Raw genomic sequence first — 144,179 nt, forward strand, 5'->3', positions numbered from 1 at the left:
GCTTTGACTACTAAACCGTGGAATTTATTTGTGATGCTTTTTTAAAAATATAATAAATCTTTATGTTCTTTTTTTTTATTACAAAAGAATTGATTGAGCTTATGAAACAAGAGTAAGTCATTTCTGGAAGGGAAATCCCTTTTTAGCATTCAGTGAAGAGGCCTACTGAAGTTTACTAAGGTTAGACAGAATAGGGCTGCTTTTGTTAAAAGAGAAGTGACAGGAGGAAGCATTTTGGATTGTCAGTCAGGAGTCCTAAGTTCAAGTCTCAGGCTATCCTTTTGATGCGTTAGGCATTTGGCAAGATACTTTACTTATACCTCTGAATCTTGGTTTCCTTACTTATAAAATATGCAAGATCTTTTAGTCTCTGATATTTTGTGATTTTTAAGAGGCTTTAATGCAATGCAGTGGTTAAAAGCAGAGTCTTTTAAAATCAGATAAAGCTGGATTTAGGCCTGTGTCAGATACTTGTTAGCTGTGTGATCTTGCAAAACTCAGGGTTTCTGTTCTCCATTTTTGTCATCGTAAAACTAGTACAACAGTAATAGCTGCAGCCCAAACTTCTTATAAGATTAGCATAATGACTGGCACATTTATACTCTCAATAAATGGGATCTATTATAAGTATGTCTTCTTGTTACCCTTAATCCCATATTCTACCTAACCAAATAGAGATACTGGCAGAAAAACAAAGCTTTTGACAAAATTTTATAGAAAAAAATGAAGCAAAATACTGGTCCTCAGGTAACGTTATTTTCAAAATCACTTTGCTCTGATGTCATGCTAACATACATAAGGAAATGACGCATTAACAGCTCAGTGCCAAGTCTATGGCTTATTTCTAATTTCGTTCAGCATTCACTGAATGTCTTCTGGGTTCATGACATTCTACTGGCTTCAAAGATAACAAGGCAAATATGACATCTTTCTTGGTATTACAGGGCTTACAGTAGAGAGGGCAGAAGTGGACTTAAACGGTATTGTCACATGACCTTGTTCACCAGGTCTTTCTTTTCTTGGGCTTTGTAGAAATCTACTCAAATTTGGAACTCAGAGGTTGGCGCCAGTTTTTAAGGTTGCCCCAAAGTCAGATTTCTCTGATCATCTTTGGTTCAGATGTGTCACTGCTTATATTCTAGTCCACACAACTTCAGATCTCCCGGGTTGAAGTTTAAAATTGGTAGAATTCTTCTCTTTCAAAACAGAGTTAATTTGAAATATTATTTGGAGTAAACTGGGGGAATGTCCAGATGTTTGTACAGTTTTTTTTTTAAACAAGCATGCAAACAAACAAAAGGAAAGGGAGACGTTGGGTTTCACTTTAAAAAGTAAAATGTGGTTAAGTAATACTGAGCGCTCACTATGTGTAAAAATTCATTAATCCTTGCAACAGCCATAGTAAGTGGATTCTAGGATCATTTTGCTGGTGAGAAAAACCAAGGGACAGATAGGTTGAGTAATTTGCCAGTCAGACAACCAGTACATGGCTAAATTGGTATTTAATTTCTTGCAATCTGACCAGAATCAGGCTCAGATCCAGTAGTTTCTGAATGGCATGAGATACTGGTAGGCTCTTGCCAGGTAGCTCGGTTAATTAGAACATCATCCTGATACACCAAAGTTTCAGGTTCAATCCCCGGTCAGGGCACGTACAAGAAGCAACCAATGAATGCATAAATAAGTGGAATAACAAATTATTGCTTCTCTGTCCTCTCTTTTTCATTCTCCCTCCCTCTCTCTCTAAAATCAATTAAAAAGATACTTGTAATAATTTTCTATTGTTTTATTAAATATTGAACTCAAGAAAATTAAATCACAGCAGACTGCAAATATAATTCAAACTTTTATTAAATGTCAGAATATTGGATCTTTGGATGCATTTCGCTTCTGGGCAATTATCCAGGTTTGAAGCCTATATTTTCGTATTTGCAGCTATGATTATTGCATTGAGTTATAGTGACAAATCAGATTACACAGTGAGAAGAATCTCATTACTGACACATACTCTGAGGAGGACACCTTTTGATCTTGGCATGTGAGTTCAGATGTTGCCTTATAACCAGCAGGCCTTCTCTAAGCCTGAGCATTTCCTTTGAAGTACGTGCTCTGTTGAGAGAGCTGTCATTTCACTCGGAACTGGTGAGTTCTGTAAGGGAAATTTATCCTTTTTCCCTTCACCAGGGTGCATGCCCACTGTAAATAAGTGCTCTTGGTTTGAGAGTCAACCTGTAGATCCTATCTGAACAATTTTTCATTTAGTTTGGAAAACCTAAAATTGCTAACTGTTCCACCATTTTTTCTTCTGGTCCCGGACTTAGTCTCGGTCAGAGGTCAGAGCTATTGGGGTTGACCAATTGGGGCGCCCACCAGGTGGGAACATCGTGGTAAGAGGACTTGACAAAGGTTGCCCAGGGTTGCTGCGAGCCAGGAAATAAAAGCACTTTTTCTGTTGATCTTGCTATACTACAAAGAGTATCTTTAAGTCTTTGTCTCCTCTATGACATCCACATCACTTACTTCTTGTACCTATCTTTCTTCTTCTGATGTTGTCCTCCGTGATTCCTTAAAGTTGGATTTTAAATGGTTCCAATTCCAACCTCACTTTCACTTCAGTTCCAAAATCAATTCTGGCAGGAGGCGTATCAGCCTCATTTTGAAATAATTAGTTCACACCTCCAGTCTGAGTGTGCAGGGACAGCCACAAAGGGTAGGCTCTGGTGTCAGCTCTGAGTTCTTCCTCATTTCCCAGGACCAAGCAGCAACCTTCCCACATGACATCACCGCTGAGCCTGCCCTAGGAATCTCCTGCTACCGTGTTCCTCCCTTTGGGCTGGACTTCCACGTGGCCACAAACCCTGTGCCCGACTTCATTATGGCCTTGGGTGATCATGCTTCAAGACTGACTCTCACTGCCCAGAGACAAGGGCCAAGTGTACCAGTGCGCTGGGAAGGTTGGGCTGAATGCTCTGTTGCTTATGGGAGAAGTTACAGGAGTGAGTTCTGAAGACAGGCTCCAGGGACCACGATGCACACTATTCTAGAAAAGTAGTTTAAGCATCACCAAATGAGGGAGAAGAAATGCCATCAGCCTAAAGGTGAAAGGGTGGGTTGCTGTACAAAAGAACAGGTGCCCAGAGGTGCCCAGATTGAAACAGGGGCTGAAATGAATGGCTGGTGAACATAGAGCAGTTCTGGCAGGAGGAGGAGTTGGGTAGGGTGCAGTGGGGTAGGGTAGAGATGATTGGGAAGAATGAATCTTGCAGGCCTTTTGACCCTTTACATGTGGGCAAGTGTGCACCTGTCAAACTAGACTCAGCATCATCACGTTTGCAGCTGGCCCTGCTTGTGCTCTGGCTCACGATGCCCTCTCCTGCCTGCCCTTTGCTGCCAAGGTCTCAGCGAGCCTCTTGCCTGCCAGAGTCTGGGCTCTGTCCCATTTTCAGTTTAATAGAATTGATGTTACCCAGTGCTCCCAGGACACATGGCATTGCTGTGTTTGGCTCCGGCCCTGATTTCAACAGAAGGGAAAATGAAAAGAGGACTGCCAACATGGCCATTTCCTTCAACCGTAAGTCCCACTGAGCCTCCTGCTTCTTATGAGTGACAAGCCTGAAAAGATTCTGAGTAGCGTTTTTGAATTAAAATGTTTTATTTTATGTTGTCTACCAGAGAACATAGGAAGCAGAGGGATGAGATGATCTTTAATGGAATTCAGCAAGCGTTTATTAAATGTCTAGTATTTATCAGTATTACTTACATCTATAACCCTATTAGGGAAGTCACAGAGGCAAAAATAATATAAAATGTGGTTCCAAACTTCAAAGGTATACCCAAAAGTCATTATAACTTGCAATCATCTAATGCATATGAAATGTAACTCATATTTCAATATGGTTCAAAGATGTTGGTATACCATGACTCCAATTATGCCCGCTGAAGAGAAACCACACAGAGAACCTTTTATATAGTTTTTGTAGGAATTTTTTTCTCTTTATTCATTGATTTACTTATTGCATGTGTGTCTTTATTCCCCCCATTGCCTCCCCCCAACTCATGCCCTCACTCCCTGGTGTCTGCGAGAACCTTTGTTTTAGTCTTACTTCCCAGCATCAGTCTTTACAAGAACTCTAACATTAAGCTCTAAAGTTCAATGAGTCCTTACACACACACACACACACACACTCTTCTAACAAGCCGTATTGGCCATAAAGCTGGCCAATGGATAGCTACTGACTAGCTGGACGACCAGGCCATACATTGCTTGGCAAATTGGATCAAGCCACAGAAAAGTAGTCTCAGATAAAGCGAATGATTTAACATAATTTACTTTCTCCTAGCGAGAGGCTCTGTTTAATTTTCACACCCCTGTGTCTGATGTCTTTTCATGAAATATTATAGTCTACTTTTCAAAACTTCCCTGCTGGTGAAAGACATGCCTTTATTTATTTATTTTTTTAATACATTCTTAATTTCCGATCTATTGGAATAAACCAGGCCCGTGGGAAAGAAATGCATCGCATGAATACACTCTGTGAAGGTAAACACACAGAGACATTCTGCTTCCTGTTAATTAATGACAGCTATGCCAGGCTTTTATAGGAAACCAATTTTACTCTGAACACCAGGGAGATCTCTGAACATAAGGAACATTTCAATTTAGAAAAACCATAGCAGGGCCAAAAGTCCAAACGTAACAGGTGAAAACTGTTGGTCTAGAAAACTGGATGCATCGGACATGGTCCATGAAGGTTCAGTCAATACAAATGGGCTCCTGAAAATATTTTCTTGATGCTGAAGACTCCTCCAGAAGTTGGGAATGATTCCAGCATTTTTCCCAGGCGTTAGAGTTCAGATAAATAAGCTTGGACGGTGGGAACTGAGAGGCTGGAGTTGGAACACCTCTCGGGGTAGACATGTGCCGTGGGCTGATGCGTGGTCGATACTCTCTGTCTCCAAATAGACTGAGGCTGACATTTTTGCAGAATGGGAGTTTTGTTTTCCTTTTATTTTTACTTATTAGGGAGTTACTTATGAATGCACACGAACTGTGACATGACCTCCATGGTATATTTACGGCAACCCAGGCCAGTGCTGTCAAACGTTTCCTTGTACACACAGATGCCACAAGTCAGCAGGAATGCGGAGTTGGACAGGGTGAGAGGCACACGATGTGAGGGCTGAGTCATTCTGCAGAGCCTGCTAGATAACCCCTCTTATGCAACGGGTTCTATTCTGGTGCCATTACCCACTCGGCACCATCTAGACTGCATCTGTCGTGGGCTAGTACATCATTGTCTGCCTGGAGGCGCAGTGGGTGGGGAAAGACTGATAAAAGTCAGGCAGGACAGTTTCTTAAAATGAAAACAAATGTCTAGGTTCTCGGAGCCCTGCCAAAGGTATCTACCCTCCGACTTCCAGGAATCAATTCTACAGAAATGCTCAAACATGTGTCCACTAATACATGACAATGAATTCAATTATCGCACCACGTATAAGAATGATAAATTGGAAACAGCCTAAATGGGTGGGGGCCATGATGATGATTCATTCATGCAATGGAATATTATATAAATGGAAAAACAGCCAAGACAGTTCTCTTTAGATAAAGTTGTCCATCATAGATTGCTGAGACAGAAACATTAAATTATGTATATAAAATATGATCCCATTCCTCTGTGTTAAAAACTGTGTATGTAGCCCATCTGGTGTTGCTTAGTGGTTGAGCATTGACCTATACACGAGGCAGTGATGGTTCAGTTCCTGGTCAGGACACATGCCTGGGTTGTGAACTCGATCCCCAGTGTGGGGTGTGCAGGAGGCAGCCAATCGATGATTCTCTCTCACCATTGATGTTTCTATTTCTCCATTCCACTCCCTTCCTCTCTGAAATCAACAAAATGTATTTTTTGTTTTTAAACCGTGTATGTAACAGTGCTACCTTTGGGGTTTGGAGTTGGGGAAGTTGAGGGAAGGATCTGGCTTTCCATGTCTGTGTTACTGGAAAGTTTGCAATGAACATGTATCACTTCTGTAACTAAATATATATTTGCAAAAGGGAGATTAAATAATTTAAACTTTTTCCAGTCAAGATTCCCACAGTAATTCTGGGATTACACAGTAGCCCAAAGGAATAAATCCATAATTACAAACAGAGGTTCTCTAGCAGCTCAAGGCTATTGGATGAAACTTTTCTCCCAAGTGTATTTCTAGGATATGTGTTCTGTCTTCTGAAAGAAAGTAGGACTATAAGTCAGAATTGTTTATTGGGGGCTCCTTTATTCTAGTGGCTTAATGATACTATTAATAATATTCATTATTCATTTTCCATTTTGTCTTTTACAAAGCACTTTTTGCTTGAATCTTGAATAATACAACAAAGCTGCGAAGGGGTACTATTATCCTCATTTCAGGAAAAGTAATTGAGGTTTAGGGAAATTAGTCGACGTGCTCTAAATCACACGACTAGTTGGGGCAGAACTGCAGTAGAAGGCAGATAGGATTTCCATCCCCAGTTAGCCATTAATTCTCGACAAATTACTGTTTTTCTAGGTCTCAGGATCCTCAACTATGAAACTGGGATGAGGAAGTTTTCTAAGGATAAAAGTATGCAACTATTTAAATGAAACCTTTTAGGCACTTCCTATCTCCCCTCCAACAATCTCTCCCCCCACCCTAAACTTTGGACCAATTTCATGGATGTAATTAAAATACTTACATTGTCACAAAAAAAAAACAAAAACAAAAACAAAAAACAACTTACGTTGTAAAGACATGGCAGACATTCTTTTGTTTAGCACATTTAGGTGTAAGGTAAAAGTCTGTATATTTCTGGAGTGGTTTAAAGGACAGATTGTTGCAGATTGGTTGAAAGGAACCCAAGGTGATATGGTCACATCATTCCTGCTGTGTCACAGGCAGGAAAACAGGAAACTCCCGGACAGTGTCCATCTGCACTAACTCAGGGGCCATGGCCCACCAGAGGGGAATTGCGGTTCTTCTTTCCCGGCCTTGGTAGTTTCAGCTTGCTTATGTTGTAGTGTGACCCCCATCTTACAAAGGACGCCTCAAAAAAGTCAAATTATGGAGTCATTTATTAATGGCCGGTGGCATACGAGGGAGCAAAAGCTCTCCAGACCTTGCAGCCCCGAACAGCTTGCCACTCTGGCTTACATTGGCAGAATATCACAAAAGTATCAATTACGTCTTTGGGTCTGGAATGAGGAACCTGTTTCGAGAAAAGGCATTTTTACAGAAGCAGAATTTGAGCAACTTAGCTATCTATGAATCACTAAATCAACAGAAACACATTATCTGGGATTGACCACCTGGACAATTTAGAATAAGTGTGCTGTCCAAATTCTGGATCACTGAGTCAACAGGAATGAGCTATCTGTAGCTGCTGAGACAATTTAGGATAATTTGTGCTCTTTTGATTCCAGAACCACTGAGTCAACCGAAACTCAGCTATCTATCTTGGGTCCCAGAAAAATGTGCTTTGATGACCAGTGAGATCATAATCAATGGGATATTCAAACCATTATCAAGGGAGTATTCAATCATACATAAGTTCAGAAAATCAAAATAACTTTTAAATGAGTACAGAACCCAAAACAGCAAGGTTAAAATTAATTAAACAGCAATTTTTACCCAAGTATGGTTGCTATCATACTTCACTTATGGAAAGATTCCATTTTAATTAGAGAGATGGCTTTCCCAGATCTAGTTGGTACATGGTAGCTCTTAATAGCTGAATTTTTGCCAAATAGCTGAATTTACAGTGTGAATATTTGGCAATGGGTAAATTGAGTTTAAAAAAAAAAAAAAAGGCTTTTCTTATGACATCATATAGGCTTTCTTAGTACCATCTCCCAAACGGCAAAATCCTAATCTTTCATCAACACAATTTTCTTGAACCTACACCCACAGAGCTGTGTTTCAAGATGTTTAAGAGGTTTTTTGTGTTGTTTTTTTTTGGATTCCCAGGTAGTTATTTATTTATTTATTTATTTATTAATATATTTTTTAATTAAATTATTATTTTTGTACATATACCATTGCCCCCAGAGGTTTTGTTTTTATTCAGGTATGTTAAGGCCCCGAGATCAAGACATGACTGTCTTGGAAAAGATAGTTTGTTACTCACAGTTCCCAAGGGGAGGGCCTCTGCCATGCCTGGGGGTGGATGTGGAGCATAGGGCAGCACCAGGACCAGCCAGAAGCTAAAGAGAGCAAAGGAAAAACTTGGGCAAGAGTCCTTGTTGTGGTTTCCTGGAAAGAAACAGGTGAGGCAGGGACACAAGTTCGGGATTGGCTAGTTTGAATAATACCAGTGGGTTCTGGGGAATAAGGACTGTCTATTGGGCGATACACAGCTCTTAAAGCAGGGCGCTGGTGGCTCAGGATGTGAAAGCTCAGTAAAGCGGGGGTTGGACTGGGATCCCCATTGGTTGGTTTGCATATGAAAGGTGTGCTCCCCTGGCAGTTCAGTTCGGTACCTTCTCTAGGAATTGATTAGCTATGGGAGGGCCGTCAGCCCCTCCAGGGTCAAAGGTCCTAGATGTCAAAGCATCAGAATCAAAAGACATGCTTAATACTGGCGGATATAAGTGCAGTTAGACTTAAAAGAGAGCAAAGAATTGGCAAGCAGGAGAGTTAATAAAAATTGGATTGCCCTGACTGGTTTGGCTCGGTGGATAGAGCATCGGCCTGCGGATTCAAGGGTCCCAGGTTCGACTCTGGTCAAGGGCATGTACCTTGCTTGCACAGGAGGCAGCTGATGGATGTTTTCTCTCTCATCAATGTTTCTAACTCTCTATCCCTCTCCCTTCCTCTCTGTAAAAAAATTAATAAAAAATATATTTATTTTTAAAATTGGATATATATAACGTATTAGTCTGTATAATATTATGTGAACTAACATATTACACTTTCACTGTAGATCACTGGTTTGGCATTAATAAGTATGGGGACATTTATATGTCTTTTTTCCCTCCAAAATCACTAGATTATTTTATCATTTGAAACAGTTTATTTTTTTGTTTGTTTGTTTTCCTGAAACAAAGCTATACATTTACCAGGTGGCAGTGCGTTTTAAATGGTGGGATTTTCTCGCCCCTCCCATCATACTTTCATATATATAACTTATAATATATATAACATATATAAATGTATATAACTCACTTGTCCAGTTGAGAAGCAGTATATATTTACAAATGTGTATAACTGGGCGCAAGTTTATGTAAACACACAAGTTTCACTGCCTACCGTTCTTTAAGGGAAAGAAAGGTGCCATGGAATTTCAACAAAAACACATCTTACAGTTGAAAAAGATATATCACATTATTGCCCCTCCAACCCTACCCCATGCCTGCCCCTTCCCTTGTTTAGTTAGAGAGAAAAGGTCCCTGAAAAATGTATAGAGAAATGTACAGATCTTTCATTTTTTTCAGGAATGATTTATGTTAAGATATCATTGAGATCAATAGATTTGTTTGCTATACCTTATGGTACCCTTAAGCAAGTTCCATCAAAAATTAGACAATGGAACATTGGTTTTGTTTTTACAATGAATGATGATAGATTGCTATTGACTCTGTTCTCTTCTCTGTACAAGTGCCCGGGTGGGGACATCCTCCTGAACACCAGTGAGCAGGGCAAGCTACAGGTGGCCACCAATGCTTTGTTCTTGGGCTGGACTCTACAAAGCACTAGGGCATTGAACTGCTTCTTGGCCTGTGTGCCAAGGATTTCCTTCCATGCAGGATGGGCAAGACAAGGCTTATATACAAAAACATTTTAAATACCTATACCCATTTGCTTGTTTGACTTGAGAAGCAATAGGTCTCCCCGCTGCAAGGTTCCGAATTAACCCTTTATTTATTTCTAATATATTTTTTATTAATTTCAGAGAGGAAGAGAGTGGGAGTGAGAGATAGAAACATCAATGATGAGAGAGAATCATTGATTAGCTGCCTCCTACATGCCATCCCCCGCCATGACTTCCTGGTTTATAGGTCAATGCTCAACCATCTGAGCCACACATGTTGGCCCAAGTTAACTTTTAGATATAACTGATTTCTTTCTCTCATGACCTCATGCAATTTCTCCAAAACCCTACTCAGATTTCTCTCAGAATGGTGTTAATTAGATACATGTAGCTCACTTCTAAAAACGAATGTACTTTTTTCTTATCAGAACATCATTAACAAGGGGAATAGGACCCAATGCTGGGGCAACAGAGACTGGGGCAGGGGTAACTCAGCTTCAGTTGAACTCTCTATGTTCTATTCTTCAACCTTAATGGTGTTCTTGACACCTTTCACTTTTATGATCCTAAGAATATAAACATTCTTCAGTTTCTCCCTTTTGTGTGTGTTTGTTTTGGCTGTTTCTACATAAAGTATTCATGACCACTCCACATTCCCCTAAATTTATTAACTTAGTTCCTTTTATTTCTACTAGTTAACCTTGATGTCTTTTCTTCCTCCTGTACAATAAATTCCTCCTCTGATCAATACGCTCACTCAGTATGTACCTGCCTTATAAGTAACTCTCAGAGAACTTGGTGTTTTTTTTGTTTTGTTTTTTTGTCAGAGCCCAAAGGCAGTCTCTAGGACCTTGATAACTTGGGTTCAGATAAGTAGGGCGATAGCTACATATGCTTCATTCTGTTAACTGCCAGGTGGAAATTCATTCTGATTGAATTCAAAGTGAAGATGAGAGAAAATAAAAGCACAATCTCCTCAGCTCAGTTACAGGAAACAGCTCCTGGTTCTGCACACATCTGATGAACGCACCACAGGCACCTTTCCTGTGACTGTCACAGACACAACCATTTGCACTCAGGCTTCTCTGTGGCTTCTCGGAGCACCCACCGCAGTCATTTCTATTCCTGGATGGCAGATAGAGTAGCTCCTTGGGTGAGGGAAGAGTGTCCGGCTGAACTAACTGCCTGAAGAAAGAGGAAGCCTGGAGTTCAGGAGGACTGGCTCAGACATCCACTCTCCAGCTGTTAGGAATTTTAATTGTCATATCTGTTGGGACTCAGTAGACCCTTGGAGCATGATTAAAGAGGAAGGAGGGGGAAGTAGTGCGAAGCTGTCTGGGAAAGGAAGCAGTTTAACCACTGTATTCGTTTCCTTTTGCTGCTATAACAAATTACCGCCACCTCAGGGACTTACAAGAAAGACAATTTATTATCTTATAGTTCTGTAGGTCAGAAGTTCAAAATTATTCTCACTGGGCGAAAGCCAAGACATTGGCAGGGCTGAATTCCTTTCTAAAAGCTCTAGGAGAGAATCTGTTTCCTTGCCTTTTCCAGTTTCTAGAGGCTCCTGTATTCCTCAGCTTACTTCCTTTATTTTCAAAGCCAGCAACAGTGCATCTCTACCTGTTTTCCCTTTGTACACCTCTCTCTGACTATAGCCACGGAGGTTCTCTATTTGATTTCTTTATATGTGGAATCTAATGAACAAAATAAACTGATGAACAAAATGGAACCAGAGGTGTGGAACAGATTGACAGAGATGGAGAGGTGGGGAGGTGGGGATGGAAGGGACTAAATAAAAGAAGGTGAAGAAATTAGCCAAAAGAACATATATGCATAGCCTATGGACACAGACAACATTGTGGTGCTGGCTAGAGGGAGGGGAGGATGGGGTCTGGATGGAGGTAGGTAAAGGACAATCTCTCTTCTATTACATCATTCTTCTTTTCTTCATTGCCTAAGACCCAATATTGTTTAAACTCTCTGCAGTCTGAATCAAATCAATATTTCCAAATTTATCCTAAACTTTTCAATTTCTCCAAACTCTCTGTGCTCACTGTCTTGTGAACATGCCTTGTTCATTACTATTTCTGGGTTCATACGGTTTTCCGTTCCTGAAATACTTTCTCTCTCTCTACCAATTTGCTCTCATAAATCTTTCAAAGCTCAAGTTCCAATTTCCCCAATCAATGTTTTTCGGCCATCACTAGCAGAGAGTTTCTAGAAGGTCCAGTCGTCCACCCATCCAACTTCCTACAACTGTCACAATTCCTACATTCTTTCCACTGTTACTACAGAGGAACTCTGCACAACTTCTTTACCAGATCCCTCTGCTCTTGCCCATTCACCAAAGGCTTCCACCTTGCTAAATTCAATGCTTAATTCTCATTTCTTACTTTTCTTGACCAATCAGAAACTTTGGGATCTTGATGATTTTCTCCTACTTGAAACCCTTTCTTCACTTGGCTTCCACGACTCCCATCTCTCTGGCCACTTTTCCTCATCTTCTTTTGCTGGTTTCTACTCATCTCCTACATCTCAACTATTAGCAGTTCCATGTCTCAGTCCTTGGCCCTCTTCTCTTTTCTATAAACAGTTTCTCCCTGGGTGACAACATCCAGTCTCATGGTTTAGAGCCATTTATATGTAGATCCTGTTGGTTCTCAAATTTATATCTTTAGCCTGAACTTCTACCCTGACCACTCAGCATCTCCACTTAGATATATAATAGACACTTTAAATCTGGAGTACCCCAACTGAGCTATTGTACTTTATAGAGCCTTCCCCCCATGAAAGATACTCTATCCAACCCCCCTTTTCCCTCTCTCACCACACATCGTACACATCAGAAAATCTTGTTGGCTCTACTTTAAATATCTATCCATAATCCAAACCACTGTTGTCACTCCACTATTATCATCTGATCTTTGCCATCTCTGTATAAATGATGCAAATAACAGTAAGAGTGTAGGCCCTGGAGTCACATCTTATAGACTTCAATCCCCCATCTGATACTTCCTAAGAGTATAACCTTGGGCAAGTTATTTATCCTCTCTATGCTTCAGTTTCCTCATTTGTAAAATAATAATAATAATAATAATAATACCACTGTGATTGTTATAAGGATTAAGTGAGAAAAACATAAAGTGCTTAGTAGAGTGCCTGGCAAAAGTATGTGATCATCAGTAGAGTGCTTGGCAAAAGTACTCAGTAAATGTGATCAACAAATGTTAGCCACATGCTATTATTCTATAAAGCTATAAAAACTCCATGCAAATAGGTGGAAAGTAGTAGACAAGAAGATCAAGGAAATGTGAAATGGCCATTCTCCTAAGCATAAGCCATCCACATTTTTCAATGCACAGAACCAGGTATGGAATTATCTTTCCAACCCATTCTGATTTGTGCCTACTGCTTATTATATTGCTTATTTTGCACAGCTTTTACTTATATAGATTTAGAAAATAATACAGCTGACCCTCAAAGAACCCAAGAGGTGGGGCCACCAACCCCTGAGCAGTCAAAAATTCACATATAACTTTTGACACCCCTAAAGTTAACTACAGTTATCCCTTGATATCAACCAGGGATTGGTTCTAGGACTCCTGTAGACACCAAAATCCGCAGGTGCTCAAGTCCCTTATATAAAATGGCACAAGACAATGCATACAGATGGCCTTCCTCATCCACAGACTCTTAACTGTGGATGGAAAGTACTATTTTCAATCTGTGATTGGTTGAACCTGCAAGTGCAAGAACCAGGTATAAAGAAGGCCATCTGTGCTGAAACCGGTTTGGCTCAATGGATAGAGCGTCGGCTTGGGGACTGAAAGGTCCCGGGTTCGATTCCCGTCAAGGGCATGTACCTTGGTTGCGGGCATATCCCCAGTAGGGGGTGTGCAAGAGGCAGCTGATCGATGACTCTCTCTCATCTATGTTTCTAACTCTCTATCTCTCTCCCTTCCTCTCCGTACAAAATCAATAAAATATATTAAAAAAAAAGAAAAAAAAAGTGCATTTCCTTTCTCTCCCTCTCTTTTAATTAGCCTCATATATTTTTTTTGGAAAAAAAATCACATTGTTTTCAAACTTGTGTTGTTCAAGGGTCAACTATAGTGTCATCTCTTTTTCCTTTGTCTTTAGGAGTAATTTCTATAGCTTCTCTTCTACAAACATCCAGGAACCTCAGACAGTCTTCTTCCTGATTCTGGCTATCTTCTGGGCTGACCTCCTGCTTTCAGGATTCTGTATTGAGTTTGCTGTCATTGTTACAAATATAATATTTAAACGAGTGCTCTATAAGCCCAGTTAACAATACTGGTGTGAGAACTGTTTTAAGTTCTTACTTTATTGACACAAAGAAGCTGGGTTTCTTGGCAAAAGTGGTTAAATCTGGAATAGAAAAGGGTAAACTACTGAGTGAGAATGAAAAAGCAAGTAATTTAAACTGTATCCTGCCATGGCTGGTTTGGCTCAGTGGATAGACTGTTAGCCCGTGGACTAGAGGGTCTTGGGTTCAATTCCTGGTCAAGTGCACATACCTAGGTTGCAGGTTCAATCCCCGGCCCTGCTCAGGGCACAAATGGGAGGCAACCAATCTCTCTCTCTCTCTCTCTCTCTCTCTCTCTCTCTCTCTCTCTCTCTCTCTCTCTTTCTCTCTCTTTCTCTCATTCTCTCTCATTCTCTCTTTCTGTCTCTATCTCTCGCTCTCTTTCTCCCCACTCACCCCCCTACACATTCTCTGTAAGTCAATGAAAAAAATATCCTTACTCCTCAGGTGAGGAATTTAAAAAACACACAAACACAACACAAAACCATGCCCACAAAATGTAGGACAAAAAGAGTCAGACAGCTTCCAGAAAAGGAAATTGAGAAACTAAAGAATTTTCCTAAATATCCAGAAAGTAACCTCTTAAAATTAGGATGAGACTTCAATGTTTCAAACTCTGAGGATTTTTTTGGGGGGCTACCTATAAGGATCCTTAGGCGAAAAATCCCTGTTTGTTGTACTTCTGTTTCAACAGGATTCATAAGGGCATATGGTGATCTGGTTGGAAAACACTAAGAGACATCTCCCCCGCTGCCAGCCCCCTTCTACGACCAGCCACTCACATAATCGAAGGCTCTTGATCACATACAGATTGTAGACACCAGATAAATTAGGCAGATGGAACTCATACATCAAAGCCACCTACTTGGGTTCCTTTTTGGCCATTGGTGCATTTCCTTTCTCTCCCTCTCTTTTAATTAGCCTCATAAATCTGGCCCTGACAAGGTCCTACCTCTCCATACCAATGGCGGAGGTGAGATGGTAATTTGTCCTCCAGCTTTCATTTACTTCTCCACTTGAGTGACTGTCAATGCCATGTGGCACCCATTCATTACAGGGGCTCAGGTGCAGCTGTGGGGAGGTGTGTGCCAAGTCCTGGCAAACTGGATACTCCTTCCAAAAGAGCAGGATGGTTCTCCAAGCACCGTGCACATCAGATGATCACACTCCAGGGGGCCTGCTGACATCCTGGCATGCTGAGAGCTGTAAACAACATAGCACATTGTTATGTATTCTTCAGAGTATTGGACTTGTATTGGCTATTCACATGCTGATGAATGATTACCTGGACTCAAGTAATTTTTCAAGAGGTTTATCCAAATCAAGAATTGAAGATCAAAACATAGTTGTCCGGGTTGGGCGCCTTGCTGTGATGGGGGACCTGTGTTGAAGTCATCATTTTTAGGGGCATCTGACTCAATCTTGGTCTCCTGGTCTTGACAACTGGAATCTGGAATGTTGACCTAGCTCATGTGGGTAAAGTTTGGGTTTCTCATGATTCCTGGAGAGCTGCCTTCTATGTTCTAGTAGCTGCATCTTGGTTGAGTCTTGGGTCATTCCTGAGTCATTCCCTTTTCTCCCTGCCCTTCTAAGAAGGAAGCTGTCTCCTTTTCTTCTCTCATGTAGATGCTATCCACAGTTGGCTTAGTGTCCCCTTATCCTCTCAGGGATTCCCCAACCCCTTGTATGGGGAGGGGAAGGTCAGGCACTCCCTACATTCCCCTAACATGATCTGCATCTCCCCAAAATGCAGTAACTATGAGCAGGCATTTTCTGCACAGGCTTTTCTATCTAGTCTATTCAAAGTCCTTGAGAAATGGAGATACGTCATCGCACTCTTGACAGCTTATTTCGGCTATTCACAAAGCAGTATTAAACCTCTTTTTATGGGCTCCTAACAGCCTATTGAGAGAGCATAATGGTTTCTCATACTTTAGAATGCCCACCATTCCACCAATACTATAGACAATTTATGTTTTTAGGGGCCTGATGGTAGGCCTCCATGCTTTCATTAGGGCATAATTCTTGGGAGAATAATGTTCTATACTGCACCCGAGATCATGGCTGGCACATATGAGCAGTCACCAGATGTTGTTGGTGATGATGAATGACAGCAATGACAACAGCTGCCATTTATATATGGAGCACTTATCTGTCAGCCTTTATGGTCACTCTGTGCTAAGCGCTCTATATTGATTCTCACCGAGACTTTAAGAAGGATGTTGTTACTCTTATCCCCATTTCACAGACAAGAAAGCAGAGGCTTGGAGAGACTAAGTAAATCCCTCTCCCCACACTAAAATTTGAACCAAACTCTCTATGACTCCACATCCCAGACTTTATATTGTCTTGTCGCTGTCATTATTGCATATCCTTAGACTCCCCTGTCTTGGCTTTGGATATAGGCAATTTTCTTGGTTTTCCTCCGACCTTCCTTCCCAATCTCCTCTTAAGTACTTGAGTGCCTCAGAGCCTGCCTTGACCTAAACCTCTTCGTTTTCTAGCTACACTTTTCCCCTAAGCAATCTCATCTAGTCCCGTGAATTTAAATATCAAGATACATATTACACCTTTACACTGACATCTCTAAAATCTAATCTTCATTCCACACTGCTTCCCTCACTCTCAGTTTTGTTAAGTCCAATTGAGATTTCTAAATGGCATCTCAAAATTAAGTTCAAAACAGTTTCTTTTTTATTTCTCCTCCAAGCACGTTCCACTTCTCAGTGCATGATACCACCATGCAAGCTACTCAAACCAGAAGAGTAGGCCTGGTTGTTCATTGCCCCTTTCCCTTAGGAGGTGAAGTCACAGTAGTTCTGATTTCGATATCTACTCTTCTCTGTTTCTGCTACAGACTCTTTAGTCTAAATCTGTGCTCGGCTCATGAGCCACATGCGGCTCTTTGGCCCCTTGAGTGTGGCTCTTCCACAAAAAACCATGGCCTGGGTGAGTCTATTTTGAAGAAATGGCATTAAAGAAAGTTTAAGTTTAAAAAATTTGGCTCTCCAAAGAAATTTCAATCATTGTACTGTTGATATTTGGCTCTGTTGACTAATGAGTTTGCCGACCACGGGTCTAAACGATTAATACCCCTTTCTAGACTATTACAGTAGCCTCCTGACTGGTGTTCCTGCTTTCCACCCCTAGTCTCAATTCATTTTACACATAGTCTTCTGAGTGACATTTCAAACATGACTCAACTCATTCCCTTCCCCTGCTTAAAAGTCTTCAAAGGTGGTCTTTTGACTGAAGTCCAAACTCCATCAGATGGCCTTGAAGACCGTGTGTGATCTGGCCATTGGCTGACTCTGCAGTGCAATCTCATACCACTCGCTGCCTCGCTCACTGTTCTCTGCCTGCGGTGGTCTCTCTGCAGTTCCCAGCGGCACAAAGCTCTTCCATGCTCAGGACCTTTGTTCCTGGGGTTTTCGCTGCCTGGCGTAGAACTCCCTGGCCCGTGAGTGCTCAAATGCTAGCTGAACAACTGAGAATAGTAGATTGCCTCTCCTTATATGAATAATATAAATAATAAGCACATTGAAAATGTTATTATCAACTTATGTAGCCGTTTGTATTGATGACACTTAGATTACATGGGCTTCACATAATTAAGCAATGAGTTTTCTAATGCATGTTTATATGTTTACATGAATGGAGTAGGAAGAGAGGGGAGCAGGCGTGGGAATGGGAGGAAACATAATTAGCATGCGATAATCATGAATCATTAATCCTGTGAGACAGATGTTAATGTCCCTGTTCCTCAGCACCCAGGTGATTAGAAGAGGTTCGGTAAGTAACTGGCTGAGGGTGAGCAGGTCAGAGGCGGTGGGTCTGGAATGTGCAGGTGGTCTGACTCCAGCAAACAGGTGTGGTCCCCAGGTCCTGCTGCCTCGGAGCAGACACAGCTGAGAGATGAGGTTTGAGGGTGAGAAAAAGGACACGTACCTGGAAACACTGGCTTTTTTGTTAACTCGGGAAGCGTCACCGGCTGCTGTGAGCTGGAGAGACTGGACATCTTAGTTATATCCAGTTCTGCTGTGGTTGTCAAGCATGGCCTGCATGAGCTGAATCAGGCCCCAACTTCAAAACCCGGTACCCATACACACAGATAAGGTGGGAATACAGTTAGGTATGACAATTAATAAGTGCCATCTGCTACACATCACACTCTGAGTGGGACTTAACATGGTTATGGGTTTCTTTGAACATTTTTTTCTCTCCCACCATATGTGCTTGAAGTCTCTAAAAAGGAAACAGCTTAATCCAGGAATGTGAAAAAGAATGGTGACATTCTGTAGTGTGTCAGTGAAATGAGAAACTTATCAGGCACTGTCTATTTCGGGGGTTTTGTGGTATTTTGTGGTTCCAGGCTTCCAGTTAGTGACAAAATGGCACTGCCAAGATGACTGAGCACGTGTGGGGCGGAGAAGAGCGCCATGGTAGGTGCTACTTCTGAAAGTTACTTTTGGCTTGGCCCTGGACGAATTTGGACACACATTCAGAAAATACCCCTTTTCCTCCAAAGCCTAACCGAAATGACATCTATTGTGCTTGACTGACACATGTTCTTCTCGATGGATAGAATGTCTCTGTTGCATTGTGTTTGCACCACTGTGCTAGCCCTCATCCCAGGCCATTCCTCTTTTAGCCTCTTGCGTTTCTATCTTCCCCCTCCACTAACCCACAGCTTTGGAGGGCACAAACCATGCTCTTGGTCATCTTTGCATAATTCAGTGGGACTTCGCGCAATCCCTTACACTGGAGGTGCTCCATATACTTGGTTGAATTAAAAAAATAAAATTATCTTAGGAAAACAATTTAGAATCATGACTGTAACACAACATTCCTCAATTATTTATAGATATGACACACTGTAGGTCAAGAACATAATGGACTATATCCTTACATTAAATGCTAAAAAAAAAAATGACCAAGAAAAAAAAAATCTCTACTCATTATGAAAGCCAGTGTGTGGTTTAAGTTAAATGGCATTGAGTAAATTTTGTGGAATCCAAATGTTTGCAATAAAGAGTGATGTTGCTTTTGGCCTTGGTACTGGGGCAAAGGGCGAAAGCCTTTTAGAATATTCATGGTCAACTTAGCATAGGAATGTCAATAAATCATGGCCATAGCTCTCTGATGATCAGGACTCTCTCTCTCTCTCTCTCTCTCTCTCTCTCTCTCTCTCTCTCTCTCCTCTCTCTCTCTCTCTCTCTCTCTCTCTCTCTCTCTCTCTCTCTCTCGACATTTTTAATAGAGAAATATTATTTAAAAACTTCCTGACTGTAAGAGAAATACAATGAATGTAATCAAGCACCTATATATTATGGTAAGTGTGTTGAGAGTTTAGAGCAGGCAGAGTGTTTTGTTTTCTAAATATTTAAACATAGCCAACACATTAGTTGGGATGTTAAAATGCTATGTGAATACTGACGGCAACAGAGAAGGACTTTGGAGCAAGATAGTAGATAATTCTCTCTAACCTAGAAAGGAGAGCAGAAGATGAGGGATTACACAACCAAAGTAACACTTGAAGAAGATGTATTTGGCATCAGTACACAGGATCACTGCAGGCAGGGTTGCTCCTGGAAGGGTGGGGACCAAGGACGAAGCTGTAATAAGAATGCAGGTGTGAGGTGAGAGGGGCGTAGTGACCGCAAATAGTAGATACGTAGAAAAAAATTTGGCTATAAAAGACACGTGAAAGAAAAAATCCCCACGACTGTGAATGTGATAGATATTTCTAAAATAGTGAGTCTGAGTGACTTGAATGATTTGTTAATACATAGGGAAAGGTAGCTGAACCACAGGGAAATAAGAGTTTACTTTTGGACATGTTGAGTCCAATCATACAGTGAGATTCTAGATGGAAATTCTCTGGCTCCATCCTGTCATTTGAGGACATTGTTGTTCACAGAGGGATGCATGGGGGATATCAGATCTGGAGACGGCGAAGAGATATTTAAGACAACTGAAGGACAAGCTAAGTTTGAAAACATTGAGGTCACAGCACAGCCGCAGCTGAGACATGCTACAGTGTTCTGGCTGGCTATTTGATCTCACAGCATGCTGCCCCCCTGCCAGGCTAAAAGCCTTAGACATTGGCTGTATTCTGGCCTGGACTTCTGTGTCTACTCATCTATAAGTACTTAGCTTGTAGCCAGGCATTAGAACATGACAACTTTAGAATATTTTAAATATAGGTGGAAAATAAGGATTTTTTAAAAATTTGTATTTTAATGATATATATTTTACTGATTTTTTACAGAGAGGAAGGGAGAGGGATGGAGAGTTAGAAACATCGACCAGCTGCCTCCTGCACATCTCTCACTGAGGATGTGCCCGCAACCAAGGTACATTTCACAGTAGCCCGAAATATTGAAGCCTCCAAATTTGTGAGGTAGACATGTAAATCAAAGAGTTAATATTCTGGCCCTGACTGATTTGCTCAGTGGATAGATCGTAGGCTTGCAGACTGAAAAGGGCATATACCTTGGTTGTGGGCACATCCCCAGTTGGAGGTGTGCAAGAGGCAGCTGATCGATGTTTCTAATTCTCTTTCCCTTTCCCTTCCTCTCTGTAAAAGAGTTACCTGTATTTTCCGGCGTATAAGACGACTTTTGAAACGAAAGTCAACCGAAAATCGGGGGCAAAAGACCAAAATTGCACAAAAATTACCTGCAGATCTTGATGGCAAAGTAAGTCTTTTCTTTGAAGTGAGGGGTAGTCTTATACAGCGAATATAGGCCTAAACCTATGTTTTAACTGTAAAATTAGGGGGTCGTCTTATACACCGGAAAATATGGTAATATTCTGACATAATGACAATATGCCTAACCTAATCCTCCTGATAAAGTTTAATTCATCCTTTGAGAACTAACTCAAAGGTTACTCTCTCTAAGCAGCTACTTGATGCCCCCCCCCCCCCACACACACACACACTGTGTGTAGTTAGTTTTTTTCATTGTCCATAGTCCCACAACCCTTGGTTCTTTTTTCTACTAGAGCATATCGAACAGTCTGTGTGTCTACGGGTTGCTACTAGACTGGGAGCATCCTGAAGATGGGAACTGTTTATCTGTGTATCCCCCACTTCCCTAACACAGTGGGGGTTCGTGGGTGGCATTTCCTTGTTGGAAATACCCAAAAGAGAAATTTTAAGGACACGGATGGAGCAGTGTGCAGTTGCCGTAGCAAAGCCTGTGTACGCATCATATGTCACATCCCCGCTGATGGCGTTAATGCTGCACCAGCAGAGGCAGCGCGCTCATTACATGCTGCTGGCCCATATTTGTAATGTGTGACATTTTTTAATGAAATACTGTCAAGGGTAATTCATCATAGAGTAACTTTTGGATTATATGCTGAGACTGGCCTTACACATAGACAGGCGCATTGAACTTCGAGGATAATGCTGTTTTCTAAGGAGAGTATGATCCAAAGGCTCTGGCTAGGAAAATGCAGCCGGACATTATGCTCTTTTAAGTTCATCAGAGGTGCCTGAAAAAGAGGTTTCCTTTAGTCTGTCTACTCCAGTTCAGGACAGGGTCGTTGTGTGTAAAGAGAATCCGGTGACTCTGAAATGTGGCAGACTATTTCTCTCCTGTAGAACATCAGCGTTTGAAAAGGGAGGGAAGGCTTGCTAAAGGTTTGTAATCACTTTATCTCAAAAGGCATTAAAAAAAAATAAAAAGATGCATGACAACTTGAGTGAATTTCAGATGTCAACTGTTAAAGGTATTCTCTCCGTGTATCTGCAAAGATCTAGGATTTTACACATATCAAAAGAGAATAAGTAAAAGGAAGTTTTAAGTCTCATCATTTTTGCGTAAGTCCAGATAAGACGCCTTTGATGAGCTTAGCATTTCCTTTTAAGGGAGAGCTTATAGGTGAGAGGAACACTAAAATTATAATTCTTTGTCTTCCTTAATTAGATGGGAGCTTACCATAGCTCTGGCTGGAGAGGTGAGAAAATCCAAGCAATAACTCACAGTGTCAGATCAGCAGAAATGGGCACGGGGGTCCAATATGACGGAAAGATTGGCTTAAGTGATCTATCTGTTAACTGCACAGCTCAGAAGGCGTACAGGTCTTCACCGGAAATATACCCTCTGAGGGTGCTGAGTACAAACAGCAATGGAAAAAAAAATCTGAGCAAGACTCTTATACCACCTCTGCAGATGTCATCCTAGAGGGACTATATAAATCACAGTAATACCAATTGAGGTGGGGGCACTAATTAATAAGCTCCATTAAATGGTGGAGTAGTGGTATTTAGCATCTAATGACTGCCTCATAATCTTTTGATCGTTAATATTTCATAGCATAAGAACACAAGAATTGGCGGAAACCGGTCTGGCTCAGTGGATAGAGCATCTGCCTGCGGACTGAAAGGTCCCAGGTTCGATTCCGGTGAAGGGCTTGTACCTTGGTTGCAGGCACATCCCCAGTAGGGGGTGTGCAAAAGGCAGCTGATCGATAATTCTCTCTATCTCTCTTCCTCTCTGTAAAAAATCAATAAAATATATATTAAAAAAAAGAAAAGAACACAAGAATTGACATCCCTGGGTTCATGGGCATGGCTGTCCAGTCTCTGCCGTGGCCTCCAGGAGACTCAGGGGCACAAGGACGAAGGCTATTGCCCTCTGTCCTGAGAATGCACAACATAAGCCAATAACTCTTTTAGTGCCCTGGGCCCTAACGCGTCCTCATTTTAGAAACTGTGCGTCTACCTGCCTGCCAGTCTCAGCATTAGCATCTGTGACTACTGCGTGCGTGAAGACCAGAAGGGAGCTTGCATGGGGGACCTTGGTGTGTGTGGTTGACCCTTCCAGCTCACGCAAGACATCTGCATGGGAGGGGAAAAAAGCATTGCTTTGATTTATTCCCAGGGCTTTCTTGATTCAGAGACAGTAATCACCTCAAGAGCAGGTGCCTGAGCAAGGGCTTATTGATCCATCCGCTGCCCTCCTAGACATTCCAGGAGGTGCCACTCTGGCAGGAGATGGAGGTGGTGAACGAAAAAGAAGTCCTTCTCTGAGCAGGCTGCAGTGAAGTGGGAGAAACTCCCCTGGCCGTGGGTCTGCCGCTACAGCGACACTCGTGTGTCTTTCCTTCCGGAAGAGGGGCTGGAGCAGAGAGAACTGGGAGCTTGCAATGGGCCAAGTGAGAGGGAAGGAGGAAGGCGACAGAGCTGCCAAGCGCGGGAGAAAGGGTCTCCGGCTTCAGATCAAGACCCCAAAGAGTTCAATACCAACCCAGCAGCCCGAGCTGGGTGGGCTTTGCTTCTGGGGATAAAAACAGGGCACGGATCAGAATCCAGCGGGACAAGGGACCCGGCTGAGTCTGAGGGTGGTGAATGTCTTCCACGCTGGTGGAGGGCAGTGCGCTCAGGGACAAAAAGGGGCGCGGAGGAGCCGGCAGCAAGAGGGACACACGGGAGGAGGAGAAGGGAGGGAAAGAGTTGGAGAAAAGTAGGGGAAAGTAGGCACAGGGGTGAGAGGCGAGAGTAGGGTAGGAGAGAGCCAAGGGAGGGCGGCGGGGAGGGATTCGGAAGGGAAGGGGGGACGCTGGAGAGGAGGGCGGACAGTGCGATCGGGAGGAGGGGAGAGGGGCGCGGGGAGTGAGAAGCGGGGCTGCAGGAGGAGGAGGAGGAGGAGGAGGAAGAAGAAGAGGAGGAGGAGGAGGGCGAGAAAGTGCGATCGCACGGCGCGGGAAGGAGGAGGAGGGGGCGAGGATCCTGCGCCGGGCAGGGGCCCGGAGGGAGGCGGGGAAGACCGATAAGAAGGGGAAGCGGGAGGCGCGGGGCCGGGTGGGCGGGGAGGCCGCGGCGGGGAGCGCGGCGGGAGCGGAGCCGAGGCCAAGTGCATTGTGTCTGGCGGCGGCGGCGGCGGGGCCGCGGGGCTGCGGGCGGCGGGGCGGGGAGCCATGGAGCCGCGGGCGCTCGTCACGGCGCTCAGCCTCGGCCTCAGCCTCTGCTCCCTGGGGCTGCTCGTCACGGCCATCTTCACCGACCACTGGTACGAGACGGACCCCCGGCGCCACAAGGAGAGCTGCGAGCGCGGCCGCGCGGGCGCCGAGCCCCCGGACCAGAGGAGCCGCCTGATGCCGCTGTCGCACCTGCCGCTCCGGGACGCGCCCCCGCCGGGCCGCCGGCCGCCCCGCCGCCCGGGCCGCGCGGACCCCGAGCCCTGGCGCGCGCTGCTGGGGCTGGGCGGGCTGGACGCCGCGTGCGGCCGGCCGCTCTTCGCCACCTACGCCGGCCTCTGGAGGAAGTGCTACTTCCTGGGCATCGACCGGGACCTGGACAGCCTGGTCCTCAAAGGTGAGCGCCCGGCGCGCCGGGCTCCCCGGGGGCGCGCGGGGCCCGGGGTCCCCTCCCCTCTGCGCCCCGGCCCCCGGTTCCGCTCCCTGGGCTCCGCTCCCCGGCACATCCTTCCCTCTTTCCTTGCCGCCTCCTCTCTTTATCTTTCCCCTTCCCCGTTTCTCCTTTCTTCTCCCGCTCCCCCACTTCATTCTTTTACCGTAACTCTCTTCTTTCCTCCCCATCCCGTTCTTTTCCCTTTCCCCCAAGTCCGTGCTTTAGCCCCTCCATCCTCCCCGCCTCTCCCGCTGCTCTCCTTCCCCTGCCTCCGGGGTCCCCTCTCCTCTCCCTCTCCGCACCCCCTGGCTTGCACACCTGCCTCACTGGGACCGCCTGTCCGTTTCCCAGAAGCGGCTCCCCACTGGGTCCCAGTAGCTCCTTCCCCCAAGTTGTGCTTCCCTTTTGGAAACAGCGTCGGGAGAAAAGTGGTGCACGCCTGGGGAGAGGGGAGAGGGGGAGATCTGGTGTGGAGCTGGTGTTGGTGGCAGGAGGAACTGATGAGGTCGCTGGCAGGCTAAGGGGGAGCTGAGGAGGCCCGAGGAACCTTCCCCAAACCTGGGGATTAGACCTCAAATACATCCTGGAGGCACCGGTGGAACTTCGCTGAGCGCAGATCGGACATCTACTCCCCCCCCCCCCCCCCGTGGTGACACTGCACACCCTCCTCGGTGTCTAGACACTCCGGGTGAGGAGAGGAGAGAACCTGTCCAGACCCCTGAAAGTAGAGCTTCCAGGATCTGCGCGGGGAATCTCTGCAGAATCACTCTCTTTCACTTACGGGGCGGCTTGTAAGGCTGTGTCAGTCGCTGTTTGGTCATTTGGCACCGAGTTGGAGAGCATCCCTGTGCTCCTCTGAAATCGAGGCAACACCTGGGTCCTATGCATGGAATCACACAGTTTAAAAAATAATCTCATTTGTTCAATGTGACAATCCTGTTGGGGAAGCTCATTTCTAATGTTCAGATCTCCAGCCTTAGTACAATATTTTTAGAGATGCAAATAAATAAATAAATAAATAAATAAATAAATAAATAAACCTTTCTCTTGGACTAGCAAAAAGAAAAGAAAAAAGAGGAAAAAAAAAGAAAAGAAAAAGAAAAAAGAAAAAGAAAAAGTCTAAAATCATACATGTTTGTAGTTAGTAGCCATTCAGGAAAACAAATGAACGGACGTGTTGAATCCCACTTTGGAATGGAATTGCTTAGAAAGGAGGAGGTTAATAATATTTTGGCCTTCAGAATCTTGATAGTTGGCATATTCTTCATTTCTCAAATGTGTTCACTCCCTGCTTCCTATGGCTAGCTCAGCGGGGGCTGCCATCTGAAACCTGTCTCAGATGGAAGGACTCCAGCGCTTTGGGGGATCACACACAGTAACCTTCCTTTGGAAAGTGCTCCTCTTTCTGTCCTCTCCTAACTTGCATCCAAATCTGATTTCTCCTCATGAAGATGCTGCATAATTAATTCAGATAGGAGCATTGCACATGAACACACTGTAAGCGCTGGATTTGGAGGCTCAGTTACAGAAAGCTCATTTAGGCAAGGCAATTTAGAAAGATAAGCAGTGTAGTCTGTCTTTGGAAATGACAGAGCTGCATTTCCTTACACTCTTTCTGTGCCTATAGTATTTGGTTGCAAGTAGATTGCATATAGAGCAATGCCTGTACCCTCAGGGCAAAGTCCAACCCAACTGCAGGAGAGGGACCCCTACAGGACACGGCTCAGTGGCACCTTCTCTGCCTTTGCAGATGCCCTGACTTTCTGAGGTGCTTAGCTCCTGGGTAGTCCAGAATCAAATAATCCTAGAGACAGAGGGACTGTAGAGGTCATTGAATTCAACCTTTCATCCATTGTTCAAACTCCCTTCCTCTACCATCTTTCTGACAGAATTTATATACTTTAAAGATTTTTATTGTTCTAGGTATGATTGTTTTAGGTTAAAACAATCTCGGGTTTATAGTGTGTAGCTAATTCTTCGTGCAGGACACTAGAAAGTTCTAGTTTGTGATCAGAAGACACGTGCTCAATTGCTGGCTTTTTTGTTAAATTGCAATATAGCCTCCAACAGGTGGCCTCCTTGGTCTTCAGTTTCTTGTCTGTAGTATTAGGAAGGCTGTCTATTCTTCAGGGCACTTTGTAGTTCTGAAAGCTATCATTGTTGTAATAATAACAATGTAAATTTAGCTTTCTGGGAAATTAATGAGCTGACATTATTAAGACATGAGGAGTTTGGAGAAAATGGCAAGACATCAGTACATTATGGAATCATAATTTGCTGTTTGGGAGATAGCCAACAACGCCTCAAGGACTTTCAGCATTGCTGCTAACCTACCTTAGGCCACCTAAGTCTAAGACTTAGGTAACCTAAGTCTTCTGGATCTCAGGTTCATCTGTGAAGTGAGTGGCTAAAATGAGCAGCTTTAAAATTATATGAACAATTTGAGAAAGGCAAATGTTGCTGACATTTTCCTTTCTCAAACAGATGGTTTTGGCACCTGTATTAGGTAAACAGTGTCACCTTTGTTTTGACATCTGACGTTAGTGGCTATGTGGTGTGAACTTCTTTAAATGAGTCATATATAATTAGAAATTGATGTCACATCCAATGAAAAAGTTGGTAAGTAGGGTCTCAAGTTTCATTCTTATTTTCTTCTCTGAATTACCTTGTTTATGAGTCCTAATATTTAGAAATTTTAATAATAGGAATTCAAAAAAATAGACTCAGATGGCAGAGTTGGGGTGGGGAGGGGTGGGAAAGGGCTTCAAGAACCACCTGGCATATCTAGTGAGCTCTTGAGATAAAAGGAGATCAGCCTTTCCTTATTGGACTCAGAGGGCAATGCCAGGAGGTGAGTGAACATTGCAGAGGAAAATGCAGAGTTGATACCATGGAAAACATTCTCACAATTGGAATTGGTTGCATTTCCTGATACCGGAGGCAAGTATTTTTGAGAGATGTATGGTAGAGGAGATACAAATAGTCAACATGGACAGCGAGAGGTTAGTTTAGAAAGAAAATGTGGAGACTCTATAGTCTTAATCCATTTAAGAGTTTATCACAAGAGCCAGAAAAGCATTGATCTTAGTGGGTAAATACAGTAGTTGGGAAAAATAATCAAATCCTGATTGTTAGCCTTTTGTTATAATTCCTATTCACTTCTAGCCCAGAGTGACTCTCGAAAGTCTAGATTGGGCCTTCACCCAGGAGCTTCAATGAGAATAGAGGTGAAGTTATTGATAAATCCATAAAGAACCAAGACTAGAACCCTATGCTACTCTACCAGGCTGACTTTTGGTGCTAAGGAAGCTTTGCTGGTCTGACAAATATGCAAATGAAGTTATCCTCTACTCAGCGGATAAAAGGGTAGAAAAGTGGAGGGTGCCTAGTAGTAGGAACTTGAGAGAATGGACTTTGGAGCCGCAGGCCCCATAGTGCTTCTGGGACTGTCAGGGTTTTGAAAGAAGCCTTTATAAATAAACTAGAGGCCCTTTGCAGGAAGATTCCTCAATGGGGCTTCCTGCTGTGGTCTCCACTGCCCCACCTGCTTCCCTTCCTTCCCCGCCATCCCGCTTGCTCGCTTCTCTGCAGCTTCGCTTCATTCTGCAGGCTTGGCTTCTTTCTACCTTGTCTTCAGTCTACCTCTAGCCTGGATATGCAAATTAACCGCCATCTTGGTTGGGTTAATTTGCATACTCACCCTGATTGGCTGGTGGGCGTGGCTTGTGGGTATAGCTAAGGTATGGTCAATTTTATTAGAGGGGAAGCTACAGAAAGGAAGGCAAGTAGGAAGGTGGTATGGATTGTATAAGGAGTCTAGGGATATAAGAAGAGGTGTCCTGAAGTTAGGTTCTTTATTCCACATCCTATCCTGGAGGTTGGCTTAACATTAAATTATGGCCTGCCCTTTATGAAATTCCCTGAGTCTTTGTTAATCTGTAAAACAGGACCGATAATACTTTTTCATTCATTCACTCAATTTAGTTACTCAACAAATATATATTGAGTGTCAGGAATTGTTCTAGGCATTAAAGATACAGGAGTGAACAAAATGGATAAAAATCCTGCCTTCATAGAATTTATGTCAGGTAGTGGAGTTATTATACAGTAACTACTCTTAGTAGGTTATTGGATGAGCACTTTGGGAAGGCTGCTAGCATTGGTAGGCAAATGACAGAAAATACAGTGCAAAACAATGGCGCACTTTGGGGGATGCTCAGCTATTCTGTTCCAAGTGCAATCTTATGTTTAAACTACTGGATAAACAGTAAAATAAGAGGACAGATGGAAAGAGACTCAGATGGAAACATTATATAATGCTTCTTTTGGTTACTGAAAACACTGACTTTAATAAATAAACATTGATGAGACTAGTGAGTAGAGGAGAAATTAATTTTGAATAGGAATTTGTCATTGAAATTATATAAAAAGTTCCAACTGTACTTGCTAGCCTTATTATTAGACTTAAAAAATTTTTTTAATTAAAATTTTTCATTAAAATAATTAACATTACTTTTCAAATATATATACCTTGTTTATGTAATTCAAGCTTGAATAGTACATATTGCTTGCAATAAACAAAAGGAAAATTAATGCTGTAGTAATTTGTTTTTATGAAATTTAAAATGAAAGCATTCCAGAAATGTGAAAATTGTAATCCTGAATGCCTAAAATTAACTTGTATAAGTCATTTGGGATTGAATTCTTGAGACTTGAAATAAAACATGTCCTTGTAGGCTCAGAAGCATTTTTCCTCTAATGAGATAAACAGAGATGTCAAAGACAGTGGGACATAAATACTTCGTCATTTTGCTCTCTGCAAGAAAAAGAAAGGGAAATTGGTAGGAATTCACTGGGTCTGCTCTTCACTCTGCCAGTGATTTATCTGTTTCCCCTGTTGCTTATTTTCTATGAAATTAATAGTCTGTATAGGACTCACCAAGTTCTACCTGACACAGAAATAGATTGATGATTTTCTTCAACTCATTTGTAAACCAAAGTATCATTTGTGTTGGAATAATTATCTTCTAAGAGCAGATCTATCTGAGAGGCTAGGCACTATTTCTCCTTTCTGACCCCCTTGTTCATGCACTGTTCTCTAATCTTCTCTTGGACCAGAAGATGCTGCTGACAAAGGTGCTGGGAATATCACTAAGGCTTCCTTTTTATTTCTTTACTTCTTATAGCAAGTGGTCTCTGAAATTACAATATTATTATTTTTAATACATATATTTAATTGATTTTAAAGAAGAAGGGGAGAGAGAGATAGAAACATCAATGATGAGAGAGCATCACTGATCAGCTGCCTCCCACACGCCCCCTATTGGGAATCGAGCCCACAACCCAGGCATATGCCCTGACTGGGAATCGAACCGTGACCTCCTGGTGGATAGGTAGATATTCAACCACTGAGGCACACCAGAAGGGCTCTCTGAGATAATTTTGAATATCATTTATTATGTCTAACTTATATTTACTCATTTTTAAATCATGTGCTAACAGAGACATCATTAAACAGAAACAAAAGCAAAATTTTGAAGGGATGTGGTCATAAATAGATATAAATGGCAGTGCAGCTGTTTTACCCCTCATGCCAAAGGCTTGCTTGTGTACTCTCGGGCAGATACACACGTTGAAGATGGCTTCTCTCACTGCTTATTAGAAGAGCCAAGTTTCTCCTCTGAGCAGAGGAAGGAGTGATTGTTCCTATATGGCTGGAATATAGTGGGTCCCCCAGTGCACTGTGACATCACACACATTTATCCTGCACAGAGGAGAGAAGAAGATGCATTTTATTTCTGTATCCTTCCTGACATTAGACACAGGATTAAATGAGCCCTTTTCATTTAAACAACTGCCGGCTCATAGTACAAATGATTAGATTTGTAGTTTCTTCCCGCAGTGTGTTGAGGCTCACTATACCCACGTGTGATGCTCTGTGTTTCAACACATTTTCTTTTTGCCACTCCTGAAGGTTGAGTTGAACAGAAATGAAATTCTTACTTGCCGATTCTGTGCTCAGAAGACAGTGCTTGCTCCCATTCTTTCCATCTGAACACAAGAATTGTCTTTTCAAAGTAATTCATAAACACCAAAGTGAATGGTGCTGTAAGTGGTTTGTGATCTCAATTGCCAGAATAAATGACATTTGTATCCTGCATGTTTCATGGATAACACTTAACCGTGGCCTTGAGGGGAAGAGAAGAAGAGTTTTTGCTATGTCATAGAAAGTTCACATCCAATTATACCCAAGTTGCTATGTGTTTTTTTCCCCTTAGCTACTGATTTTTCTCCTTCAAAGCTCAAAAAAGAGCCCTCAAACTCCATCAGGCAGACTGCTCATAATTGCAAGTGTTCTTGATTGCCATAGACGTGACGATAAGCTGTTGTTGGGGCAGCATCTGGCTGTTACATTCCATTGAAGGAATGACCCAGACTCCCAAGGTTGCAAAGTGGGAGACCAGGAGGAGTGGGAACGTTGAAGGAATTTAGGCTGGTCATAGGGTTTTCCCACTAGTGACCAAGAATGAACTTTTTTTCTGTCTTTGAGGACACCTGCAGTATACCCTAGGGCAGTGGTCAGCAAACTCATTAGTCAACAGAGCCAAGTATCAACAGTACAATGCTTGAAATTTCTCTTGAGAGCCAAATTTTTTAAACTTAAACTTATTCTAACGCCACTTCTTCAAAATAGACTTGCCCAGGCTGTGGTATTTTGTGGAAGAGCCACACTCAAGGGGCCAAAGAGCCACAGTTTGCTGACTACAGCCTTAGGGTACTGATCTGTGACCTCTGCCAAGCAAGCCCTGACCTCGAGATGGATTATCTCCTTATTTCCTGACCTTGTCTTTCTGTGCCCACCTATGTTCAGGGACAATCCACCCTCCTTTTTTAATACTCAATTGTGTGAACATCTGGGGCTCTTTTTCTTGTATTTTTTTGCTGGTTAAAAAGAATAAAAATAATCAGATTCCGTCATCCTTCTCAATTCCCACTCTCTTGCAAAAACAACTGGTGAAATGAAAGGCAATAGTTGAAGACAACCAAACTGGAGGATTGGCGAATACCAATAGCAAATATACGTTTGTTGGAGTAAAACATTAGCTCAATGTTTTGGAGGCAACTCAGATGAGATCATTTTGACCATGCAGACGTGCTTTAAGTGAAAAAAGATTGTTTTCCTACAGTTATTATTTTTTAAACCCATCACACCATTGCTATACAGCTTTGCACAACTGGTTGTACAGATTGTTATCAAAATAAAGGGATTTGTAAATAGAAAATGGTCTTTATCTTCAAAGCCTGGTAAAATTCATGACAGTTCATTTTTCCCCCCTGCTCTTTTATAGCGTTTCCCTGTGGCTTAAAGTGATTGCAGTGATTAATCTGTTTTACAGCAAGTTTTAACTAAAAGGAAGTAACTGAACTTGGAGCATGAGTGAGCCGGCGTGAAGCTGACAGCCTTTGTTTGCTGCCGAGTGCCGGGAACTGCATGCTGCACTCCATCTTTCTTGTGACTCAGCCAGATAAGCTGATTGCAGACCAAACAATAATGTCATGGGGACACCCATCAGGGAATTCATTAGCAAGTGAAAAAAAGGGGAACATTGCAAACCAGATTTGAGTTCCCATTATTTGAATTACTGACAACACATTGAAATTATTTTCTGTAACTTGCAGGCTGTCCCCCAGTGCTTTTTAATATTTTGTTCATGGGTATAAAAATTAATCAATTCATTCCTCCTCGAAGGATCTAAAGGATGTAATACACTCCTTTTGGGTTCTCCAAGTTATTTGACACCATGCAGGTAGGCAGGGAAGAGATTCCAGAAATACAAGTGTATGGGTAATTCTAGAAGGCTTAGCTGTCCCTGTAAAACCGGTGGCTCAACCACAAATTAACATTGATGCTTCCTTCTGCCTTGCAGACAAGCATTGATTAGCAGATTTAGGGTCTATGTCATCTGAACTGGTAGGGTAAGAGGAATTGGGAGGGAGAGGCTATACTTGATTTGGATCTCTTTGGGCTGCATTTTAAGGAATTTTTGTTTGGCATAGTGGATGTGAGTATTTGCTTCACTCAACCATCGGCCAACCCATGTCATACCACTGGGTGTTGGAAAAGAGATGTTCTTGAAAATAAGAGGCTGCTTAGTGAAAAACATGGGTGCTCTGTCCTTCTGGAACCATGGGGTTATACTTCCCCTGACCACACCCAGAGCACTGAGGAAGGTGTCTGAGTAGGTGGCAGAGGGCTGTTGGTCAGTTTGAGATTGCATGCCATTTCTTCTCACAATTTTGAAAGCTGCTTATAGTAATGGGTACAGTTGTCATGGGATTTTAAGTATGTGCATCCTGTTGAATGGTACTCCAATGAAATTACCCTGAAAAACAACAGATCATTTTCCATGTGATTGAAAAATTATGTAGCAGATCATCAGAGTGACAATTTGACATAGAAGATAAACTGTCAGGGGCTGTGTGTGTGGGGGGGGGACGCAGGGGGGAGGAAAAAACAAAAAATATAATGGCCAGTGGGAATAATTGAGTCTAGGCCAGTTGGTGCTCACTATTTGTTTTATGGCACTGGTATTTATTTATTTATTTATTTATTTATTTATTTATTTAAATATATTTTATTGATTTTTTTTTTGCCCCCCTCTCTCCCTCCCACACATCCCCTCCCTCCCCAGAGTTTTATGTTCATTGGTTGATGGCACTGGTATTTAAAAATCACTTATCTCAGGTGATTTAATCCTTATATCTAGCATGGTGGAGGAAAAACTTTTGTTTGGTGTTCAGAGAGCCAGGGTAGGCCTGACCAGGTAGCTGAGGTAGTTTTGAGCATCGCCCAAATATGCCAAGGATGTGGGTTTGATCCCTGGTCAGGGCACATATAAGAAACAACCAATGAATTCATAAGTAATTGGAACAACAAATCAATGTGCCCTGTCTCTCCCCTCTAAAATAAAATAAAAAATGAAGACAGCAGGGGTATTGAGTGAAGGAACCTAAAACTAACAAGTACTAGCAAGTAAAAACTAAGCTGAACGAAAGAGTGACAGGAAAAACAACAACAACTACTCACCAGGACATTTCTGAAAAACGCTATCTTTTTGTTCAGGTGTTTGAAATAAACCAAAAGACACAAGGAAACTGTTTACTATTCAACAATAAAAGATAAAATACAGCCAGAAGATGTCCACCAGAGAAGCATCGAAGTCATGTTATATTTCTTTATTTTCTCTAGGGTTACTTTTTCTTCCTGAAACTTAAATTGGTAGGAGGAAAATGGGTAAGCATATAAAGAAATCAAAGATTTATGCAGTGATCCTTACCTGATTTTAATTTATAAGACAGAGTCTATCATTTGGACAGGGGCGGCCCTTGAATCTTGCACAGAAGAGGCTTAGAGACAGCAGTCTGATTGGCAGTGTGGATGCGACTTTATCTAGCCAGGGGTCCTCAAACTTTTTAAAGTGGGGACCAGATCACGGTCCCTCAGAGAGCTGGAGGGCCGGACTATATGAACTACTAATTCCTACTGTAACACCTCGGCTGCGCTCACTGCCCAAAAAACCTGGCGGGCCGGATCAGACTCCTCTGCGGGCCGCATGTGGCCCGCGGGCCGTAGTTTGAAGACGCCTGATAGATTGTGTATTTTTTTAGGGGTGGGGGTTGTAAGGGGAGCTGATGGCTATTGTGAGTATGGGTGCTTCACAGCCCGAAGTGATTTGGAAAACTGGAAGCTATAAAAATAACTTACTACCTATTAGACTTTTGATCCCAACACACCTGATTTTTTTTTTTTTTGGGGGGGGGACTTTAATGGTAGGGGAAATCATAAAAGATTATAATTCTGTATGCCCTCCAAACGTGACAGAGTTATTGAACTAACTATGTACGAGAGGCATGAAACAGAGTAGTTCAGTAAGATTTTGATTATGCCACGAGGGAAATTGCTTCTTACTCATAGGCTCCAGATTTTCATTTTGGAAATTTGTGGCATGGGTGTTCTTGAAGAGCATGTTTCTATTTCTAAATGATCACGGAGTCCCTGCTTTAGCACTCTTCTGGTTCTGTGTGCAGGTGGAAACGGTAGACTTACTTTCCTCCTGCTCCCCTCCCCAGCCCACCCCCCAGGCATTCTGTAAATGTAGTTTTCTGGGGTTGCTATTATTTCTGGAAAAGCCAGGTACGGCAGCATGACTGATTAGGAAACATTATCATTTGGGTTGTGGGTCTAACTTTTAAACTGCAACTAATAAAGTGCTTGATAAACACTTAACCACTCATGTGGGTGAGTTTATCAGTGAAAGATCTTTTAATGCCAAAGAACAGAAAACCCAAATAAAAATGGACTCACTAGGGAAATGTATTATCTCCCATAACAAGAAGTCTGGAGGAAGCCTGCTCTCAGGCTGATTCAAGATGGTACTCTCTCAGGGCTGATAAGGGTCTAGAGTTAGTTGCAGTGCTGTTGGGCTTCAGTGGTCCTGACACAGGTGGTTTGCCTTCTGGTTTGTCTCTTCCTGTTCACAGCAGCGCCATGAGCCACTTCCTCACACAGCAACAGTGCAAAGGCTAGGAAGCCAGTGAGGCCATTCCTCCCCGCAGCGCCACACACACACACTTTTTGTGAACCTTTTTTACAATGAGTCTAATTTCCCAGAAGTCTCCCAGCACACATCCCATTGGTCATGATGATGTCACGTGACCACTCCTAAACCAATCCCGGACAAGTGGAATGGAATCATCATTCCCTCATACCAATCAAGCTTTCCTCCTAGTGCTGGGGAAGGGCCCTGTCTCCCCGGGAAGTGCTTGGCTGGCTGCCTGACCCCTGGACAAAGTCTGCTTTCTGGGGGCCGAGGAAGGGAAGCACGGCTATTGCATACAGAACCCTGATGCTGCCAGCGCAGGGGAGTCCTCATGGCAGTCCTGTCCTGCCTGTGCTATTCCGGAGGGAAAACAGGACTGAGAAGAGAACCCAGATTTCCTGCAACTTGTTCCACATGTACTATGTTCTCTCCCCACTTCCTGCCCCGATCCAGGGGAGGAAAAACATAATTTTTCCCCTCTATATTCCCAGGGTCCCTGGCTGGAATCCTGTACTTTAGACTGACAAAAGACAGGTTGACAAGAGGAAAATAAGACACATGGACAAGGGAGCACTCAGAGATGAGTCCCTCAAAGAGGTGATGAAAGACTGGGCTTGTAGCATCTGAACAAAAGACCAATACATTTTTTAGAGAAGTGACAAGACAAAGGAAAATGACTTTGAGTGTCCAGGGCTGGCCAGTCTGGGAAAGGTAAATCTCTGGGGGACACTCATGGTATAGGTAAGGGTGAATTTTAGCCATGTTTTTGTTTGTTTGTTTGTTTGTTTGTTTGTTCAAATATGTCCCGGCAGTCTTTTTTTTTTTTTTTTTAATGTATTTTATTGATTTTTCCCAGAGAGGAAGGGAGAGGGATAGAGAGCTAGAAACATCGAGGAGAGAGAAACATCGACCGGCTGCCTCTTGCACATTCCCTATATTCCCTACTGGGGATGTGCCCGGAACCAATGTACATGCCCTTGACCGGAATCGAACCTGGGACTTTTCAGTCTGCAAATCGACACTCTATCCACTGAACCAAACCGGTTTCGGCTTAGCCATGTTTTTATGTGGATTCCTCTGGTACCCCCTCAGGGCTGATAAGGGTCTAGAGTTGTCTCCAGCGATTAACTTCTATCTTTACTCTTAGAGAGGGGAGGTGGGGCACCTTTCCAAACGTATGTCCTGCTTTTAGCCAAGTAGGAGTGGGGCGGAGAGCTTTTTGTACCTACTTCTTTTCCATCACTTTCAGCTCGCAATAACACTTATGTCAGAGTGGCCTATTTTGGGGTGGCATGTTCTGCTACCCTTCAAGGCTCCATGGACATTTCCTGAAAGTCCTGTGCTTTGCTTTTGTGACCCTGTAATCTCCCGTGACCCAGAGGCTGCATGACTATTTCGAAGGAGGCATATTTGTAATTGCACTTTTACATTTAAGGGAATGTAAATTGTTCTAAACTGTGCATTTTAAGGGGTATCGATGAACACTAAGACTTGGTAGTGCAGTTACTATAAATTTAATACGCCCTGGTTTTGGTGAGCTCAGGGCTTTAGCACTTCCCAGCTGCACATCCTATGTCCCCAGACGTTCAGGGGCAGGGCAGTGCACTCCAGGGACAGCTTCATGGAAATCATTGTTCTGAACATGTCATGTCCTCCCCCGCTCAAGCCAGTTTATAAAATCTGTTTACCCCACAATAAGACTTGTGTTGGTTTCTTTGTAGGAAAACAAGAGTGACCATACCATATTTCAGTCCCATTCCTTTGACTGGTATCCCAATGACCATCCTTATGACTTCCCAGTGCACCTGTCACTGTAACAACTTTGAGATAGAACATCAGCAAATCGCTCTTTGCTATTGCTCGATGCGTGGACAGAGGCACATATTCCAAATCTGAGAAACGACCCAGTTCTCGCTGGAAGAAAAGCCACTCCACTTGTGTCTGTATTGGGCTTGAACAATACTTGAAATTTCTGTAAAGAACTGTGTTTGCTTTTGAAATTACAACCCTGGTAGGCCACCTGAGAAAGTGGTTGTTGAGCGGTGTCTGATTCTGTGTTTGGAGCAGTGGGATGGAGGGGGAGGGCATTGAGATGAAGCCTGGACATCTCAGCGGGGATGTTCATGTTAGACCATTCCAGGGTGCCTCACGTTTCCTGATGGGACTTCCATTTGAAACGGATAGGCCTGTTTATTAAAGCTTGATGCCTCTTTAGAGCAGGGATATCAAAGCAAGAAAACAATCCGAACTGCTGCAGATGGGCTGAGCAAGCGGGATCTTAGCACAGAAGCCTCAGAAGATGGTGTAGAGCCACAAGGGATGTGGGTGGACATATATTTGGGCCACCAGATTGCATGCCAATTTGAAGGTTCAGATAGAAAAGAAGAAAAAAAAATCACCAAGAAGAAAACAAGAGAGCAGGCAGGAAAGAGAGGAAAGCAGGAAGGAGCAAGTGAGCAACTATTTGGTGGGTATTTGGAGCACCATTTCTATGGGATCTTATTTCTTTAACATCTCTTCAGTACATTTATATTTCTAAAATACAATCAAATCTTTCCTTTTATTATAAATCTACCTGGTGGTTCCCTTAGTAAGTTAAAAAAAAAAAAAGATTATCAAATGATCGAACAATTCCATCCCTAGGATTATACCTAAAAGAACTGAAAACAGAAACTCAATGTCTACATAAATGTTCATAGCATCACTGTTCCCATTAGCCAAATGGTGGATACAACCCAGACGTCCAGCAGCAGGTGGATGGATCAATCAAGGATGGTATATCCATAGAATGGAACATTACTCACCCATAAAAAAAGGAATGATGTGCTGACACATGCTACAACATGGATGGGCCTTGAAAACATTATACTAAGTGGAAGAAGCCAGACACAAAAGGCAATGTGTTATAAGATTCCATTTATAGGAATATCCAGAATAGACCAATCCATAGAGACAGGAAACAAGGAGGGAGGAATGGGAAGTAACTGCTTCATGGGTACAAGGTTTTCTTTGGGGTTGATAAAAATGTTCTGAAAATAGATAGTGGGAATGGCTGCACCATGCACTACATAAAATTGAATTGTACACTTTAGAATGACTAAAAGGGTAAGAAATAAATCTGTAATGATCTCCCGCTGCCTACAGCTACAAGTCTAAATCTCTCAGCAGGTCATAAAATAGCCTTCGCTGTGTGGCTATAGCTACCTTTCTGGTTATATCCACTAGTCACGTTTCCCTGACATCCAGGATCAGGCTACGCCAGCCCATCTGCTATTCCCTCAGAGCATATGCTCTCCATTCACTCTCTATGTCATTGTGTGTCTTATTTCCTATGCCTGGAATATCCCCCCTCCCCCCACTTGTCCATCTGGGCACTCTTCCTTGAAAGCTTAGTTCTATTGTTATTTTCTCTCTAAATTTCCTTGACTCTCTCCTTAGGCCCTCATCCCTGCAGAATTAATTGCTTTATTAGCTGGGATTCCAGTGTGCCTTCTATGTGCTTCTATTACAGTATTTTCTACATTGTACTATGGTTTGTTTTCTTATCCATTTTCCTCCCTTAAGGCCAGGGACAGATGCCCATATCAGACACATGGCTATCTTTCTATAGATTGGCTGCTGAAAAAAAATTACATTGGATTGATTCAAATCACAGTCATATCTGGGTCCATTTTCTTCTCACTCACTTCAGGTTTTGGTTCAATTCCAGGGCAAGGAGTAGACAGAATTATTCTGTTTTCAAAGCGTAGGTCATTAATAATTAATGCAAAAAAAGACAAAGTGCTTGGCATTTGGGGAAAAAAAAGTAGCAATAATAGTAGAAATAAAAACAACAATTCTTGGGTATACTTTTAGTTCTGAAGTATTAAAAATATCAGTGCAAAATTAACAGAGTGCTTCTTAATGAGGGATTTTCCTCAGACAATGTTCTGAATCCGTAACTAAAGGATTAGTCTTACCGAGGTTTTCTTGTCTTCCTGCTTATCTTCGTAGGAAGTCCCTGCCTTGAAGGAACTGTTTCCTTTGTCTCTATTCTCTCTCAAGCCCTTGTAGGGTGTTTTTTTTCTCTCCAAATACTAGTAACTCAATACATAGGTGATGTTTTGTCAGGTTCATTCTAAGTATGTTCATGTGCAGTCTTGGCATATTAAATAGTCTCTATTTTCAATAAAATGGTTGCAATTCCAATGGCCTCCTTTGGCCAGCATCACTGGGATGGCTGCTGGAAGCCTCCAGTAGCTGCCCTTCCTCCGGCTCTTCCCTGAGCTGTTCTGCAGTGTCAGCCTTGTTGTGGGGGAGGGGTTGGGGGGAATCTCTCCTAAGCTGAGAAAGCCTGGAGAGTCACATGGGGAGCCAGAGTGCTCTTCAGACTCTTCCAACAGAGCCAGCTCTCCAAGAGACCCTTGACTCTGCTGGCGTTCTGAAGTGATCTCCCTCCCAGCACGTTTATTTTGCCGTTTATTGAGGTGACAGACATCAGCAGACTTTGGGGCATCGTCTTCCCTCCGCCATTAACCAGCTCTGTGACCTTGGGCATGTCCCCCCCCCCATCTCCAGATCTTCATTTTCTCATTTGTACATATAGAGGTTGGATCCGTGTAACCTGTTGGGTCTCTGGCAGCATTAACCAGCTGTAATTATAGGATGCCCAGAAAACAGCAGCTTAATTAACTCTGCAAAGGAGAGGCAAAGGTCAGTTCTCTGCAGGAGCAGGTGAGCGTTAGCACAGACCAAGTTGGAGAGTCCTTTTCCTGTTTTCAAATTGTTCACCCACATGCCTTTCCTTTGCCCTTTCAAATGTGACCGGATTTCTTATCGCTAATTTTCTTTTTCATTTCCTGAGGGTTTCCAAGGAGAGAGCAGGACTCTCTACACTATCCCAGCAATTCTCTTCTGTGGGAGCAAGGTTTGCCATTTAGTTGGAAGGACTCAACTGTATAATTTTTTTTTTTTCTTACTTAGATGATTTCCCAGGGAATCGGTAATAGTAAGTTATGTCTGATTTTAGGAACTGGAGTTTGAGTTTATAATAGAGAGCAAAAAGGAGCACCCTTTAGAAAATTGCATAGCATAATTTACATTTTGCCGTACTTGCTCATTTTAAATTTCTCGGAAGAAGTTTTGAAAAGATCTCGATGAAAGAAAGAAATGTACTTTTTTTTTGTTACCACAGGAAAAATGTCTAGGTTTAGTTTTTCTTTCCTTCATGAAAGTATTTAATACGCATAATCTACATGAGGTAAATGTGAAGTCTTCAATTAATGCCATGCTTCATTTTTGTTCAAACGTCTTGGAGATGTGCCTTCTGAAGGTAATAATCCATTAGAAGTTATATTTGATCACTTTAATTTAATTTGTATTGTGAATCTCGATTATTCATTTCAGTTTCTCCTTTGTTTCCTTCAATGGTATTTTAGGTGGCTTGCCCCATAGTGTAATTGGTATAGTAGTTAATTTCATGGAAAGCCCTTTAAAAAAAAATTTGAACATGCTATGACTTTCTTGACCCCAAATTTCCTCCTTCATGCAGAGGGAAGGACTTAACCCCGGTAGCCTTTTCCGTCATTGATGGTGATGATTATCATGTTAGATCTGTTGCTCAACTTCTGATTCTTGAGAGGACCAGCTGTTTTTACTTCAACCTCTCTACACGAAGCAGAGATTCAGTAAACAAGTCAGTCATCTGCATCATCCCATCAAGGTTGGGCTGGTTCTTCCTGAGAGAGCAAGAGTGTGACTCTCAGGAGACAGACTGGATAGGGTCAAGGATTTGAGCCTTTGCTTGTCATAAGCATTTTGGTTATTTGGAAAACCTATTTAGAAGATTATCTAAGAGAAGGAAAGAAACATATTTAAAGAAGGTAAACTAACTTATACTGAACAGTGATGGGAAAGATGGGGGAGGCAACTCCATGGAGAATGAGAGGAGCACATCACATGATGGCCTTGACTTTGGTCTCTTGACATGGACTGTATTTCTTACAAAGTTTCTTCGTTCTCTAGGGATTTTGTTTGTTTGCTTACTGTTACAAACTGTAATAATGGGGAAGAGCCTTACAAAGTCCATGGGAGATTATGAACTAGGGAAGTGAAATTACTCGGGAATGGCATTTTGACCATTTATTCCATAAATGGCAATGCTTATGGAATATAAGAAAAAGCACCTTAAATACACACAACACATTGCTTCCACATAACTCAAACCAGTTTTTACAAAGAGGCAAAAGAGCCCTACTCCCTGACTAAGCATGTGTGATGGAGGAGAATAGCGTGGAGACTGCTGGTAATTACCATTTTTGTACAGAGGGTCATGTGTCCATGTGGTAGGGTGGCGGGGGACATGAGGCACCCTGGGCATCAGGAGCTACAGGCCTGGTCCTAGATAGGAGCTTGGCAAGTCATTTAAACCACTCCAGATCTCAGTTTCTCATCGTAAAAGTGGAAGGTCAGACTTCACGATTTCTAAGAATTTTCCAAACTATTACATTTATGATTTATTTAAAGCAGCGGGAAGTAAAGGGTGAGTTTTCCAGATAGCTGAAACCTACCTTTCTCTGTGTCACAGCTTGTCATTGCCCGAGGCCTTTGGGGTGTTCTTCTGTGTTGCAATAAGCGCAGTATCAAAGAACATGGCACTTCCGATTTACCAAATGATGTCAAGTGTGTGACCGTCTTTACTAGAGGAGAAAAGGAGAGAGCAGGGTAAGAGTGACTTTGCCTAAGGGACTACAAGAAGGCTCAGAAATAGAGAGGGGTCACCAGGAGGGTAGATGGGCGTGCCTATGAGAGTGCCCGGGTGATTGACAGGCACTGGCAGGTCTCATTTGCAGGGCATCCCACTCAGTGATCTTGTTCTTGGCTTTGGCAGACTTTTCCATAACAGCTTATTACTCCTTCCTTTAGAAAAAGCAAGTACGGGGGATTGGCTGTAGCAAGGTTCAGTTAGAACCCATGGACTCTGCTGAACCTCTAGTTAATTGCTATCCTATTGATCCTCAGGGGCACTTGCAGTAGATTAAGAACATGCACATTGGTTATTCATTTTCTGTGTATTTACATGTAAATGCCGCCTTATTGACTTGCAAAATGCAGTATTGTCCATTTCAGCATAAATTTGGACACTGACTAACTTGCACTTGTGTAATCTGCAAGCTTGGCAATTTGGGGAAGCCTCCCACCACTTCCTCTCGTCCTCCCCATCGTCTCACCTCACCCATGCAACAAAGCCAAGAATGGTATTGTAGGCTATAAAAATACCACCCGATTCCTCTCTCTAAGCTTTTCTGAAGTTTTAAAAGAAGTAAATAAAATAAGTATCACAGTATCTCCCAACGGGGGCCATCTTTGCTGTGCTTTCTGGGTTCACATGGAAGAAAAGCCTTGTGCTCTCCTATGACCACAGCTCTCTTGTCCAGGAGGGGGACAGCTGCTCATCCTTCTTGGACTCCCTCCTGTTCTGTGGTCTCCTTTCCATCAGAGCTGTAAAGTTACATCTAATATTGCTATTATTTCAATAATGCCACTGTCCTTCACTAGACTCTACACTCTCTGAGGGCAAAGGGTTCGTTTTCATTTGTTTTGTAGGTGGGACTGGATGGGGGGAAAATCACAAGATCCAGGAGCTCATCCAGACAGGAGGGAGCCAGGAGGGTCTAATCTCGGTAGCTGCGGCCTCATCCAGGATCTTGTGTATTCAGCTCTTGAGGGTGGTGGCAAGATGGGGGGAAATGACCAGTAAGTAAAGAAGCAGGGCTGCATGTACTGCGGCTTTTGGCGTGGGAGTGCAGTGTGCCACGACTGTCCTCTCTTTGCACACCATCACCACAGGTAAGGATGGGCAGGCACAGGTGGAAGCGACTTCTGCTTCCTTCCCTTCTCATGCTGGCTCCTCTTTGCTCCTAGAAAAATGCTGTGATAATTGAGCTCGGGATTCTGGAATTACAGCCCCCATAGCAGTGCAGCCTGCGGCCTTATTTATCCAAGGCTGTGGATTGACTTCTTTTTTTATTGATCTAGGCCCATAATCAGGCAGTCTGTTGGGCTGTCTCTAATTATTTTGGCTCTCTTAATTACGGAATTGTACATGATGCGTTCTGTTCAAATAATTTCTCAGCAAAAAGAATTGACCCAGCTGAGGAGTGCATGCATCCACCCAGTTCCTATCTGCTCTGCCTTAGCCCTTTGTGTCGTGTTAAATGAATCATTTTGCTTCCCTGTTTTTTCATTCTCCTCTCTGTGAACACAGAGCGAATGATATTTATCTTGTGGCTTAAGATTTAGGGTCACTAAATATCAGGCACTGGCAAAATGTGAAATTGTTGCTATCAGTTCAGTAGGGCCATTCACACCGACTTCATGTAGTTCAAATCTTTATTTTTTCTAATTATCAACTTTCATACATACATGGTCATTGTAGAAAATGCAGAAAACTGCAGAGAAGAAAACAAAAGTCATCTAGAACCCTGCAAATTAGTTATATAACCCTGTTAAAGGTTTGATTTATCCTCATCCAGTCTTTATGCAAAGGTATACACAAGCACTTACTTGAGACAATACGATATATGCTGCTTTGAATCTAGGATTGATCCAAAAGAATTTTCCAATTTTAATCAGGTAACCACTTGCATCATATTTTAATTGTAGATGGGTAGCCTTCTAGTTAACAAATCTTTCCTGCTTCCACATCTCCTCATAGGCCTTTTTTTTTTTTATTTTTTTATTTGCCCAACTGTCAGAACATCTATCTTAAATGAAACTTGATCTTATCACTTCTCTGCTAAACCCTTCTGCGGCTCCTGATAACTTCCTGGAGGGGGCCTTCTAGTGTAGGGGAAGGGGCTCTTCCTGCCTGGTCTCTGCCCGCCTTCCCTCTCAGAGCTTTAGTTCTTGCCACTTTCCCTCGCATACTTTATATACCTGCGCCAGCCATACCAACCTCCTGCCCCCCAGTCCCTGTGAACACTCCTCTACCTTCCTTCCCTTTTGCTGTTCTTCTGTCAGGAATGCCCCCTCCTTCCCCAAGCACCTCCCTCTCCTACCCCAGACCTGGCTGGCAACTCAATTTTCAAATTCAGAGGCCTTCTCTGACCCCCTCACTGGGAACCCTGCTCTCAGGGATTGCTCTTCAGGAGGCTGTGGTCTGCCTGGATCTCCATCACTTCAAGGACTCTCAGCCCTCTCCACACCAGGGCAAGAGCGAAGTGTCTTATGTGTGTTTGTTTTTAAAAATCAATTTTGATCATGTCTTCTCCTAGCTAACAATCTGTGGTGACTTCTATTGAGGCTCGCAAGAGAGACCAAGTCTCACCCTACCTTCAGGCTCTCTGAGGTCTACTCCTCATTTCCCTCTCTCGCACACATCTTCCCTGACACCCCCTCCTGCTCTGTCCCCCAGGTCTGTAGGCCTTCCTCTTCAAAGCCCCGTACCTGCCCTTCCTCCTGCCTCTCAAGGGTAATCCTGTACCTCCGAGGAACTTCTGCCTTCTTGGACTGCCTCCTGTTCTGTGGTATCCTTCCCATCAGAGCTGTAATTTTACATCCAATATTGCTATTGTTTCAATAACACCACTGTCCTTCACTAGACTCTGCACTCTCTGAAGGCAAAGGGTTTGTTTGCATTCGATTTGTAGGTGGGACAGGATGGGAGGAAATCACAAGATCCAATAACTGAGGCTAGACAAGCAATCAGGCTGGAGAAGACCAGTTAGTTCCAGTGGGATGGTACAGGAAACCGGTCTAAAGGTGATCATGCATGAAGAGTGCCTGTTCTCTCATGGTCCTTGGAGTATCATTTGAAATGAATATCACCAGTCCCATCTTACAGATTAACTAAGAGAGAATTTCATAAAGTGATAGGGCCACAATTTAATGTTAAACCAAACCTTCAGGAGAGGGAGGTGACGTGGAATCAATATCAAGCTGGTCCACGCTGTTTGTTAGGAGGTGGTAGGCCTCCTGGCGTGGGGCTTTGGAGGCCCACATGTTCATCTGCCTGCCTCAGGGTGTGTTTTGGCAGCTGGTGGGCTCATTGCATGGCCTTATACCAGCCAGGCAGCCAGCCACGTGGCACAGCCAGAAGCAGAGAGAACAGCAGAGGCTGACTTCATCGCTGCACTTGTGTGCTCCTGCTAATGAACGGCGCTCCCTGAGACCTTTTGCATTGCCCTGCACAAGTGGGGACAGCTGCTGGCCGGAGTGGCAGGGTCCTCAGAGGGCACTGTGCTCAGTCCTCAGCAGTCCCTAGGTGCTCAGACTTCAGAAAACCCGGGCATGTGAGCCCTGCAAGGAAATGGAGGTGCCCTTTGCCTTCTAGTCCAGGGCTTTTTAAATTACTCCCAGAGTTGGCCCAGGACTGTGGGAATACATCGGAATAGTGGTCAGCAAACTCATTCGTTCACAGAGCCAAGTATCAACAGGACAATGATAGGAATTTCTTTGGAGAGCCACATTTTTAAAATTTAAACTTCTTCTAATACCACTTCTTCAAAATAGACTCACCAGGTCTTGGTATTTTGTGGAAGAGCCACACTCAAGGGGCCAAAGAGCCGCATGCGGCTCGAGAGCCGCAGTTTGCCGACCACGGCCCTAGAACATCGGATATCTAGCCCCAGGCTTTGAAAACCAAACAAAGCAAAAAACAAAAGTCACTGGAGAAAGAGAATAATCCATAAAGGATGTTGCCAGAGAGCTTAAAGGAATTTCTTCAGAAGTTTCTTAAATTAGATTTTTTCTTTTAATTACCTAGTTATCCTTCAGAAACTTGGAACAGTCCCATTTCTTATCAACATATTCCTTGTCAATTATGCACAGGCTCAGGCTTATGGTGCCGAGGGTGATGCTTAAGTACAAGGCAGCTGGAAGTTTTCCCCCTTGGGTTGAGGGGAATGATAAGAATGCTAATGTGCTGTGCTGTGCTGGGCTGAGCTGGTGGCACAGAGCCTGGGGGAGGGTGGGAACCGATGGGGGGCCCCGGAGGGGGCAGCTGGGGCAGGGCTGCTACCCCACAAGGTGAACGGGCGCTGGGGGAAGCTTTAATTTTTGTGATTCTTTCTGCCCTCCGTTCTTTGCGCTGTATCCCCAAATAGCTGATTTCAGTGATGCTTTGTAAAACTGCTTATTTGCACTTTCTCTTCTTTCTGCTCAGTTGCCTGTATCATTCGTGCTGCTGGATGTAAAATTAGGGCTGGAAAACATTTTGTGGGCATTTTCTGATGAGATGCGGGCTGAAATGTGGTGGTGGCGGTGGCGGTGGTGGTGTGTGTTGTAAGATGCAATGAGCGGTCGTACAGTAGAGCTCAGAACTACATGCGAGTTATCTCCCTGTCTCTTTGTCCTCCAACAAGGATGTGATAAGCACAGGTGGTAAACAGAGAGAGGATTACAGCTCCCCTTCCTGCTGTCATTGGAACCGGACCAGGAGTACATTTGTATTTCAGGCTCAGGCACCCGAGGGTTATTTTGACTGAACTACGTGGTTAGGTTAGAGGAAGAATGGGGACTTCCGTTTAGAGCAGTGGTTCTCAACCTTTCTAATGCCGCGACCCTTTAATACAGTTCCTCCTGCTGTGGTGACCCCCAACCATAAAATTATTTTCGTTGGATCGGAATGTAAATATCTGTGTTTTCGAATGGTCTTAGGCAACCCTGCTAGCGACCCACGGGTTGAGAACTGCTGCTGTAGAGCCTAAGACCATCGAAAAACACAGGTATTTACATTACGATTCATTAGCAGGAGCAAAATTACAGTTATGAAGTAGCAACGAAAATAATTTCATGGTTGGGGGGTCACCACAACATGAGGAACTGTATGAAAGGGTTGTGGCCTTAGAAAGGTTAAGAACCCCTGGTTTAGAGTATATGCAGGGGGTGGGTGGGAGGAACAGACTCTTTCCCCACACATAGAGAGATCTCTGCCAGAAATGGCGGCTCCACTTGGTCAATGGTGAGGTTTCCCCTTCCTGTTCTCACTTGAGGGTTAACCACTCCCCCACGCCACCCCACCCCCAACCTGCCATCTGAGGCTCATGAGTGTCCAGGGCCCTGGGGTTACAGAGAGGGGAAATCTCTTCCCCCTGTGTCCCTCTCCCCGCTCCGTTCTTCCAGCTCCTTCTTCTCTTTCCAGAGCCTTTCCTCTGCCCCTTCTGGTTTTCCTTGGCCTCCGCCAGGGATTTAGGCACCTGAAAACCTGTTCAGCCAGCAGGAAAGGAAATGCATCCAGAGCTTTGGACCCTGCTTTCCTGGAGTCTGTTTCTGCTTCCTGGCGGGTGGAGGGCAGTGTGAGCACTGGAAACCCATAGACTACTATGATAGAAGCAATGCCACACGTCAGTCCTCGCCTGCCTGCTCTGTCCTTGTCCGTATCAAGGGACTCATGAGGCATGATCAGACACAGTCATAGTGATTCTCGTCTGACAACGTCTGTGAGGATAGGTGCGAATTGGTTTTTGGAGGCAGGTGCCAAGTTCAAGGCCAGCTCAGTCACGTGGGACTCCGGGCAGACTATCGAACCTCTCTGAGCCTGTTTCCTCCTCTGTAAAACAGAGGTAGTGACAGAACCTGTCTCGTGGGGGGAAATGGGAGTAAAGCTCTCAGCACGTGGTATGCCCTCAGTAGGTTATCATTATTTTTCAGATCAGTGGTCGCCAACCGGTGGTCCGTGGGCAACTGGTGGTCCGTGAGGTCCGGAAGGTTGGTGACCGCTGATGTAGATCACTCAAGTGGTCGGTGCCTTGTTTTCCTTATATGGAAAAAGGGCAGAACGTGTGTGCCTTTTGTAACTTACAGAATGTGTGAGAAGGCACTTTGAATGCAGCCTCAGAGGCCATGTAATAAATAAGAGTGTGATTATCCTTTTCCTAGCACTACGCTAACGCAATTCTGGTGGTCTCAGACGTGTGCTTATCTGCCTCAGATTTCTGTCATGATTTAGCCAGGCCCGTGGAGCTGTTGGAGGAAGCAGAGCACATGGGAAATGGTGATAAAGGTTGCCAAAGACAGAGGGCCCTGCCCCTGAATCCTTTGCAGCTGCTACAAAATAGCTTTGAGGTCTGGCTTCTTCCTGCCATGAGGTTCTTGCCACTGGAAGGTGGTGAGTGCCGTTCCCTGCTCTTGTTGGAGGGAATTCTTGGTCCCCCATCCCATTAGGCAATTTTACTTTTTGTCTCTGGTACCTATCAGACCCCCTACTCAAGAGAGAGCAAGCTGAAGAAGCTAAAGAAAAATGAAATTCGGACTTGTCAGTTTAGTTTGATGATGGCTTAGCCTTTATCATGATTTAGGAAAAGTAGAGGATATTGTTGAAAATTCGTTTATATTTTTTTAAAAATGGATTTCCATAACCCGTCGAAGCCCAGGGGTACGACTCTATCAATTATGGAGCCAGCTACCACACAGGCTTCTCTCTCTAGCTCCTGCAGGCTGTGGTAAAGGGGCTCCCAGTTTCCATCTATCTTGATATGTATCTGTGACACGTCCCCTCATAAATCCAGCAGCCCATCTGGCGGAGGGGACATGAGAACATTGTTCACAGTAGAAAATGTGTTTACGTTTTTGTTTTTTTTTCCACAATGGCTCTGAGCAGAGCCATTGCCCTTGCCTATATTTTCATGCATTAGCTCTTACCAAATATTGCCTTCCCAGTCTCTATACACAGGAGTAATTAGTCAGTTCAATTTGATCCAGGGCTCATTCTCATAAAGGGAACAAACTTCTGACAGTGCAGCTCCATTAGAAGGGTTCGTTCTACCAGGACACCTGGAAGGGGCTAACGGTACATTGTTTTTAAGGATGATTTGCTCGAAACACTGCTAGCCCATTCGGAAAGGGGCAGCCTTTCTCCACTAAGTTGCTCTTGTTTTGAGTATTTGGGAAATAGCTAACTCCATCAGTGTGTATAGACTGTCAAGGTGAACACCCCTCCCCATCTCTCTCCCTCTCTTCTTCCCATTTCAGCGTTAGAATTCTTTGTTTTTGTGGTGTCATATTCTAGATGCGGAAAGTATGTCCTCTGTCTAAAAGGTACTTGTTAAATAAGGGTTTGTTGAACAAATAAATAAATGAATGCATGAAAGAGAATAAATGATGGGCTTTTGATGGCAAAAAGTAGTGGTTGAGACTTGGCAACTTCTTTCCTCCCAAACGCTGAAGATTGAGGATGAAATTACAAGTATAGTTGACCTGTGAACAACTCAGATTTGAACTGCTGGGGTCCACTTATATGTGGGTATCTTCCCCCCTCCCAGACCCCCCCATATGTACATTTGGCCCTGCAACCCATGGATTTCCCATCTGCAAATTCAACCAGCCTTAGATCGAAAATAGTATTTTCACATTCACAAACATGGGTTCCCAACTGCAGGTGGAAAATACTGTTTTCCCTTGGTCCGAGTTGTTTGACTCAGTGATTTTAAAGGCCCATGGAGAGCCAACAGTTAAAAGAAGATTTTCAAATGGGAGGGGATCGGAGCCCTAACCTTCCCTTTCTGCCCCCCCCCCCTTCCATATTGTTCAAAGGTCAACTGTATATTCAATCCTCATGACAATTCTGTGAACTTGTATTACCCTTATTTTACAAACATGGAAATGCAGGCTCAAAGTGGTTGAGTTTAGTGCTCTAAGTCACACAGCTGGTTTCAAAGCCAATATTCTAATTTATACCCTTGCCTGCAGCTTCTTATACACACATTTTACATGCAGGAGAAAACAAACAAACAAACAAACAAACAAACAAAAAAAACAGATTGCCAAGTTTCTTCCAGTGTTTGAGGGTATACAGGCTTAACTGTTTGATTCAAAAAACAGCCTATATTCACTGCTGGTCACATTCATTGGAAAAATCATGCTGGAGAGAGAGGAAAGCTTAGATTTGCTTCCCACGCTGATTAGATGCCTCCCTGAATCAAGGAGATTTGAACATCAGGTGTGTATTAACAGGAGCTTTAGACCCACGTGCGATGAAGACAGCTTTTGTTCAGACTGTATCGATCCTCTGAGGTCAGCATGTTGTGACCAGACTTAGAGTAACCAACAGCCACTGTGGATCTGTCCCTGTAACTTGGTATCCCCTGTGGGAAGGAAATAACACCGTGTGTTGTGGTTGAGCATCCACTAAGTCGATGGCTGTATTCGATTTCACAGGGGTTGGGGCTGAGGGAACAAGGTACGGGACGGGCTGTCTGTTCCTGCCTGTGTCTGCCTCCCACGGAAGGAATGACATTGTCCAGTGCCATAATTCTATCCCCTTCCCCACCTTGGCCATTTTGAGATGGAGACAAAGAATAGGGATTGCCTCCACACAGTGGTTCTCCCATCTCCAGCTAGAGAGAGAAGGTAAAAGGAAGGAGAGGGAAATAATGGGGCGGGAGGAAGAAGCAGAGAGGAATCTACCGGGCTGAAATCCCCCATAGGCCACATACAATCACATACAATCCTCTCCAGTAAAGAATGCCCATCCCAACAGCTGTGTCATCGACTGTATGTGCCTGGGTGGTTCTGAGAAGTGGATAATCTCTGGTTTTAAATCTTTATTATGTCTTAAATACCGGGGAAAAAAAAGTACATTAAAGGAAATTTAAAGCTTAATTCAGGGAAACTGGTGGTCATCCAGAAAAGAGAGCGTGAATGCAGATACTAAAGCTCCACATTACTAAGAAGCTGATTCTGCACTAGTAATACGAGACAGTCACCGACAATTCTCGAACAAGATGATATATTGTGGAGAGAGAATCTAAATAAGGAATGGTTTCCACATCTTTCAGGGACTCCTTATACCAAACAGTCTTGCTTTTCACTGCTTTTGCTGGAACACCTTCTCCAGGAAATGTCTGCTTTCGGACAATAGGCACCAGCCGCATGAGATGACTGAACGCCTGAAATGTGACCTGTCCAAGAGACATACTATAAGGGGAAAACACATTCGATTTTGAAGACCTTGTATGAAAAAGGGATATAGAATAGCTCAACAATATTCAAATTTGCATAATTGCGTGTTAAATGAAAATGTATGAAACCAAATCACTTGGGTTTTTTTTTATGAAACCTAATCTCACTTGTTTTTTTTGGTGTGACATTTAGAATATATAAATGTGTGCCGAAACCGGTTTGGCTCAGTGGATAGAGCATCGACCTGCGGACTGAAAGGTCTCAGGTTCGATTCTGGTCAAGGGCATGTACCTTGGTTGCAGGCACATCCCCGGTAGTGGGTGTGCAGGAGGCAGCTGGTCGATGTTTTCTCTCATCGATGTTTCTAGCTCTCTATCCTTTTCCTTTCCTCTCTGTAAAAAATCAATTATATATATATATTTTTTTTGTTTGTTTGTTTGTTTGTTTTTTGTTTTAAAGAATATCTCAATGTGACCTGCACAGTGTTTCTACTGGACAGTGCCATCCTAGAGTTACTTATTTTGTACCTCTTGCCTTTCATTTCTGGAGTCTTGATGATGGGGGCTGCAGAACTCATTTCAGTCATTTGAGGCTTAAAAGACAGCACTCAGCCTATACACTGCCTGTGCTTGGTTTATTTATTTTAAGTGTGGGCTTTTCACACCCATGAAAGGAGAAGATGAGGAGAACATTTTCTTTTGCCTGCTTAGCACCGGATTCCTCTGAAATCAAATCTTTCTGACCAGAACATAGCAGCTACTTTTCCCTGTGATCCCCACGATTGATCTTTCCTTTCAAACTGGGGGGTGTGCAGACAGAGCTGGTGGGAAAAGAGTTCTTTGCTCTTCTGCCCATGGTCCGTTCTGGAATTCCCAGTGGCCTTTGAAATGTTTAGGAAACTGTTCACCAACCCTTCCACCTGCTGGAGAACCCGGAGCCTCGGCTCCCTGCTGTTGTCAGCAACTGTTGTTGACAAGCCTCTGAACTGTCACGAAGCCAGGAAGAGGTCACGGACTCAACTCTTAAGGAATTTGGGAAATCCAAAGGGAGGCCGACTTTCTGACCTGTGAGGAAATGACCAAGCTGAGTACCCAAGCCAGAAGGCGTGGCTCAGCCTCCAACAGCAAACTCAAGCCGGAGGAGGGAGAAGCTGCAGGGGCTGCTGTGCTTGGGGAGGGCTTCTTCAATGTAGGCACAGTGGCCTGGAGGGACAGTAGGTTTTGGATTGTTCTAAGTCAGTGGTTCCCAACCTTCCTGATGCCACGACCTTTTAATACAGTTTCTCGTGTTGTGGTGACCCCCAGCTATAAAATTATCTTCGTTGCTACTTCATAACTGTAATTTTGCTACGGTTATGAATTGTAATGTAAATATCTGTGTTTTCCGGTGGTCTTAGGCGACCCTGCTAGCAGTTCTCAAGGTATGGGTGTCTACCCACAGGTTGAGAACTGCTGCTGGAGAGCCTGAGACCATTGGAAAACACAGATATTTACATTACGATTCATAACAGTGGCAAAATTACAGTTATGAAGTAGCAACGAAGATAATTTTATGGCTGGGGGTCACCACAACACGAGGAACTGTATTAAAGGGTCGTGGCATCAGGAAGGTGGAGAACCGCTGCTCTAAGGTGTGGGTGTAGGTAGAGGAAGAAATGGGTGCCGCCTGGCCAAGGCAGGGGTCTGGTAGGTGTGGGGTAACCCCTGGGAATCAGTCACAAGTAAGTGTAAGAGAGGTGGGGCGCAGGGACAGATGCTCGGTACCTGGAGCTGGGTTTGATTCGGGGGAAAGCCAATGGTGTGTTCTTGAACGGGGGTGAGACAGAGCTGGACCACGCAAGCCCAGGCTTACCGCTCCCACGGACCCGCAGAGAAGTGCCCATCCTCTCTTTGCCTAAGTGTGGAAAGTGGCACATTGGCAGGACATTAAACCATGTAATGAACCATTACGTAGCCCTTACTCTGTGGCACTTTATTTTTAAATAAATACATAATTCTAAAATAAATACATAATCGCATTGTGGCGAGAAAACTATTTCCCGCTTACAGTGGCCAATTTAAGGAAACATGCGAAGTTAATGAGACTCTACGAGGCAGGTGGATATTGTAAAGCCTAACGGTTCTCACGCTGCATGCAGCAGACGAGTGGCTGCGGCCAGAGGCCTCGGGTCTGCACACAGCAGGTTTACGAAGCAGAGGCAATGCAGGGTGGTCGGAGGGTGGAGAAACAGTGGCAAGGAGCCCTATCCGGTTCGGTTCAGTGGATGGAGCATCGGCCTGAGGACCAAAGGGTCCCAGGTTCGATTCCGGTCAAGGGCATGTACCTTGGTTGCGGGCATATCCCCAGTAGGGGGTGTGCAGGAGGCAGCTCATCAATGTTTCTCTCTCATCGATGTTTCTAACAATCTATCCTCTCCCTTCTTCTCTGTAAAAAGCTCAATAAAATATTTAAAAATAAAATAAAAAAAATAAAATAAAATAAAAAAGAAACAGTGGCAACGAGGCCAGTTAGCCAACTTCCAGGAGTGAGAATGGAGAGGAAACAGGAGAGGCATCAGGCAGCTGTTGCATGTGTCTGCCTGGGGTCATCTGTGATGCCCATTTCAGGCACAGACTCCTTGTGGGCGGCAATGGTTCTGTACAGAGAACGTGGGCAGGTCCCAAGAGCTAACTCATGATGGAAAGCTGATATTTATCTGACAGTGGACCACAGTCCTAAGTCCTTCAATCACCCTCTTTCATTCCTCACAACAACCCAGTGCAGTGTCTGCCATTATTCCCTGCAGAGGGGGCTGAGCTTCGAGAGGTTAAACTTGCCCAAGGCCACGCGGCTGGGAGACTCAAACCCAAGTTCGTCTGACTGCAAGGCCTTTCACCAGCACATATACTGCCTCCTTCTTGGTTGGCACTAATGGCATCTTGCGGCACATCCTGTTTCTCACATTTCTCCCTCATTTAACCTAGGATATGGGTTTCTATGACGAAGCTTGGAATTGGATTCATCTCTCTAAGCACCAGAAGCCACAGCCATTCTCCAGCCCATAAACCCCATTCCTAACCCCTGTGCAGCATATTCATAGATCCGATTCCATGGTTAATATCGTCATGAAAGTGGCTCTCCTTGGCCCTTTAAGAAGCTCATTAATCACTAACTATAGACCACAACTCGTTCTTTTCCACCCTCCTCATGCTGCTTCCCCCCATTGTGTGATGCCATCTGGTGCTATGAGATCATGCTTTTTGTGTTCCTTCTCCGAGAGCCAGATTCATTGCTCTCTAAACCCGGAGAGCCAGTGAATTCCAACGGCATGCCTGGCTTTGAAAAACATTTGAATCTAATGCCTCCTTGTGGACTTGCACAGTATGACGCTTGACCATACCATCACATGGAACTTCTGTCTTACCCACCCTTCGGGTACATGTGTCCGCTCTGTCTTTTTTATCAAAAGGACCTCATTTGTCTTTGGTAAGCCATCAAGAAACTACAGGTCTTTCTTGCATGATCTGTGTTCAGCTTTATGTGTCAGTTGCGTGTGTGTGCTGGAGGAAGCCAGACCTTGATCATACGCTTTCCTCTCGTGATCTGTTAGATTTTCAGCTGCGACAGTGGAACAAGCTTTTCAGAACAAGGACATGAAACAGCACATAGCAGGCCTCTGACATGGCTGCTGATCTGTCCTTCACTCCCACTGTCCCTTCCAATTCTGCCCGGAATCTCTAATCGTCTCCAAGGGACGGGAGCATCGGGGCTGGAGAGCATTTTCTTGCAAACTCAGCTGAGGAGCCCTGGGCTCACCACCAGACCCCCAGCCTCCGGGATCTGTGAGCACTGCTGGTTACTCCTGTCCAGGGCAGACCTTGCCACTCTCCCCGCCTCCTTTCTCTTCTCACTTCAGGGGATCCTGGCAGGTTAAATTTAGCCTGGGGGCCTGGTAGGGAAGGAACGGTACCCGTGGTGTATGTGCACTGCTTACTTCATTCTTGGCACCAGCTGGACTCCAGTAGGGGGAGGGGGAGGGTACTGGGCAGGCTGCTCCCCTCCTTTCTGCTACTCTCCCTGCCCACTGGGATTGCGCCTGTTCCCAGCAAGAGCCAAAGGAGGATCTGGGCCTGAGGGTATTTGCAATGATATAAAAGGGACCCACACACTTCCTTCCCTAGCATAGGAGTTGTCCCCCAGCCAGCCCCTCTGAGTCTAGAGCAATTTCTCCCCAGTCCACACCCCATCACCAGCATTAGGTATACTTACTGAAATTCCACTGATTATCTTGCATTTATAAGGATTTTTTTTTCTTTTGGAACAACTGCCAGGATTAAAGGATGAACATTCACCCACATCTCTTTTAAAAATTAATCTAATCAGATTGCATTTATCCCGGCAACTGACTGAGATAATTTACCATGGAAGAAGGAAGTCCTGTTGTGTTTTAATTTGAAGGGAGGGTAGATACTCTTATAGGATTCAGAAGGCTTTAAGGGGAAAATAGTCCCATATTAAGTTATTCAGTAGAAGTATGGGTTGGAAGCGAGGACAGCAGAAGGTACTAGATAAAGTAATGGATATGCTTGGCTTGCCCATTTCAAAATATTGTGCCTCGGGCAGGGAATTTTTCAATATCACCCTTTCTGCCAGGACCCAGAGTCCAGTTCAGTGAAATTCACGTGTAGGAATTATGTCACGTGGCCTGGGGTTAAATACGCTCTTGCGATTGCCTGAATACCTAATCACCACCTCAGCCACCTAGCAGAAGGTTGTCTTTATGGAAAAATGTCTCTGGTTTCCAAAAAACACACTTCCTAATGAACTTTTTGATGCAACCCATGTGAGAGTTAAGGGTTGGACCAGATTCAGACCTATGCAATTTATCTGTGTTAACTTACTATTTCAAGCTCATTTCTCCCAACCATCTGTATACTTTTAGGCCATTTCCCCTGGAGGAGTTTTGCACATGCAAGAAAAGGAGTTTAGCTCTTTATCCAATTGAATACATTCAAAAATGAAACATTGAGTTTTGTTTTAAAAAGATAGCTCACTGTTGCCCTAACAGGTTTGGCTCAGTGGATAGAGCATCGGCCTGCCGACTGAAAGGTCCCAGGTTCAATTCCAGTCAAGGGCATGTACCTCAGTTGTGGGCACATCCCCAGTGGGGGGTGTGCAGGAGGCAGCTGATCGATGTTTCTATCCTTCTCCCTTCCTCTCTATAAGGGAGCAATAAAATATACTTAAAAAAAAAAAAAAGAAAAGAAAGGAAGCACACTGTAAAAAAAGAAAAGAAACACGATTTAAACAATTATTTTATATTTTAGGTTTTTACTGCTCTGACTGGCCTCTATTAATGAAAATAATCGAGACATTCCTACGCCCTCCCCCTTCCCACTCAGTCTGGAAGATGTTCCTTGGCCTGGGGCCTCCAGAACTCTATTACTGATGCAACTACTAAATCACATCTCTTGTTTGCCTCCAGGTATTGCGCAGCGGTGCACGGCGATCAAGTACCACTTTTCCCAGCCAATCCGCTTACGAAACATCCCTTTCAACTTAACGAAGACCATCCAGCAGGATGAATGGCATCTGCTTCGTGAGTACTTCTGGGGAAGGGCCAGAGAGAAAATGATGTCTTTCTGAACAACAAGTATTCGTAGGCTTGGACGGAAAGATGCTGTGTTGTGACCCTGCGTGGGCCTCGGGGCCAACTCGACTTGGTCAAGACTCAGGGAGTCGTTTCCCTGTGCCGTGGTCACACCTCGCTGACACATCAACTGTGTGCAAACCAGGCATAAGGTTTCCCATAAGACAGTGCGGCATGCGTGGTGCCCCGGTGACTTCCTGAGTCCTTTCTCTCCTGAGTCCTTAGGAATAAGGACCTGCAGGTGGAGGGCCACTTGTCTTCTTACACCAAGGAGGTTGCACCTTCGGTTCTGTTTCTGTTTGGCTTCTATGCTATTCCCTGTAGCTGCTGTGTCTGTCTCAGACCCCGGTGTTTGTGCTGCCCTGTTTGTATGAGCGTATGTCATACGCTTCTCAGAGGGTGCCTGTTACCTCTGCATTTCAACGGCAGATTGCTCCCCTTTTTCAAGGTTAGGAAAACGTGAAACCCTAGAAAGGACCATGCAAGGTGATGCTTTAAGAGGGCTGGTGTTTCCTTGAAAACTGTTGGTCTATGCTGCCTGGTGAGAGATAACTCGGGAAAGCAAAAAACGAATGCATCTAACAGCCTAGCACAGGTGTGCACAGACCTGTCCCAAAGCCTGCAGACCTATCTTCTTTGGGACCTATTGTTTTAAGAAGCTAACGATTTTAAAAATTGACTTTGTTTTAAAAAAAATTTTTTAAAAAGCAGAGGGAAGGAAGGAAGAGAACAGAAAGAAGCAAAGCTGGCAGGACAGTCTGAGTGCTGCTTTAGGGTAGCAATCAGAGTGGAAAGGGGTCCAGGTCCATGGAGACAGTCCGCCTCTTGGTCTTGCCTAGAAGGTGGGGGAGGGGCTGTGTACCTGGCCCGGCGATCACAGTTGTGTTTTTGTGATAGAACAACCCTGACAGCTGTGGACGCAGTGGGAGTACCCCCTCCTTAACCTGGGGCCCGTGTGTGAGGGGAGAGGGTGGCTGTGAGCAGATGCCTCCTATGCGCATTGTGGGTCCTCTATCAGTCACCGCAATGGCCTTCACTTTCTCCAATCCTTTTTGGAAATAGGCAGGAATCGATACAAATGGAAAAGAAAGTAGCTGGCATCCGTGGTGCTCAGGTGAAGCCGTATTTCACTGTAACTCGCTTTTCAGGCTCCCTCTCCAAAGGCAGATCAATCACAGCCATTGCCGTGGCGGAAACCTGCATTTCTGTTGCGCTTGTAGAGATAATGAAGATATTTTGCACACCTGCCTTGCTCTCAGTGTACTCGGGGACTTGCTATCTGTTATCCACGTTGACCCTGGCGCTGTCCTCTGGTCTCTCAGTAGACTTCTCCGGACTCACAGAGGGTAACTCCGACCCCTCGAGGTGTGACACCCCATCTGCCCTCTTAGGGAATGGGAAGAAAGGGCCCTAAACCTCGATCGTGTAGGCCCTAAGCCTGTCTGTGCAACTTGTTGATTTTCATAACATATACAAAGCTCTTCTTTCTCCAGTTTTCAAGGACTCTCCTTCTGCTCATCATGTGTGTTGGATGTGTGTTTGTGTTTCGAGATTAGATCTGAGAAGAATCACTGCCGGCTTCCTGGGCATGGCCGTGGCCGTCCTGCTCTGTGGCTGCATCGTGGCCACGGTCAGCTTCTTCTGGGAGGAGAGCCTGACCCAGCACGTGGCTGGCCTCCTGTTCCTCATGACAGGTACGAGAGCCCCTCGGCGCCTCTCCCCGCCAAAGGGAAGGCCGCTCTGGAAGCCCCTGGCCTCTCTTGGTGATCGCTTCATTCATTCTGTTTTCACTTGTGAGAAAAGTGGCCCGAAGAAGCTTCCTGGGCTTGGGTGGGTAATACAGAATTTAAAGAAACAACAGTGTTCAAAATGCACTCCCAATTTCTTTGTTGAGGCCCATTCGAAGGTTGGATGGAAATATCTTGGGATTGAACTCCATATGAGTCAGCTCTGATTTTTCTATCCCATTTTTGCATACTGCACCCATCCCTGGCTGGACTCTCGGCAAACAAGGAGCCCTGAGGAGAGAGAGGGTCATAGATCTGCATAGCCCATCCTCCTCCCGTCTCCCGTCCCCCCCCCTGCCCAGGCTGAAAGTCAACTCCAGTGACATCCCTTAGTGATGGGGTCATCGGTGTCATGTTTCGACACAAAACCTTCATTCGTTTCACCCCACACATGGTTTTTGAGGACTCACTGTGTACCACACACTGCTCTAGGCACTAGAGACACACAATGAACTAGGCTCTTGGCCGGCAAACTGTGGCTTGAGAGCCACATGGGGCTCTTTGGCCCCTTGAGTGTGGCTCTTCCACAGAATACCACGGCCTGGGCGAGTCTGTCTGTATTGAAGAAGTGGCGTTAGAAGAAGTTTAAGTTTAAAAAATGTGGCTCTCCAAAGAAATTTGTATCACTGTACTGTTGATATTCGGCTCTGTTGACTAATGAGTTTACCGACCACTGAACTAGGCAGACAAAATCCTTCTCCTTTTTTGTTGTGGAGAGACATAAACTATTTATGAGAGTGGTAAAAGCTAGGAAGAAAATAAACAGAGTGGAATAGGGGAACCCGGAAGGTCTCCCTGAGGCAGCGATTTCTGAGCTGGTCCGGAGGATGCTGCAGCTGAGGAGAGCGGGGGTGGGGTGAGGATGGGGGGCGGGGGCAGGCGTATTTTGCACCACAGAAAGCAGACCAGTGTGGCTGGGGGCAGGGAAAGAAAGGGGAGGATCACATGAGAAGCAGGCGGTGGCTTGGATTTAATATGTCAGTGATGGAAGTTACCAGAAGGTTGTAAGCAGAGGAGTGACTTTGTCTTAAATCAGGAGGTTGGAAGGGGGTGGGTGGAGGGTGGAGGTGGAGACACAACTATGGCTTTTTTGATTAGCAGGACAAGGACATTTTCGTCTGAAAAGGAGTCAGGGCAAACACTGAATGCAGGGAAGAAATCTTCCCACCTGTTCCTTATCTTATCCTTACCTATATAATAAAGAGCTAATATGCTAATTAGACTGAACAGCAGAACGACCATCCAGAGGACTGATTGTCTGGATAGCCTTCCTGACAAATCTGGGGCTGTGAGGGCAAAGTCCCTTGCATGAATTTCATGCATTGGGCCTCTAGTTATAGAATAAGAGGTCTGGAACAGCAAAGAATCACAAAAAAGAATTAGTGTGTGCATGATTTGTGAATGCCAAATTAATAGTGTCACAAACTCTAGGTAAGTGGCCATTTATAATAATAAAAGCATAATATGCAAATTGACTGAACAGCTGAACAGCGGAACCACCATCCATCCTTCTGGACGAACTTCCACTGCAGTCATGGGGTTGAGGCAGCTGCTGCAGCTGTGAGGGAGAGATTGAGGCACAGCCCCTGCTGTGAAGGCCTACTCTTGCATGAATTTCACTTATTTCTATTAACCCGGAGTTCTGTTACTCAAGTGACCACACCTGGGTTTTTCTAGCACTTCTCAGGGTAGTGGTCACCCACACAAGCCTTGTTAACTAGAAGCAGCAGCGCCCTCTGTGGGTGACGCTGGTTTCTTTCTGTTTGTCTTCCAGGGCTGACAGGTAGGTGGCACTTTGCTTTCTGGTGTGCTCGACCCATCAGCCTAGGAAACTCCCACCTGCCCCTTTTCCCGCCCTGTCAGCATGGGGGCCATCATGTCAACATCCTGCCAGAGCATTCAGAAGCCACGTGGTCCCTGAGTAGTTGTGAGCAAAAAAAACAATTTAGGTTTTCCCCGATTTTGTTGAATACACATCAGAGCATGGGAGGCTAAAATTCTAGTTCCTGTGGTTTTGGAGGGGGATTTAAACCCTCAAGACTGGTCATCAGGTGCAAGCCTGAGGGATTCATTTAAAATCCAAATTATAGAATAAGTGGGCCAGGACCACAAAGCATCAGAGTGCTGCCCAGAGAATTCCTTTCTGCCTCTGCTGGGGCTCCCTGGTCATAAAAAAATCCTCCCAATTTTCCTCTCTCCCTTTATTAGCTGAGCCCCCATTTTCCTGACTCTTGTCCCCATATACATGAAATAAATGCAGATTCACCCCCTTGACCCCCAACCCTGGGCAGGTCCACATCACGTCCCCTGGTCAGGAAAATGAGAGAAGCTATGGGTGACAAAAGCCTGAGTTTTATTGTCCATCACTTTATTGTACTTCATGGAGGTTGCTTTTCTTATAAATTGAAGGCAAGACACTCTCCTGGCAAAGATTATGATTCACTTTATTGTGACACTCACTCTATTGCGGTGGTCAGGAACTAACCCGCAATATCTCAGAGGTATGCCTGCAGTTTTTAAAGGACACTTTTAATGTGGTTAATACATGAATAATTTAGCATATAAAACAACTTTTAGCAATAAAATAAATCACAGGGACCTAAAAGCCAGGCTCAGTGGATTTTCCTTGGGAGACTGAGGGGCTGGTTTGGTACTGAATGAAAGAAGGGTAGGAGTTCAGTATTGGGTTGGCTCAGAGGAGAGCTAGTTTCCTGAGCTGGCTCCACCTGTCCCTGCTCAGCCCTTCTTTCTGATTCACACGTCCACTGTAACTTGGGACCATATTAGTCGACTGTAACTTGGGGCCAGACTAGCTCAGGGGTTCTCAGGCTTTGTGACGGAAAGCCCCTGTGCAATTGTTAAATAAAAACAAAATCACAGTCACAGTAATAAAAATCCATAACAACAATAACAAACTTATAAACCTGAAGTTTGATCACCATTCCTGAAGGATGGAGAGACACAACACAACATTGTTTTCCTTCTTGTGCTTTTGGTTGTCCAAACAACATTTTTGGAATAAAGGAAAAATTCACTTATAGATGCCATCCTCTAACAAATTAGATTGTTTAATTATTTTTCTTGCTCATTAGGGAGAGAGAGAGAGAGAGAGACATTTGTGACCATCATCACATGGAAAGTATTTAGTCTTCTGGGCTACCATTTACCATCATTCCCTCACCATTCCCCATGTCACTACATCATCCTCCACTCAGTGATTAATAGCTGTGTGTTCTTCCATGAAGTGGCTATGCTGTGTTTGCTATGTTGTAGTCATCTGTTTCTTTACTGTGGGATTCCTGGATGTTTGTTTTATTTTGCTACTACAAATGCCTCTTTGTATTTGTTCCCCCCCCCCCCATTTTTTAAATTATTGTATTATATGTGTATATGTCTTCCCATTGCCCCCCACCCCGCACTCCACTCCCATAATGCCCTTTGTTCCCTTTGTAAACACCAACATAACTATGTGAATCCCCTGCAGGAGATTCATTAGCCTCAGCAGGACCGAAAAGCCCTAAGGGTTAAAAGAAAAAATGAATTCTAATTAAGCAGAAGTGTCTTCAGCAGCCCTTGTCAGAATCACGCCCACAGATTTTTGATGCTAAACTTAGCCCCTTCTAATGTGCTGGCGTCTTCATTTTCCACCTGAACTTATTAGCCAGACCTTCAGTGAGGAGCATCAGCGATGTGACAGTTTGAGATCTCCCTCCGCCTGCCTATTGCATACCGACAGGCCTTGACTCCCGACCCGTGGAACAGAGTGCTGCCTGCTGTCCGTTCTCCCCGGGGAGCCAGGTTCTCTCCCCCTCCCTTTTCCCTGGGGCCTCTCAGAGGGTGCTGCAGAAGGACCAAGGCCAGGCCTCATATCCCCCCAAGGGCTGCAAATGTAGACCTTTGGCTTCCTGTCCTGTGAGGAGGCGACACGTGCGGTCACAGAGGCATCAGAGGAAGGAGGGAATGAGACACTCACCTAGTTGTGACCTGCTGCCTGTCATTGGAACTCATTGCTTCCAGGACACTGGGAAGCAATATTCCCATCAACGTCAAATGATGCCTTCAATTTGGTGGCCATAGTCATATCATTATGAGAATGTGTTGTTATAAATGTAAATATTTTGAGAGAGAGATAAATAAATGTAAATATTTTAAAGGCTTAATCTGTTCAATGAAAACATTTAAAAAAATTTTTTTCAATTACAGTTATATTCCATATTATTCTGTATTGGTTTCAGGTGTACCATATAGTGTTTAGACAATCATATGCTTTACGAAGTGTTTTCCCCAATACTTCCAGTGTCCACCTGGCACCATCCATAGTTATTACAATATTAGTGGCTATATTTGCTCTGTTATACTTTATATCCCCAAGGCTATTTTGTAACTACCAGTTTATACTTCTTAATACCTTCCCCTTTTTCACCCATTCCCCAACCCTCTTTTCTTTTGGCAACATCAGGCTGTTCTCTGTATCTATGAGTGTTTCCATTTCAATGTCAACATTTTTAAATACTTTTTTTTTAAAAATACATTTTTATTGATTTTTAGAGAGAGAGGAAGAGAGCAGGATAGAGAGAAACATCAATGAGAAAGAAACATCAGCGATAGGGTGCCTCCTGCATACTCCCTATTGGGGATTAAGCCCCAAATGCCATCATGTGTCTTGATCGGGAATCACTGGTGACCTCTTGGTTCATGGGTCAGTGCTCAACCATTGAGCCACACCGGCCAGGCTAAATACAACTTTTGTGTCTTGTTGTAGGGTCCTTATTATCTTCTAATATACTGGTCCTACCTTGATGGGGGTCTCATTGCCCACTGTGTGCATTTTATGCCCTGAGTGGCCACAGTGACAACAGATAAAGGGGAGACAAGAACCCAGGTGGACCCAGCAAAGCTCAAGAACAATTAAAACCCCAATTAGGTTATTCATTGCTTTGCTTCAATGTACTCAAGTAATAGTAATAATTTAAAAAGACTAATCCATTCAAATAAAAATGAGACTTGACCACATGGCTGTATTGAATTATCTAGGTTATCCATTGATTATGACTTAAAACCACAAGTCCTCAAAGCCTTCTCTGAAACCCTTGGGGCCAGGTAGGCTTTGGAATCCCGGATGTTCAAGTTTTCCTTTAGAAAGGGAACATGGTGCATATATTATCCAACACCTTCCGCAAGGCCTGTAATCAAATGCATTAACATGTCTGCAGCAAAACATATCCTGCGCGGGATCGATGCGGACTATAAATAGCCCACGTCCCATCAGGTCAGGCTCTGCCTTTAAAAGAGATTGCTGCAATCCTTCAGGAATAGGGTGGGTGTCTGGGGATTTAATAATTGCAGATTGTGGATTTTTTTAGATTTATTTTGGTGAGGGTTTTCATTTTGTTTTTTTTGTAAAGTTTTGTCTGTCTCTATTACTCCTGCCCAGTCATTCAATCTGTGTGAAAAGTAGCATGAGGCATTTTTTCTTTTCTTTTTTTCTTTCTGGAAATTACAAAGAGACCAGGATGATGGGCAGGTCATTCTTTGAAAAAGGCGGGAGGGGGCGGGAGGGAAGGAGAGCAGGGGAGTCAATGTTTATGCCTTTGGGCATTGCAGTTATGTTATTTATCAAGCAGGCTAACCAGGGTGAAGCAACTTCTTCTCCTTTCAGCCTTTTAAGCACATCAAAGGAGGATGCTCCAAAGAATGGGCCAAGTTACCCTAATTACATCCTACCAGCTGGCCATGGGCGCCATGAGGATTTCAGGGAGGGAAATTAGGTTGATGATCTGGGATGGCCGCATAAATTTTCTCTGTCTCGACCCGAAAATATCCCCTCCAGCCCCATAATCTTGTGATATCATGGAATTTTCTAATTAAGAATATTGGCAGAAACCCTCTTAATATTTTATAAGAAAAGGAGCTGCATGCAGGGCTTTACAGAGCCAGTAATTATTCACCCTTTTGAAGATGCTCTTGGCAATAGCCAGGACTGAGCGTGGGACTTCTTTCCCTGGGCGCCACCAGCTGGGCTGAAAGGTAGCCGTGGGAGCCACCGTCACTCCCAGCTGGTCCGGGGAGAAGCAAGAGGGAAGGAAAACCTCTGAGAAGAATGGAGGAGAGGCAGCTTCTCTCCTCATGGGTTTTAGGAAGGACCATTAGATTTGGAACTTTAGAATGCAGGGGTGGTACCTTATCTTCTCATGCCCATGTCCCATTAACTGGATTGCTGCTGACCAAATGGCAGTGTTATTTAAAACTAGAGGCCCGATGCACGAAATTCATGCCAGGGGCTCAGTCCTCCCAGCCCCGGCTTCATCCAGAAGGACATCCAGAAGGTCGTTCGACTGCCTGGTCTAATTAGCATATTATGATTTTTTTAATCATAGATCTGGAACCAAAATGGAATTCCATGGCATAAATCTGGCCTAGGACTAACAACCCAGGTACAACAAAGATGTCTTCATCATGTAAACAGCACTCTTTCTTGGTGCCTTTTAAATAAGATGGTTTTATTTTTGCTTTTTAAAATACCTAGAATGTGTCAGGCCTTTTTTTTTTTTTTTTTTTTTTTTTTTTTACAAGACACAACGCTTTGTCTAGTCTTCGTACCTTTCCTTGTCGTATTTCAAAACCAGTCCTGCCCATCCCACAAATGATATGTGTGGGAACTTCTTAGAGGTGTGAGCCTCTAAAAAGGAGACACTCGCAGATATACTCTTTTGTTAACCTTGGCTTTCCTCTGGTTTGGAACAACGTCCAGGACACCTTGGAAAGATGAGACAATGTCACTGAAGACCAGCCTGTGGGGGCAGAGGAAGGGCAGATGGAGGCATATTTGTGGGCTCATGGTAACCCTTTTTACCACGGTCAGCTAAGTGAGGCAAGGCCTCAGAAAATAAAGCAGGTTTTCATCAAGGTTTGAGGAGTGCCCTATGCCAAAAAGAACTTCAATGGAACAGAACCTCATATAATATCTTATGATAAAATAAATAACAAGTCATAGAAATAAGACGAGCAATCAGGTTTGCAAGACATGATGGATCCAAGGGTGCACTTAGTAGCAAAAAAGCATGCCATAAAGTCCTCGACTTTTGCCCGTGGTGGGCCCCTGATTTAGTGTTAGGGAGTTTCAGCATTCTGGCCACTCAGTCTAAGGACTACATTTTATCAGTGACACGTTCACAGTGTCCATGAAGTAAGCACAAACCAAGTGCCCGGGGAGAGCACCACCACCCCAGACGCTTAGGGCAGAGAAAACCAGCCTCCAGTACAGCTGCAGGTTGGATGGTTTCTGATCATCCCTTTCTGCTAAGCTTCATCTCACCAAACGCAATTTTATGGCGTTGGCAGGGGAGAGGTGCTAAAAAAAAAAAAAAAATCAATGTTGAGTGCAAAATCAAAGGGAGTCAATACAGAAAGAAAATCCAGGACAATCTATTTTTTATTTAGGTGCATCTTACCAGACACTAGATTCGCTAGGACGTTTTCGGAACCTATGCCACATTTTGGGATAACTGAATTACAGAAATTTGACCCTGTAAGGGACTTCAGTAACCAGCTCCCCACCACCCCTCTCTTTTTCCTAGCTGAAGAAATAAAGGCTTAGCAAGGCTAGGTAATTTTAAGGTTGCACAGTGATTAGCTCAAGCTTTCAGAGGTCATTAAAACCATGTTACTTGTAGAAATACTTTTTAAAAAAAAATCCTCACGCAAGGATATATATATATTTTTATTGATTTCTATTTTATTTTATTTTTTTGTGAGAGAGGAAGAGAGAGAGAGGAGAGAGAAACATAGATGTGAGAGAGACATAAATGGGTTGCCTCCTTTATGAGTCCTGACCGGGGATCAAACCTGCAACTTAGGTATGTACCCTGACAGGAATCGAACCCACAACCTTTTGGTGGATGGGACAGTGCTCCCATCACTTGAGCCACCCAGACAGGGCAAAAAGCTTTGTTTTAAGCATTCAGCTGGGTGCAGACAGTTAAATGCAGAATGGAGTACCTTTTCCTGCAAACAGGTCATTTTTCTATTATTATCTTGTAACCTGTTGAAAATCAGATTTTTTCTAACTGCCTTATTGTTCTATTCCCAGAATTGGTTAGAAGGACCTTGTTATATATAAACACTGTCTTTGAGTTGGTGCCAGGGAGAACATTCTTGTAGATGTAAGAACATTTGCTCTTCATAAGATTTGAAAAGAGCAGAGGAATATTCTTCTTCTTTTTTTTTGCCTGGTTCCTTCCTTTATGAAAGAATTATTTCTATGATGATCTTTCTTTGGAGAACTCAAAGTGACATGTTTGCCTTTATATTTCGGAGCAAGGACTCGGAAGACAAGATTTTTATCCTTTGTAGAAAAGCAATCACTTTAGAGTTTAAAAACAGAATTAGGCCGAGTAGAAAATATCAAATTATCTCAGATCACACATCCTTTTAATTGAAAACATTTCTTTTCTAAATGAACATTTGGAAAAGGATTCAGGCGATGTGCTCTTACATGATTTGAGTGGAGGCAGAATTGCAGCACTTAAAAAAAAAAAATGCATTCAGGTCATCTTTATTTCTTCCCTATTGCTGCCAGCTCTGAGTTTATTTCTCTGGTAGTGTTTCTGATCCCCAAAGCTCTGTTTAAAAGGGGGCGTTATCTTATACCCCCTTTTAAATCTGTGCTTCTGTTTCCTATGGAGAGGCTGCAAAGGGCCCTAAAGTTACCAAAACAATTTCCCAGCAAATAAGTGTGATCTCCACTGTACACAGGACAAACCAAAGAACGAAGGAGAGCCGTGCAAGGCTGGGACCAACGTGGGCATTCCCATAGGTCAGAGGGGACCAGGTTTGGTTTTGATTGCCCATCTTCAGCTCCGCAACAGCCTCATTCTGATCCCCTGCCCACCCAAAGGAGCATCCGTAGGGATCCATTGTGGTGGAAGAGTACCATTACTTGAAAACTAAAAAGCCTGTGTCGGGGATTTTTATCAGAGTCCCGATTTATTGGAAGGACAATGATCCATGTGTTGGTATAAAAAAGTAAAATTTCAGGTCTGTCCATTTATATCACCCAAATTGCCTATATTTGGAGTGGTTGAAGTATATGACCTGTTTGCTCAGCTATTTTTACATCATTTCCCATTTCCTAGATTTAATTATATTATTTAAAAGTTTTTAGTCATTCATTAAACACACACACACACACACACACACACACACACACACGATTTGTTGAGGCCCTAGTATGTGCCAGGCTGTGTAATTTAAGAAATGATTTAGCACTTGTAAAAATTAATTCAAAATATTATTTACAGGCAACATGGCAAGCACTAATGCTGGTGGTAATTCAAAGAGAAAGCAGGCTTTGTAGGATGATTGCAGTCATATAAAAATGGGGAACCCCAACCAGTTTGTCTCAGTGGATGGAGCATTGGCCTGCAGACTGAAGGGTCGCAGGTTCGATTCTGGCCAAGGGCATATGCCCAGGTTGTGGGTTCAATCCCCATAGGGGGCATTCAGGAGGCAGCCAATCAATGATTCTCATTCTATCTCTCTCTCCCCCTTCCTCTCTGAAATCAATGAAGAAACATATATATTTAAAACAAATAAATGAATAATAAAATAAAAATGGGGCAAATCAGGTATGGAACAAGGGAAATGAAAACTTTTACATTAGATTTGAGTGGTTACAGAAGAGTTTTAAAAATAATTACTATTTTTATTAACTTCTAAAGGAAACAAATATACATTTAAATATACGTACCATTCAAGCAAGATAATTCTGGATAATTCAAGCTATTAGAATTCTCCCCTGGTCCTTCATTCCTGTATCTACAATGCCTAGCCCACAGTCTGGCACATACAGGTTTTGCCAACCTTTGCTGAATGAAGTAATTCAAGTCCAAAAAAATGATAGATCCTTTCTTAATTTGGAGTGATGGCCTCTTTGGTTGGTCTGATTCTCACAAAGGCCAGCCTGGCATTGGGCCTTGTGTGTAGCCGGCAACACTGCCACTGATCCTTGGCCCTCTTTGTCTTATTTACAGGGATCTTTTGCACCATTTCCCTCTGCACGTACGCCGCCAGCATCTCCTATGACTTGCACCGCCTCCCGAAGCTGATCTACAGCCTGCCCGACGACGTGGAACACGGCTACGGCTGGTCCATCTTCTGCGCCTGGTGCAGCTTGGGCTTCATCGTGGCAGCCGGAGGGCTCTGCATCGCTTACCCTTTCATTAGCCGGACCAAGATGGCGCAGCTCAAGTCTGGCAGGGACTCCACGGTATGACTGTCCACCCTCAAGGTCACCGCTCGGTGGCCTGTCCACGGGGCAGAGGACTCCCGAGGGGAACGGAGTGGCGTTCGCATCAGGATCCCAAGCACAAAGCGGTCTCTGACATTCCAGCCTGTTGCCTGCCAGCCGTCTCTGGAGGACTGATACCAACCTCCCCACCCTCCTAAGGACAAGACTACTGTGGACTCAAGTGCTTTAAGGACTACGTACGCTTTGACTGTGAGGAATAGGGAGCCAGTGCCATGGAACACGTCTAGGTTTCAGACCAGGAGGAGGTGGTGGTGGAGGGATCGGTAGGATTGCCACCTATCGCAGAACGTTTGTATATAACAATGACCTGAGAGTCATTTCTCTTTGCAAAAGGATTCATCGCAAAGCAAGTCTAATTTTCTTGTTGTTGGGCCATGCTTGTTACATTTTCATACACGCCTCTTCAGAACTTGTCCTGATGGTGTCTCGTTTGTGTTGGCACCAAATGTCTGTGGACGTTCCTTGCCCCAGGAGGATTCTTCTTCTGTTGCCTTATTTATTTTTTAATTGAAGTCTCTTCTCCGTCGTTGTATTGGAATCGAAATCATAAGGAAAGCAGATCAGCTGTGTTAAGAGCTATTTCGTGACACTATGCAGTATTGTTTGAAGTCCTGCCTGTTGTCTCTTTACGTTCACTGAGTTCTGCATTAAATGACTGCCACCTTGTTAATCTGGGCGTTTTCCAGTCTTTCAGCCGTAGTAGCATGCTTCCCAGCTTACAGACAGATGAGAACCTTGTTTTAATAAGACTGTCACCAAGGCTTTCTAATCACTCCATTTCCATTAGGTTGGCCATTGTGGTTTATCTTTTGTATGTAGCAACCACACACTTGGTATGGGGAAAAAATGTCATTAAAATATTTTTAAAAATATTTTTATTGAGTTCAGAGAGGCAGGGAGAGAGAGAGGGAGGGAGAGAGAGAGAAACATCAATGATGAGAATCATGGATTGTCCGTCTCCTGCAAGCCCCCTACTGGGGATGGAGCCCAAAACCTAGGAATGTGCCCTGACCAGGAATTGAACTGTGATTTCCTGGTTCATAGGTCAATATTTAACACATCGAGTCACACCAGCCAGGCTGAAAAAATTTTTAAACCTTTCCATAGTATTTTAAATCTCGCTCCCCTCCCCACTCCCTTTCTCTTCCTTTACCATCTGCCTGATACTTAGCCAGTATTGAGGATACAAGGTCTCTGCCTTTCTCTCTAGACCACTTAGGCCAGTGGTCAGCAAACTGTGGCTCGCAAGCCACATGCGGCTCTTTCGCCCCTTGAGTGTGGATACCACGGCCTGGGCGAATCTATTTTGAAGAAGTGGCGTTAGAAGAAGTTTAAGTTGAAAAAATTTGGCTCTCCAAAGAAATTTCGATCGTTGTACTGTTGGTATTTGGCTCTGTTGACTCATGAGTTTGCTGACCACTGACCTAGGCTAGTAGGTTTTAACCTTGGCTGCCCATCAGAGTCCTCTATTCCTTCAATTGCACCTACACTGGACCCCAGGCCGATTGACTCAGAATGTCTGCAGCTGGGCTCGAGTGTTACTGAGAAAACACCGCAGATAATTCTGACCTGCAGGTGGGATTGAGGCCACTCTGCTGTGCCAGGGCGGCAGTTACCACCTCAGCCGCTAACATTTATTTACCTCCTACGATGTGCCAGTGACTGGGCTTTGTTCTTTCCAGGCGTCTCTTCATGTGATCCTCTCCATCTCTAAGGTAGGTGCTCTCATTCCGTTTTCCTAGTAAGGAAGCTGAGGATCAGGCGCAGAGTGCCTGCTTTATTTTTTCCCCCTCAGTTCTTTCCCTACGTGTGGAGGTAGGACACACGGTTTAAATCCTTCCATTGTGTTTCCTTATGTGTAACTGGAAGGGTGGGCACTAGCTCACTTCTAAGCTTTTCCTCTTCACTCCAACATTGTCCTCTATTCTGTACACAATGTGTAATAACAATGCTCTTTAAAATAGGAGAAAAAAATGCCATATCCAGAAGTAAGACACTCCGAGTTTTTAATTTCAGAAAAGATACATAGTCTTCCTTCTTTTCAAACACTGATTCAGTTCTCATAAAAGGCTAGCGATCATCTACCCCTCTTCCCTGACAACCAAAGCCTGATTTTCAAGTATTTTCAGTGTTTGGAAGAGGTTAGATGACCCCAGAGACTGCACGAGCGCTCGCAGAGGCCTGTGGGTATGATCCCTGGCCTTCTTGCAGGCCTGTTTAATAAACCCTTCCCTGGGTGAGATCAGAGATACGCGGCACGGAGCAGTTATTTTTATTTATGACTTATATGGGAGATTCTCAAAGCGGGAGAGCTGTTTCTTTGAAGTCTCCTTTACAGATCCCCGTGGAAGATGTCGAGACGCTCGAGCATTTATATTCCAACCACCCAAGCGGTGTCTGAGCGACTGACTTTTGAAGTGTCTGAGAAGCTTCCTAGGGGCTGGGGGTGAGAATGGAAGAGAGCCTCAGAGGGAAGGGAGATGGCAGGGTTCACGCACCAGAAAGATTTGCCCCGAAGCTGGGAGAGTTCCGTTAGGATTCAAACGTGTGCGCTGGCAGGAACAGAGCGAGCCTTCCAGCCAGAGCGAGCTCCCAGCGAGGAGTGGTGTGTGCCCACGGCTTCTGCCTTCTATTCACTGTCAGGAAGTGCGATCAGATGTTGCCAAAGCCTAGTGTTTGGCCCTCCCAGTCCTGGGGCTGCTCGTAGGGCTATTTTCTTAATTAGCTTTCGAATGAAGATGATTGAAATGGCCGCTGCAGTCCTGAGTGGGCCAGAATAATTTATGGAGGCGATTTGTTTTTCTCCTTCTGTTCTCTCTGGCCCACTGCTAGTTGCATGCCTGTAGCCAGACTGTATTTCTTTGCCTCAGGGGCTGTTTTTTCGTGTGTGTGTGTGTGTGTGTGTGTGTGTGTGTGTGTGTTTTGCCAAACAGAAAGCAGAAGCAGCTGAGCTCATTGCATGAGGATACCGTGGGTCCAGGAGGGAGGCCAGGCCAGAGGACTGACCGTGGGTTAGCGGAGTTCAAGGGCATCCCAGAGGCTGGAAAGAGAAAAGGGTGGCAGCCCCGTGCGGAGGCGGGCCTCACGCCCCGTGATGTGACGGTGTCAGTGAGGCAGGAGAGTTAGATGCTCAGAGAACGTTGGACCGTCAGAAAAGGGAAACTGAGACAGTTGGTTAGACAAATGGGGCCAAACAAGTCAAACAATTGACAGCCAGTTAGGGAATCTCAAGACCTTATCTTCCCTAAACCAAGGACACTTGAGAGCAAATAATTTGCGCTTCCCCTCCCTCCCCTCCCCTCCACCCACCCCCGACCACAGCGTAAACAGCCTAAATCACCCCGTCAGGGACATAGATAACAGAGACCTAATTAGTACCATTTTGTGGCAGCCACGTCCATGGACTGATAAAGACAGGGGGGAAATAACAAAACAAAACAAAGAATGAGAACAAAACAAATTCAAGATACAGGCAGAGCTGACCAGAAAATGACCCTGGTCCCTCTATGCGCACATTTTGGTACATCAACATATAATTTAAAAGCACACTTGAAAAACTGATGAATAATCTGCTGAGGTGACACCCCCCCCCCCCCCCCACCGCAGTGTTCCTGCCCAAAAAAGAGAGAAAAGCCTTAAAACAAAGGGTGTCCTGTGGGCTTTCTCAGGAGCATGCCCACACCTTTTCTGTCTCCTAAATGCTAAGGGTCCCCAGGAGACCAGGGGAGCAACGGGCAGTGGTAGCTTGGCCCTGGGCTAACGCCCTGAACCTGTCTCCCAGGCCCCTTTTCTCAGATGTCTCTAGAGAGCCCCAGCAGCCCCAGCTGGGCTCTCTCGTGCTGCTGCTTCTATCTCTGGCCCTTCCTTGGTTTCCCACTCCCCGCTTTAATGAAGGCATTCATTCTCCAAGTCTCCTGGACTTTTGCTGTAAAATCTTTCCTGCACAAAGTCAAGAACCTGCACATCCCAGGCCAGCCTGAGCGAGGCAGACCCGCTCCGGGCCTGGTCCCTTTCTGGGGACGTCAGGGCCTCAGAGGGAATGGCTGTGTGGGGTGTCCAAGGATTCTGGGCTTTTGGTACCAGGGCTCTCACACCCCAGCTGTGAGCAGTGGGTCGGGAGGGACCAAGCCTTGGAATAAAGGGTTTCTCAGTGATAGCCAGCCTGACCTTCAGTAGGCCCAGAGACATTGGCACACCTGTGCAAGGGAATCTTTAATGATAACTGAGGGCAAATCCCACCAGTGCTGCAAGATAGAGCTTTGACTAGAGAGTGGATTTACAGAACTCCTGGGATTGTAAACTAAGAATGGTGTCAACGTGCCGTATATGGACAACATTTTTTTTAAAATATATTTTTTATTGATTTTTTTTACAGAGAGTAAGAGAGAAGGATAGAGAGTTAGAAACATCGATGAGAGAGAATCAGCTGCCTCTTGCACACCCCCTACTGGGGATGTGCCCACAACTAAGGTACATGACCTTGATCGGAATCGAACCTGGGACCTTTCAGTCTGCAGGCTGACGCTTTAGCCACTGAGCCAAACCGGTTCCGGCGTATATGGACAACATTTACCAAAAAAAAAAAAAAAAAAAAAAAAAAAAAAAAAAAAAAAAAAGAGAGAGAGAGAGAGAAGGCTTTCGTATAGGCCCACAGGCCCCGCCTTTTGACAACGTCATTCTTGGTTTGTTTGCAACGTTAGAACCATTGCTGCCTACTCTGAGGGAACCCTCCCACCTCCCTCATTGGAACACCATGGACCCTTCATAGTCCAGAGTCCAGGATGTGGGAAACCTACATAAAATGTTATTTCTCCATAAAAGTTACTATACCTTTAAACAAATATTTACTGAATGTCTGTCTACCTTGTGCCAGGCACTTGGAAACATCCAAAAAGCAAAACAGACAAAGGTTCTTGCCCTCGTGAAGTTTATTGTAATATAAAATGCTCTAAAGTACAAGTGAAAAATGAGATCTTTCCAGCCCCAAATGTTTTCATAAATCCAGGATTCAAGTAAGTTGACATAGTAAAATGTTGCTTTTGAATGACATTTTCGTTGGCTGTACATTTTATTTCATATATCCTCAGCCACATAAAGAGTCCATGAACTTGGTGTGTTTTTTTTTTTGTTTTTTTTTACTCTCTTAAAGACTTCCCATTTGAAATTTAAGCCTGAGAACGACAAAGGTGTACCGCACAGGTAAACCGCAGTTACTGAGGAAAAGGTGAAGAGCACGGGATCCTGGGGACTCAGGAGGGCACGAGGTAAAGATCAACAACGCCATGGAGACCAGTGCATGCGGATGCCAATGCCGCCTCCTCGCTGCCTCCAGGGCGGTGCTGAGGCTGGGGTCGCCCACTTCTCCTCTGCCTGGCTCACATGACTTTCCCTTGTGCCTCAGCTTCAGCACAACCCCCCCTGGAAGCCTGTATCCCAATCACCTGTTCACCCCTAACGGGATCAAAGATCCTTGGAAGGTGGAAACTCCCTTGTTCATATATGGTCTCCAGAGCTTCGCCCTGAAAACCGGAGGGTGCTCAGGCATCTTTGTGGAACCAGGGCATGGATTCAGAGCCACAAAGATAAACTCTTCCCTGGGCACAACTCACTCCCTTAGCGCCAGTTTTAGGGAGCCCATAAAAACATATACAGTAGTAAACTAGGCTAAATGGAATGAGAATATAGCTTGGCAAGCAAGTAAGCTTCGTCGGAATAATTAAAGGGGCTATTAACCCAAACTAACCCAGATATAACTGGAAATGTGTTATGAACTGAGCACTATGGAACATTTATTTGATGGCTCCAACAGCATTAAGTTAGTAACCCCAGTGTGGTTTTACACCTCAATTGAGAAGCTTTCCCGTTTATGTTCGGGTATGTTTTAAATCTCTAATTGGAATTCTGAGAGGACTGCTTCAGAAATGACTGCCTTTATAATGCAAAGAGCTCTACTGACCAAGAGCTCATTTAAATGGAATTATTTGAATTTCTCCGGGCTCCTGTCCTTTGACCAGAAAGAGAGGAAGTTCTTGCTGCAGGGCAATCACCAATGCTCGAAGATGCTCAGGGCACCCCATTGCATGCCGGGAACATGGCTAGCCAATATATTTCCTCTCTATATGCAGCCTATATTTTTGCCAACCTTCAAAGCAAGATTTCTAATTGTTCTTGAAACTATTGGAATATGTCTTCTTGAAGCTTCTGAGAGGAAAACAAATTGCTTGGCTATAACGTAAGACAATTTTCTGTCTTTATTGCCTAATTTTCCCCCATGAGCATGTAAGTTTTGTAAAGTACTCCCTGCTATATGTAAGACCTTGGGCTACTTGTGGGTTGCCTTCGGCGTTCTCTTAGAGCACATGTGTCAAACACAAGGCCCACGGGCCAAATCTGTCCCGCCAGGCCTTGCAATGTGGCCCGCACCGCACTGTCATCACTGCACTCCGCTGCGTTTCCATCACAATGACAGTTTATGACTGTTCAGTAAACCATTCGGCCCGCGATTTAGGCTGGATTTTAGATTTTGGCCCCTTCTCTGATTGAGTTCGACACCCCTATCTTAGAGTCTCTCTACAAACAGAAACTCAGAGGAGACCATGGGGCTGGATGGAGAGAGCAGAGGCAGTGGAACAGGTGAGGTTGCTAAGATAGGCCGAGGCTTGCTGACTGCTGTGAGAAAGCTGGGTTTTATCCCGGCAATGGAAAGCAGTGACAGTGTTTAAAGAAGGACCGTGATGTGATCTGATTCCCACTTTAAGAAAGTCAATGTTGCCTGGCTGGTGTGGCTCAGTGGTTGGAAGTTGACCCATGAACCTGGAGGTCACAGTTTAGTTTACGGTCTGGGCACGTGCCTGGGTTGTGCGCTCTATTCCAAGAAGGCAACATGTAGAAGGCACCTGATCTACGAATCTCTCTCATTATTGATGTTTCTCTCTCTCTCTCTTTCTCCCTCTCCTTTCCTCTCTCTGAAATAAAAAAAAATCCTATATAATAAAAGGGTAATATGCAAATTGACCAAACGGCAGAATGACAGGCCAATATGATGTGCACTGACCATCAGGGGGCAGATACTCAATGCAGGAGCTGCCCCCAGCCCACAGGCTCCAATCGCCAGATAGGGGTCTGCTGGTCAATGTCTCGGCCAACCTCTCAGTCCCTTCCCTCAGGCGGCAGGCTCAGATCGCCCAATGGCGAATGGGGAACCGGAGGTGGGCAGTGGCAGACGCGGGCGGTGCCAGGCCAAGGCCCCTGCCACACCGGTTGCTCCACTCACAGAGAGTGACCGGCAGTGAGGGGCAGGGCTGGCAAGCAGTCAGGAATGGCCAACCTCTTGGCTCCAGCCAGCAGGCTCTGATCGCCCAATGGGGAATGGAGAACAGGGATAGGTGGCGGCTAGAGGAGTAGGGGGCAGGGCTGGCTGCTGGCAGCCAGGGGAGATGGCCCTGATTGCAGGTCAGGCCTAGGAACTATACCTGTGCACTAATTTTATACACTGGGCCTCTAGTATACATATATTTTTAAAAAAGAGTGTCATTGTTGCACTGGATAGAGAATGGATTGGAAGAAGACAAGAATGGAGGCGAACAAGCTAGGTAGGAAGAGGGTGTTCTAGAAATCCAGGCAACACAACTGGACTGAGAAGGTAGAGAGGAAGTGGAGAGAAGTGGGCGGATATATTTTCTAGATGGAATTGACAAGCCCTGTTTGAAAATTAGAGGGAAAGAGGGGGAGAAGGGTAGGGGCATGATTTAAAATGACAACTAAGCAATTTTTAGAGCTGTGTTATTTACTAAGGCAATATGGTTCTTGTGTAAAAGAGGGGATAAGATAACTTGAAAAATAAAAAAAGGGGAAAAATATTAAATTCATGGTAAATCCAGTGTCTCATAAGATGGCATTTATCTTTTACTGAGTGGCGCTCACTCAGGGTTGAAAAGCTGTAGTTGAGATTCAATGACCCCAGTGCTCCTTCTAACTTTTCCAACTGCCAGCCTCACCCTTTTTGGTTTGTAGTTGTTTTCCAGAAGCTGCCTCTACCAGGGCTGGCAAATAGGATTCAGCTTGAAGGTGAATTTGGTCAGTTACTGGTGACTGGGAAGACTTCAGCCCAGGCCTGGGGGAAAGAATGTAGTAATTATGAGTGAATGGGAAAGGCAGATGTCACACACAGCTCACCCCCAGCTTAAATCACACCAGTTAGACTATTGTCAGCTTTCATTCAGCCCCAATCATGTCTTAGGACTGGTGTTGCCAACACTCACAAAATCCACAGACCACTCCCTTCCTTATGATCTGCTTCCCTTGCATGGCCATCTGATGATGCCACCACCATGAGTGTGGGCTGTGAGGGTGCAAGAATCATGCCCTCAGGCTCTTTAGGAAATGTTCTATCTGTGGAGTGCCATCCTCTGGGAATTCTGGGAAGCGCATTGAAGCCTTGCTATAAGGACTCATGGGGGCCTTTGAAAGTCTTGTCCCAGACAAGGAGGCCAGGGACTCGTGCTCCCAGACCACAAAAGGGGCCTCACAGTCACAACCAGGAGTCAAGCTCAGGACCTTTAGTCCTTGAATCAGAAAACACCTTTTATTTGTATCCCCAAGACTTTGCCCGTCAGTCATGTGGGCTGTGATGATAGCACAAATACTTGCTTTAGAAACTTGGCTGTGATTGAACTAAACTTCACTCATTGGCTTCAGTGGGCCTCAAACTCATCCCTCACAGGTAATTCACATCCCATCTTATCACACCTGTTAAAGCTGTTAGACATAAGAACGCAAAAGGAACCCAGAGATCGGCATTCATTGGTAAGGTCTTTGCATTTCTCCCTAACCCTTAGTTTTAGACTCTCTTGGGTGCTTAAACAAACACACAACACGCACCTCTTTATTTATTTATTTATCTATTTATTAAATATATTTTATTGATTTTTTTAGAGAGAGGGAGGGAGAGGGATAGAGAGCTAGAAACATCGATCAGGTACCTCCTGCACACCCCCCAACTGGGGATGTGCCTGCAACCTTAATGAGAATCGAACCTGGGACCTTTCAGTCCACAGGCTCTATCCACCGGTCTCGGCCACACCTCTTTTAAAGCACTAAGAGGATGGTGCAAGAGTCCCATTCCTGTCAATTGCCAGGTCTCCTTCATTCTTGTCAAGGTTAGATACAAAGAAATGGAAAAGAAAGCCCTCATCCTCAAGTCCTCTCTCCAGTTCTGTCCCTCGGTGTTGATGAGAAGCCCAAAGGACTGACTCCCCGTTTCCTCTGTAACTCTCCCAAGCCACGCTCTTTGCACACACCCCTTCTTTATGGATGGAGAACTCAGGCTCAGAGAGGTTAAATAACCTTCCCTCGGGCAATAAGTGGCAGAGCCAAGGTTTGGATTCTGGCCTGTTCACTCCAATCGCTCCACTTTCTCCGGTAAAAGATACGGATCAGTTACCTGAGACCCAGGAAAAATACCAATAGTGCATTTTAAAACAATATCCGGGCTTATTTCTCAAAATTGTATACATCTGGATAGCTTCTCATTCCCCTTCATTTTTCATGGTTGCCCTTGGAAGTGACTGCTTTGCAGTTTTTAATCAAGCTACGATGTTTCTAAACCGGAGCACACACGGCCCTTTGGAATTCCGTAAAGAATGCCAGGCCTATTTTTATAAGCACAGAACCGCTCCTCATGTGGCTGACCTTCAGGAGACCCCGTACTCTGCAGTAGCCTAAAGGTATGACAGCAATTTTAATTAACTTCTTGGCACTCCCCCTCCAGAGCATTTTAAGAAATTCCCCTGTCACCAGGGCTGCTGAAAGATTAATATTTAAGTGGGTAGGTCTTCCTTACTTTGCCCCGTGAAAGCATTCCCGTTGGCTTTTAAAAAACTATTAAATGAAAGCTATTATTAAAAAAAAAAAAAAAAAAAAAAAAAGGCTAGATCACTTTGTGGTTAGAGAGAGAATGAGGACTCAGAGACTCGTGGATTTCAGTCCTGGTTAGTGACTGTCTTCCTGCATGGCCTTGGAAGTCCATCTCTTCCTAATCTCTGGAGACGGTCATGGGTTGATGTGCCTTCCGAGGGTGTTTGGCGATCACCCCCCCAATTTGGCTTAGTGGACAGAGCTCCGGCCTGCAGATGGAAAGGTCCCAGGTTTGATTCCAGTCAAGGGCATGTGCCTTGTTGTGGGCACATCCCCAGTAGGGGGTGTGCAGAAGGCAGCTGATCGATGTTTCTAACTCTCTATCCCTCTCCTTTCCTCTCTGTAGAAAAATCAATAAGATATATACATTTTTAATAATAATAATAATGATGATGATGATGATTTAAAAAAAACTAACAAAACTTCAAGACGGGGCGGTATCTGAAGGTTCTGACTGTCATTCCTGTCAACAATGGAGGTCACTGAGACTGGGCATTCACCAGGGTCTCCCAGCCAGTCTCTAGCAAGGTGTCTGACTCCCCAGCCGATGCTCTAACCGGGGTTTGAGGTTGGCAAAAATGAGTAAGCACCTGCACTCCTGCAAACGTATCCATGGAGCAGCAGCCCCTGCTTTATGTGCCTGTGCTGTGGCTACAGTAAATCACTCGCGTACAGCAACCTGTCCCTCACATAAAATGGACCCGGGAGTCGAAACTAAACCAACTGTGAAAAGTAAACCGGGGGAGATAAAACACGTGATTAATGCAGTATTGATTTAAAGAATGAGCCACTTCTTAAAGGGTTTTCCCAATAAAGTAACAGAGTAAAGGGTGTTCACAGGGGTGAAGAATGGTGTTAGGAGAACTGAAGTGAAAGTGAGCTGGAGTAAGGCCGCTCAGGGATAAAGAGCCACCTGGAGCCACGTGGGACCACATGGAGCGGGACTCGTGGACTCCCTCCCACAAACATATAAAAAAAAAACACCCACAGAAAAGCAGGTCCTGCAGGAAGCCAGACAAGTGAAGAATGAAATGGGTTAAGCTGGAATTGAGCACAATTTCATTAGTTTTTAAAGCAATCAGTGATACGCCTACACAATCACAAAGGGTGTCGCGGAAAATGTCAAGCTTTTACCTAGTAATGACTGAGCAACTGGTTCTCTGTTGCATGATTCCATAGGCTTCAATGTCACAAAGGAAAAAAGGGAAAAGAAATCTTCCTTTGGGCCTTAGCAGTTGAAAATGTTTTATTTTTTTCCTTTGTGACACTGGAATGCATACATTTGATCCAAACGAGAGGGAACTCAGTCTAGCATCCTGGGACTTTCTGTCTCCGTCCATTTGGTTGGAGGAGACCATGTGAAGTCATCTGCATGTGGCCATTGGTTTACCTGACCTGTACTGAGTGCCTAGTATATGCCAGAGACTGACTTCAGTGCAGGGGACAATCAGTGAGCAAACCAAGGAAGCCATTCCCTGTAAGAGCTATCACTGTAATGCAAATGGACAGACAATAAGCAGACGGTGGTGGTGCTAGAAGGGGAAATGGAGACCTCTAGAATAGCATGTGCAGGGTGAGGGGATGGCTCTTTTGGATAGGGAGACCAGGGATGGCCTTGCTAATAGGGGCATTTGAGCAGAGAGCCTGAGCAATGCAGGTATGTGGAAAAGTGTCCAGGGGAGAAGGGATAGCAAGGACAAAGGCCTGATATGGGTCTGAGCTGTGTATATTCCATGGTCAGCAACAGGGCAGAACAGAAGGGAGAGTGTCAGAGATGAAATTAGAGGGGGATCAAGAGCCAGCTCAAGACTTCGAGTTTTATTCTGAGTAAAATGGAAAGTGATTGGAGGCTTTGGAGCGGGAAAGTGATACGACTTACAGAAAAACAATAACTAAAAAATCCTCTGGTCCGGTGAATTAATTTCCCCCGGTTCCCATGTTAATACCCCGTGTTAGGGTTTTGGCTGGTGACATGGGCTATGAAAGAATTCACAACTGAGAGAAGAGATAGATTCAGAGAGGAAGTTTCCCCAAAAGGAGAAGGCCTATGCCTATGCATTGCTAATCGATAGGTGGGCAGCTTCCCCTTTTAAGCCCTGGTTGTTGCTAAGCAACAAGGAAGGGAAGGGAACCCTGGGCTGAAGTTGAGTAGGCATCAAGGGGGGTTGTCTTGAAAAGTTTGTTTGCTTTGTAGGAAACAGTCCAGGAAGATGTTCTAGGGAGGCGTCTCATCAGTGTTTTTCCTAAGCCTGAAAAACATGCTTAGGGCAAAAGTTATGAAGAATTCAAAGAAGGCTTGTTTGAAGGGGAGAGGGAAGAGAATTTTTTACTAACTAGAGACTCCTCGGTGTGAATTATCCCTGAGTTGTAAAAAACAGCAGGGGAAAAGGGCTTGCAGGAATGTAGCCTTGAAAGTAGCTCGTCTTGTCTTGCAGTTAGAACACAGGGGCTGTTTGAGTCAGAGAGGTTAACAATCGTGGGGTTTAATTACCAGGTGCTTGTGGAAGGCCTCACCAAATAAAAGAACCCCCCCCCCCCTTTTTTTTTTCTCCTGTCCTAATGTTATGCCCAGATTTCAAGATCCCTAAGGACCACCAGGGAGCTGAGTCCGATGCAAAAACAAAAGAGCCTTTATTCAAACTCGAGCCTAGTCTCCCTACCTCTACCGACGCAGTGGCAGGATGCAGAGAGCCTTGAGCTCTGAAAGTGTGGTCTTTTTTAGAGTTTAGGGTTTGGTGGTGGGATGATGCTCGGATCACTGAGTTGGCTGGTTCTGATTAGCAGGGTCTGGTTACACTGGGTTACTTCCCTCTATATTTCTATTGGCTGATTTAAGGGTGGGTTGGGTAATTGATATATTTTATACAAGATGGAAGACACAGTACAAAACGGAGTCAGTCCTGCTCTGCCCTTGAAAGAAGGCCTACGTGCTGGGAAGGGGCCATGAGACCGTATCTCAAGGCCTGGCCTGGTGTCAGTACTGATAACTCTATCTGGGGCACAGTCCACGGCCTCTCTGGAAGCATGCTCCAACCTTTTCACTCTCTAACACTAACACCTAGAGTCCAGGACTGGGGATTTGGGGCCCCTTGACAGAATACATGGTTCAGATGCATGCTCTTCCAAGCTGAACTCCATCTCAAACAGTCCAGGCATCTCAAGGGTAGGAGTCACCAAAGGGCAGCCGGAGGGATGGCCATTAAAAGGTAGACAGAAAGTGTAAGAGACAGGGGGGCAGGCAGAAAGGGGACCCAGAGTAATTGCTCTCATTTGTCACACTCTTGAGCAGGCAGTTCCTGCTGAAGGAACTTGATGAAAACTGACAATATCAAATGACTGGCACTCAGGTGGCAAACTTATACTTCCGACCTCCTGATTCTCTTGAATGAGCCTGTCTGATGTAAAGCTTAGCTCTTCAAGCACCTAGGCAAGTTTTCAGTTGTTTCTTTAAACTCCCAACAAATCCCTTACTTTTTAATCTTATTTTCCTGGGCTCTGCTCATCTTTCTCTGTCAAGCTTTTTTTTATTTTATTTTAATTAATTAATTAATTAATTTATTTATTTATTTATTTTTGAGAGGGGTTTCATCGCTCCACTTTCCAGAAGTCAGAAATAATCCTATCTCTCACATACTTGGACTTCCGACTGGCACCTTCCCATCCATGATTTCCTCTTCCTAAAAAGCCAAGACAGCAACATTTCCATCAAGACCAGTTTATCAAAGAGCATCCCCAGAGCCTGACACATAGCAAGTATTCAGTAAATGCTTGATGAATGATAGAGTAAATGTATGAGTGAAAGAATGAGAGAATTGAAAAGGCCAGAAATGCTAGGGGAAAGTGGTGTTGGTATAATAAGCATAAAAATACCTGATGCCCTGACCGGTGTGGCTCAGTGGATAGAGCTTGGGCCTGCAGACTGAAGGGTCCCAGGTTCGATTCTGGTCAAGGGCATGTACCTTGTTTGCGGGCACATCCCCGGTAGGAGGTGTGTAGGAGGCAGCTGATTGATGTTTCTCTCTCATTGATGTTTCTAACTCTCTATCCCTCTCTTTTCCTCCCTGTAAAAAATCAATCAAATATATTTTTAAAAAATACTTGAGATTTCTCAGTTACCAGGATATCTTTCTGAAGACCTTGCATCTCACCTAATTTTAGCCCAAAGGCTTTCTTTCACAGCTCCTTGAACAATTATATTTCTCTGGTATCTAAGTGAGGGGCTCCTCTTGAAAAATCAATGTATTTTGAATCCTTGATGAGACTTGGCATTCTTATGGAGAAAGTCGCTGTCTCCTTGACAGCTATCTCTAGCGTGATTTTATTCAGGCCTTGGTTCTCTTCTAATAGGAGCTGGTTTTAATTAGTTTGAAAACTACTTATTGTTCTTATGTGACACACACACCTGGTGCCAAAGGAAAAATATTATAAACTACTCCAACTATAAGATAACCTTAAATTTTGGAAAGTGGTCCCAAAGCTTTTTTGTCTTATATACGTGATATTAAAGATATCCCAGCGAAACTAAAACCATGACTTAATTCTATGAAATACACTGAGATAATTAGAACCGCTGCCTCTTATAATCTCCACTGTCATTTGAGTCACTGAAGAAGCATGTTTTTCTACCTGCCGTTTGCTGCTTCGTGGTTACATACACAAAGGTGTTCATCCCCGTACATATTTCTTCTTAAAGATGTAAGGCTTAGTCACAGAATTAAAAAAAAAAAAAATGTATTGTTCAAAATCTTTGTAAGACCAAAACGTTAAAAGTACTTGGGAGGTGACACCATCGGAACATGAAATAGGCCTGCACAAAAGGAGTGTGTTTCCATAACCCAGGTGTGAGGGACAGGGTGTCCAGTTATAATGAACAGAATCTACTCCAGGAAGTTTAGCGATGAAGGCGTTTAATTAAAAATGTTAAGATGCCGAAACCGGTTTGGCTCAGTGGATAGAGTGTCAGCCTGTGGACTGAAAGGTCCCAGGTTTGATTCCAGTCAAGGGCACGAACCTTGGTTGCGGGCACATACCCAGCAGGTGGTGTGCAAGAGGCAGCTGATCGATGATTCTCATCGGTGTTTCTAACTCTCTATCCCTCTCTTCCTCTCTGTAGAAAATCACTAAAATATATTTAAAAAGAAAAAAATATGTTAAGATGTTCAAGAGGGCCAGCAAACTAGTCTGGGTGGCTATCTGAACAGAAACACCATCCAACCATATGACCCATCGCAGCCTGTGCTAGGCACTCACACCATAGCGTGCACCATTGATGGTGAGCCCTACATGCTGCTCTGTCCCTGCTGACACAAAGGCCAGATGCTTCAGCCATCATCCTTCCAGAAAGTAGGTCCCATTATAGTGCTCACTTAGAGGTAATCTGTAATACATGATTTGGTAACAGGTACCCCTTCCACTTTCACCCCTTGGGCCTTTATTCTGACTTTGAGAGAAAGAGCACCATCTATTGGTCGCTGGGTCATAGTACACCCAGCATCTTGTAGGGAGGCATCTCACCCTCAAGGAATTCTCTCTGTGCTGGCACCATAGATGGAGTGCTTAATGGGCTGTTCCACCAAGCCACAGGACCCTCTGTTCGAGGCAAGCCGGTCTATTGTCTCGCATCACTGTGAGAAGCATTGTTGTGTGGAAAGAAATGATAGTGAATAAGGCAATTTGGTTAAGTCCATGAAAGGTGTTGCTGACCTGAGAATCAATTCAAGAAAGAGTCGTTTTTCCAGTGAAGACAAACCATTGCCCTCTCCCCAGGGAAGAGCCTCCATTACAATTTCCCTCCTGATGTGGTGTTATAACAAGTCTCAGAGTTAGTTATTGCTGCTGAAAATTAACCAGGCTTGGTGAGGAGAAGTCCTTATTGGGCCAAAGCATTCTCTCTGTCCCTGAAACCATGGCCACTTTGTTCATGAGGCCACTGAGTGAGGGTGGCTGGGGAAAGGGACAGACACAGGCAGGCAATCTTCTTCCTGCACACTTAGACCTCCCCGACAGTAAATGTCCTTGGGCCTGAGATGTCCATCCATAGTCCTCTTCCTCAGACATCCTTTATGTTGCTGACATTCCTTGCAGACAGGTAGCTAGTGTCCATGCCATGGGGAGCATCTGCCTCTCAGACCTCCTTTCCTTCAGCAAAGTGTACCATGTGGAGTCATTTCTGGGAAGGTTTCATTTCTCCACTGTCCCTCAGCTCATGGGGCCAAAATTCCCCAGCAATTAAATTCCAGCAAAACTTGCAGAGCCAGCTATAAAGCAGATTTGACTTTTTACCTCCTTGGCAAACTGCTCATTGGGAATTCCCCGTGCGACAATGGTCGAGAGGGAGGGTAGCACTGAGGCAGGGAGAAGGCACATGGCAGGGATACCATGTTGACTGCTCCAACATATCACCAGGACCCTAGGGCCGTGGACGGCAAACTCATTAGTCAACAGAGCCAAATATCAACAGTACGATTGAAATTTCTTTTGAGAGCCGAAAACCATGGGCCACGAAGTTTCAATCGCACTGTACGTGCACGCCCGCACGTGATCTTTTGTGGAAGAGCCACACTCAAGTGGCCAAAGAGCCGCATGTGGCTCCAGAGCCACAGTTTGCCAACCACTGCTGGGCACCTGGAGCTCAGTGCTGACATATTCCATTTCCACCTAAAGAAGGCGTGCTTTGGCTTAGTAGATCAAATCACTCCCAGTTCAAGATGGGTAGTTTAGTGTCCTGTGGTCCAGCCCTCAGAAGCAAGCCCCAGGAGCAGGTCAAGGATTAGTATTTCCAAAAAGAGAATAATTACTTGCATAAGAGCGCTTGGCTTTGCTCCAAAAGCTGAGGCTGCAGCTGTACTTCCTCTATTCGGACTCGCTGCAGGCTCCACACAGCATTCACGGTCAGCCACAGACATTCTGAGACCTCCCGGGCCATTAAGGGCAAAAATGCAGAGCTGCTTACAATGGGCCTGGACCAGCTGAGCCCTCTCTGGCCCAGGCCTCGATGACAAGTAACTGAGTCAGAGCAGCAAACCCAAAGGTGACATAGGTTGATTTTCAAATGCCAGAGTTCCATCAAGCATCTGCAGTAGCACTAAGAGCAGCAGGTCCTACGAAGATATGGTATTGTTTTTGTGTGGCTATTTTGGGTTGTGAGCAAAGCCTTAAGGAGGATGACCTTGACCCTCCAATCACGGACACCCTTCCTCTATGGGTCGGAAGCCTCTGTGGGGATTCTGCCGAGGGGAGCTGATCCCACTTAGACTCAGGAACTGGGGAAATGACCACATAATTTCTCACTGAGAACATGGAAGCAGTCAGAAGAGGACTTGCCGTCTACCTTCACATCTGCCCACCTTCCAGCATCTGCTCCCACTTGTGGTCTGTTCTACAATGCATGTTCCTGTAATGTTAACTCATATATTATGGCTCCGTTGGGGGATGATGTCGCTGTAATGTGGAAATTGGGTGGGTTCATCAGTGACTTTTCCTCCCAGCACAATGAATGTTTTGTGCCACAAGATAAGAGCAGCTGAATGTGAAGGACACCAGGGGAATCATTCAAACGAACAAGCTATTGCATAGGTACTTTACACGATGTCTATTCACCGCATCTTCTTCTTCTTGGGTCAGGGTGACCGTAGGTTCGGTCTTGGGAGTGTTTATAGTACAACTCAGCAGCTTCTACCCTTCCATCAAATTCTATCTGTGAGATCCTCCCTCCCCCCAAACTGGTGGGCGGAGTTATGACATTACTGGCATCTGCCACAGAGACATCCCCAAGATATTGAACCACCAATCAGCGCGTGCCAAGGTGCCCTGGAGTCCATTCCTTCCTGTTCCATTCTGGGCCCAACCCTTTCCTGTTCCTCCCCTCAAAAGGCTCCCGGACCCTCCACGTGCTGTGGTTTCCATCTCCATCTGTGGAGGCAGCCCGGCTGGGTCCATCCCCCTCCCGACTCGTTCAATCTGATTTCTCTACCTCTGAAACGAGTCCCACTCATTACTGGGGAATAAACTTTAATATGTCTTGGTGGTCAGTTTCCTGCGCCTCAAACCTTACATTATCAGGTTGTCTTTGCCCCTTTCTTGGAAATGAAATTATTTACTGATGTATTTATTATAACTATCTCTGTTTTTAAATAATTATGGTAATTGGAGTTTTTGTTAATACGAAGGTTGCAAAGTTAGGTAGATTTAGAACAGTCAGCTCCAACCTGATTTTTTCCATAAATTGTTATTTTTAGTGCATGAACTTGAGAATAAAAAATTTTCAGGAGCACATTTATCATGTTATTGCAGAAATGCCTGTATACTGCTTTCCCACTCGTAACCATGGAGAAATTATTCATGCTCTTATCGAAAGCTTATTCCTTCTTATTCAAGGACACTTCTCCAGCATTTATTCTTTTTTCCTACCTCATCAGTTTTTCATCTTTTCTGGAACAGTCTTGTCAACATAAAAAAAAAAAAATCATTGTCTTGATTTCACACATTACCAACATACTACCTCTATTTTCTCCCTTTTTAGCAAAACTAGGTGAAAGAGTTGTCCATACTCCCTCCAGCTCTTTTCCTGTTTTTTAAGCCTAATCAGGTCTGGTTTTATTTCTTCTCCACTCTGCCAAAACTCCCATTGTCAGGAATGACTTTCCCACTGTTTAAGCCAATGGTCAATTTCCTGTCCTTACGTGACTTGGATAGCTACTAGTATTTAATAGTTCATTACTGTCTCTACCATATCCCTTGTTCATTTGCCTACCAGGCAACCATTCTTGTTTTCCTCCTGCTTCAATCATTCCTCCTCTGCTCCCAACCTCTTAGTGCTGGAGACTCCCCTTTCTTTCTCTCCCACACACACTCCTGCGGTGATCCCATTCAGCTTCATGGCACCTACGTGCTTAAAATCGCCAAATTTGTATCTCCAGAGGAGACTTTTTCTTAAATTGCATCTTCATATATTCAACTGCCTACTCAACATCTCCACTTGGTGTAATACACATCTCAAAACAGCAAGTCTAAAACGGTACTTCTGACACTTCCCACCTAACTGTCCTTCCTGTGGCCTTTTCCCTCTCATTTGGTGGAAACTCCATTGTTCCAGATGTTTGCCCAAAATTTTGTAGTTGTTCCTATCTCTTCTCCATCTATCACACCATATAGACATCAGATCTTGTTGGTTCTAGCTTGAAAATACATTCAGAATCCAGCCGCCTCTTACACCTTTATTACTACCACCTTGGGGCAAGCTACTGTTTTCCCTTCTTGGATTATTGCAAAAACCTCTCAACTGGCCTCTCTACTTCTACTCTTGCAATCGATTCACAATACAGCAGTCACAGTGATCCTATAAAATGTGTGTTAGATTGCTACCTGTTCAAAACTCTCAAGTGGCTTTGAGTCAAAGTAAAAATAACAGCCTTCAAGGCCTTATAGAATCTAACCTGCCATCCCTAACTGCCACTCACATAGTCTTTAAGCTCTCATTCTCCAGCTCACTCACTCTACTGCAGCCACATTATCCTCTCTCCTGTTTCTTCTTCTCAAGTAGTGAATACAAGGACTGCATTTAATTTAAATAAGAAGGAGGTAACAGTTTATTCATTAGTTTAGAAAAAAACCGCAAACTATTTTCTACCATGTTGGATTAATTCAGATTGTTATTATCCCCACAGATGTTTCACATAAGACATGTAACATATAAAATGTATTGCACATAACATTTTCAATCCAGTAGAGAAAAAAAATCACAGGTTCAAAAATCAAGTTTGATATAAAAAGAATTAACATAAAAATACAAAGTTTAAGAGTATTTTAGTTCAATTATGTACTCACTGTTCTTTGTCAGAAACATTCAGCCCTTTAGAGCCTAAAGCAGAAACTTACTAAAATCCTGCATCCAGCAGCCACGCCCCCTGGACCTATGGACTGGTTACTCTGTGACACTATCAGGACCCTAGAGGTAACCGCTCTCTGTAGGGATGACATGTAAGGCCTTGAACTTGGCTCACAGTATCTAGCCTGCTACAGTCCAGAAGAAGATGACTTCTTATATTTGTATATAAATGCATCTGTTTTCCCAAGGCTAACTTTGTAGCATTCCACCGGCACCAAGGAGCCAAATGGTGGCATTTTATGTAAGCATTCCTGGTGACTGGCTTCAAATGAAGATGACACTGTCTCTGATATGCAAGTGTCTCCTTCGAGAATCAAGCATTTTTCAACTCCAGGTTCATCGGAGTGGCTGCCTTTGGAATTCAAAGGGAAGCTGCTCCCTTCACAGTCTGTGAGGCGCCTACGGTGATCTTCACTGAGCAACAGTACAATGGTCCCGCCAACATGGAGCACTCTGTGACAAAAAATGATACTGGTATAAGCATTTCCTCCTTTTCAGATAACAAACAATACCACTTTATTGAAAATATTTGGTGTTTTTAAATTAAAATTTAATTTTATCTATTTAAGAATGGGGAGTTTGATAATTAGGCAGAATCTTCCATAATGCATATTCATTATAGTAATTATGGAATCACTAGTACAAATCTGCTTTAATTATCTATTTTTACTCTACTTAAAAGGCAAGCCTCAAAGTAATTTATAATAATATTCTAATAAATGACTGTACAAAAGGAAAGGCAAATGAAAAAATACTAAGGATTCAGCATATATTAAAGGCAATCGGCTGATGGCAGAAGAAAACCACTAGGAAAGAAAGAAGACACGAACAAAGGATTGGCAAAAGGGAAGTCCTTGAAATATCAGCTTGTTGAGGAGAATTCATTTGCTCAATCCTCTGGCCAAGGTCTGTATAGTATTTATGTGGAAAAAGTCATGAATGACATGCAGTCCTCTGAGTTGCTAAAGAGATTACTGAACAGTAGGGGAGAGGCCAGCAAAGAGTGGGTCTCAAACCTACACCGCGAGTTAAAGGATAAGTAGGTGAGCCAGGCCAAGTGACAACTAGGGGCTGGCGTGAGGGAGGTGTTAGAGGCAGAGAAAGCATCAGAGACAGGGAGGAACTAAAGAGGAGGAGGCACTGACAGTAGCTTGGCTTGACGGTGAATAAGAGGGTGATGGGAGGAGGAGGGAAGAAAAGAATTCTGTTGGGATATCAGTGTGGATTCTAATCGGCAGCTGGATAGACAGCCTGGAGGTAATGAGAAAGACCAGGCTGGAGGAGGAGATTTTAAGAGTTCTCCACAGTAAATGGTAGATAAAGCCATCATGGTGGATGAGATCATCTGAAGTGGCAATGCATGGTGAGAAGAGAAAAGGGGGCAAGGAAAAAGGCTTAATAAGGAAGGATAGAGGGGGGAGCCCATGAAACACAACTCTCGGGGAAATCTAGACAAAAGCAATGTCTTGGAAGCCAAAGGAGTTCAAGAAGGGAATGGTCTCAACAGTGTCAGATGCTACAGGACTAACGAATGACTACGATTATAAGAAGTCACCAGTGAGTGAACCTGGAGAGATCAAACGTGAGGGCAGGAGCAGGTGCTGGTCTGCTGGGACCAGGAGTGGACCGGAAGGTGAAGAGCAGAGATGCCAAGTACATCTTGTCAAGCAACTTGGCTGTGTAGGTAAGGAACCAGCGTGACAGCTAGAGAACTGAGAGCTAAGGAGGATCACCACACGCCCAGCAGAGATGTCAGGACAATCAGCAAATCCAGATAAGTCTGTCTCTAAACGACGCCACATCTACATCACCCCCATCCTCAAATCCAGCTGCACTATTGCAACAATCTCCTTTCCACTCTCGTTGCTCTTTCCACTCTCCCTTCCCAGTTTCCACATAGAAAACAAAAGTAAATCCCTGCTAACCCTCTCCCACTATACTGCAAATAAATTCTGAACTCCTATACAATCTGACCCTCACCTATCTTTGCCACTCCACTGCCCGCTTGCTTCCCTTTGCTCGCTACGGTCTGAGCAATTGAACTTCCTTTCAGTTGCTCAAACTCAAGAAGCTTTTTCTCATCCTAGAACATTTGGCCTTGTTGGCCAGTCTGCACTTAACACTCATTCCCTTGTGTGCTTTCTCTTTATTGAGGTCCCAGAGTTCAACTACCATGCCCTTGGAGAGCCCTCCCTCACTGTCTACCTAACGTAGCCTCTGCTTTTTCTCAGTCATAAACTGATTTAAAACCTTAGAAAATTAAGCTACCAAAACTCTAGGAAATTACTAAAATGCAATCAAATCTTAACTGAAGAGCTATAATATATTTTGGTGAAATGCCCAATATCTCAAAATTATTTAAATAAATTCAACTCCTTACCTTCCCATTTCTTGTAGAATGCGTTTGATGTCTTTCCCTAACTTAAACTTTTTCCCGAATGGGATGTCAGAAATAATAATATCGACACTTTCTGAAGGCAATGGCAATTCTGAAATACAGAAATCAGATAATCCTATTAAGTTCAAGTATTTACAACCTGAAGATGAGAAAATTAAAATATGCAGGATTACTTTTGCATATTAAATAAAATCTAGGTTAGCTGATATTATGTCTAAGAAATTACAAATTTCTAAAAGGACCTCAGAAACACTGAAGGTAAATGGTACAGCAATTATGTTCTGTTCTTTGGTTTGTCAGGTATGATAAAATATGATATACGTTAAGTAGAATTTTAAATTAACCAGAAAATTCAATTCTCTAAACATAGTACATGACTAAAAACTGCTAGACAGTTCCAAGAAGAAATCTATTAAATTGTCTAGAAAAACTTTTTACAAAATTATATTCTAACTTTCATAGTTATATATAAAATTTTGCATGTGTAGATTTTTCTTATTTTTAAGGGAGATGAGCCATAGCTTTCATTGAATTTTATTTTATTTTCGAGAAAAGATTCTTTAATTCAGTTGCTTCATCAAATGAATTTAGATGATAATTTATATATATAAAAGGCTAAGTGTCCGTCCGACTGACCAGCCAGTACATATGACGTGCACTGGCAATTTAAAAATAAATGTTGACTCATATTAAAATACTTTGTATTTTAATTTTATAATACTACATTATATATAATATTTCGACATGTAATATATATATATGTATACACACACACACACACACACACACACACATATATATATATATATATATATATATATATATATTTTTTTTTTTTTTTTAAATTGATTTCTTACAGGGAGGAAGGGAGAGAGATAGAGAGTTAGAAACATCACATTGATGAATCACCTGCCTCCTGCACACTCCCTACTGGGTATGTGCCCGCAACTAAGGTACATGCCCTTCCTTGCCAGATTGAACCTGAGTCCTTTGAGTCTGCAGGCTGATTGTCTATCTACTGAGTCAAACTGGTTAGGGCTTGACATGTAATTTTTTGCAGTAATATAATTACTGAATGAGTCTTTCTTCTAATTAATTTCCTTTCAATGTGCACAAATCTGTGCACTGGGTCACTAGTATAAGATAAATAGGGCACAAAACACTTTTTCCAAAAGTAATATATTATCTTTATATTGCAGATGAAAATTTCTCCATGTTTTATGAACATTTAAAGCTATGCGATGAGAAATGTTTGAATTTAACATAAAAAAGGACAAAATAATTTTAAATGTTTTAATAAGAAATCCTAGGCATATAGGTTTAAGGCATGCAGTTTATTCTGGTTTATTTAAAACATCTTGTAGTATGGCCACAGAGAATTTGCCTGACTGACAAAGGGCTTAGTAAATATAGACCTAATAAAATATGCTAGTTTTAGCATCTATGAAGAATATATTTTACCAAGCTATTTCATCAGGAATAGTCAAACACTATGTATTATGAGTACGTTGATTATAGCCATATTTATTTTATTTTTAGCTTTCACTGAGTTTTAAAGGGGATCCAGAATGTTAAGAACACCTACTTAAGCCCTAAGCCTAAATAATTGATATTCAACAAGTTGAAAATTATCACTAAATAAAATTAAAGTGTTTGATTATGAAATCTAAATTTCTTGCTCATCTATACATTTTTGTCTCAGAAATGAGATTATCAATATGGAAGTTACGATTGGGTGTATTGCATATGGCAATACACCCAATCGTAACTTCCATATTTTCTGAGGATTCTTTTCACTTTCTACTTATTTTATTTCCTACCCATTTTTATATACATGAGAAAACCTGGAATTGAGAATGAGCAGAATTTCCACAAAGACTGAAGCCTGCATTTCCCTGGCTGGAGCTGAATCTGAATCACTGGAGACCTCTTTCTGGAGCAGAGCAGAGCTGATGAGAGCAGCATGGCAGGGCCCCAGGCAGCCCAAAGCCATGCAGTTTCCACTGAGGCGGTAGCACTACCCAGCTGCTCCACAGCAGTGCTGCTTTACAGTGGAGTTGTTTGCACTAAACTACTTTTCCTCCACACCCCAAATTGTGGACTCCTGTTGGCATCTGAATTGGCACAAATGGCCTTCAGATGACATTCCATGACACCTAACTTGGGGCTCTGAAGTGCCAACCAATTTCCTGGCACCATCCTGAAACCAATTCCTCTGGCGCCTCAACAACCCCTGTGCTCAAGCTGTTTTCCTCACAGCACCTGATGCTGCTTTCAAGGTGAGGCAGCCTTTGATGGCAAAGCCCAAATTATCTAATGCTAGCCTATTCTAGCTGTAATGTGACTCAAGGCCAGCATGGCAGTAGGTCTTGCTGGGATGGAGTTTCAATGCTCCAGCGTGATTCCTGCACAGATGTTCAGGCCAACAGAAGCATCCCGGCCTCATAAGTTGGAGAATCCATCACTCCCTGTCATAACTATACCCGGTGCCACAATTAACTCACACTCAGTATTTCTATAAGGGAAGATTGCCATTAATTCTGCCCTCACATTCTGGAGTCTCATCCTGTCATTGGACTCTACCCAAGACTGAAGGCTTCTGAACAGCTGTCATTCCAATAGCTCTCTCCTGTCTTTGCATCTACAGATAGTGAGGGCTTGCATGCGGCTGGAAAGGGGGTTTATCCAGAGGAATAAAGATACTTACATATGTTCATTTCCCCAAGTGTTTAATAAGCATTTTTAATATCTTACCTATAACAGAGACTTGAAGTAACTCAATTTTACCCACAAGGCCTGCAGCTTTCACGTTGTCACATGCACCTTGTAACTGTGAGTCACTGACATCAGCGCCCACATAGTACACATCCTATGGGAAAGAAATTCTGATTTTAAGCATAAATAAAACTATCAGATATTTCCTGTAGTTAAGAAAACTTACTGCCATTTTCTCAAATAGTGAAAGTGAAATCAATAGATTTGTTCATTCAGGTTGAAACAACTTTATAGTATTTCTTTAAAATGATACTCAATAGCAAAAATTTTAAAATCTATTAATATTTTACAGTTACAAATGCCTAAGGAATTTAGAAATTAGCATAATGTCATGACTAATTATTAAGATTACTCATATCTTACTAAATTTATCATACTATTTTTAAAAAACAACAGCAACTTAATTAACCCTTCATAAGCCATTTCACAATAGTAAATAATGACTCATATAATTAAAATAATAATTAGTGCCAAAACCGGTTTGGCTCAGTGGATAGAGTGTCAGTCTGCGGACTCAAGGGTCCCAGGTTTGATTCCAGTCAAGGGCATGTACATTGGTTGCGGGCACATCCCTAGTAGTGGGTGTGCAGGAGGCAGCTGATCGATGTTTCTCTCTCATCTATGTTTCTAGCTCTCTAGCCCTCTCCCTTCCTCTCTGTAAAAAATCAATAAAACATATTAAAAAAAATAAAATAATAATTAGAATTAATAATTCTAATAAATAATTAGACTTTACCGGCCATTCTTTAGCTGCTTCCAAAAGTATTGTTCCAAGTCCACACATTGGATCTAAAACAAATGCACCAGTCTATGGACAGAAATATTGATTTGGTGTTATTAAATCAATAGGCATCATAAAAAAAACCAACATTTGAGGAATCAATATTTTAAGAGTAAAGATTCCTTTTTACACTTTAGGAATTTCAGGTAGTTCAAGCCCTAAGGCAAGTTTATGCTTGGCACGTTTAAAGGTTAGAAAGGAGACCAGTATGGCCAAAGCACACTGAATGAGAGGGGAAAAATGGCGATCATAGCGAAGAGGATGGCCTGTGACTCCATCAAGATGGGCTGGTTTCTGCTGCCTGTAGTAACACCATATAACCTCATGTTACATGACCACAGTAAGGCAGCGGGGGCTTCGGCTCCTTTCTCTGGGAGCCAAACTGACAACGTGGCCGCCATTTGGAGTACTGCTATCGCTGTGGCAGAAGGAAAAACAGTATGGCAAATTATGGGTTAGGCCTTAAAGGTGCCATCTGCAAGTGATATGTCCACCAACATTTAACTGACTAAAGCATGTCAGTCACATGACACACCCAATTTTAAGGGCACAGGAAAGTGCTATCCTATCAACACCTGAGAAGAGAACAGGAAATCTGGAGGAAAAACTAATCACTCCCACCCGGGTGGTCACAGGTCAGACACTGTAAGGATTCTGATTCTATTCTGAGGGATGGGGAACTATTGGAGACTCTGAGCAGAGAAGTAACATAACATTACATTTCAGAGGGATCATTCTAGAGATGATGCCTGGCGGGACGGATTTGGCCCGCGGGCCTTGTGTTTGACACATGTGTTCTAGATGATCTGTTGAGAATAGAACAGAAGGGTAAGAGTGTTAACAGGCAGGCTTGTCAGGGGATCTAGGAGATGACAGCAGCTTAAATTAAGAGCAGCTGCCCTGGCCGGTGTTGCACGGTGGTTAGAGTGGTGGCCTGTGCACCAAAAGGGATGTGGGTTTGATTCCCAGTCAAGGGCATGTACCTGGATTGCAGGTTCAATTCCCAACTTCAGTTGGGGTGTGTTCAGGAGGCCACCAATCGATGTGTCTCTTTCACATAGATGTTTCTCTCTCTCTCTCTTCCCTCCCTGTTTCCTCCCTCCCTTCCACTCTCTAAATATCAATGGAAAAATATCCATGGGTGAGGATTAACAATAATAACAACAAAATAGAGTGGTATTGGTGGAAGTGGGAGAGTGGTTGGTTGGATTCTGGATATATTTTAAAGGTGGAGCCAACAGGTTAGATCAGATGTGGAATGTTAGAGTATGATAACAATCTGAAACGAGTAAAGCTTTGACCTGTGCAACTGGAAGAGGAGAGGTGCCTGCTACTGAGGAGGGAAGAACTGGGGAGGAGAAGCTTCAAAGGAGACAAGAGCACAGTTCTGGGCATGCTAGCTTTGAGATACTCCTAGCCCAACTAGAGAGACCAAATGAGTCGCTGGACACGTGAGTCTGGAGTTCAGGGGAGAGGTTCAGGCTTCAGATATACATTTGGGAACATCAGTGTTATAATAGTTTACCGATGGCACTTAAAGCACCAGAACTGGATGAGTCATCCAAGAGGAGAGAGAAGTTAAAAAAGAAAGTCTATGGTTGGGTCCTGGCGATCTCTAAGTATATGAGTGGTAGAGGTTTGGAAGATGAAGATGCAGTGATGCAATGCTGAGAGCTGCACATGCTCATGTAGGAGGAGCAACCAGAGTGATCTTCCTGAAACAAACTGGAAAGAACCACTCCAAGGAGGAGGGAGCTGAAGGCGGAAGAGTGCTGGTAGGGTAAGTGTGAGATGAGCGGTCGCAGCGGAGTGCTGTTGAAAGCCTGATGGAAGTGGGCACAAGAAAGAATGGGAAGAAAGGAGGGAGAGACAGCAAGTATGGACAACTAGATTTATGAGTTTTTCCGTAAACGGAAATAGAACAGGTTGGTAGCTGAAGGAGCATGTGGCTTCAGGAGAATTTTTTCAAGTTCCAAGATATTATATAACAAATGTTCCCACTGACGTAGAATGACCCAGTAGAGAGAAAGTCCTAATATATAGGGAAGAGGGTCCAAAATCCAGTCCACAAGTAATGGAGTGAGACAAGGGCAATGTATGTGGGCACTGATACTCGTTCGCTGGTAGATTTGGCGAGGAGAACGTGTTGAAGTTCACTTCTAATTCTAGTATTTAAGTCATATAAGAATCAGCAGAGTTAAAAGCATAAGCAAGGGAACGACTGTAATGGTAGAACATAAAAATCCAAGCTGTGAGGGGAAGAGAGGTCAGGTGGTAAGTAATGGGCAGGGGTGGGTCAAATTCCTGGAGGTCCAAGAGGCTAAAGAATATGTAGGGTGCTGGGGGATGTGAACAGGAAAGAAAGGGTTAAGAGCAGGACTCATGAAATTGAGGTTTTTGCGGAGGCATTCCCCTCTGGGTATAAGAAGGTCTAGGATGCGACTAAGGGGGGGCCATTAGAGGTAGGAAGCCAAGACCTTGTCCGGTCAGATTCCAAAGTGGATAGTGGGATCCTAGAGAATTACTAGTCTAACAGGAATAAGGTCTCCCACTCTGACAGAAATGACAGGAATAGACCCAGTGTAACTGCAATAACCTGATGCATGTGCCTCCGAGGCACTGAGAGGTTTCCAAAGGAGCGAGCAAGCAGAACACCTACCCCACCTCCAGGCCCCGTGGTCCCTCGATATGTCTACAGAGGAAGCAGAATGCTCAGTGGACGGTCAGGTTTCAGTCAAAGCCAGAGGGGACCTGATGGAAAGAAACAAAATGTCCTGAGAGAGAAAGAAAGAGAGAAAAAAATTCAGAAGCAGAAAACACAGAGTAGTTTAAGGTTAAAGTTACTAAATGCAAAGTAAGTGAGGTAATAATAATTAAGTAATGAGAAAAAGTGCCTGAGCTACAGAAATAATATATTTTTAAATAATCATTAGCTACTCCAAATAAGTATTATAACTATAATTATTACTATAATAGCTAATATTTATACACTTTCTCATGTTAGGTGCTGTTTAAATCACTTGATAAATGCTAATTCATTTGATTCTCACATGACTTCATGAAATTTTTCTTTTCGTTTTGCAAATGAGAAGCTGAGGAGCAAAGATGTTGTGTCTTGCCCAAGGTTTCCCTGACAGTAAGTGGTGGAACCGAATTAGAACCCAGGCAGGCAGGCTCACCGAGATATGGGCTGAATAGAAAAGGCATTTAGAGAAGTATATCCTGGTACTATTCCTGAACTTTATAGGACCAAAGAGGAAAGTCTTATGAACTTCTGAGCAGAAAGAACAAGATAACTATAAAGGAAAAGAAAACCATATTGGCACAAAAAACTCGGCTGTAACACGGGAAGCTAAAAGACAATGGTCAGTGCCTATCGACATCTGAGAGAAAAGGACTCCAACTCAAGCCAAGATGGGTATAGCCACCAGGATGAAAGGGAGAGATCTGAGATACATAGAAATTCAGACAGTAAATTATTAAAATACCACATGGGAGAAAAATACCTAAGCCAAGACCTTAACCAAGCGATAAACAAACCCGAGCAGAGACCTCAAATGGGGAAAGACAAAAGTGAAGACCTATGGTGAGGACTGGTACACCTTACAATATATCTTTATGTGTTTGCTACATACAATTCTAGCTTAATAATGAAGGATAGGCTGTGTAATATAAGGGCTAAATAAGAACTTTTGAAACAGAGAGATATACTTCAAGGGAAATGATAAATAATTCAGTTCAATCTAGTAGTTGGGGGTTGGGAGTGAAAGAAGATGAAATCTTTCAAAGGTCTCACTGCAGGGAGGAGTAAAGGTGGGGCCAGGAGGAGAGAAAACAGTTCTCTAGAGTACTATCTCATCTTACAATAGGAACAAGGGGAAGACTGTAATGTCTTGGTGGTAGAAACTGCCCTGGCAGAGGAAATAGATATCTTGCTTTAAAATAACAGTAGAGTGCTATGTGTTTAACTAAGAGAGCTGGGAAAGAGGGCCATTCATGGACTAGACAAAAAAGTAAAATCTCCAACCTTAGGGAGAACAATTAAATGATTACAAGTAACTTGATCAAATTAGCAAAAACAAAAAGAGTAAACTGTAACTAGTTATAACCAGAGTAAATTAGGAGAAATATGATCAGGTGTGTCTGTCATTACACTGAGTTCTCTCATCGACAACCGGAGACCATCAGAGTGGGATACAAACAGAGCTGTGTGTTTTTGAAAACTCACTAAAAGCAAAGTTGAAAATGAGGGTCAAAGACATATTAGGCAAATGCAAAGATAAAGAAAGGAGTGAAAATATGAATAACACATGATAAAATTTAGGTTTTAGCTTACTATTTGAGATAAAGAAAACTTACATAACAATAAACAGGTATAACTCATGAAGCAATAGCAACTGTGTAGACCAAAGTACTGAATAAGGCAAACATTAATAAAAATGTAGAAACTTATAAAAATATCAATGAGATTTCAAATACCTTCCAAAAGTAGGCAGATAGTAAAATATAGTAAGCGAAGACAGTGAGGACATTGACTACAAAATAAATTTTTTTCTATGTCCATGGAACATTTATAAAAATTGATCAAGATTTGGTCACAGGAGAAAAACTTTTAAATTTTAAGTAGTAGAGGTTTGTCAGCCCACGTCATTGTAACACAAAAATATTAGGAAGAATAAAATGTGGCTATCTTTTAACCCAGCTTTTTCATAGGCAAAATACTCTCAGAAGTTCAACAATATTTAAAAACATATCACTGCAGAACTTTGTAAACGTAATGGCAATGACAAACACAAACAAAACTAGCAAAAAAAAAAAAAAAAAAAAAAAAAGGTAAAAGAAAAAAAGAACAACAACAACAAAAGCAAGCAATCAAGATGTCCGTAAATAAAAGACCGTGTAAGTTAATTACGGAAAGAACCTCGCTAATGTATTAACAAGAATGAGGACATTTTCCTTACCTGAATTTCAGCGACAGAGGCCATTGCCCATGCTATGGTAGACCTCAGTCCCGCTGTCCTGAGGTAAGCTCTGCTGGCTAAAGAAACCCTACAAAGGAAAAAGAACCTGATGCTAGACCCAATACTACTGTAAGTTAAAGAAGATCCTGATATAAATAAAAGTGACTTGTCCATGTCTGTGAATCACCTCACCATGTTCATGCCACACGCACTAAAGTATTCTCTGAGTTGGGAGTATTTAACCCTCTTACAGAAATACCTTCTCTAGTTGGCACCTTGTTTAACTAGCTAGTGTGGTACTTTAGAAAGGTAAAGTTTTTAAATAACAGCAACTTAAACCCTATGGTATTTATTTTATAAAAATGTTATGACACATGAGGGGAATTTTTCTAAAATGTTTTAGTAGTTCCCTGTTTCCCATATGGAAGTGACCTTTTGTGTGCTGATGAGGAATCATCAAGAAGCACGTGCTGTTTTGTAACAGGGATGTAGGATAGGCAGGACTAGGTGGATACTAACACTTGAAATAGTTTTCTGTATAAAGTTCCTTTAGTAAGTTTGTGTTTTGTTCATTAGTATCTCTCTCAAAAGATGAAATGAAGCATGACATTGCACTGTCTGCACGAAGCAGACATCTCCCAAATGAGTTCCCTGGTCTCATTATCTACCACTTCATACTTCATCCTCCACCTCATCGATGCTATCAGTGTTTCCAGATTTGATAAAAAAAATTTCAAAATATTATTTCTATGGTGTCTAATGCAATGAATAAATTCCTTAGAAGTTTGAATGCACTTTTCTATTTCATTTATATAATGTGTTGGTAAGATATGACTATTTGATTTTGAGGATTAGTGCTTGGTTGTTTTAGGCTTGTTCCAAAACCACTAGGAGACTCTTCTCTGACCATTATACAAAGTCACAGTGTTCTCCAAACCTCATGTCTTTTGTCATTTTATTTCTGATCTGTCTTTGACTTTACCTTACCCTTTTTTGTGTGCATTTATGGTAAGCCTCTTAAAATGTTACAATGAGATGAGGTATCTCTTTCAAATAAAACAGTGTAATTGTATATTTACTGTTACAATAAAGAAGTTCTGCAGGTAAATACATTGGAGTTTGTTTTTTTAAAGGTTTTTCAGAAAATAATTCACATTTCAGACAGCATTATAGCCATAGATTTGGAATATAAACTTTGCAGGTAAAATGACTAGGAAATATTTTGATCAATGAATCTTCATACTACAGTCTTGCTACAAAACATATTAAAACCAGAATTGAGAAATTGTTTTTCACTCTAAGATACCAAAATAGATTTGGCATGGAAAACTGTCTTTGTTCATATACAGGGTATCCCAAAAAATATATATATATATGCTTTAATAGCTGATAGCTCAATTTTGAAATGAAATGTATTTTTATAAACACTGCCTTTATAATTATTCAAAGTGTGCATATACATTTTTGAGGGATACCCTATATATAAGTGCCTTTCTAAGTAAGCAATAGGGGTTTATGTAGAATCTCTGAAAGTTTTGACAATTATTGTATATATTTTTACCAAAAGAGGTTTTATTTTATGGGGGCCAACCCTATTAACATGTGACCAAAGCAAATGTTTTTATTTTTCGTAAACCTAGAAAAATTATCTGCTGTTCCTTCAACAAAAGGGTCCAAAATTATTTAGGGGGAGAAATTATTCAGAAATAAATTCCTTGAAAATAAAAATACTTCTCCACTTTCATCGAATCTGGCCAATGTGTTCAATCATAAAAATAAATGTAGTTTTGATACTCCTCTCCACATATATGTGTTTCTTCTTTATTCTCTTACATATTATCTCTATTACCAAGATGAAGATGCTCTTACCTACATTTATAACCTAGACTTGCCATCTGAATCCCAGATCTTAATTTTTAATGCGTGTTTGGACACTTTTTACCCAGAGTACTGCCAATTCAACATGCGTAAACTGAGCACACTCCTTTCCCTGTATTTCATACCTTCATACATTTCTTCATTTTCTCGGGCCACTTACCTTCTGTAAATTGCGTATCTTAATCTAAATCTCCAGCCTAGACCTGTCACTGGAACTCCTGAGCTATAACTTAAATATCTACTCATAGACATCTTTCACTGAATACACTACTTTCCCTACATTTTCTATCTCAGTGACTGACACCAGTATCTATTGAATACTAGTTGTCAAAATCAGGCATCTGGCAATTATTCTAAGCTCCTTCACTTTTTTATGGAATTCATGGCCTCCTTTTTGTGATACAGTTCAGCTCTTCATCATTTATTGTCTGAACTATTTTAAGAGTTTAAACCTCCTTTTTTCTTTTCATTTCCCCTTCATTAAAAAATGTATTATCCTTAGTAATATCTCAAAAATCACAAATCTGATCACATCACTCTGCTGCTTCATATTCTTACTGCTTTTAGAATAAAATCCAAGTTGCTCAGCATGGCTTACAAGACACTTCATGGTTTGTTTCTAATTGCTCAGTCTCATTTTCTCCCACCCTCCTCTTGCATTCCCCGTCCCATCTGTACTCAAACCATTGGTTATCCCCACATAACGCAAGCTTTCTCTCCCTCCAAGCCTTTGCAAGTCTTTGCTTAGAAGGTCCAGTTGGGGAAGTCCTCCTTAGCGTTCTCCACTTACGAGACTCATTAAATCATTCTCTTCGATGTTCGTTTGCTTCCCATCCTCCATCAGAGTTAGGTCCTCTTTTCTAACTCTAGCCAAGCATTTTTTACCAACCTTTGTTCTTCCACTGAATTGAATTCCTTGAACTTAATAATCATCTTCCTCATCTCTGAATGTTGATAACTAGCACAGTGCTTAGCATATAATAAGTATTCACTAGACATTTCAACTGAAATTAACTGAATAAATTAATCTTACTCTGTCTCTCCTTTTTTCCCCTAGTTATTGATCTGTTTCAGAAATAAGTTGAAATGTATTCAACACTTACTGTAGCCTAGAAATAGTACCAAGCATTTTCATGCAGGTTATCTCATTTAATCCCAACCACAAAGCAAATCAAGTAGGTACTATCATCTTCCTGCTTTTATAAGAGAAATATGATAATCTGCCCAAACTTGCAGTTAATCTGTTGAGAAGTCCATAGCTCTTATTCACTATGCTACACATGTACAGTGTGGCATAGCTATATATAGTTAATGTTCAAAGTGAATTTTAAGAATTGTATTGTATTTTTTAATTAAAATTCCAAGATGCAAAGAGACTAAAAATTTTAGCTTAAACAAGGGCCTGTGAAAATCATTTAATAATAGAAATAATTAGATATACTTTTCAGTCTGAATGATGCAATCAGTGGGTTATTGTGATAAATTCTTTCACAGCTCTACAGGTCAGATCAAATCATATCCACTAAGCTCCATGGAAACACTTTACTGGCTAAAGTAAAGAACTTACAAGCTTTGCTTTAGCCCGCTCTGTTGTATCAATGTCTCATACTATAAATAAAAAGTATAAAGTTCGTAATTTTAAAAACTCCCCTAAGGGATAAATCTGAAGTTCAGAATATAAATACCTGAAAACAGGAATTCCCATGAGAGAGTAAATGTCATTTAGATGTATAAATATCTGAAAGAACAAATACAGAAGTTAGAATGGAACAGAAAATGCATTACCAAAATTATTGATAATTTGAAATTTTCTATTTTGAACCTATAAAAGCTATATTTAAAAAAAAAAAAAAATCCCAAGGGTTTATTTGTGATATATGAAAAAATGTTTCACACTATTTTTCTCAAGCAGAGATGAAATAAATTTTAAGTACATTTCATAGAAAATTTTTAAGGTTAATTATGTATACAAGTTATATGGAGATTCATGTTATGAAGATCTCAAGATCCACTTTCTCCCTAAAGATTCTCTGAATTATCATAACAGAATCATGTTTTTCAGCATTTAGAGTTAGAGATTTCCTAAGTCCATCCTAATCCTAACCTCAAATAAGAGTTGAGACCACACAGGACTACCACAGGCTACCTACCGTTAGTGCGACAGAAAACTTTTTTCAGGTCAAATATACTGTAGACAAGGTTGATCTTTTCTCTCTCTACTCTCTGGAGTTGAATTTCTTCCTCTCTTTCTTCATCAAGCCATAAAGTTCTTAAATGTCTCAAGTTATAATTAGTAGCCAAATGAACTTTAAAAGTTCGAATCTTACTTTTGTAATCTGATGTTTATGGAATATTCTAATTCTGCTGTTTGACCTCAAGAGCATTTAAATCACAACACTTTCACTCCCAGATTACTTTTATATATATGCAGTTTAATCAGGATTATTCCAATATTGATAAATTTTCATCAAGAAAAGAAAAAGATCTGAAATGAATTCCCTTTAGTCAATTTAATTCCTTGATCATCACAGATAAAGTTTCCAATTTTTTATATTATTCAACTTTAGCAAAATTATTTATTGGGATTAATTCTATTTAAAATTTATAGTAAAGATATGATATATTGTTATTTTTATATATCAAATGTTATTAAGAATAGCTTCTCTATGATTTTTTTTTCCTATTAATTTCACAGAGTAAAATTTGTTAAGATTTGATTCTTCTGTCAATTTTGGTCATACATTTTACTGTGTTATTTTTTGTGTTGCCAATTTTGTTTTGTGTTGATTATTTTTATCAATATTAGCTAACATTAATTGCATTAAGTGGATGATAGGGATTCAATTAACTATATTTATTCATAAGCTAAACTATGGAAAAGTGTAATTTTGAGACAGAAAGATTATCAAAAGGAAGATGAAAAGGAGGAAACCAGAGAGCAGAAAGGGAGATGAAGGAAGGATAGACCCCTTATATCAGAATATTATTGGGGACGAAGTATTTTACATGACAGGTATAAAAGATATACACCAGGCATTACTTTTTAAAAGTGAAAAAATATCAAAAAGTAAAACAACACAAAGCATTCTGTTTTGGCTAGCAATTACTTCATTTACAGCTGTAGGACAATGAATTTACAAATGAATGGTGAAAATAACGATTGTCAAAAAAACAGTGAAGATTATTTTTTATAAGTTGTATTTATTTTCTCACGTGTTTTATTTTGTTCCAATTAATAGTGTAACCTCATCAATTTTTAAAAATAGAGAAACAGAAAAGAAAAACATAATCCCACAACCCGAACAAAACCATAATTAGCATAATTATCTGTATTGTTCTATACAAGAAAAAAATCAGACTGCTAGATCCATGCAGACATGCTTTTTGAAACGCCAAAGCAAATTGAAAAGTACAATAGATTAGTTTTGACATTGTCTTTAAAGAATTAGGTTATAAGCATATAAAATAAAATAAACATTCATTACCTCTAAGTTCGGATTCCTCAAATCTGCTTTCCATCCAAACTGTTTCATAAGAGCAATTCCAATTATTCTTCCTACTTCCTGGAAAAGCAGCAAGTTACAGAAAAGATAAAAAATATTATAAATGAAAAAGTTAAGTATCCTATATAATAAAAAGTAGTGTGCCAATTGTCCCCTCCACAGGAGGCGAGGCCAGCCGGGGGATGGGAGGGAGGCCCTGGCTGAAAGCCAGCAACCACTAGGGACCCTACCAGTGCACGAATTTCATGCACTGAGCCTCTAGATAGATGTAAGATTTTCCTAGCAGTTAGTAGGAAAGTCAAGGCAGACTACCCCATGGTAATTTAGAATTACAGTGTTAAATTATAATATTAAAATATTACACCCTCTTTCATCCTCCCACCCCAACATACTCTATGGCATTAATATCTACTTATGTGCAATCTCTATTCTTGTGATTTTAGAGACATGAAATAATGGAATCATGACTTGATAAAGCCATTCTGGGTTTTAGGAAATGGATGCAAACTGAAAGATTAATTTATCTACTGCAAGCCTCTATGTTTAAAATGGCCAGATCAATAACATTAGACTCAGACTTTAGGGTTTGATTTTAAGATTGGACAAAGAACCCAGACCTTTGGGAACATCACTGAACTTTGTAAGGGTCACTAATATGGGTTTTTTAAAAGAAACTGTTTGTAGTGTTTACCCTCTCATAGAGTTGAAACCTTGGGTGTATTTATGTGTGGGTTCTAGTGATAATCACACCTAGAGGGCCCAGTACAGAATAATCACTCAATAAACAGAACTGAACTGAAGAGAAACCCAAAAAGCTTAAGATCATGATATCAGGACTTCCAAATGCAAAAGCTACCCGTGAGTTTGAGAAAACTTAGTAAGTAAAAGAGGTCGGTACACGGCATACGATTCCTATTAAGACGCTGAGACAAAGTTAAAATGGAAAATGCATTTTTAAAGAGATTTAATTAGTATATTAGGCCACGTTATCTGCCTGAGCCGAGTTATTTATTCTGTGAAAGGTTTTGGTCTCATTTTAAATCGAAGGAGTAGTTAATTCACCTAGAAAATAGAAACCCACTGTGGAGGTAAGCGTACCTGGGCAGAAAGGGTCTTTGCAATTGCTCCACTGCAGCGACAGGAAACTCTGAAGGTCAAGTCCTTCTGGTTAAGAATATCTCCTGCTTTTGCGACGTCATTCTGAAGTTCTTCTTGACATTCCTCTCTTTCAGTGAGAGAATCTCCTTGCTCCAGTGTTTCCTCTTCTGTTGGCTTTTCCAGCTGGTGTTCCCTATTCTCTTGTGTCTCTTGCATTTGTTCTGCTTTTAATTTCTTAGCAATAATGCTGTCATTTTCTCCCCTTTTTCTTTTTTGTGGGTTAGCATCTCCTTGAGAAAGTTTTGTCTTTTTTGCATCAAGTTCAAGAAGATTTTTCCAAATCGAAATGGCATTCAACCAACTTTCAGGATCATCACTTATAAATCTTTGCATTTCATAAAATATTTTTCCTAAAAAAAAAAAAAATTCAGTTTATCCTATGTTTAAAGACAGTCTGTTATATTTATTCATCACTCCTAAATGCCATTATTTTTATTTTTATAAAATAAATTTTTTAAACTACTACAGGAAGAATGACTTCACTTTCATGTGGAATTTATATAATTTAAGAATATTGTGCCAAATAGGTTCATTCTTATATTCTATACCAAACATCAAAACCATTTTAAAATTCCTATAGAATTACCTATATCATTCATACAGAAAGATCATTTGTCCTATATTAATATATGTATCTCTTTAATATAAGCATGACCTAGAATGCATATCAATCTTTGAAATAATGCTAATCTTGCCTATAAAATTAAGTTGAGAAAAATAGAATTACAAAACACAGAGCTCATAAACAGAGCAATTACATTTTGAGACTATTTCAGACCACACAGTATCAGCACACATCACAAAAGGAGTGTCCATAAAGGAACACTTCAGGTACACAATCCATTCATAACTTACTCAAAATAATGTAATCTTTTCTTGATGAACAAGGGTCTTTAAGATGACTCAAGAACCATTACTGTATTTCTCTAAAAGTGAGAATGTGGACTATTGGAATGAAATTATATTGATCCCACAATATAACATCTTAGTATTTGCTTTAAATTATTTTTTTCTGCCATGTATTGATTTCTTGCCATTTGTGTCTTCCTTGATACAATTTATTATAGATTATACACTTACATGATCTCTTATGCATAATCAGCAATCAAAATGAAGTTTAAGGCAATGTGTAACACAGCAGTGTCTGGCCCTTATTTGTTGCTTTTATCAAGATCCTTAAGCATATTTATAAAAACAGAAAATCTCTTAAGCCCTCTTTAATTCTAATGCTTTATAAATGGTTAACAGTTTATTTAAACATCTAAGATCCCTAAAACAGGATATTTTACCTCACAGTAGTTTTTCAATTACATCACTCATTAGTTAAAATTTACAAGATGGTAGTTTGAACAATTTATTAAGACAATGCATTTTGAATTCTTACATGTCCTAAATCTAAATAAATGCAACTGACCATACATAACTATAGAGAAGGTGTCTGATCAGAATTCGCAAAGATGAAACGTGACTTAGGACACTAAAATCTTAGTAAGACAGGCAGCAGATTGTAAAAAGAAGAGACACAATTAGGTGGTAATAAAATGAGGTGATAATATTCAGAAAATATAGAAAAATTCATAACTAACGATGCCCAATATAGGAATGAATCTTTAAAAAGTCAAATGGCTACTTATTAATTATCAAGCAGAAAATTCTGGAGTACATGCTAGTATTATATATTGTATGGGTATACACCATACCTTTACTTACAGAAGGAACATTAAATGGCAACTGCTTTTTAATCAGCAAAAATAATCTTTCTGCGGATTTTAATGTTTTCAGCATATTCAAGTCAGAACAGGTGGTGAAGAAAACTTTTCCTGAAATATATTCAACCTAGAGATTAAAAAAAAAATAGATACTGATTTAGTCTAGTGTAGAGGAAGAACCATTTCTCTCCACCACCCTCAATAAATTGAAACAGAACATCTAGATTAACAACAGAAATGACCATTTCTGAAGTATCTAGTATTTGTTAAACACTGGTTTAGGCATTCTGAATACATTATTTTTCCTCAGCCTTACAACAATTCTCTAAGATAGATTTTATTACCCCTATTTTACAGAATAGAAAACTGAGGCTTAAGTAGGTTAAAATTTTTATACAAAGTCACGTAGTCAGTGACCAAGACAATAATCTTATTATGTTATGCTACCATTTGCAAACTGTGCATGTGTATATGCATGTACACACACTACTAGGAAAACAGAACACAAAATACTCAGTAATTCTATTGCCAAATCTCACACAGTATTTGAAAGTGGGCAAAGAAAAGGTATAATGGCTAGGACAAATTAGGCGTCTAGCCCAAGGTTAACATGTCAATCGGTATTTATTTTAAATACCTACTGTGTGGTCTATCAGCAGCAAATATCCTAAAGATGGATAACAACACTCCGACATACAAATTAAAATGTAAAATTTGTAAGACAAGTAACGTGAATTAAACCCAGAAGAAAGTGAAAAAGCTTCAATATAATAAACTTAACAATAAGCTGTATGGTATGTAATACTGAATATGAAAGCCATCATTAGTAAAAGTCTTGAAGAAAAATCTGACAAGATCTGGGCAGAGGGATTCTAAGGAAAGAACGAAGGGCACAATGCAAAGGTGGGATGACAACCTGGCTGAAGGAAACCCTAAGTTAGCATGGCAACATGTGCTGTTATGCTGATTGGCAGGTGGATGGATGGTGTAGCGTGGGCCAGCCTGATAGATGGTCATGAAATGAAGTTCCACAGATGGTAATGGTCAAACATTACAGACTTTTTGATGAAAACTGACAGCACCAAATTAGTTGGTAGGAAAAAAATTACTCTGGAAGAAGCATAAAGGACTGAGAGTAGATGTGATGCTGGAGGGAGAAGCAGATTAGTGAGGCAGAAATAATGGACACTTGGCTGTGGGGACTGAAAAATGGATGGAAGCGAGAAATATACATCAAGCAGAAAGAGGCTTTGGGTAGATATGTGGTAAAAGTCAGGGAAGAAAAGAAAATGAAGAGCCCTGACTATGGGGTCTTATGAGGCATGGCAAATGGTGCTCGATACCCATGGAACCTAAACCTTTTTGGGTCAACCCAACTCCCTTAATTCAGGATGGATGTGGATTGTCCTGAAATTCTCCTTTTAGCAGCAGCTAGGGGCTGACTACATGGTTATAACTCATCTCCTAGAACGGAAGCACCAGGGAATTTGGGGTGCCCATATGTTTAGGCAGCTCCCATTCAGCAGGAAGCCGAACTCCAAGTACTTGTATAAAATATATACAATGTATACAAAATATATACAATATATATATATATATATATATATATATATATATATATATATAATTGATTTTTTACAGAGAGGAAGAAAGAGGGATAAAGTTAGAAACATCGATGAGAGAGGATCTTTGATCAGCTGCCTCTTGCACACCTCCTACTGGGGATGTGCCCGCAACCAAGGTACATGCCCTTGACCAGAATCAAACCTGGGACCTTTCAGCCCACAGGTTGACGCTCTAGCCACTGAGCCAAACCGGTTTCAGCCCAAGTACTTGTTTGTTTGTTTTTTTAATCTGACATGGTCTAGTTAAGCTTTTGGGGTGGTAATGTCTGGGCTTAACATTCCAGCTTGAAGAAGAATCTCTGCTTGAGGAAGCCCTAAGTTGACACCAATGAAAACTCAAATACTTCTGGTTATAAGTTTAACAAGTTCTGGGAATCATATGAACAGCGTGGTTATTTGTTCAGATCCCATTTCCAGGCATAGCTACCCTTAAAACACAGAGTAACAAAATATGGCAATTCCCAAGACTCTCGGCATTTAATTCTTCTCAACACCAAAGGCTTTTCCCTATCACAAGGTGAATGTTGTTGCTGTGATTAAAATACATCTCCAACCCTCAACCTCTTTTTGTCTGTAAAGATGGATGCCCAGCCAGTGTGGCTCAGTGGTTGAGCATCAACCGTGAACCAGATCAGTTTGGGGCTCATGCAGGCATTGCAGTCTTGATCCCCACTAGGGGGCGTGCAGGAGGCAGCTGATGGGTGTTTGGCTTTCATCATTTGATATTTCTCTCTCTCTACCCCTCTCCCTCTCTCTGAAATCAATAAACACACACACATATATATTTGCATATTATGTATACACACATATATGCATATTATGTATATACACATATATATTTGCATATTATGTATACACACACACACACACACACACACACACACATATATATATATATATATAGAGAGAGAGAGAGAGAGAGAGAGACAGAGACAGAGAGACAGAGAGAGAGGGAGAGACAGAGACACACACACAGAGAGAGACAGACAAAGAGAGAGAACAAGCAGAGAGGATCTTTCTTTTTTTCTGACATACCCAGATTGGGTCAAGCCTTCTATTTTTTCATACCAAGAACTCTAATATTTTTGAAACAAATTAGTGCAGCATTATGTCATGGTCACAGATTGGTGTATGACTGAAGCCAGGAGTCAGCCTCACTTGACAGCTTGGGTTCAAATCCCCAGCTCTGCCATTTCCTGTCCCATGGATTAAATAATATATTGCATTTACCTATGCTTTATTTCCCTTTTCTGTTACATGTGAAGCCTACCTCCCAGGGCTGTTGTGAACATTAACCAAGTGAACACAGAGGAAGTACCTGAGAACAGGTGCCTGACATACATGAAATGCTTACTATATTACTTTCCAGATTAGCTAACTCAGACACTATGGAAGGCTGTGGCTGTGATCAAACCCACAAATGGCAGGTAGTCTAGCAAAGTGGATGACATTTCCATGACACACCCCCCCCCCCCCCCACACACACACACAGAAACTGCTTTTGGGGGCTTCCAACAACAGAGACGCTGCTGGATCCGTCCATTCCAGCTTTCCTTTCCTAACAACACATCCTGTGCACTCACATTACCCGTCAGGATAGGCGGGGCTCCGTTCCATCTCTTCCCTCTGCTTACAAGAAACCGGCTCAGCCTGTTCTATTATGATAAATGAACCCAAACTGATGTTTGGAACCGTGTTCACGACAATGAACAACTTACTCATACTGAACCTATTAACTTCCTCTGCAACTTGGGCTGGGGCCTCAGCGGACTGCATTTCTGCAGCAACTCTTTCCTGTGTGTGTAAGGTGCACTTTTTAATCATTGAATCCTCCCAACGACATATAAATAAGTACCACCGCCGGCAGGAAACGGAAAAGAATCGGGGAACTGACCCTGCAGATGATGTGCAATAAAAGGGCGGGGAAGGGATTCTAACTCTGACAGGTCTAATTCTAACTGCAGACACTACCACACGTTTTCGGGTTAACGAATCCAGGTAGTAGCTTGTTTCAACCCCTTAAAAAACAAACAAAACATCAGCCGTGAGTGCTGTGCGGTGACAGACGTGTAGGGAAGCCGGACGGGAGTCCTTTCCGGCGGCGATGACGGGACCGGCCGGCGCGGCTGAGAGCGCGGGTGTCCGGGCCTGAGTGGGACGGCGGGGCGGGGGCCGCGGCGGGCCCCCCTCTCCCCTCCGGGGCGCAGCGGCCCACTCACCTGCGTGGCCTGCAGCCGCGCCCGCACCTCCCGCATCAGGAAGGGCTCCAGGCCGCGGCCCGCGGTGCAGAAGAAGCGGGCGCCCGCCGCGGGCCCCGATGGGGGGTCTGCGGGCCCCGATGGGGGCTCTGCGGGCCCCGCCGCCGCGCCGCCGCCGCCGCCGCCATGGCTGCTGGGACGGCCTCCCGGGCTGGGTCACGTGGCCCCGGGCGCGCGCTGCGCAGTCGGGGTCACGTGATCCCGCGCTCTCAGGGGCCGAGCTGGCGGATTGGACAGCGGGTGGAACTCAGGGCCGCGGGGCAGAGGGAGCCCAAGGGAGTCAGTCACCTGGGCTGACTGCTTGGCACCTCCTTGGAGAGGCCTCTGGAAAGGTTCAGAACCCCACGTGGAAGGGATAGAATTGATCATCTAATCCCGTGGTGGGCAAACCGAGGCTCGAGAGCCACATGCGGCTCTTTGGCCCCTTGAGTGTGGCTCTTCCACAAAATACCACGGCCCTGGGCGAGTCTATTTTGAAGAAGTGGCATTGGAAGAAGTTCGAGTTTAGAAAATTAGGCTCTTGTGCTAAGTGCTGGAGAATGTATGAGTTCAGTGACTCCCGGGAATGGTGGTGGAGGGGTTGTAGTGGTGGTGTAGTGTATTAAGTAGAAAGAACAACAGATGTGTGTGTGTGTGTGTGTGTGTGTGTGTGTGTGTGTGATGGGGAGAGGTGGGGCAGGAAGGCGACAAGAGCAGCTAGGTGTAATTAGAGCATAAATTATAAGTTGAGAAATAGAGGTGGGTAGGGAGCAGGTTATCTCAGTACTGACCAAGGTGGATGGAAAAATTATTTCTCAAGCTGAGGGTTGGTCAGCAACTTTCTCTCGGGGACAGAACCATGGCTGAGTCCAAGGCTGCAGTCCTCCAACCACTCTTCCCCTCATACTTCTCCTATCCTTTTCCCTTCTGTTGTCTGTCCCCCTCTAGGAGCTGACAGTAAGGTCAGGGGTTACTCTTCCTTCACTTGGGCGGGTCAAGTGCATTTGATCAGCTTGGACCCTGCTTCAGCACAGCATTTCCAAGGATGCCTTTTATACAATGCTTGAGATAAGATGAAATAGGTAGAATTCTTGCCTTTTTAGGGAGAAAATAATTGGGTTTCTGTGAGGAGAGTTGCTTCAAATTCTCTCTCCATTAATCAAATACTCTGTCTTTCATCATTTCTGCTTTTTATTAAAAACTAGAGGCCTGGTGCACAAAATTCATGCATGGGTTGAGTCCATAGGCCTGGCTGATGATCAGGGCCTTCCTTCCCCCAGCTGTCCCCTGGTGGTCAGCGCACATCATAGTGAGCGGTTGAACTCCTGAGGGGACAATTTGCATATTAGCCTTTTATTATATTGAATTATCTCTACTGAAAAGAACCATTGATCCTTACAGATGTTTAGCATAATCAGCTAAATTTTGCTTTTTGGATAATAGTGCATCTTCAACATGCAGGAAGTTGGAGATAGACTTACTTTTAAGTAAGGTGTTTTAGGAATTCAGAGCAAAGATCTCTTCCTATTTTGGAATAACTGACAGTTTCTTTAGTTCTTAAAAGCATTTGATATATATATATATATATATATATATATATTATACTTAGATATTAAAATACAAACGATTTAGATTGTTAGATCTTTGAGGAAGGGTTGACCTCATTCCCCAGGACATTCCTAGAGAGCACACTGTGGAAGGCTCTCAGTAAATGTATGCTGAATTGAATGGAATATAATCAAACGGAAGTTCACTCACTAAAGAAGTCCCACTCAGCTAGGAGGAATTGCTATAACCACCATGTCAACAGGGTCCTTTGTGATCCAGATACGGAGATAAGGATAGCATCCTGAGACCAGTGGAGGTCATTTAAGGGGATAGGAGAACCCCAAAGATAAACTTCACAATTTTTGCAGTTGAGTGGGGTGGATGGTGAGCCAGGACCCTTTCTCTCTAGGAAATCAGGAGCCACTGCTATATACTACATGTGTCAAACACAAGGCCCGCGGGCCAAATCCGTCCCGCCAGGCCTTGCAATGTGGCCCGCACTGCGCTGTCATCACTGCACTCCGCTGCGTTTCCATCACAATGACAGTTTATGACTGTTCAGTAAACCATTCGGCCCGAAATTTAGGCTGGATTTTAGATTTTGGCCCCTTCTCTGATTGAGTTCGACACCCCTACTATATACCAACCAATTCAACTGCCAGCTTCTTCAAAATGCCCACTCTTTCCCTCCTCCATGGCCAGACCTTTGCTTATACCGCCCCCTTTGTGGGGAACCCTTTTGTCTTCCAATTATTTTCTTTAAGGTAAAGCTCCATGTCACATCTCCCATGATGCTCTCTCCTGCCTTTCTTATGCCCTTTTACTTAATTAATATTTCATACCTTTATCGTTTTTCATTCATTCATAAATATCTACTGAGGCCATGGCAATGTGTCAGCTGATATGACAAGTCCCAGCCCTTGAGAAACATCCAGTTTAATGGGAGGTAATGGTGATGGTGATGGATTGTTCAGAGAGACATCTAAACAATGACAATACAATGTGATGTATGGGAAGGAAAGGAAAGCAACTGGGTCTGGCATACAATATATATTAGGTCTAGTAATAATTAATGTCGTTTTCTAATACTTTTTAAAATCGAATTTATTTAAACAATACAACAAAATTTAATCAACAATATAGTTGCCGTTGTTTTCTACTACTTGTGCCCAATGCTCAGGAAGCATTTTAATCCCTCTGTTGTAAAATTCTTGTGATTTTGATGCCAAAAATTCGGTCAATGCATTTTTGAGGCATTCTTCATTATTAAATTTTTTTCCAAGAAGAAAGTTTTGCAAAGAACGAAACAAATGGTAATCGGAAGGGGCAATATCAGGAGAATATGCAGGTTGAGGGACAACTTCCCATTCCAACTGGCGCAGTTTTTCAGCAGTGATTCTTGCAGTATGCGGTCGTGCGTTATTGTGGTGAAGAATTACACCCTTCCGATTAATCAGCGCGGGTTCTTTTTTTCTTAAAGCTTGGGCTAACCTTTCCAATTGGGCACTATACACTGCACTTGTAATGGTTTGGATAGATGGTAAAAGTTCATAATGAAGAATTCCTTTAAAATTCCACCAAACACACAACATCACTTTTTTCGCATGCAAGTCAGGTTTTGGCATGGGCTGTGGAGCCTCATTTTTGTCCAACCATTGAGGCCGCCTTTTCAAATTAACATACAGCACCCATTCTTCATCTGCGGTAACAATTTGCTCTAAAAATGGCAAACGGTTTTGACGAGAGAGGAGCGAACTGCAAATTGTGACTCTGATTACGGTTGTTGTCGGTCAACTCATGAGGAACCCATTTTCCAAACTTTTGGACTTTGCCAAGTGCACGCAATTGATTGGAAATTGTTTTTTGTGAACAATTTAAAGTTGTCGCAAGCTCTTGTTGGGTAATTTGGGGATTTTGCACCAAAAGAGCTTGAAGAGCTTCTTGATCAAAATTGGACACACGGCCTCGACCACTCTTGTCATCTAACGAAAAATTTCCCTCGCGAAATTTCTCAAACCAATGCTGGCATTTTCTGGCGCTAACTGCATCTTGACCAAGAGCACTACAGATGTTTTTTGCAGCCTCACTTGCTTTTCTTCCTAATTGGAACTCGTAAAGCATGCAGTGCCGAATATGCTCTTCATCCGCCATCTTCTTAGCCCTAGTTTTGCAACAAAAACCAAACCAAACACAAACTTTTTCAAGCAAAACTTGTTAATTGCACTTCATACGTTCTGGAGATACCACGTGTTTGAAGGTTATGTCAATACAAGTCAACGCCAAGCAAGATTTTAAACGAATGTTTAAAAACGACATTAATTATTACTAGACCCGTAGATACAAATGGACTTTGAAGTCAAGTGAGCATTTTCCATGTTTTGACTTTTCATCTTCCTTGGAGCATCTTTGCCAAGAAGGGGCATTCTCTGCCTTCTGAGGCCCACCTCCCCGTGGTCAGTATATTGTTTGTAAGCACCATAGAGGTTTGATGGACTCTTGCTCATACAACTCAGCAAATTAACTTGTAAAGAGTAGCATTTTGTACATTTTTTTTAAAAAGAATTCAGTTGAATTGTGGCAAAACCATAGATACAGACACAGAAGCCTGTCAAACATACAATCCAATCAAATCAGTGCAGATTGTGAAAGAAAAAGAAACGTATTTTTATGGCTGCTACTCTAAAAGCAATTTGGGAAAAAGCTACTGGTCACATGCTGATTGAACCACTTACATGAACACAGTAATCACCTTGGATGGTGCTTCTTGAACATTCAATTAAGAAAGAGAAAATTTAGTAAAAAATTATTGCATTGTGGATGTCAATACTGCCTTTAAAGTGGTATTTATTCATTAGTGTTAATATCACTGGTATTTAAATGTAGCATCAAAATTCAAAAGATGTAATCCTTATACTTTAATCTAGAGAGACAAGTCAATTGCTTTAGCTATGCAGTGCATGAAATTATTTTGATGTACAAGTAGAGTCTAGTATATCCAGTGCTTTTTGGGAAAAAATGTGCCATGTATTTAATGTATGTTTTGAAACACTAGGATATTTGCTGTGGTTTTATTTATTCAAATACATTTTGAGCCCATAAAACCACATTTATATTTGATAGAGCCTTATAATGTTCCAGTTGGAAGAGAGTATGGAAATTATTTCTTCAATAAATTTGCTGACTGAACGAATGACTGAATCTACAATTTTCTTCAATTTACTTGAATGAGCTATATTGCTTGAATAAAATAAAGCCATTTTCTTCTTGCACTTATGCTTACCTCATTCAAACTGTTATTTTAATATTCCTTTTCTCATGTTCTATTTTGTGTGTATATTTACTGTGAATTATTTTCCTTTTGAGGTTTGCTATTACCTATCTATTTCTTAGTCTGAAGGAAGCTTCCATTATGTCCAAAACTAGCTAGAATACTCATATTTTGGCATTTCCCCCCTTTCAATACTTTTGTAAGCTGTATTGCTTTCTCATTGATGGTTATTTATTTTCTCTGTTTTTTCTGTGCTAATTGAAAAATATCACCTTGAAACGCAAAACAGATGTGATTTGCAAGTAAACAAACCTAACCAAGGAACAGATTTATTTTCTCAGAAACATATAGAACTGTGGTTTGTATGGTACTTGGCAAAAATAGAATCTGAAGGTTTTATTTGAATGTAGGCTTATTTCCATCAACTCGTCTCCCATTGTTGGCATGAAGAGCTGAGAGCGGAACAGTCAAGCTTACTTTATTATATATTCATCTCTATTTTTTATTTTTGTGGATGGGTGATAATTCTTTGCTGTCTAAAGGACATTTTGTGCTGTTTTGAATAATAACAGTTTCGCGTCCTTGAAAAGTTCTTTCTGATATATAGCCACACATAATCAGGCTTGTCATCCAACAATTTTCTTATCAAAAGTTTGAAATTCAATAAGTAAGAATATACTGTTTACATTTAATGCTGTAAATTTTTTAAATAATAGTATGAATTAATTGACTAAACAGAAAAACATTATAGATACAAAATACAAGCATGCAACTTGCAGCACCAGTTTAGGGCATCATTTGGTTCTTTCATAAAATAGCTTTGGAATAAGACACAGTGCCAGAAATTACTGGTGCAAGTTGAGCTTCTAGATCACAGATAATATTTGAATCTTTAATCACTCTATTTTGCTTTATTGTCCTGATGCTCTAATCAAGTTAGATGATACAGTTCTTCTACCTCATAAACTTCAAAATTGAAATTAGCCAGGTTGGGGGGGGGGGAATAATCTTAAAAGCAAACTGGCCTCAGAATTTATTGTAGCTACAAAATAGTCTTTGTTTAAGAGAATTCCTGGATGAAGTTCAGTGAGGCTTCATGTCACCAACCAAGGAAATATAGAGGTAATTAAACTGTTCTGTATAAGATGTGAACAGGACATATAGCGAGGGTGAAAAGTCAGATAAGGAAAGGGTGTATGTGGGTCAGGACTATGGGAAGCTGAGGCTGGGGGCTGGCAGGAGTAAGCAACCAGGGAGAGAGATATTGCCTGTGGTGTGGGTGTTAAAGGCCTTCTTAGAAGAGTGGTCAATATTCAATTTAAGTTTGTTTCTGCTGCCATCATATTAAACCCTCTCCAGTGACCTGAACTTTTAGTAAAACAAATAGATAAAACATAGCCTTGTGATTCAGGTATTTTAGATTTCAAAGAATCAGGGTATCGTGATGTGGAAAAGGGACAGCGTCTTCTATATGGATTGTGGAAATTTTGATCAATGGTTCTTTTCAGTAGAGATAATCCTATATAATAAAAGGCTAATATGCAAATTGTCCCCTCAGTAATTCAACCAACCAGGAGTTTGACTGCTAACTATTGACAGTTTCTTTAGTTTTTAAAAGCATTTAATGCATATACTTAGATATTAAAATACAAATGATTTAGATTGTTAGATCTTTGAGGAAGGGTTGAGTACATTCAACCAAAGCAAGAACTCAGAGAAGAGTTGGTTAGGGAGACCTACATGTATATGTCTATAACCAGGGAATGTATGAAGAGGGGTGCTGGGTCATCTCTGACAGAAGAGAGGGATGCAGGCCAATTTCAGATGAAGTTAATCCAGTTGGGTTCAGCTGAATTTACCCCTCACCTGGAGCAATAGATTTTATATAAACCAAGTGTCTAATATTTAAGTGCTCATTACTTATTGTTGCCAGGTGTAGACATTGCAGTCTTGGGCAACCCAGGACAAATTAACTAATGGGGTTTATAATCAAGGGTTAGACCCAACATTCTCAATTTTATACTTTTGCATGATATTTTTTTTCTAGTTTTTTTTAAAAATCACTTTAAAGTGATACTAGCTCATGGATTAATCATTAATCAGAATTACTTTGTTATCTAGACATTGCATGTAGTCTGTACTAGATGCTGTATTGGTTATTTACATTGGATGTAGATTGTAGTGTAGCTTTCTCAGATTTGTTAGGCTGGGAATACTGGTGCACACTCTTTAAGTCAGCAGCATTTTTCTCACCTGCGGTGGTGAACTTGGCTTCTTGAAGGAATGAGCTCCTGAAGTGGTGAAAGTGTGTGTGTGGGCCGGTGGGAATGCTGGTACAAACCTTGAGGCCTGTTGTGTGTGTGGGGAAGATAGCAGCTAGTTTGGGAGAATTGGAGTTCCCCAGAGGGGACTTTGACATTGAGTGTCCAGGGAACGGAGTTGAAGACACACAACAAATACTGAAAACCATTGTTAACCCAACCAATTCAAGATAAAATTGACATCCATAGGTTTAAAATGTATGGCTTAGTTTTGGTATTTGCTACTTCAAACTGGATATACACAGAATTAAAAACATTCATATACATAACTTGCTTGAAAACTGTCTTAGGTGATAGCTTGATTTGGAAATTCCTTGCTCTTCTTGAAATTATAGTTGTTGTTTACCAGATGCTGTCAAAATGATATTAAAAAACTTGAAGCTCTAGCCAGTTTGGTTCAGTGGCTAGAGCGTTAACCTGCAGAAGGGTCCCAGATTTGATCCCAGTCAAGGGCACATAGGCGGGTTGTGGGACCCTTCCCCAGTGGGAGGTGTACAGGAGGCAGCCGATCAATGATTCTCTCTCATCATTGATGTTTCTATCTTTATCTCTCTCTCCCTCTCCCTTCCTCTCTGAAATCAATAAAAATATATTTATAAAAAAAACTTGAAGAAAAAACATCACAATAATAAGATAAATCTGATTGGGACAGATGCAAGGAAAAAATGGAGAAGACTGGCTGGGCAGAAATTCAATCCAAATTCAATTTATAAGCCTAACTACTAAAGGTGAACTGCAAACTGACCACAAATTATATATTTATTAACTGTTATTTAATATAGTATTTTTTGACATTCATTACAATAATCTCATTGTTGACACGGGTATGAAAGTAGAGAAGTTCAGGGAAAAGAATAAATAAGACCTAAGGAAAGTAAATCTCACGTGAAAGATTGAAAGGAGTTGAAATTGTTTAGCTTGCTCAAGTGAGAGGTTAAGAAAAGCCTTAACTAGCTTTAGATATGTCCTTGAGATTATTAGTGGGATGCTGGCCTGTTTGTAAATAAGACTGGAAAAAGGCCTGAGCTCAGCCCTTTAAGGCCTTTTGAGACTTCTCAGTCCCATGGTCGGGTGGCCTGGCAGTCTGGCCTCTGATTCCTCTCCCATGAGGGTGCCTTCTGAGTGCCTCTGAGTGCTGCATTCTAAGCAAGGTAGATGTTCCGGGACCAGGCCACAAAGGATGAAATTAAAGAGCAGAGACAGCCGAAACCGGTTTGGCTCAGTGGATGAAGCATTGGTCTGCCAACTGAAAGGTCCCAGGTTCAATTCTGGTCAAGGGCATGTACCTTGGTTTCAGGCACATCCCCAGTGGGAGATGTGCAGGAGGCAGCTGGTTGATGATTCTCTCTCATCAATGTTTCTAACTCTCTATCCCTCTCCCTTCCTCTCTGTAAAGAATCAATAAAATATATTTTTTTTTTAAAAAAAAGAAAGAGCAGAGACAGATGGTTGCTGAAAAGGGTAATTGGGCTGTCTATTTTGAAGAAGTTTAAGTTTGAAAAATTTGGCTCTCAAAAGAAATTTCAACCGTTGTACTGTTGATATTTGGCTCTGTTGACTAATGAGTTTGCCGACCACTGTAGTAGGGGGTTAAGTAATGGAGCAAACATGGAAAACCAAGGAGAAGGCTATTCTTGTGCAAAAATATCCATGAAAAGAATATTTCACCTTTAGCCAAACTGTAGCCATGTATGGGAATCCTCATGCTCTCTTTAGGGGGACTGATTATCACAAGTGTTTGCTCATAAAACATTATGTGGAACAAACAAGTTTCTGGAGGTCAGGGCCTTCCAGAGATGTGGTCCAGGTTGGCTGATGTTTTATGGTTGTGTAGTTTCAGCCCCATTTGTTTTTTTTTTAAGTGAGAGGAGAAAAAAACAATGTTCTCTTTGGACTAGTCTGTGTTCTGCTCTCCTCCCTGAGTTATTGTGATGGCCTTCTGGTCTGAAGTTTTATGGCACCAGCTGAAAACTCTTTATTTTACCCAGATGTCAGCATCTGACAGAGCCCAAGCATCCAATCTTACATCCTGGATTAAGTGTAAACCGAAGTGTGATAAAATACAACCTGAGGAGCAAATTTAAAAAATAGTTATCATGGCTGGAAACATTTTTTAATAAGTTTTTCCCTGTTTATTCCATGTGATTGCATTAACCCTAGCACTGCCTACAGAAATGAGATTTTTGTGATATGACATTATTCTTTTCTTCCTTCTCCTTCTTACTGTTCAACAAGCATTTCAGTAAATAATTGTCAGAAGGAAATCTACAACTAATTCCAAGTTGCTTGGTGTTGCTTCTATGATTTTGGAAGTCAACACAGCTATAAATTTTGTGCATGGTTAGGCCTAATTCTATAAAAACATTTAGAAATCAAAGACAATCTTTTCCCTATATGCCATGGGAAAAGGATCAGTAGATGGAGTATTAATGAACTTGTTTTAATTATTTTTTCTTTGGAGTTGATGGTATTTATTTAAACACCAGTTTTAATTCAACCACTTCAACATTTGATAAGAACAGTGAAACAACTCAAGGTTTTAATTTTTCAGAGTTTATTTTGAGGATGTTTTTGACAACAATCTAAATGAAAATGACCAATTTTGATAATTATTGTTGAGGCTTGATGAGATAATTGGCCAAGTGTATTATGAAGACTTATAGGCACAAGAGAAAAAAAAAAAAAGGTTTAGAAAAAGATGGGGTTGAAGGTTTTTGATGATCACTTAGGAGCTTCCTACATTTTATATAAAGGGTCTCAGATCACATGAAACACACGGTACACAATGTCAGCCATGAGTCAAATGGTACTATTTATATACATGATAATATCCCTGATTAGAGATTTCAAACAAAAGAGAAAAACAACCTTGTAAGAAACTTTACCTTAAATGATGACCGTACTTTAATCTTCCGCTTTAGGCTTCATTTTTTACTGAGATGAGTGTTCTCTGAGTGATTATTAAAATTAACATGTTCATCTGGAGATATGTAAAGTTAAACTTCTGGCCACCAACCATCATTTTTGTTGCTCTGCTTTTATTTCTGATACCTGTATAAATTGGATCTCCTGCCATGGCCAGTTTGGCTCAATGGATAGAGCATCAGCTTGGGGACTCAAGCTTCCCGGGTTTGATTCTGGTCAAAACTTCCTAAGCGCTAGGTACTATGCTCAGTTTTTTCCTTTACATTATCTCACTTAATACTCCCAATACCTCTATGATCAACTGGATATTATTATTAACCTCACCTTACAGATCAGGAAACTGAGGCACAGAGTGGATTGCAGGCTCAAACCCCAGCCTTGGTCGGGGCTGCTGTGGGAGGCAACAAATTGATGTGTCTCTCTCACATCGAGGTATCTTTCTCTCTCTGTCTTTCCCCCTCCCTTATACTCTCTCTAAAAATGAACAGAAACATATCCTTGGGTGAGGATTAATAAACAAAATGGAATAAATAAAAATAAATGGGACCCCCTGAATTTTGGTGAAGCTTTGTCTGTCTTGAGATCTGATAACCCTGTCACCATATATCTTCAGTTCTGATTGAAATGAGATATCGCTTTTTGAACAACAGCATCACAGGTACAGTTAGAGTTAGGAGAAAATATCCTTTGCACCTCTATTCTTAAAATTGATTTCCTATCAGAGAGGACCTTGGCGCTAACATCTTGCTTTCTGTGGTATTGATCATAAAAACATCTCTGCTCTGACCACCATTTGTGATCGTCATTATTAGGAGACATTCACAGAACTGAATAAAAGACAGCCTCCCAAACGTGGATTTCCTTGCATTTTGAGTCCATTCTCCCCTTAGTACAAATACTCTGCCCTTTCCCTGACTTCCTCCCCACAATGCTCTTGCTTGTAAACTTGGATATTCTTAGTAAATGAAAGAATAGTGGATAGGAGCAACCTGGATTCTCGTAACACAGCTAGTTCAGCTGTTAAAACAGGAAAATGATTTTTAAAACTGAAAGTAATCTCATAGCACATTGTTCCTGGAGTCATGGTGGTCTCACATTTACCAAGAGATACTATCCGATATATCTACTGAAAACTTCCTAAGCGCTAGGTACTATGCTCAGTTTTTTCCTTTACATTATCTCACTTAATACTCCCAATACCTCTATGATCAACTGGATATTATTATTAACCTCACCTTACAGATCAGGAAACTGAGGCACAGAGTGGGTAACTCACCTTCCCAAGACATACATTGCTAAGGGGCAGAGCTGAGAATGGAATTCTTGCTGCTTAACCTCAATGCCCAGGCTCTTATACTTCACTCTTTCTCCTTCAAAGAACATGCAGTAGATGTTCTAAGTAACTGTTCATTACATGCTTATTTAAAACTAGAGGCCCCGTACACAAAATTCGTGCATGGTGGGGTGGGGTTGGGGGGAGGTGGGGAGTGTTCCTCAGCTCAGCCTGCACCATTTCCAATTTGGGACATCCCTCTCACAATCCAGAACTGCTGGCGCCTAACCACTCGCCTGCCTGCCTGCCTGATTGCCCCTAATCACTCTGCCTTTCAGCCTGAGAGCCCCCTAACCACTCCCCTGCATGCCTGATGGATGCGTAACTGCTCCCCTGCCAGCATGATCGTCCCCAATTGCCTTCCCCTGCAGGGCAGAGGAGACTAGGGGACTCCAGCTGGCTGAGGCATGTGGTGCCTGCCCCCCCGCCCCCAGGGGGCTGAGGGGATTGGGTGCTACCATCTTGTGGCTGTGGGCACTGCCATCTTATGAGGGTGTGAAGGTCAATTACCATATTCCCTCTTTATTATATAGGATGTGCTGGCTAATAGTCACAGTTGCATTGAAACATTTTACTAATATGTGCATCTGCACTCATTTAAGTTATACTAAAGATCTGTACATTACTGACCCATTCAAATGCCCATTCTTAAGGATTAATTTCCTTCTTCTTTACCTGGTTTTTATGTTTATTTTAGTCTCTAATATTGTGATCAGGGCTATATTTCGGACAGCTGTGTTATTGTGTGAAAAGGATGGCATTAGAGCATCACAGTAATTAGTTTGATGCACTGTTTGGGAGTTGTATAGACTCTCTTATTTGGGTGTAAATGCTCTATATATCAATGACTGGTTAATTTTTTTTGGTTTAAGTCTTCAATAGCAATTGCTGGGAAACTTTCTTTAAAGGAAAAATTGTAAATATTTTAGACTTAGCAGACCTCACAGTCTCTGTCATAACTCAGCTCTGCCGTTGTAATGCAAAACTAGCCATAGACGATATGTAAATGAATGAATCTAGCTGTGTTCTTGTAAAATTTTATTTACAAAAATAGGCAGCCAGCCTGCAAGCCATAATTTTCTGACCCATGTTCTATTACATTATTTGTTATCTACCTGACCTACCAGTTTCTGTAGAGTGTGCTAAAATTGCCAAATAAATTTATCATTTATTTACATCCTTAAAAAACTTGTCAGTTGTTACTCCGTAATTTAGAAGAGTAGCCGGAAGTAGAGGTTCAGGATGTGAACTCTGAATTAGATAGTCTGGTGTGTCCTTGTGCCCCTTACTCCTCTGTGTCTCATTTCTCTCCCTTATAAAATGGAGTTAATAATAATATTTACCCCCTAGTATTGCTGAGGATTAAATGAATAAATACATGTAAATCTCTTAGAATACTGCTTGGAATATGATAAGCACTTAATAAAGGGGAAGCATTATTATTTGAGATGCTAGGTTCATTTAGGGATATAATCACTATACCTTTTAATATACTTTTAGTCTTTATATAATATTTATGCCTTTCCCTCCTTCTTTTGGCCTTGGTGACACTTGCACCTGACATTAAAACTGCTTCTCTGCTTTTTTTTTGTTTGTTTCATACTTGCCTATTAAATCTTTTTCCTTCCCTTCATTTTCAACTTTTCTGTGTGTGCGTTTCTATAGAATACTTGTGTTTGCAACTTATTTTTGTTTTTAAGCCAATATGATACCCTGTTTCTTTTTGTTGAATCCAAGGCTTCCACGTATGGGTTTGATGCTTTCCCCACAAGTATACATTCTTTATAATAGTGCCGATTCTCAAGCTGTATTGCTGTGTTTGAAAGGGTAGTGTATACTATGTCTCCTAAATTTCAGTAGTTTTAATAATCACTGCATATTTGGCCATACCAATCACTGTTTCTGGAGGCTGCTGACATTAATAGGTAGAATGGCATGCCGATAGTATGTAGACTTGACCCAACTTTTCTTTTCCTGATGGGCCCAAAAGGGCTAATGCTTTTCTTCCAAGGGTAGAATGCATGCCCTTGAATGATGATTCTCTGGGTCTGCCTCTAGTAATCCTTACCAGTCTTGATTTACCATGACAGGAAAGTCACATCTTAAAATTTATGCTATTTTAATAAAAAGTTTAAATTGAATTTCACTTTCATTGATTTCCACACAAAGACTTCATGTCTGCATCATAAATCCTGCACCTGCACCAGATCTGCCCAGCATGATGACCAAGAGCAAGTCTGCGCTTTACATTCTCATGCAATTTCCTACTTTTTTTTTTGTGGGGAGGTTTGCTTGAGATTTCAACAGGGTATCTTCAGTCTTACAGTATTTATCTTTTGGGAGAAAAAAAAATGAGATTTAAGCTGGAGATAAAATTAATTTAGTTTCTTAAAAAAGAAATTCCAGTTAAGCTTCTGAATGATAGTTAATTTCATTGATGAAAAGAGCTTGTGCTAAGTCCTGAGATGACATGTAAAATCTTTCTCTGGAGGTCTTTAATATAGGATACATCTTTATCTTTCTGAGGTGGCTAGCTTAGGGGTGTTTTTAAAGATGGAAGGATTGAGGTGCTGTCTTTTCTAACTCTATATGATCCTTTGATTGAACCTACCACTCTTCAATTTTAGCTGAGAAATGCCCCCTTCTAAAAAGTGCGTTTGTGTAACTGATATTTTTCAAGGGGATATAGGAAAGACAGACCTACTAGAAGGAATTATATTTCATCTGAATTTTTTATTAAGCAATACTTCTTCCCTATCTCTCCCAGTGTTTTGTATCTGCTCCTACTATTTATTTTTGTCTTAATAATTTCTGGAAATAACTAAGGAACACTATTTACTACTCTCTTATAGGTTTTATAGCTTTCTTAAGATATGCCTTATGTGTGTATTCACTTTCTCCTTCCCTAACTTCTCCTTCTCCCACCCCACAAGCACTATTTTGCAATGCCCTAGACTAGAACAATATTTCTATGAGAGTGGCCTGAATTTTCCATGGCTTTATCAGTCATTGAAATGTTCTTCTCCACTCTCTGCCCCCTCACACAGTCCTTTTAGGGGAAAAGTGAATTATTTTCTTTTAAAAAATATATTTTATTGATTTTTTACAGAGAGCAAAGGAGAGAGATAGAGAGTTAGAAACATCGATGAGAGAGAGACATCGATCAGCTGCCTCTTGCACACCCCCCACTGGGGATGTGCCTGCAACCAAGGTTAGAGGACAATTAGGCTTCAGTTTCAATTGTAGATAATTGTTTCTACCATCAGAGGGAATATGGGTCTAGAATAGATGAACTTAGTTTTGCTGTGTGTATACCTTGTTCCCCCTTCTCCAATATCTATAGTAAGCTCTGAGTGAGGGTGCATGTGTTTTACTTAGATTATACTTCCCTTTGGTGTGAGCTTGGAATTGCATTGTACTGGTGAGCAAGCTGCAAATGTACTAGGAAGTACATTTGAGGGAGGGTATGGCTTTGAGATGCCCCTTCTGAACTGCCCCCTAAAGCCTCCACTGTGGTCAATCCCGCAGCAAATACCACAGCTCAGAAAGCAGTTGTCGCATCATTACTAGCCTATGTAAATTGATTTTTTTCCTATTCATTTTTAATTTTAATCGTTTCGATAATACTTGTTGCAGCCATATCTCTAACCCCTATGCCTGCCCCTCCAGGTCAGGAGCCAACTTGTCATGTATCTTTAGTCTCCATTAATCTAGAAAATGTCCTGAACATTCGTTGTCTTTGTCTTTTTTATGGTGACATTTTCGAGGAGGGTAATTATTTTGTAGAATGTACCTCAATTTAAATGTGTCTGAAGTTTCCGCAGCTATTGATAGAGGTGATTTATGTTTGGCAGAAAACCACTGAAGTGTTGAATACTTCTTAATGCATTCCGTAAGGAGGGACATGATGTCTTTTTGCCCCAGTATTGGAGAGATTAGCTTTGATTTCTTAGTTAAGGTGCTATAAATATTAAATGACAATGTTCCCTTATCAATTAACAAGTGGTTTATGGAAAGATAATTTGAGACCATGTAAATATCCTGTTTGTCTTGGAACTGGCCACGATACAGATCATCATATACATGTACAGAAGCATAATTGTTGCTTTACATTAATACGTCAGAAATGTGTTCTGGAGAGACAGTTTATTTTAACATAACTTGAAGTTAAAGTAATTGAGAGTTCACACTGGAAAATCTATTTATTTCATACCTCTGGCAATGGGTTGGCTGTGAAGCATACATTTTTTTTTTTATTAAAAAGCTCTGTGTCTAATATTCCAATTCACTAAGATGCTGGTTTGAAAATGAAGCTATTTCAGCTAATAACTTTGCATTCTCTGGTGAGATTTATGTTGCAATTTAAGCAGCTGCCTGAAATGCAGTGGAATATGAAATTATTTGATAAGTGCAGATAGCGAAACCGGTATCAGACGAAAACCTCTTGAAAGTGAAGTATTTCTGCTTTTTTAAAATAAGGCACAAAAGGATTGAGCTATATAAGACATTAGAAACTTAGTAAATTCCAAGCATTATGATTTAATGCTATATATGGGTCAATCACAGAGTACTAAAAAATAGCTCATCGAACATCCTCATTTTCAAGTGAGAAAGTGGTCAGATATTAATGTTGAAAAAGTTGCCAACATAGTGAAAGCTAATTGTTTTTTCTGTTTTTGTCCTTTCTCTTCCCCCTTTCTCTAATGTGTACTTCTGGTTATATTTGGAGTTATGGAGTACATTCTTTACTTTATTTACTTTATTGGTGTCCTGTTTTCTTGCCTTCATTTGTAGTTATCATTTAACAGTGTGTCTCAGTGAATTTACTCACTGAGATTATTAAACCAATAAATTTTAATTTACCTATCATTTTAAGCCCTTCCCTGGCCTAAAGGTGACAACTGCCTTTCAGGCGTCCTCAAACTTTTTAAAGCGGGGGCCAGATCACGGTCCCTCAGAGAGCTGGAGGGCTGGACTATATGAACTACTAATTCCTACTGTAACACCTCGGCTGCGCTCACTGCCCAAAAAACCTGGCGGGCCGGATCAGACTCCTCTGCGGGCCACATGTGGCCCGCGGGCCGTAGTTTGAAGACCCCTGTGACTTAAATAGTAAAGTACAAGCATTTTTATGATAATTCATCTCTTTTTACTTATTTTCTCAGTTATTGTCTGTGTTGTGGATGATAGAAGTTGCCAGAAGTTAAGCTGTTGTTTTTTTGTTTTTTTGTTTTTAACATTTCATAATAAATGCTTGTGCAAATGTATTGTGAAGCTTAACTCAGGTGTCACTCTGTAGCTGACCATCTCCTGGAGGGAACTGAGTCCTCCCTGGGACACAGCTGAAGGCTCAGCTAACTGTGTACGAAGAGGAGAAGGGAGCTGGGCTTCACCCGAAATAACGGAGGCTGAAAAGGCATTTGTTAGGTGAGAGCCCTGATCAGTGGGAGGACTTCCCTAGCAGAGGGAATTGCATGTGCAACAGTAAGATGCAATTTTTAGCCACCACATGTTGGTGTGGGACCAGCCCCTTCCACGGTTCTGAATGATGATGGTTCTGTGGTTTAGTTGTGATTTTGATGTGGTTGTGGGAGGGTTTGAGTACCACATTTACTACGCCACCTATTGACCAGAATTCCTGCTTTTAGTTTATATATTTTTCATATCTTTACCTTTGGACTTTTAGGTTGTTGGCCGCTGAGTCTATGTCTTATTAACTTTTGAATACCGGTAGCATCTAATTATGTGTTATCGTTTGATATATTTGTAAAATTGAATCTGTTCACAGTCATCATGCACGTCAATTATGACACTTGCTGTCAGAGAAAAATGCTATTAGCATTTTTTTTAACATTAGGTTTTTTTTTTTTTTTAACATTTCATAATAAATGCTTGTGCAAATGTATTGAATAATGATCATGACATTTTCTTTACAGCCCAATAGACTTTGATTAAATTCCATAAATGTTAATTGGGTGCCTACTACACACAAGCCACTGTGGGTGATAAAGCAATGAATAACACACAGTCCCTGCCAAATGAGAGCTTTTATTCTGTGCAACTACTTGGAGAAGCTCCTATAACTCCTTTTATACTGTGTTCATGTAGAGGTGAAAGGTAGATGGTAACAGATGGGACTTCTCATTTTATTAAACTTACAGTCTTGATAATCACCAAATGTTACAATTCTGGTTTACATTATAAATCGTTTTACTGTATCCAAGTCTTATGAAATTATGATCGATTCATTTTTCACAGGTGGTAGCATTGTATAACAGGCCATCATATTCAAATGCAAATTTGGCTAAAAATTGTATTTACATATGGCATTTATTTTTTAATGTTAAAAAACCATTTTAAAGACAGACAGTTAAATTGACTGAATTCTTTTAAAAAATGGATTGGTCAAACCTCAAGGCATAAGAATAGTGAGTGGAAATAAATGCTTTTATATGATCTTACTATTTGTAGTTTGTGCAATAACTATAGATGTTAACTATACATTCTACCACCTAAAGATGGTGATCTTTATCCAAGTCATAATTATATCCCTCTTATAAAACAAATTGCATGCTATAAAACATATAACATGGATATATTTTAGTTTATTCTGTTTTTAATAGGCTGTTGGTAATTTTTCATTATTACAAATAAATTGCATTCTAACAGATGTGAGGTGATACCTCATTGTCATTTTAATTTACATCTCTCTGATGATTAGTGATTTTGAGCATTTTTTTCATATATCTCTTGGCCTTCTGCATTTCCACTTTGGAGAAGTGCCTATTTAGGTCCTTTGCCCAATTTTTAAATTGGATGTTTGTCTTCCTTTTGTTAAGTTGTAAGAGTTTCTTACATATTTTGGAAATTAACCCCTTGTCAGATATATCATTAGTAAATATGTTCTCTCACACAGTGGGCTCCCTTTTCATTTTGTTGTTGGTTCCTTTTGATGAGCAGAAGTTTTTTATTTTGATGTAGTCTCTTAGTTTCCTTTGCCTTGGAAATATATCCGTAAAAATATTGCTATAAGAGATGTCTGAGATTTTGCTGCCTATGGTTTCTTCTAATATTTTTATGGTCTCATGACTTACATTTAAGTCTTTTATTCATTTTGAGTTTATTCTTGTGTGTGGCATAAGTTGGTAGTCTAGCTTTATTTTTTGAATGAACTAGTCCAATTTCCCAACACCATTTATTGAAGTCACTCCATTGCATGCTTTTGCTTCCTTAGTCGAATATTAATTGAGCATAATGGGTTGGTTGATTTCTGGGTTCTTTGTCCTGTCCCATTGGTCTTTATACCATTCTTGTTGCAGTACCAGGCTGTTTTGAGTACAGAGGCTTTGTAATATAATTTGACAATCTGGCATTGTGATTAGCCTCTATTTTTAGTTCTCCATTAGACTTTTTAAAAAAAAATTTTTTTTTAAGAAGCAGAAGTAGGGTTGCCAGACAGCCAGTGAAATTTCAGATTAAAATAATTTTTATATAAATATGCTCAAAAATGTTTTTATATTATATTAAAACTAGAGGCCCAGTGCATGGATTTGTGCATGGGTGGGGTCTGGCTGGCTGGCCCCAATGGGAAGCTGATCTGGCCAGGCTGGCCACCCCCACTCCACCCCCAATTGGGCTGGTTGGCCAGCTGCAGTGCATGTAATAGCGACTGGTCATTCAGGTTGTTCTGGCATTCCAGTTACTTGGCTTTTATATATATTAAACTGCTATACTAAGTTATATTTTATAATAACTATACTAAAATTAGTTGTTTTTTTAAACTTGAAATAAAAATTTAACTGGTATACTGTATGTTTATTTGCTAAATGTAACCTTAACTAGGACTGTAAGGAATTGTGAGGATGCTGAGATGGTTTCTGTGCTCCACACATCCTCACAAACAATGGCAGCAAACCTCTATCATCTGAAATAATGGAATTTTTATAAAGTAAAAGTCACCCAGTACACTAATTTGCATTTTCCACTACCTCCATATTTGTATATGTTTCTTTCCATTTAAATTTATGTATTTTGCCTTTTCACCTAACATATACAATATTTCTATGTCTACATCTAAAAACCATTATATACAATTTTATGTTGTAGAAAAATTAACATTTCCCTGTTATTAAATACCTAGATTCTTTTTCTTTTTTTCCCTATAAATATTTCAGCAACTTCTTGATGCACATAGCACTTGTTTTTCTGTTATACTCTTTTGCTAGAATAGACTCCTGGTAGTGAGATTAGTGTGTCATTGGGAATTAAGTGGTTATTATGCCTGAATAATCACATTCAGGTTTCCCTTTTCAATTGTTCAAAGGGGTACAATTTGGAAAAGGAGACTAGAGAGATGCATGTGCATGCAATTTCATGCCTTACAAATTCTGCAAGTGGACAATCCCTGTATAAGAATATTTTATGTTTCCTGGAGGAAGCCATTTCTATTTTTAGCACCAGTAGTAAAGCGACAGGCATGGATGTGGTTTGTAAAAATTCAGCTGAATTTGAAATAGTTTCATAACCTGTAACTTCCTTTACCAGTATGCCACCAGCCTTTTCTGGCCACCACGAGTGGCTCATCTCTGCTCCTGGATTGATGTGATTGCTTTCCAAACATGTTTTCTGTGGTTACATTATTGGGGGACATTGCATTGTGCATCTGTTCAGAAACCAATCATGCACTCTCCCCAAGGTGTTGCAGATGAGAAATAGTTTGAAAAAAAATTGCTTCTACCACAAGCTGGTCCAAGTGATAAACCAATAACCAGCTGATTTAATTACCCCATCCAGAGAGGAAAAGGAAACATGTAACAAACCAGCAGGACTATTTTCTTTTAAGGCAAAAAATAGATAGGAGAGGAGTTGAAGAGGGGCAAATATAAGGTGAGGGGCTCAGGAAGGAATCATTGTAATTTGCTCTCTTCATTGATGTAGATAATCACTTAAAGCAATTTAAAACCAAACAAACAAGATAAAAATGAAATAAAAATACAGAGAGATAGAAAAACTCCAAATTGTTTTTTTTTCTTTTTTTTCTTCTAGTTGCTTTGTCTGTCTGATTCACTTTAGCCTTATCCCATTGGAATTAAGCCACCAGCAGGAGATACATGGCTATTTACAGCTCCTGAGGCAAGCTCCTGGGCAGATAGTTTAGGCCAGGCTGGGAATAATGTGCTGCAAGAAATTTGGCTGTCAAGGGAACTATGAGTTTAAGTTGATGATTTAAAACTATTTCAATAGAGAGCAATAATGAGAGATAGATAGTTCAACAAAGGTCCTATTGGTGTGAAGCATCTTCTTTAGTGTCCTACCTTCAAAAAAATCCTCTTCCTTTCCAACCAGGCTGACCTGGGAGTTTCATCAGCATTTACTAAATAGTTTTCAGAGGGAATACTGGTAGTTTACCAAGATGTTAACAGCTGTTCTCCAAAAGTGAGATGCAGTTAGCTAGGGAAAGTTACTTGTTAGGTATTCTTTCTTCGCAGGTACATGGTGCCCATTAAAAGGGTGAAGGCTCCGAGGAACTTGCAGTAGGAAAACCTCTTTAACTTTATTTAACTTATAAATCCCTAAACTTATAACAAAGGAAGTCATTTTACACAACCCTGATGAACATTTCAAGGACTGCCCAAGTTATAAAGTGTGGGGGGTGTTTCTCTCTTTTCCACATCCATCACGGAAAAGGAAACAAGTCGGGTTCCTGAGTGGAGGAGCTGGGGAGTAAGCAATTAAAAAAAAGAAAGAGAGCAAGACTCAGAAATAGATTTATAAAGCTGGGAGCTAGGAGGGACGCCATCCCCTCTGATGGAGAGGCAGTGCATTTATTTTTATAGCATCAAAGGAGCTTGTTTTCATTCTTAACAAGGCCCTAGCATTCCTACATTTACATATCTAGACCCACCCCTGCCAACACCTGGACAAAGGTAAGTCTTCTTGCGGAGGGGGATGGAGTGGGGTGATGGTGGTGTAACCTTGACGCAGCTTTGCCAATCGCCTCATGATCAGCTGACAATTTAAACAATGTACATGTGCCTTCAAAGGAGGCCCTCAATTGACGTTAAGAATAAAGAATAAGAATATTTTATGTTTCCTGGAGGAAGCCATTTTTACCAGTGATAACCAGTAAAATTATTGTAATTTTATGCAAAATTACAATAAAGAACAATTTATGAAAAATTAAGTTAAACATTTATCTAAATAAACAAAGTGGTGTAGACAAATTTGGCTGGAGACCCCTCGGACTAAGTTTTGATGTGTATTGTAGCCTCGTTGCTTGCCCTACCCATCCAGAACTTCTCTACCTCTGCTCAGTCACCTGGGATGAGACATCTGTAATTTTTTTACCCCCCAGAGATTTGAGTCTCTGGGCAGGGAAATAAAGGCAAAGGGAAAGGTTGTCCAGGTTTTATACTCTTTTATGCCTGTAGTTAAACAGTATGTCTTTAGAATAGAAAGGAGAGTGGGGAAGTGAGCTGACTATAAATATTGTTTAGCAGAGCAGGCTTTTATCTACTAAATCATCATTTCTGAACAAAGGGACAAGACAAAATGCATCTCATGAACACTGAGAAGGACTTGGTTAGAGAGGATGTCTAATTGATAAAGGGGGCTCAAAATTGAACTGGCCAGTGGAAGCAGGAGACTGGGATGAAAGATAAATTGGTCCTATGGGGGATGATGCTTGGCAGATAAGGAAGTGGCCGGGTGGAGGTGATGGTGAATTATTTTCAAGTGGACTTGGCAGTGAACTGATTTGGAAATAATATGTATTATTTCAGATGCCTAACACTAATGTTCAGACTGGAGTGAAAAAGAACATTTTAGGTTTTCTAACAATGAATAAATTTGTTATTCAAGGAAATGAATAAATATCGATTACCTGTCATGTGTAGCATACTAAAAAGAAATTTTAAAATATTAAGACAAATCCTGCTTTCAAGGAATGAATACTATAAATAATTTGGTAAGAAAAGAAAATTAGTATATACAAATAACATGTAAGGTAGAATACTCTCATTTTGAGCAGACGAATAATGTGATTAGAAGTGAGTTTTGGAATATCCATTACCAGTGATAACCAGAATGGGTTGGAGTATAGATAATAAAAGTAAGGAGACCAGAGAGTGGATAAAAGTCTTAATTTAAAAAATAGGAATTAAACCATTGGAGTTAGCAAACTCCATGATGGGTCAGATAGTGAATATTTTGTCTTTGGATGCAATATAGTCTCTGCAGTGTGCAAGCAGCCATAGGCAGTATGTAAATGGGTGTGGCTATTGTTTTCCAATAAAACTTTATTGAGAAAAATGGGTGATAGGCTTGACTTTGTCCACGGGCTAGGGTTTTGCAGCCCCTGAATTAAATAAAAGAAGCTTAAAGTCAATTGCTGATGAAAATATGTGTTCTTAAAAATCGGTGTATCATAAGGATATAACAACTGTGAACTTTAGAAACATTAATGAACAAATCATGGTTTACTAATCCATTAAAAGAACTAGAAAACTGAATGTGTATGCACTTACTCATGCGTGCCTGTGCATCAGAGAGCTATCCAGACAGTAGGGACCTATAGGAATAAAAATATAGAAAAAATTAAAATTGATGGCAACAATTGTACAAAAGACAGAAGGAATAAACGGAATTAATATGTTCAGCAATTGGTAAAACCACAAATGTAAATTAAATTTTAATAAAACAATGGTAATTTTTATGGTTAATATTATAAGAATAGTAAAAGAATGCATTTTATAGCTAGAGGCTCATAAAGGGGAAAATGGAGTAATGCAATACAGCTTAGTCCATAATGAAGCAAGAAGGTGAGAAAAAAAAATAAAACGAGTAGGATGAAAAAGATCACAAAATGGTAGGTTAAACCCAAATATATTTGTTATTAAATCACATGTAAATGGGTTAAGTATATAAGGAGATAAAGGTTGATTGAATGAAAAAGCAAAAACAAAATTTGCCTATATTGTTTACAAGGGACATGCCTTGGAATAAGGCTACAGAAAAAAAAGGATATATCAAGTATATTTAAATAAAGATTATGTTAGTGGTCGCCAGGGCTGCAGGTGTGGGGAAAAGAGGTGAAGGTGGTCAAAGGGTACAAACTTCCAGTTATGAGGTGAATAAGTTCTAGGGCTATAATGTACAACAGGGTGACTATAGTTTCTTAAAACAGTAATGAGAAGTGATGACTCTTCCAGCCTGTCATCAGTGGAACCCTTAAAGAAGCTTAACCTAAGCAGTGAGACCTGTGGTGGGCAAACTACGGCTCGCGAGCCACATGCGGCTCTTTGTCCCCTTGAGTGTGGCTCTTCCACAAAATACCACGGCCTGAGCGAGTCTATTTTGAAGAAGTGGCGTTAAAAGAAGTTTAAGTTAAAAAAAATGTGGCTCTCAAAAGAAATTTCAATTGTTGTACTGTTGATATTTGGCTCTGTTGACTAATGAGTTTGCCGATCACTTGAGTTAGATCCACATGAAGTGACAATATCAAGTAGATTTGAGCTTTTGAGTAAATCTGGTAGAAATCCAACCAGCCCATTGAATCAATATGGCCTAGAATGTAGGCATATTCTATCTCAAACAAAGACAAAAGGACAAAAAACTTATCAGTAAAATTAGTAATAGACAGATGGAAACAGGATATTGCAAATTCACCCTCTTCTGGTAAAGAGAAACGTCATAGTGAAAGTGATACATCGATAGGCTGCCTCCTGCACCCCCCCCCCCCCCATTGGGGGTCAAGTCTGTAACCTGGGCATGTTCCCTGACCCAGAATCAAATTGACAAACCCTCAGTGTCCAGGATGATGCCTAACTGACTGAGCCACATCGGCCAGGGTTATAGACCCATTATTCTTATATTTTTTCTTCTGATGGAGTCAGATAGTTCTTATAGATTTCTTTCATTTTTTAAACTTTCAGGCCTCTTTTCTTCCACCTGTGTCATTTCTAGATTTCTTTGATATTAATAATTCTTTCCTCCATCTGGTCAGCTCTATTTCCTAAGCTTGCTTGTTCATTTTTCATTTCTTTTATTGAGGTTTTCATCTCCAGAATTTACATTTGGTTCATTTTAAAATTTTACTCTCTTTGATAAAGCATTCCTTTTCTTAATTGATTTTATTTCTCAGTCATTAAACTGCCTATCTTTTCTTGTATCCTTAGAGTTTTTTCCAGAATTGCAATGTTAAAATCTGTCATTTAAATCACATGTTTCCATAACTTTATTTTCTGATGATTTTGTATTTTATTTCTTACCTGCCTCATTACCATGGTTATTTGATGGTATATGATGAATTTCTTCTCTGCCTAGGTTTTGAGGGAACGAAATCTGCTTTTTTGTTTTTATTTTTAAGAGTGGCACTTCTCTAATCAGTAGATGGATAAGAAGTCTTTCTTTTGCTTTCCAGTAGATGGCGCTGAAGCACAAGTTTTCCAGTTTTTCTTGCAATGCTATTGCTTCTTGGATCTCTGAAGGGTGGTGGGAAATGCCCTGTATTCCCTGGGGAGGTGGGCTGCTCCTCTTTGGCCAGGTCACTTAGGTCCCAGGGCACCAGCCCATGGAGGAATGTGGTGGGTGATGTGGTCCTGAGTCCAGGAAATCCTCATGCTGTGTCTTGCAACCAGGTACTTGGAGCAGTGCAGCTGAGATGGGTGGGGGCAGGGCAAACTGAAAAAGGGCAGCTGACACCTTTTTTTTTTTTTTTTAAAATATATTTTATTGATTTTTTACAGAGAGGAAGAGAGAGGGATAGAGAGTTAGAAACATCAATCAGCTGCCTTCTTCACACCCCCTATGGGGATGTGCCTGCAACCAAGGTACATGCCCTTGACTGGAATCGAACCTGGGACCCTTCAGTCCACAGGCCTATGCTCTATCCACTGAGCCAAACTGATTTCCGCAGCTGGCACCTTTGTGCCTTTGTTCTCCTTCCAGTAATGGCACTGCCAGACCTCAGCTACCTCACTGCTGGGTCTCTACCTGTGTCACCGGGATGAGCCTCAGCAGGTGCCTGCTGTCCAGTGAAAATTCTTCTGTCTCCCCAGTTCTCAGGGCTGCAGCTCCTGTACTCTGCAGCCCTCTGCTCACTGGAGACTGCTGCTAGCTCTGGGGGTGAAGTAAGGCAGCCCGGAAACAACACTCTGTGGGTTTGCTTTTGTGCCTGGCAATGGTGGTCCCAGACCACACCTCTGTGCTCTCCTGCAGTGCATATTGACCTCTGTGGCAGGAATGCTCACCTCATTGCACCTCTGTGCTGCTCTGGTCTGCAGGGGTCAGGTGGCCACCTGGTTTCTTTCCTCTCCTGAGACCCTAGCCTAGAGCCTCCAAGTGAGCTATGGGCTCCTAGTTCTGCTTTTCTCCCTTTACTCTGCCTCTGTTCTCTCTGGCTCTCCCATCTGCAGATGGTTCAACTCATAGATCTCTCAGACATGCTTGTGTGTCAAACACGGAATCCTTTGCTGAATGATAGCTGTTCAAATTAATACAACTTCGAGGGGAGAGACTAGGGGAACTTCTCATGGCACCATTTCTCTCATGTGAAGAAATAATATGTATATTACTTCCACTTTGTGGGAAAATATTTCACAAAAATGAGAAGATTTTTAAGATGATTCTGTGGGGGCATGAAAAAAATAAATCATACGATGTCTTTCTTCTAAGCATTATCCTGTGAACTTTGAGATTAAGGAGATGCTCCCTATCCCTCTGTTCTTTTTGTTGTATTTTCATGGGTCAGCTCATGCTTTCATAATATAAACTAGTGGCCCGGTGCACAGATTTGTGCACATGTGAAAGGAAATTAATTAGGATCAATATTTTAATATCGCTATTCGCCCTTTCTCTATAATACAAGTGTCAACCAAATTCACAATTGACAATGACAGATCGAAACACATGGGAGCAATTGGTGCCCGCGAGAGCTTTATATGTATCGTGCATGTCTGAGTCACTTAGCCTTTTATAGATATAGAAGAAACTTGCTTAATTAGACCTGCTTTCTGATTTACCTAAACTTTTTCCAGTCCAGTGAAGCACCCCAACTTCTTTTTCAGGTAATTGTCAGCAATACAACAGTAAATATTAACATGAAGCAGATTATTATTGTAGATCACGCAGGGAGAACAAAGGGTACAATATTTAATTGCAGCAGTGTTTGACTAAATTCTGTGCAGTGAGAAAATCTGAAATCATTTCCAAGGTCCACCATTTCTTACTACTTTTCAGTTGGGTCAAGTTTCTAAACTTGCTAAATCTCAGTTTTCCAGCTAATGAATAGAAAATAGGATTCGGCCAAGTCTCCTATATATCTACTCCAGGACTTCTGTGAGGATCAAATGAGATAAGGCACATGAAAACACTTCACAAGCATTTGGTTAAAGTGTAAAATGTTTGCACCTGGCTATAAAGCAAGTCGTATTCCTGGGCTGAAGATACTGCAAGAAGGCTAGTTGCTAGGGAGAGTAAGCCAGGCATTGATACATGACATCATTACAGTGCCCACAGCCACCATTTCTTGGCTGGGCTCTGGGGCGCATTTTGTGCCATGGGGTCTCAGCAGCATTGGCTGAGATTTGGTGGGGTTTCATTCCAGGGTGGTAGTGGGCCTGTGTTCCACTTGGGAGAAGCTGAGTGTGGCTTTGTCAGCATCAGGTCCATTTCTTTGCAAATGGCCATGATAGCTCCTGTGTTGAGCGTCTGCCCCCTGGTGGTCAGTGAGTGTCATAGCAACCAGTTGGACAGTCAGAGGGACACTTAGCATATTAGCCTTTTATATATATATAGACTAGGGGCCCAGTGTATGAATCTGTGCACCTTGAAAGGAATTCTGGGCTGCAAGGCTGTGATAGGCAGAGGGGCATGTCTCGGCCCATCCTCCATGCCCCCACCCAGCCCCTCCCACCATGGCCCCTGTTCCCCTGTCTGCCGACAGCTCTATCCCCTCTGCCGCTGCTGCTCCCACCAACTGATGGTGCTGGTCCTACTTGTACCCACTGACGGCGTGGAACAATTGGGGCTGGTGCCAGCAGGAGGTACCAGCAGAGCCAGCGTTGTCAGTGGGTGCAAGTGGTGGCTGCTGCCCCGATTGCCTCTCAGGAGCAGCAGGAGGTGGAGAAGCCCTCATGGGCGATTAGGACAGGCAGTCACCTCTTGCACCTACTGATGGTGCTGAGCTATTGGGACTGGCACCAGCTGTGGGTGGGAGTAGGGTTGGCGCTGGCAGCAGGTGTGAGCACCAGGTGGGACTGCAGCATGGGGAGCAAAGAATTTTCAGTAACCACCAGAGGCTCGCCCAGTGATGGCGACTGGCACTCCACTTTGGTCTGGCACCTCCACTTACCTGTTCCACCATCCCACTGCCACTGATGCCTACCATATTCCATACACGCATCCTGGTGATCAGCAATGTCATAGCAACTGGTTGTTTGGTTGTTCCAGTTGTTCCACTAGTCAGTCTATTTGCATATTAGCCTTTTATTATAAAGGATAGCTTCTCTTCCTCTCAGTGTAAAGTAAACTAGGACTGGATATAAAATTTGGATTAATAACCAAATTTATAAGTAACTGAAAGTATGCCACGTTTATTTTGTTTATTTAGTATGGTTTATGATTCCATTATTTTGTAATTGGGTTTTTTATTAGGAAACTTTTACAGTTTTTTAAACCTAACATATACATTCAATCACTGGAAAGGTTTGAGGGTCACTTGAGGATAGAGGCAATTCTTCATTTTAGAGATCTACTTTGAGACTCACCTTGACTTCATTTTTCCCAGGGGTGAAAAGTAGTTGCTGAAGACCAAACACAATCTGGGTACTAAAAGCAATTTATGTTTTTCCTATTTCCTGTGCTCAAACAGTTTTTTGAGATAACGTGACCTTCATGGGATGTTGTTAGAAAGGCACTATTTCCATCTTAAACCTATAGTTCCTTAAAAAATAATGGGATCTCATGCATTTTTGGAGATTGCTTTGAATGGCAATATTGGGAAACTCCAGGTTTTTCCTGATCCTAGTTCTCAAATGCATTGCAGTGTCTTATAGGAAGGGCAGATGGAGGAGATTTGGAGATAAAGTCCCCCAAATACCCAAGTTTGGATATGCCAGGAGAGAATTCAGGGTCATTTTCTTAACTATGAGGAGAGGCTCCCTTACAAATGGAAACAACCGGGTGCTGAGGGAAAGTGAGCACACCTGTGTCTTCCCTTAGAGAACTGAAGACGTGAGGAGTATGAAATGGGTGGTGTTTCAAAGACTAGAGTCCCTAATCCAATGTGAAGAGATTCTGAACAAGTTCTGTTCAAGAGTTGTGTTTTGAAAGACATAGTTGTTAAGAGAGGGCTCAGAGAACCCTTCTGGGGGGCTCTGAAACACCAATACTGTGGGTTTCCACTTCTCAGCAAGACACCAGGAGCCGTGAAAGCCAGAGAGAATGTCTGGCAAGGCGCTGCCCCTGAGAGTTGCTGCTTGGTTTACCTTCCTGGCTGGGAACTCTCTTGAGAAAGTTGGCCCAAGACTTGTGGTGAAGCATCCATCTTATATAAAAACTGCTTTTTGAAATTTTAATCCTGCTATTTGGCTTCTGTAATTTCTTGCTTGCTAAGACTATTCCCACTTCAGAGAGGCCATTAAAGAGGCCTTCCCCAGACAAGGTTATCAGTGCTGGCAACAGGCCAATCCTCTGGTCGAGGTCTCAAGGCCCCAGCACATATGGACTCTGGGCCAGAAACACCCCATATTTGGGAGATAAAGAAGATAAAAACATATAAATAGGGAAAATTCCTGCTTGTCGGGGACCAGAATTTGAGAGACATTTTTCTCTGGACCCGCGAGTAATAAATGTAATTCCATCTCTCTAAGTATTGCTTTGTTCTTTAGTTTTCTGTAACAGTGGGAAAGGCACATTGTGTACAATCATGGAGCTTATTGTACTAGTCACCAAGGAAGGAGAATAACAGTTACCTGCTGAAATATTCGGAGGGTGTGACATGTACAAATGTAGTAGGGACTTGGTGCCAATTATAAAGTCCATTAGATTTAGGTTGTGTGGAGGTAGCATTGGAAAGGAGGTTTCTCCACAAAAGGTGCTTATTTATAAAAACTCTTTTTTTAATATCCTCACCTAAGGATATTTTCCCACTGATTTTTAGATAGTAGAAAGGAAAGGGAATAGCAAGACACATCAAATACCAAGCTTGCAAGCAAGGTGCATGCCCTTGGTTGGAATAGAAACTCGGACCCTTCATTCGACATGCTGATGCTCTGTCCAATGAGCCAAACTGGCTAGAGCTGTTCTGATAAAGCCCTGAAGGTATTACCTCTGTGTTGTGCTTAAGAGCCATCGTGTGTGTGTGTGTGTGTGTGTGTGTGTGTGTGTGTGTGTGTGAGAGAGAGAGAGAGAGAGAGAGAGAGAGAGAGAGAGAGAGATTCTCTTGAGAGCTCCTGAAGCATCTCTAACTCTGCCCTGTCCCAGAATTTGTTCCCAGAGCCTTCAGTTAGGGTTTTAATGAAGGTAGTCAAGAAATTCTCATTTACAGCCAGAATCAAACTGTTTTGCCAAAAGCACAGCCAACAAAACTGAACACTGCCAAGGACACAATCATTGCTCTAGTATCTTTTAGGCTGCCAAAAAAGAAAACACTTGCCATAAAACTGCTGTTCCGAGCAAAAGAAATCAGCTTTTAGACTTCAGCTATTTTAGAGAGCACCTGTTCAGTCAGAGCCTGCATTGGGTGAGGTTGTTTATGGAGTTAAATGACTCAGCTCTATAGATTCTAAACTAATAAAAGGGTAATATGCAAAAATGGTCTGGGTGCCCTCACAGTAACAACTGAACAGCAGGCTGCATGGGGCAACCAGGCTGGTGGGGGGTGGGGAGTGGGCAGTGAGAGGTGACCAGGCCAGCAGAGAAGGGAGAGAAGTGAGAGGTGACCAGGCCAGAAGAGGGAGCAGTTGGTGGCAACCAGGCCAGTGGGGGAGGGGCAGTGAGGGGTGACCAGGCCTGTAGGGGAGGGCAATGGGGGGCAACAAGGCCTGCAGGGGAGGGCAGTTGGGGGTAACCAGGCCAGCAGAGGGGACAGTTGGGGGCAACCAGGTCGGCAGGGGAGCAGTAAGGGGGAACCAGGCAGGCAGGTGAGCAGTTAGGAGCCCATGGTCCTGGATGGGTTTAGGGAATTTTAGAGTTAGGGGGGAAATGGGGGGAAACCACAGAGCTGCAAAGCTGGGAGCTGCAGAAGGTACACATTTCCATAGCCACATGTGTCAAACACAAGGCCCGCGGGCCAAATCCGTCCCGCCAGGCCTTGCAATGTGGCCCGCACCGTGCTGTCATCACTGCACTCCGCTGCGTTTCCATCACAATGACAGTTTATGACTGTTCAGTAAACCATTCGGCCTGCGATTTAGGCTGGATTTTAGATTTTGGCCCCTTCTCTGATTGAGTTCGACACCCCTACCATAGACTAAGAGGGCTGGGAGCTGCAGAAGGTACACATTTCCATAGACTAAGAGGGCTGGGAGCTGCAGAAGGTACACATTTCCATAGAGTAAGGGGGCTGGGAGCTGCAGAAGGTATACATTTACAGAATAAAGGGAAGGAAGCCATTCATTCAGAGAGGGAAGAGGAAGGCCAAATGGAATAGAAAAACAATAAGGGAGAAGAGGAGAACCTCAAATGGGTTTGAGCTCTGAAGCTGCTTTAGCGACCAATCAGAGGGGATAGCAAGACACTGTAGCCTTTATACACCTTTAGAAGAAAGCAACTTAGTGAGAGCCTCTCCCCATCCCCATGGGGGTGTCTGTGCTTGTTTCACAATGACTTTCCATCTTTTCTCATACCACCTTTTGTCCATGGTTTCATTCTTTGAATAAGGTGACCAAATTTTAACATTGGCAAAGCGGGACACCATTGACAGGAGGGAGTGGGGTGGTACTTGATTAAAAATTTGGTCTATATGGAACAACAAAAATTTCATAGAATGGAAAAATAGTATTGTAATATATTTTTTAAAATTTCAACATAAGTACAATTTACAAATATAATAAATAAAAAATATGTATAGTATTATTTTATTCTTTGGCATATTTCTCATTTGAATGAATTTTTTTTTTTTTAGCAGATTGCTGTCGTTGTTTAAAAGGTCATAAAATTTTTCACAAGAATTTGTTAAATTATTGATATATTTCACACATAAAATGGCTTTCAAAGTCTCAACACTTAATTGTGATTTTTCTGATGTCCACACTTTATTTATCATAGGAAAAACGCATTCAGTCACAGCATTAGTTCCTGGTAAGGACAGCGCGTATTCCACAATTCTAACAACTGATCAACAATGCGAACTTTGATTGTCAAATTACAGCGGGGAGGGGAGGAGGATCTGGGGGAGATAATAGATCAACCGAAGGACTTGTATACATGCATATAAGTACAACCAATGGAGATAAGCAGTTCTTGATAATCAGTTCTCAACAATTATTTGTTAATTATTAAAGTTTAACATTATAGTCGAAACTGGTTTGGCTCAGTGGTAGAGAGTCGGTCTGCGGACTGAAATGTCCCAGGTTCGATTCCAGTCAGGGGCATGTACCTTGGTTGTGGGCACATTCCTGGTGGGGGGTGTGCAGGAGGCAGCTGGTCGGTGTTTCTCTCTCATCGATGTTTCTAGCTATCTATCTCTCTCCCTTCCTCTCTGTAAAAAATCAATAAAAATATACTTAAAAAAATTTAAAGTTAACAAAAATAATATAAAACTCATATCCTGGCTAAATAGCCACATGACCACCCAAAACCGTATATTCCCTTCCTGTTTCTCCCCCTCACCCCGTTCCCTAGCTTGTCGTGCATTCTTTCCAAAAATCGGGACTTTTTAAAAATGCTGTGGGATGCGGGACAAATTGTTAAAAATCGGGACTGTCCTGCCAAAAGCGGGACGTCTGGTCACCTTATCTTTGGACCCCCATCTGGACAAGAACCAGGGAGGCCCTCCTGCCCAGAGGAACACCTCTCGCTCCAGTTCAATTTTCATGTTTCAATATGGTAAATATTCTTATTTTTTTGAGGAGCTTCCATACTGTTTTCCACAGTGGCTGTACCAGTTTACATTCCCACCAGCAGTGAATGAGGGTTCCTTTTTCTACAACACTTGTTATTACTTGTCTTACTGATAATAGCCATTCTAACAGGCATGCGGTGGTATCTCATTGTAATTTTGACTTGCAATTTGGTCAAGTTGAGCATCTTTTTCTATATCTGCTGGCCAGTTGAATCTCTTCTTGGGAG

General features: G+C 42.2%; 2 protein-coding genes and 2 long non-coding RNA genes across 8 annotated transcripts; 2 read left to right on the forward strand and 2 right to left on the reverse strand.

Annotated features, from left to right (window-relative positions):
* Positions 1–23,884: 23,884 nt before the first annotated feature.
* TMEM178A (transmembrane protein 178A) lies at positions 23,885–69,505 on the forward strand. 2 transcript variants are annotated; one of them, XM_045580674.1, is made up of 5 exons: positions 23,907–23,913; positions 23,961–24,426; positions 56,407–56,520; positions 58,128–58,265; positions 68,390–69,505. In XM_045580674.1, the coding sequence occupies exons 2-5, from the start codon at positions 24,030–24,032 to the stop codon at positions 68,629–68,631; spliced, it is 891 nt and encodes a 296-aa protein (XP_045436630.1). In that variant the 5' UTR covers positions 23,907–23,913; positions 23,961–24,029; the 3' UTR covers positions 68,632–69,505. The 2 variants fall into 2 exon arrangements, with proteins under 2 accessions (XP_036291008.1, XP_045436630.1); XM_036435115.2 differs by having other exon boundaries at positions 23,885–24,426.
* On the reverse strand, positions 68,698–80,084 carry LOC118717277. Its single transcript, XR_004987400.1, has 3 exons — positions 80,074–80,084; positions 74,411–74,420; positions 68,698–68,777 (listed from the first exon to the last, which is right to left on the reverse strand). It is a non-coding gene; the product is annotated as an uncharacterized LOC118717277 (long non-coding RNA).
* Positions 71,489–95,301, forward strand: LOC118717278. Its single transcript, XR_004987401.2, has 3 exons — positions 71,489–72,464; positions 95,063–95,067; positions 95,289–95,301. It is a non-coding gene; the product is annotated as an uncharacterized LOC118717278 (long non-coding RNA).
* THUMPD2 (THUMP domain containing 2) lies at positions 82,664–111,647 on the reverse strand. Of its 4 annotated transcripts, XR_006741406.1 has the most exons (12): positions 111,476–111,646; positions 107,623–107,758; positions 105,863–106,272; positions 104,747–104,824; positions 102,947–102,999; positions 99,384–99,471; positions 94,378–94,449; positions 93,621–93,735; positions 90,849–90,957; positions 88,459–88,921; positions 86,244–86,245; positions 82,664–82,679 (listed from the first exon to the last, which is right to left on the reverse strand). XR_006741406.1 is itself a non-coding variant. In XM_045580673.1 (10 exons), the coding sequence occupies exons 1-10, from the start codon at positions 111,509–111,511 to the stop codon at positions 88,597–88,599; spliced, it is 1,422 nt and encodes a 473-aa protein (XP_045436629.1). In that variant the 5' UTR covers positions 111,512–111,647; the 3' UTR covers positions 88,267–88,596. The 4 variants fall into 4 exon arrangements, 3 of the variants coding, with proteins under 3 accessions (XP_045436629.1, XP_045436628.1, XP_036291006.1); XM_045580673.1 differs by lacking the exons at positions 82,664–82,679; positions 86,244–86,245 and having other exon boundaries at positions 88,267–88,921; positions 111,476–111,647; XM_045580672.1 differs by lacking the exons at positions 82,664–82,679; positions 86,244–86,245; positions 107,623–107,758 and having other exon boundaries at positions 88,267–88,921; positions 111,476–111,630.
* Positions 111,648–144,179: the final 32,532 nt, after the last annotated feature.

The sequence above is a fragment of the Pipistrellus kuhlii genome, unplaced genomic scaffold (genome assembly GCF_014108245.1).
Source record: "Pipistrellus kuhlii isolate mPipKuh1 unplaced genomic scaffold, mPipKuh1.p scaffold_m20_p_13, whole genome shotgun sequence".
NCBI lineage: Eukaryota > Metazoa > Chordata > Mammalia > Chiroptera > Vespertilionidae > Pipistrellus > Pipistrellus kuhlii.

What these genes read in the sequence shown, in the direction of transcription:
- TMEM178A (XM_036435115.2), top strand. Translation starts at nt 24,030, where the DNA reads ATGGAGCCGCGGGCGCTCGTCACGGCGCTCAGCCTCGGCCTCAGCCTC. An exon ending in GGACAGCCTGGTCCTCAAAG is followed by an intron (nt 24,427 to 56,406) that starts GTGAGCGCCCGG and finishes GTTTGCCTCCAG; the next exon opens with GTATTGCGCAGCGGTGCACG. An exon ending in GGATGAATGGCATCTGCTTC is followed by an intron (nt 56,521 to 58,127) that starts GTGAGTACTTCT and finishes TTTCGAGATTAG; the next exon opens with ATCTGAGAAGAATCACTGCC.
- THUMPD2 (XM_045580673.1), bottom strand. Translation starts at nt 111,511, where the DNA reads ATGCGGGAGGTGCGGGCGCGGCTGCAGGCCACGCAG. An exon ending in TGAGGAATCCGAACTTAGAG is followed by an intron (nt 103,000 to 104,746) that starts GTAATGAATGTT and finishes TTGTTCTTTCAG; the next exon opens with ATATTTATACATCTAAATGA. An exon ending in AAGCAGCTAAAGAATGGCCG is followed by an intron (nt 93,736 to 94,377) that starts GTAAAGTCTAAT and finishes TCTTTCCCATAG; the next exon opens with GATGTGTACTATGTGGGCGC.